Source organism: Erinaceus europaeus, chromosome 7, assembly GCF_950295315.1.
Source record: "Erinaceus europaeus chromosome 7, mEriEur2.1, whole genome shotgun sequence".
NCBI lineage: Eukaryota > Metazoa > Chordata > Mammalia > Eulipotyphla > Erinaceidae > Erinaceus > Erinaceus europaeus.
In genome coordinates, this window is record NC_080168.1 from 27,585,540 (window position 1) to 27,708,997 (window position 123,458).

Consider the following 123,458-nt stretch of genomic DNA (forward strand, 5'->3'; position numbering starts at 1 on the left):
AGGTCTTCAGTTAAAGCAGTGTGGTTTCCCCAGAGACCCACTCTACTAGGGAAAGAGAGAGACAGGCTGGGAGTATGAATCAGTGAATCGACCAGTCAACGCCCATGTTCAGCGGGGAAGCAATTACAGAAGCCAGACCTTCCACCTTCTGCAACCCACAATGACCTTGGGTCCATACTCCCAGAGGGATAAAGAATGGAAAAGCTACCAGGGGAGGGGATGGGATACCAAGATCTGGTGGTGGGAATTGTGTGAAGCTGTATCCCTCTATTTTGTTAATGTCTCCTTTTTAAAAATAAATAAATAAAAGAAAGAGAGAAAGAAAGAAGGGGGGGAAAAAGGTAGTGTGGTGAGAGAACAATAACCACCTGGGTTCTTGGTATTTTCCCCTTGATATGCAGGACTTCTCCCTGACAACACTGAACTAGATTAGAAAAGGGGAGACTCAGAGCAAGAAACACTAATCTTCATGTCCCATTCCTTCTAAACTAGTTATGCCAGTTACATATCACCCAGAACTCTGTGCAAATGCTCAAGTATCAGAAACCCTGCCAACTAGAGAAATTCTTCTCGGATGACAAGAGGACCTAGTGGGGTTATATTGTTGTGTGGAAAACTGAGAAATGTTATGTATGTACAAACTATTGTATTTACTGTCAATGGTAAAACATTAATCACCCAATAAAGGAAAAAAAACTTAATAAAGAAAATAAAATAAAAAGAATAAATTCTTCTCAGTGGATGTCCAAATCTGAGCAATCAAATAATCAGCTACACCCTCCCTGATTAGAAAGGGGCTAGAGATTTTCATGGGTAGATTTTCTCTTCTTTTTTTTTCAATTTTTTATTTGTAAAAAGGAAACATTGACAAAACCATGGGATAAGAGGGGTACAACTGCACACAATTCCCACCACCAGAACTCCGTATCCCATCCCCTCCCTTGATAGCCTTCCTATTCTTTAACCCTCTGGGTGTATGGACCCAAGGCCACTAAGGGGTGCAGAAGGTGGAAGGTCTGGCTTCTGTAATTGCTTCCCTGCTGAACATGGGTGTTGACAGGTCAATCCATACTCCCAGCCTGCCTCTCTCTTTCCCTAGGGGAGAAGGGTTCTGGGAATCAGAGCTCCAGGACACATTGGTGGGGTTGTCTGCCCAGGGAAGTCTGGTTGGCATCATGCTAGCATCTGGAACCTGGTGGCTGAAAAGAGAGTTAACATATAAAGCCAAACAGGTTGTTGAATAATCATGAATCTAAAGGCTGGAGTAGTGCAGATAAAGAGCTTGGGGGGGGGTCTCCATTCTGTAGCTAGCTAGTAGGCATATTTTAGTTATATTCCAAAGGGCCTGTGCCTATACTAGGTTTTATTCCCCCCTGAGCCTGAAATCTGATATGCAGGTGGATCCTAGTTATTATCTGGAGAGATGATGCCATGGCTGGAAAAAGGACCAGAAAGCTGGATCAGGGAAGAGAGTAGCTCCCTAACATGGGAAAGGTGTATAAATATTGTTGACTGTAAACCCCCTCAATTTGATCTGATCTGGGGCCCATATTCAGTTTAGGAGCCTATGTGACCTCTGCATCCCTGTAGGTCTGAGCTCACATTATGTGGTCATGAGTAGGACCATTCCAAGCTGCCCCAGTATTGACCCATCTTCCTCAGGTGTAGCATAGAGTTGTCCAGCCTCCCTTCGGAGGATGGAACATTCTCTACCATTGTTGCTCCAAGTTGAGGGCAAGGTCTATGGGGGCCCACAAAGAAGTCTGTTTTGCTGTTCCTGAAGATTTTCTCTCATTTCAAAGAGACACATGAAGAAACATCCAGCACCACCACCCCCCCAGCAGTCTGCACTTCCCAGCATAAATAAAAGCTGTCATAATTATTTTATCTACTATATAAGATGACCAGGATGTGCTCAGATAGACTCCCATGGGAAAAGCAAACAAATTGACTCTAGTCACTTTAGTTACTTTCACACTTTTGCCTCAATTATTGAGCCATGGAGTCACACTTGCAGGAAAATACTAGGTGGTTACTATTTGATTAAAAAGCAACGATGGAGTCATTTTCAGTTTTTTTTTAATATTTATTTTATTTATTTATTCCCTTTTGTTGCCCTTGTTGTTTTATTGTTGTAGTTATTATTGTTGTTGTCGTTGTTGGATAGGACAGAGAGAAATGGAGAGAGGAGGGGAAGACAGAGAGGAGGAGAGAAAGATAGACACCTGCAGACCTGCTTCACCGCCTGTGAAGCGACTCCCCTGCAGGTGGGGAGCCGGGGTTTGAACCGGGATCCTTATGCCGGTCCTTGTGCTTTGCGCCACCTGCGCTTAACCTGCTGCGCTACAGCCCGACTCCCTTCATTTTCAGTTTTATCAGAGAGGTTGTATGTTTTCTTTCTTGCTCACAGTATAGCTTTCTACATGTGATAGACCAATCTGGGAGTTCTTAAGACTGATCTTTGCATTAGGAGCAACTTTAATCTGAGGTTATTAAAAAGAACTGATCTGATATTAAAACTCATAATTAAAGCAGGAGGAAAGGATATTCCATAGGAAATTTAGAGTATAGAGTAAGGCATTATGTGAATAAAACAATTACTGCATTGGCCCCTGGATTACGGTTAAATGTCTGTTTCCTTACAACTGTAGTGTGCACTGTTGATGACCCTCTCAATAGCACTGTGCCCATTGTCTTAACTAGCAAGTGCTCTAGATTTGTTGAGTCCAACCTTAGTTGCATGAATTTTTATAGAGAGACAGGCAGAGAGTGAAGGAGATCACAACACTTAAATATAGTGGATACTGGACTCGAACCTAGGTCACACACAGCATGGGCATGGATCTTAATAGAGATATCTGGTCCCAGTCACCGGTGATTGGTCTGGTCAAATGCCTTTTAATAAGGATGTAGTACTTGGTGGTGGTGAAGGCTGAGGAGATAACAGTGGTTATGCAAAAAGCTTTTCAAGCATCAATGGTCCCAGGTTCAATCCCTAGCACCACCATATACCAGAAAGAAAGAAAGAAAGGATGCAGTACTTGTAGCTTTGGCAACCATCTTGTGAGCATGAGAAGAAATGTTATTACCATTTCATCACTGAAAAGGTAGCAGTGTGGAAAGAGAAAAAGGTTCGTGCCTTGGCCTGAGCCTTCAATAATGTCAAAGTATCTCTGAACCAACCCCTAGACCAACTTCAGAATTTCTGTTAACTAAATAGCTTTATGTCTAAACAACTGTCGGTTGTGATTTCTGTATCTTGTAGCCAATGACTAGGCATAGAACTATAGTAATGACCCTGAACAACACAGGTTTGAACTAGGTGGGCCCACTCATTATTGGACTTTCTTATAAATAAATCATGCCAATATATAGTGTTGGCAGATAAAGTACTGTGACAGTATTGTGACATCAATGTACTTTCTCATCCCGGTGATTTTAGTAACAGTTTCTTCCCTCTCTAACTTACTTTATGGTACAAATATGGTATATAATACACACAGCATACAAAATGTGTCTTCATCAACACTTATGCAAGTAAGGAGTCTTAGTAGTTGGATTTGGGGAGAGTCCAGAGTTATCCAGAGCTAGAGAGATAGTTCATCAGGTAGGATGACTGCATTGCCATGTGCATGATACAGGTTCAAACCCCAGTGCCACTTGGGAGGTTCTGTAGCAAATGGAAGAAACCTGTTGAATCGGTGTCTCCCCTTCTCTCTGCATTTCTGTTTCTCTATAGGAATGGGAACGAGTCACCTGGAGTGATTAAATCATACATGCATTAGGCCCTGGGCTCTCCCACTAAATAAATCTATGAATAAATAAACACATGTGTATTATACAAAGCTCTTCACCTGTGTCATTATTTATTCCAAGAATAAACATGTAATTGGCTGGTTTACACAATTGACTTCTCTCAGCGAGGCTCAAAACCTACATTTCCCCAATTGCACTGTCATCTCCAATGAATGGCACCTTCTTAATTCTTTTTCTAGGGACCTACATTCCCAATAATTTAGTCTGAATTCCATTTCTGGATTTGTCAATCCTCTTGGTGTCATCCAACACTTGTCACCATCTCATGGGCTGTGGGTGTGCTGTGTCTCCATACTATCCACCCTGACTGGAGTGTCCCCAACCCTTCTCTCTCACTGAATGATGCCTCTTTAGGCTGGTACAGTGGGGGTAACCTGCCCTCCGTTGGCCAACCCATTATTTATTTCCTTTCCTTTCAACAAGATGAAAATTGTTGGATTCCAACCAACTGAATTTGGTTGCAGAACTTCTCCCCACTATTGCCTCCCTGGTGCAAGTGGGAAATAATGTCATCTGTAACCTTCACTTACCAGTTTGCTGGCATAAGCAGGGGCATCTAGAGCTATAAAATGGCGCTGGCCCAGAGCTGAACTCTTACTCTTTCTGTAGAGGACACAGAAAGGTTGCTCAAGCTTGCAGCTGAGTTGCTGGAAGTGAAACTGGTAACCCTCCCGAAAGTGAGCAGCTGCTCTTGCCTCATATTAATTTCTTCTGGGCAGAAATAATGAACCCACAGAGACATCTAATCACAACTTTCTCACTTCATTGGTCTAAAGAAACATACTTCTATACAGAGGAAGCATAAACAGGGGCTTTGCACAGTACACACACACACACTCCATCTCCGCGCTCTCTCTCTTTCTTTCTATTTCTTTCTTTCTCTCTCCTTCCTTCCTTCCTTCCTTCCTTCCTTCCTTCCTTCCTTCCTTCCTTCCTTCCTTCCTTTTTTAAAATTTTATTAGTGACGGGGTCGGGCGGTGGCACAGTGGGTTAAGCGCATGTCATGCAAAGTGCAGGGACCGGCATAAGGATCCTGGTTCAAGCCCCCAGCTCCCCACCTGCAGGGGAGTCGCTTCACAGGTGGTGAAGCAGGTCTGCAGGTGTCTTTCTCTCCCCCTCTCTGTCTTCCCCTCCTCTCTCCATTTCTCTCTGTCCTATCCAACAATGAAAAACATCAACAATGGCAATAATAATAACCACAAAGAGGCTACAACAACAAGGGCAACAAAAAGGGGAAAAAATGGCCTCCAGGAGCTGTGGATTCATGGTGCAGGCACCACGCCCAGCAATAACCCTGGAGGGAAAAAAAATTGTTAGTGACTTAATATTGATTTACAAAAGTATAAGATGGTGCCAGACAGTGGCACACCTGGTTAAATGCACAGGGAACCAGGTTCGAGCTCCTAGTCCCCGCCTGAGAGGGTCTGCTTCAGGAGTGATGAAGCAGGGCTGCGGGTGTCTCTTTAGCTCTTTCCTTATCTATCTCTCCCTCCCCTCTCAATTTCCCCTCTGTCTCTAGTCAATTATAAATAAAAATATATTTTTTAAATTGTAAGATAACAGGAGTATAATTCTGCACTATTCCCACCACCAAAATTATGTCGCCACTTGCACCTGGGAGGCAACAGTGGGGAAAAGTTCTGCAACAAAATTAAGTCTGTTGGAATCTAACAATTTTCATTCTCTCCACTGGAAACTGCAGTGGTTCCCACAAGGTTACAGATATGGGGAGCCAGATGGTGGTGCAGCTGATTGAGCACACATGTTACAATGTACAAGGACCCAAGTTCAAGCTCTCGGCTCCCACCTGCTGGGGAGGAGCTTTATGAGTGGTGAAGCAGGGCTGCAGGTATCTCTCTCTCTATCTCCCCCTTTCTTCTTGATTTCTGGCTGTCTCTATCAAATAAATAAAGATAATAATAAAAAAACAAGGTTGCAGGTATGGGTTCACTATTGTTTCTATAACTATCTGTCTATATTTATATATATATTTACTAATTTTTTTTCCCTATGGTCTTGCCTTCTCTTCCTTTCTAAGTCACACCTACACCTATTACTACTATTTCAAATATCCTTCCTTTTTTCCTCTTCTCTCTCTGGGTATTGATGGAATTGGAGTTCAGAGCCTTCTGGTCATCTTCCCCTATCATTGTTCCACTCTGGGAGTATGGACCAAAATTCAGTGGGAGTTCTGGCTTCTGTAATTGCTTCTTTGCTGAACATGGGTGTTGGCAGGTTGATCCATACCTCCACGTTGTTTCTATCTTTCCCTAGTGGGGGAGGTCAAGTTGTGGGACATATTGGTGAGGTCATCTGCCCAAGAAAGTCAGGATAGAATCATGGTAGCATCTGCAACTTGGTGGCTGAAAGGCAATAAAATAGCAGAACAAAATGATTAATAAATAGGAACCAAAAAAGTAAGATAAAGAACTAATGAGAATAGGGATCTTAGGGTAGAAAGAAGCTAGGAATTCTATATTAGGTATTTCCATAGGGGCCCATGACTTTCCTAGTTTTTGCTTCAGTTTGATAATTAACCTGGAGGCAGACAAAAATATTGACTGGTAAGGTGTCATAGTTAAGATTAGAACTAGGAGTCTGCATTTCTAGGGCAGAGACTAACTCCCAAACTTAAAGAAAATCCATGAATAGGGAGTCAGGCGGTAGTGCAGAGGGTTAAGCACATGTGGCATGAAGAGCAAGGACCGGAATAAGAATCCCAGTTCGAGCTCCCAGCTCCCCACCTGCAGGGGAGTCGACTCACAAGTGGTGAAGCAGGTCTGCAGGTGTCTATCTTTCTCTCCCCCTCTGTGTCTTCCCCTCTTCTCTCCATTTCTCTCTGTCCTATACAACAATGATGACATCAACAACAATAATAACTATAACAAGGACAACAAAAAGGAAATAAATATTTAAAAATAAATAAATACAATTTAAAAAAGAAAGAAAGAAAATCCATGAATAAAATTAACTGTTTACCCCATCAACCTGACCCTATAGGCCTATATATATTCATGGTTAGCACAGGACCCTATGTAACCTCTGAGTCCCTGTCAGTCTGTGTTCACAGTCCATTGTCACATTCTACAGCATGTAGACATTCTGCAGCACTCATTTTCAGACCTGTCTTCCTCGAGTGACAGGGTAGAATGGCCCAGCCTCCCTTTGGAGAGTGGGGCAGTCCCTACCATTGCTACTGTGTAAGGAGGAAAAATTCCTGGAGTGGCCCAAGAGAACTTATGATGATGCTTCTGATGGAAAGGACCACTTATGGTGGAGAGAGGGATCTATTAGAGCTCTAGGCCCATCACATCTGTGTTAGAATCCAAGGATTAGCTAACTCTCTCCTCCTTTCCTGTAGGCATGCTTCCCTGTGGGGAAGGGGCCCACTCTCTGGGAAGTCCAAGCCATTATTTCCATGAGAGTCTGAGTGGGTTGACCCTGAATTGATCTCCTTTCCTGGGTGGGGGTGGGAGGGGCAAGTTAAGCAGGTCCCTCCTGATCTCATGAACTTATGATGGATGGGCTTCCCCGGACGGGGCACCTTTCTGTACATGCTGCTCCATCCCCTTAAAGCAAAGGCCATGAATTATGTGTATAGCCAACTTGTAACCCACTGAAAATACTCTGGTTTTACTCAACTGCTCCCTTCCCCCTTGCCTGGAGGTGCTTGTAATTTACCCTTAGAGAAAAATGCATTGTGGGCTCATGACCAAGCCTTATTAAGTGACTTTTCAGCTGTGATCAAATGCTTTGTAGGTCAAGATGTAGCTATGCATTGTGTATGGGTCAATGATTACCTCAACCTTCTCTCTGGAGTGTGGGTATATCTACTTGCTTGTATCCCTCAATAAATGAGTCATCCCTCAGAGGCTTATTCCAGAGCTGACTGGCTGTGTGTGTCTCTCTGAGCACTACACCCTTGTCACCAGAGCCACCCTGTGACCCCCAGGGGCCTCTCTAATCCTTGCCACCAGTGGCCAAGGAAGCAGGGGACCTGGGGTGATCTGCACTTCCCAATTCTAGAAAATTGACCTTGCTTAGGAATAATGTGCAACAGTCACAGTAAAGTAATGCCATCAAACCAAGCTTCCATCCATGTCCTCTGCAATTGCCTTGATGTTTGAAAACTCCTGTGATCCTCCCTGTCGTGCTGATTCAGCAGCAGTGTTGACATGGTTGATCATCTTCTCTGGTACACTTTCTTCACTTGCCTTCTTGGACAAAACACTCAGGTGTTCTTCCTACTTATCTGCATTAAGGGCCCCATTGGTTCTCAGTATCTTCCTGCTTTTTCTTTTTGTTCCTCATGATACTGAGTACTGCAAGGATCTGTTCTTGGTTATCTTCACTACTGACACTCCTCTATTAAATGATAATCACACCCATGTGGCCTCATTTTCTTCTTTATTTACAGGTATAATACATCACATAGCCCTACAAAACATATGTATGAAGAATTAAAAGACAGTAAACAGTGCACCCAGCTACCTCAAAACACAGCAGCTATGCACAGAAAAGAGTGGTTACTCCTAGAAGCAACCCAGGTTTCCAACAACAGATGAGTGACTGAGCAATTTATGGTATATATACACAACAGGATACTACTTAGCTCTTATAAATGGTGACTTCACTTCATCTTGGATGGAGCTTGAAGAAATCATGTTACATGAAATAAGTCAGAAACAGAAGGATGAATATGGGATGATCTCACTCACAAGCAGAAGTTGAAAAACAACATCAGAAGAGAAAACACTAAGCAGAACCTGGACTGGAGTTGGTGTATTGCACCAAAGTAAAAGACTCTGGGGTGTGTGTGTGGGGCGGGGGAGAGTACAGGTCCTGGAAAAGGATGACAGAGGACCTAGTGGGTGTTATATTGTTATGTGGAAAACCGAGAAATGTTAAACATATATGAACTATTGTATTTAATGTTGAGTGTAAAACATTAATACCCTAATAAAGAAAAAAAATTATATGGAAGAGTAGTTACCCAGTCTCTGGCTGGTATAAAAGTTCTATGTTCAAACATGTGAGTGAAGGCTTGCTATATGAGAAGGCTGACTCCTCTTCCATCTGTTTTCTCTGAGGGGAACCACTGTGTTTCATAACAGAAAGGCTGTGCCAACTGCCCAGTACAAAAACTACTGTCACACACAAACAAACTTGCTACTTTATCACTTATCTATGATGACGTAAAATTTCAGTAACTGATTTGGATTTACAGCACAAACATTCTGTGAAAGAACAGAAAGTGTAATGTGAATGTGACCAGTCATATAACTGAAACCAGTAACATCAGCTTGTTAACAGCAGTAAGTGAAACCAAACCGGGGCTAAGAAATTGTATCTGACTCTGTCTAAAAACAGCCAGGCTAAAAGCTGAGTACTTCCAACTGCCTGTTTGCTTAAATTACTTTCCACTCATCAAACTTAATTCTCATGGGCTTAAAAGTATTTGTCTTTTTAATTACTCTGTTTTTAACATGGACTTCAGACTTTTTCTTTGGGGTACCAGGATTCTTGATTCACTTAATTAATCAACACCAGAGATCTGCTCAGATCTCACAGGGCAGTTTTCAGGAAAATATTCTAACCTCTCTCTGTTGTCTTGATGGAGATTTTCTGGAATTTCAGTTCTGAGTCTGCAGTGCTCAGGTGCAGATTTCATGTGAGACAAAATTTCCCTCTTCTTTGTTGTCTTCTCTACTCTAGAAAATAAATATGATTTATCTAGAGAAAGGCAAATGAGAGGGTGTCAGCCCATTCCTCTTTATTCATTCTTGCTTCATTACTATTAAATATTCATTTTGAAAAAAGATCCAAGTGTCAATTTTCTTTCTTTCAAAAACCAACAGTGTGATATAGTTAAGTTTTCAAAGAAAAGGAACAGGAACCTGAAGATAGCTCACCAGATGGAGCATACCATTTTCCATGCACAAAAACCTCTACTTATGGGGCCTAGTGGTGGTGCACCCAGTTAAGCAAGTGCATATAGTACCAAGCACAAGGATCCAGATTTGAGCCCCTGGATCTCCTCCTGAATCATGGATGCTTCACAAGCGGTGAGGCAGGTCTGCAGATGTCTATCTTCCTTCCTCCATCTCTATCTCACCCTCCCCTCTCAATTTCTCTCTGTTCTGTCTAATAAAATAGCCACCAGGAACAGTGGGTTTGTAGTACTGGCACTGAACCCAGTGATAATCCTGGAGGTAAAAAAGAAAGCAAAGGAGAGGAGAGGAGAGGAGAGGAGAGGAGAGGAGAGGAGAGGAGAGGAGAGGAGAGGAAAGAGGAGGAAAGGAGAGGAAAGGAAAGGAAAGGAGAGGAAAGGAGAAAAATAATTTTTTTAAAGGAACTGTTTGAGGCTTGGTGGTGGCACACCTGGTTGAGTGCACATTACAATGTGTAAGGACCAAGGTTTGTGTCCCAGGTCCCCACCTGCAGGGGGGGAAGCTTTGCGAGTGGTGAAGTAGTGCTACAGGTGTCTCTCTGCCTCTCTTCCTCTCTATCCCCCTTCCCTCTCAATTTCCAGCTGTCTCTATCCAATAAATAAATAAAGGTAATAGAAAAAAATTTAGAAAAGGAACCATTTGCTTATGTCCCTAACAACCCCATGGGAACATGATGCTAAGGGGAAAGGTTCATAAATGGACAAATAATGCTGTAGTGTCTTTCCTCTCCATCTCTCTCTCTTATACTCTGTCTCTCATCCTCTTTTTTTTGAGGGGGTGGATACAGTCTACTGAAAAGGTGAAACTGTACAGACAAGAAAATCCTGGATGGTCTGGGAGGTGATATAGTAGGTAAAGCATTGGACTCTCAAGCTTGAGGTCATGAGTTCAATCCCTGGTAGCACATGTCTGGTTCTTTCTCTCTCTCCTCCTATCTTTCTCATAAATAAATAAAATCTTTAAAAAAACCAAAAGAAAAACCCTGGCAGAAAAAAAAAGAAGAAGAAGAAACTAATTGTTCTTGGATACCAGACTCTTTTTTCAAAACATAGTTTTCTGTGGAACATTCTGTGGGATAGTGCCCACTTGTCATAATTGTACTAAGTGTGTTAGTTAAGACCCTGGATATCCTGCCACTACAGATACAGCTTAAGGAGTAAGATACCTGAGCATAGGTTTCTATCACTTGTGAAAAAGGCATGTGAAAAATCTATTTTCTACTTCCTCCACAGCCTGAAAATATTACACATTTTGTTTTTGTGATATCATTGTTCTAAAAGGGTCAGCACAAGTTCATTTTAATGCAAGTTTCATAAAAAATATATTTTGAGATTATACCTAAGATTTAAGAGGAAATTTGCTTTCATAAAAGATTATTATTATCTTTTAAAAGACTTGCATTATATTTGATTTTTAATAGTTCATGAGGTTTTATAAATATTTAATTTACTAGTTTTTAAGGTGAAAGATACAGAGAGAAAGGCTGAGACCAGAGCACTGCACAGATCTGGACCTTGGAGCCTCAGGCATGAAAGTCTTTTTCATAACAACAATGCTGTCTCCCCAGCCTTCTATTTGAAATATTTTAAGAGTGTAACCATACCTCTGAATTTATAAAAGAATTAATCAAATTAGTTTAACTGTTTCTAGGCTAAATGATCCTTTAACTGGATCATTTAGTAAAATGGTTGTGATCTGGGATGTGGAACCCTTCTTACTGCTTCCTAATCTCTGTGGTACCATTTGTTTTCCATGTCACCTGGGAGGTGGGTTATTTATTTATTTATTTAGTCTTTCCTACACTTGAAATTAGTACAGAAATAACCCTTTGAAACAGAGATACAAGCAGGGGCTTAAATTATTCAAGGTCCTTATTACTAATGAATGCACGTCCTTCAGCCCTTAAAAATGGTGCAGGCTCAAACGTCAATGTGATACACACAGTTGCTGGGCAGGCAGAATGAGCTCTCAGCTCTCCATAGGAGCACCACACCTGCACATCTCTTGCTACTCAACTCTTCCTTCCTCTGAATCTGCTATATAATTTATACAGAATGCTTAGCTGAACTTCTCCAAGGAAACGAGGAATGGTAAGGACCTGATAGAGGTAGAAAGACTTTCTCTAGTTGCACCTTTGACTGAGTAGGAGGCTGGACCCTTCTAGAATCATGTAGAATTCAGGAAAAGCTCAAAAGAGCTTCCATACATTTCTAGGAAGAAACCTGGTATCTCTTGCTAAACTTAGCAAAAACAAATCTCACTTGAGTATATTTGGAACCTTCCTAGTTTTAGGGCAAATCTGGTATCGTCACTATTACTATTATATTTTTGACAAACTAATATAACCAGTTCCAGTTTTTGCTTTAGTTTCTTTGCTAAGTGTTATCTGCCCCGATAACTTTTGCCTCTATTAACTTAAATTTAATTTTATTAAACTTTATAAAGGAGTTTTCAAATGATCATGCTAAGAAATGTCTTCTTTAAGAATCAGGTGAAGTTTTTCATAGTGTGATCCAATTATTACACAGGTAGGTATAGCTCAGGAGAGAGTTTCAACAATCGTTGCAAAATGAAACATTTTCATTCTGTTTTTTTTAACTACTCTTTAAAAAAATAAAGTAACAAATCACCCTGTATGGGAAAGAGAGCTGAGCATTTGAGTGCATAGTAATGATGAGAAATTTAGTTTGGAGAATTTAAGTTTTCAGAACTTTTTTTTTCTTCCTCCAGGGGGCCCTGGCAGCCTTTCCTTTTCTTTCTTTTTTCCATTTAACTGGATCAGACACAGAGAGAAACTGACAGAGGAGGGGGAGGTAGAGAGAAAGAGAGAAAGATAGTCAGTCACCTGCAGACCTTTTTCACTCCTCGTGAAGTGTTCCCACTGCAGGTGGGAAACATGGGTGGGAACCGGAACTGGATCCTTGCTTGGTCCTTGCGCATAGTACTAAGTGCGCCACTACCTGACCGCAAAATTTGTTCTTTAAGGTTCAAGGAAATTTGCTTTTTCTTGAAAAGTGAGCCTCGTTCACTACAAAAATGATAAAGTATTGGCTTCAGGAGTCACTCTCAAGTTTCTACGACAGCTCTAAATCCCTAGAGCGTAGCTAGCATTAGAAGACTCTGCGCCTCTGTTCCTTTTTTTTCCTTTTTTTAATTCTCCCCAGAGACTTCACAATGCCCCTACACCTCACTTTCCTTGTTCACAGGGGAAATTACTTAAGTTTTTCAGTTGTTTTGTTCCACCATTCCTACCTTTTCCATTGCAAAGCCTTCTGCATAAATATGGTTTCATTTCCAGCTACGCAGACTCCCTTGCCATTCAAGGATTCCCTGAAATGGATCCAGATAAACAAGGTGAGTGTTAGCATCAAGTTTCGGAGCAGTTTGTAAACAAAGAGAACTACATAAAGAGGTCGTGTTTTCAGACTTCTGAGTTGCAGAGGAGTTTATGACTGAGAAAGAAAATTTATGGCTGAGAAAGAAAATATTGTGAGACTAAAAATGCTTCCTCTCATCTCTCAACAGAAATTAATATTGTATTAAGGAGCATTTGACCTGTTTTCTTCAAAGCACCAAATAAATTTTAATGGAAGATTTGATTGCAATAGAACTACATTTTAATTTGCTAGTCAAATGAACAAAAGGTAGTATAGCATATCTCAGACATCTACAGATTTTGGTATTAAAATGGCATCACTGAAAATACTTTTATGTCAGAGTAGATTCACACAGTTGTGTGGGTCCAAAGTTGGGAGAAAGGTCTCATAGCTGTCACTATGCGGGTGTTTGATAAATGGGTCTGAGGAAATGAAGTCCCCTGTCTCCCATCATCTCTGAACACCAGTAATTCCAAGGATTGGCCTTTGGCACATTTATTGCTGGATTCAGTAGCAGTCTTATCCCCCAAGCTGAAAACTAGGTTGTTAACGTAGCTAATTTATATATATATAAACCTCATGTTATTTATATGTGCTTTGTGGAAGACAATTTATGGATGATTTAGCTGATGCTTAAATTTCCCAAACCAGGGCTTGACACAGTGCAATAGATAATTCATTCAAAGCTCAGTTTTCTCTCCTCAGAAGGGTGCTCCCCAAATTTAATGTGGGCAGTATCACTAGGAGGATTTCCCAAGTCTTGGGGATCAGAGTATGTGACTCAGTGGTCTAGAGTGAGTCAGGGAACACTCTTTCTTTCTTTCTTTCTTTCTTTCTTTCTTTCTTTCTTTCTTTCTAAATCTTCCTTTCTTTATTCCCTTTTGTTGCCCTTGTTGTTTTATTGTTGTTGTTGTTATAGCTGTTTGCTAGGACAGAGAGAAGTGGAGAGAGATGGGGAAGACAGAGAGGGGGAGAGAAAGACACCTGCAGACCTGCTTCACTGCCTATGAAGCGACTCCCCTGTAGGTGGGGAGCCGGGGGCTTGAACTGGGATCTTTATGCCGGTCCTTGAGCTTTGCGCCACCTGTGCTTAACCCGCTGCGCTACTTCCCATCTCCCAGGAATGTACTTTCTAACAAGTTTTCAGGCTGTGCAGAGGCCCCCCACTGGGGGCTTCACTTGAGTAACAGTGCCCTTAAGTGGTTATCTCTGTACAATTAAACTAGATGGTGAACATTTAGAAGATATTTTATCACTTGTATTTCAGTTTGTAGAAAATGACACTGATTTATTTAGCTAAGCACAAAATGAGAATTGTTTTTAAGCAAACTTTGTTTCCCAGTCATGTCATTGTTTTTCCTGAACAAGATCATGTGTCGTTGGTGCTATTTCCTTAAGCACTAGAGATGACTTTCTTCATAGCTTTCAATTTGTTACATAGAGCAGCAATTCCTTCCTGTCGTGAGGATAGTTCAGCCAGTATGGAGGAAACAGAGGCAGATTGGAGAAAGGAAAGCTACTGGTGAATCACCTGGGATTCTCATTCATTTCCCACTTTGTACTGTACCACAGCTTGCCATGTTATGCTGCATAACTTCATCAGATGACACTGCAAAACATAATCTGACAGGAATGTGATGGGCCAGATGGCAGAGGAGTTACAGAATCACTCTTCCACCAAGAATAGCATCTGGGAGCCAGCAGAGTCCCTGGTTTGCTGATTCTCTGCATTCATTTGGTGCAACTGAGAGGAACCAGGGCAAGAAATCTGGCCAGTTTCCAGAAGGGAAAAAAAAATTGATGTTGGGCATTATACTTTGGCAAATAACTTTCACAAGCCACTCACTGTCTGTTTTCCTTGTCTAGACAGTGAATAGAGGTGTGACTTCTCCCATATTCAAACCATAGACTTTCACCTGAGGACTAGATATTTTTTTTAAATATAAGGAAATGGTAAATGACAAAAGACTGATTGTAGGTTCTTTGAGATGGCTGCATCTGTTCAAAGAAAAAGAAAATAATAATGATGTTGAGGATTTTCTGGCAAGCTGTTGGTGAGTTACATTCTGACTGGCATCCTATGTTCACCTGCAGTAGGTCTTCACCTGTTCACAGAGAACCTCATGGTCCTTACAGGACATTATCAATGCCGCTGACCTGGTTCAGCCCATTCACTAAGAACCTTTTATGCCCAAGAATATAAAAACCATCTTTTTCCAAACCATTGTACGTTTGGCGTGAAATTTAGGCTGAAATAAGTCTAGGAAGGAGTCATCTTTTGGAGACAGTAACCTCTTCTAAGGTTTGTTGTTGTTGTTTGTTTGTTTTTTATCTTGAACAGCTGAAGTGCTATCGTCTTCCCCACTTGCTATGCTCTTTGCTTTTGGTGTCCACTAAAAGGTGTGGGTCTCCATGTCAAGACTGGATGCCAGCATCCTTGCCAAGTTTGGTGTCTGGTATCCCTTTCACCCAGGCAACAACTTCCAAATCCTAGAGTCCTAGATGGAAGTCTTCCAATACCATGCTAAGCATCAGACTCTCTCCCTCTCAAAAACAGAGAGCTATGGCTAGAACAACATTGAAACCAAGACTGGTTTGTAAAGGCAAAGAAGATTCTAGCAAGTATGTGAGTGTTGTGGGGGTGAGGGTGGGAGATGTGAACATTCAGGAAGTGGGAATCCCAGGTGTTATTTATTTAATAAAATCCCTCTAGAGGGAACCTGTTCTGTGCCCCATGGAAAATCCATTCAGTTTTCTTCTAGTAAGCCTGGGCATCTATTTTGCTTTGAAAGCTTGTTTGGGAGTTCTAGCTGAAAGCATAGCTACTTATGTACCTTACACTGAAGACTGATAGTTATCACTGATTCTGTCACAGACCTTTCCTTCTGAGGTCTGAGTGTGGTTAATTTCAGGCTGGTCTCTTCAATACAAAGAGGCTATTAAATCACTCAAAGGAATTAAAAAAAAAAAAAGAGAGCTTAGACCTTGGGGCCCACATAGGAAAGGACATGGAAACATGGCCTTTTCATCCTTTAACTTCTCTCACTGATGCAAGAAATAGAAATTATTGTTGTCATAAATTATCATGCCACACATATTTCAGCCAGTGACATTCAATGAGTAGTCTCTTGTCCCGTTTTTTAGGGTCTGCTCAGCAAAGGCAAAAGTGAAAGAATCTTCTCGAGGAAAAATGAGACTTTTCCCTCAGTCAATTTCCCTCAAAGTTTCAACTCAGAATTTAGTGACTTTTCTCCTTGGGATAAGTTAGTAACATAGAATGTTACTAGCTCTTGGTACAAGTAGCCTCCTAAAATAAATATGAAAGTTTCTCCTGTCAATTTTTAAATTAATTATCAGGGATTTTCCCTACTACTTGAAAATTATAAAGAATTCACCTGGAAAGCTGTCGGGCTGAGCTTCACTGACGGGAGACAGATGACCAGGGACTCATGGTTGAGCTGTACGCAGTATCTCTTTATTCATGTAGGACGCAGCGCAATCTATACCAAGCTAGACTAAACTAACAACTAACTAAAACGAACAATGTTGTCTTTATATATACTTCCCAAGTAGGGTGTGAACAGGATGTGACGCAGAGAGGGTGGAGAGAAAAGTGACTGGTGAAAATCAGGGTGTGACAAGGAGAGGATCAGAGTGTGACAAGGAGAGGGGGTGGAGCAGGTGAGAATTCTACCACTAAACCACCAATGCCCTGGAGGGAGTGTGGTGCTTTATGTAAATGTAAAAGTGATTTATGTAAATAGACCAAAGCTTTGAATGGGATCAATTCAATCCCTATATAGGCATATGGTTAAGCAGAAGCCAGGGGGAGCTGGCATACTACCCAACAGAAAGCCATCTCTAATTATCTTTGGTAACTATTTTTCAAAAGTCTTCTTTTATTAATTTTATTTTATTTATTAGATTTATTTTACTTTATTTGTTACATTTATTTCAGCTATTTTGTGTATTTTGTTCTAGTCTATTTCCAAATGTTTCATTTTTTTTTCTATTTAAAGTTCATTATCTGTGAATGTAAGCCCTTCCTCATTCCTGATGCTTTACATTTTTAGTTTTATTTTTCATCTTTCAGAATGGCCAAATTTTTATTTAATTTACTTTTCTTCCTCAAATTCTTACTTTGTAATTAAATCAATTAATTCCAGTGATGAACCTCTCATATAACCCCCAAATAGGGCCTAATTTTAAATTTGACTTCCTCTTTGACCACATGAAATTTAGGAGAAACTTAAAACATCTTTCACAATGGTAGATACTTTTTCTTTTTTAGGTTGATCGTTTCAAATTTTATTGTACTACGGGTCAGAATTTTTTAAATTTTTCCAATTTTTTTTAATTCATTATGTTTTCCTCCTTGCTGGCACATGATCAGTTTTTTCATCTGGGCTTATATCATGTAAATGAACCCTTACTTTTATTTTCACTCACAGCTCATTCTCTAGAATGAGATTCCTGCTGCTGGGAAAATAATACAGACACCTTGCTGAAGTCACACTATCACTTCCTGTGTCTCCCCCAACTCTTGCCTTACAGTTTCTAGTTGTACTGAACTTCTTGGCATTCCTGCCTTTGCACGTGCTATTCTCTAGATTCATGACACCATTTCTCTAATCCCTTCATCCCACTGAATCTCTTGAAAATTGCCCATTTCTCTTTCAAGAGCAGGCTTTCATGTCAACTTCCCTAAGAAATATTGTCTGCATCTCTCTGTAGGATGTTATATTATTATAAGATATTGAGCTTGGATCTTGCTCCTCTCTGGACATTGAAAGAAACTGATTTTCCATAATGTCCAATATCCAGCATAGTGCCTGAGACATAATGGGCACTTGGATCTCAAGTGGTTTGTGTATGAAGTTATTAACTATAAGTCTTTTTAGAAGCAAGGCTTGACACAGTAGCAAACCAGGTGATATTTACTAAATTCATACTTTTTAGTACCTTAGCTCTAGTGAATACAAATCATAGGAGACTGGTGGCCATTGGAATCCTTTTAAGTATTCTATTTACCAGCTAGGATGAGGACTTATCATTTCAGTGCTAGGTAACAAAAAGCCCTGCCGTGAAATAGTTATATGGCTCTTAAAATGAAAACTGGAACTTGGAGTATCAGTGAGACAGGTTTAAGTGGTGGGTTCTCAGTAGAAGAAAGAGACAGCATCTGTTTTCTTACACCTTACAGTGGCTTCATGAGGAAGCAATATAATCCCCATTTATCTGACAAACTAGATAAAAATTTAAAAAATAATAATAAGACCAGAAGGGAAAACTCTAAGCAAAACTTGGACTGGAGTTGGTGTATTGCACCAAAATAAAAGACTCTAGGGTGGGGATGGGGGAGGGGAGGGTTCAGGTCCTGGAATATGATGACAGAGGAGGACCAAGTGGGGGTTGAACTGTTATGTGGAAAACTGGGAAATGTTATACATGTACAAACTACTGTTTTTTACTGTTGACTGTAAACCATTAATCCTCCAATGAAGCAATTAAAAAAAAGAATAAAGAAAAAATAAAATGATGGGTGAACTCTTGAGACACATGGACTGTAAAGGGGGATAATATAAAACTATGAAAAAGAAAGGGACAAGAGATAGCTCAGCCAAGAGAACAGACTTTACCATCAATGAGAATCCAGGTTTAAGCCCTCCAGTTACCATAAGAGAACACCATGAAAAGGGATAGTTTCACAAGTTGTAGAGTAGTGTAGAGGTGTCTTCTCCCTCTTTCTCTCTCTCTCTCTTTCTCTCTCTTTCTCTTTGCCTCCAGGGTTATCGCTGGGGCTCGGTGCCAGCAATATGAAAAAATACATAAGTAAATAAATTTAAAATAAAACTAATTTTCATAAAGAAAGAGAAAGAAAGAAAGGAAGAAATAAAGGCATGTTCTAGGCTTTTCTCTCCTGACTATGAAACAGGATAGTACAACTGAGTGCCTGAAAAGTGCTCAGAAATTCTAGCTATGGTTGTAGTGATGTTGATGGCAGAAAAAAAAGTAAACGAATGTTATAATAATAATAGTTATTATTATTTTTGCCACCAGTGTTATTGATGGACTTGATGCTGGCACTATGAATCCACCCATCCCAGCAGTCATTTGTTCCTTTCTTTTTTAAATTTTTATTTATAAAATGAAAATATTTACAAGACTTTAGGATAACAGGGGTACAATTCCACACAATTCCTACCGCCAGAACTCTGTATCCTGTCCCCTCCCTTGATAGCTTTCCTATTCTTTATCCCTCTGGGAGTATGGAACCAAGGGACATTATGAAGGTGGAAGGTCTGGCTTCTGTAATTGCTTCTCCGCTGAACATAGGCATTGACAGGTTCAATTTTCATTCTCATCATCAGAACAAAAGTGTCTCTTTTTCCCCTCATCTCTAACATTGGTTGTTTCTGTCCTTTCTGGCGTATGGCATTCTCACTTGGGTGTAGTTGTATCTTACTGTTGTCTTTATTTGCATTTCTCTCATAATTAGTGACTTTGAGCACTTTCTCATGTGCCTACTAGCACTCTGGACCTCTTCCTATATTGCTCAATAATTTCCAGGAGTTTTCTACTAGACATTTTGGGGTTTTTTTTTTTCTTTATACACAATCATGTGTGAAATGTCTGTCCATGTCCTTGTCCCATTTTCTAGTGAGTTACTTGTTAGTTTTTCTTTTTCTTTTTGTTTTGTTGTTGCTATGTTTACTGAATTCTTTCTGTAATTTGGTTATTAGTCCTTTATCTGAAGTATGTTGTATAAAGATCTCAAACATCGTAGTCTGGCACTAGCACAGTGGGTTAAACGCAGGTGGTACAAAGCATAAGGACCAGCGTAAGGATCCCAGTTCCAGCCCCCCAGCTCCCCACCTGCAGGGGGGTCACTTCACAAGCAGTGAAGCAGGTCTGCAGGTATCTTTCTCTCCTCCTCTCTGTCTCCCCTCTTCTCTCCATTTCTCTCTGTCCTATCCAACAACAACAACAACAATAATAACTACAACAATAAAACAATAAGGACAACAAAAGGGAATATTAATTTTTTAAAAAGTTCTCAATTCTTTAAGGTATCTCTCTGTTTGGGTGATTGTAGTTTTTGCTGTGCAGAAGCTTTTCAGTTGGATGTAGTCCCACTGATTTATTTTTGTTTTCTTTGTTGTTAGACCTGAAATCTTTGGAAGGCATTTCTGAAGCAGAGATCATAAAGTGGTGTGTGTGTGTGTGTTTATTGCCACCAGGGTTACTGATGGGGCTGAGTGACAGCACTATGAATCTACAGCTTCAGTTTTTCATTTTTCTTTCTACTTTAGTTTTATTTGACAGGACAGAGAGAAATTGAGAGAGAAGGGGAGATAAAGAGGAAGAGAGAAGGATACACACCTGCAGACTTTTTTCATCACTCATAAAGTTTCTTACCTACAAGTAGTGAGTGGGGAGTAGGGGCTAGAACCCAAATCCTTGTGCATGGTGATATGTGTGTTTAACTCAGTGTGCCACCATCCGGCCCCCTCTGCTGATGTTTTCTTCTATATATTTGATAGTTTCTGATGTAACGTTCATGTCTTTGATCCACTTAGAATTTACTTTTGTGCATAGTGATATGTGGTGATTCAATTTCACTCATTTTCATTTGCAAATTTTAACCCAGTTTTTCCAACACCAGAGAGTCTCTTATTTAAGAGACTCCTTTTTCCATTTACTATTTTTTGTTCCTCTAGTCAAAATTTAGTTGTCCACTGGTGTGAGGGTTTGTTTCTGGGCTCTCAGTTCTACTCCACTGATCTGTGTGTCTATTTTGTTTCCATACCAGGCAGTCTTGATTATAGTAGCTCTGTAGTGTAGTTTGAAGTCAGGAAGTATGATACCTCCTATCTTATTCTTTTTTTTTTTTTTTCAAGATTTCTTTGGCAATCCTAGGTATTTTCTGGTTCCAGATGAATTAGTGTAAGTTTTTGTTCTATTCCTTAAAAAAATAATAATGCTTGTACCTTGATGGAGATGGTGTTAAATCTGTATATGACTCTGGGTACGATGGTCATTTTGATGGTAATGTTGATTCTTTCTATCCCTGAGTAGAGCGTATCTTTTCATTTCTTTGTATTCCTTTCTATGTTCTTGATATTGACACACAATTTTCAGTGTACAAATCTTTTATGTCCTTTATTAACTTCATTCCATTATTAGATTGTTTTAGCTGCTATAGTTCAGAAGATTGTTTCTGAATGTCTTCTAATTTAGTGTTCGCATAGAGGAATGTCATTGATTTTGGTTTATTGATTTTTTTAGACTGCCACTTTACTATATTGTTCAATAGTACACTCAGTTCTTTTAATATGTGTGTATGCGCAAGACTCAAAAGCTATCCATTTATCTATCAACATTTATTAATTCTTACTACATGCTGCTGACATACCTAGCTCCTGAAAAGTAGCATCTAGCAAACATATAATATTCTCATCCTGAAACTGAAAGCTTTTCCTCTTTGGTCTGGGACATTATCACCGTTACTATTCAACATAGTTTTGGGAAATCCAAGCCATAGCGATCAGTCAAGATAAAGTAACCAATGGGTTTTTTATTCTGTTTCCACAGGTTGGTTCTGATTATATATATATATATATATATATATATATATATATATATATATATATATAGGCATAAAGATAAAGAGACTATAACCCTGAAGCTTCTTTCAATGCAGTAGGGACCAAGAGTGAACCTGGGTCATGTACTGTTGTTTTATCCGAACTGGCTTCTCGGACGGGTAACAGAGATGACCAGAGACACGCGGCTGGGCCGGGAAGCTGTATTTCTTTATTCACGAACAACAATTCATAAACTAACCCAAACTAATACCAAACAGAACTCTCCTGCATCCTTCTCACATGGTGGTGCCAAGAAGTCTTGAACTCTGTCAGGGTTCTTTTGGGCGGGGACAAGCGGGCCCGCGAAACTAGCAGGACTAAACCAATTTTCCTGGCAGGGGGAGAGCTAGAGCAAACCAATGTAAAGCATACAACAAATCCCCCTTTTCTTTTTAACTAAATGACTACAGTATCAGGGGTGTGGGGTGAACAGAAACCTATATCATACAGGCATTTTCAAAAAAGAAACTGGCACAAACATGGAGAAACATGTAAGCGAGTAACAAGAACCAGTGTGCTGCCAAGGGAAGGCCTGAGGGGGCCATTTTTTCCTCTGTGGGCAAAACTTTATCAGCTTAAAAAAAACATTTCCTCTCTCTAGGGGGTGTACTTGCCTTGACGGGCATTTTTTTAGCATGGGGGCGGGGAACGGCCTAGAATCCCAAAGGTAGCTGTTTGAGACCAGTGAGTCCAATAGGAGTGCCAGTCAAAAGCAGATGTCCACGGAAGAATGCCAGTGGGTGGAACGTTGTATGAGGATGGTCCGCTGCCGGAATTCTGCTTTTCTGTAGAGAACTTGATAGCTGCAATTTACTTACTATGAAACAAACTTGTAGCAGGTTAGAAGTTTATCACAATTGATAACTATTACAATTAGAAGTCTTTTTTAGAATGATTTTAAGGTTGGTTAAAGTTTAAAGAATAGAATGTGAAAAGGTAAACATGAGAATCAAGGAAAGAAAACCTCAGGCATGAGTATCTTTAGCATAGCCATTGTGTAATCTACCATTTCTAATAGGGAAGGTAATCGAGAGTTTTACATAACAACAAGTCTATTTAACCTTTTGTTACACCCATTTAAGATGGAGACACACCCTAGGTGTGCGCAGGTTTTGTTTAGACCAACTTCTTTTTTGTAGAGAACTTGACAGCTGCAATTTACTTACTATGAAATAAAACTTGTTATTAGCATAACCATAGTGCAATCTAACGTTTCTAATTGAGAAGGAATTTGAGACTTTTACATATCAACAACATCTTTTTAACCCTTTGTTACACCCATTCAAGATGGAGACACACCCTAGGTGTGCGCAGGTCTTGTTTAGACCAACTTAGTTATAACTTTGCCTGGTAAGAATTTAGCCTTAAAGTTACACTTTTAACCTTAAAGTTAATGTTACCAAACTTTAAACACACACATACACATGGTCTTCAATACACAAGGAGAGAAACTTTTGTTACGAAGACATGTAATTTTAAACACGAATTTAGATCTATACTGTCTTAGCCATTCTGGGAGTGTGTTGTCCAGCAGTGGCCTCTTGGGCAGCTCCACTTCTAGGAATTGCAGGTTGCGATCTCTGCATGAATCTCTGCGTATTCTAGCTCGTCTGCCTTCAGACCCCAGCTGGAGATCTCGGCCAGGGGGCCCAGTTTTGGTAGGGAGCCCGAGGTCTCCGGGGGGACCGGGATCTGTCCAGACTTCATAGCACGAGGGCGGGTGGGCCAGCCGTGCAGAAGGCGCGGGCCGAGGTGCCCCGGGGTGGCGGCCATAATAGGCTGCCGTGGCCCTGCCCCATGGCCCTGCCATGTCTGCTGCCCTGCTCCCAGCGGCTGAGCAGCGTGGAGGGAGCCCACGCCCAAAGCCCCATGCCACGCGGCGGAAAGCCGGCTCCTGTGGGCTGGCGTTGGGCTCCTGCGGGCTGGCATTGGACAGAAACCACAGAGTGGCCCAGAGATAAATGTTCCAGAAACAGTGAAACAGTCTCGTGAAGAAAGGGCAGAGGCCTTCGGAGATCTCTTCACAAGCAGAAGAGAAGGCCATAGTGCATAGGTAGCCAAATTGTCTTCACTTATCTGAGAGATGCGCAGGTCTGGTCCCACATTGTAGGCGCCATATGTTGTTTTATCCGGGCTGGCTTCACGGGCGGGTAACAGAGACAACCAGAGACACGCAGCTGGGCCGGGAAGCTGTATTTCTTTATTCACGAACAACGATTCATAAACTAACCCAAACTAATACCAAACAGAACTCTCCTGCACCCTTCTCACATGGCAGCGCCAAGAAGTCTTGAACTCTGTCAGGGTTCTTTTGGGCGGGGACAAGCGGGGCCTGCGAAACTAGCAGGACTAAACCAATTTTCCTGGCAGGGGGAGAGCTAGAGCAAACCAATGTAAAGCATACAACAATGTACATCGCAAAGCAGCTCACTGTCCAAGTGAATTGCTTTGCTGGCCCTGGGGGATTCCTTAGTTTGGTGGATTCAAAAAGTACTCTCTGGGGTCAACTACAGCCCTGGGATATTCTAGACCCCCATGTAGGAAAGATATTTATAAACCTTGATTTCTTCTATAAAATACATTATGGCTATATAAACTCTAGGATTTCTATCTAGGATGTAGGACTTATCAAGTGAGATGGCCATTTCTTCATAAGATGTCACATTTTCTTCACAGATGCTCTTAACAATATTGAGAACACCAGCTATAGAACCGCCTTCAAATTACGATCAGTCCAAACTCTGTGTCAATGTAAGTACAGCTCTCATGAAATGTAAAATAATCTGACCCTATTGTTGATATAAACTTTATAGAGAAAACAAAATCGACTTTGTGTGAGAGACTATTGAACTCTAGAAGGCTGAATCATTGTGTTTACCCCTTTAAAAACAAGACATAGGAAGAAGGGCATCCTGTGATTTCTATTTCCATGTAGCTTTGTGGACTGACAATAGAAGATTTATGGATGAGGATTTTAATTTTCATTGTATGTGTCCCTGGGAGGAGGAGAGCTAAAGATCTTCCTCCATCACTGTCTTGACGAGAGAAAAGACAGATGCCTCACATATGACTTATGATGACTAAGTGGTTTATTGGTACTCTGTACCATTATGACAATAAAAGTGTCAAAATACCATTTATTTGTGGAACTGTGACCCAAAGAAGTGACATATCCCTGCCATAAGTACAAAACCCAGCAACCTACAACTGTTTCCAAGTACTGTTCCTTACTTGTTTTTCTTTTTCCTTTTTTTTTCTTAAGTTGAAGAAAACTTAGCATAAATACACTCATAATAGACCTTAGATTTTTTCTATAATTATTTTTTACTTTATTTTGCTTTTTAATAAATTATACCGGTTTATTTCTATTTTGTTTTGTTTATTCACCATTTATTTCCTTATATTGTGTACATAGGTAAAATCATCCAATACTTAACTTTCTTGTTCTTTTTTTGACTCATCTAATTCTCTTAAGTTCCATCTATTTTACTGAGAATGACAGACTCTCATCTTTTATTTATTTATTTTTATTTTTAAAAATATTTATTCATTTATTCCCTTTTGTTGCCCTTGTTGTTTTATTGTTATAGTTATTAATGTTGTTGTTATTGATGTCAGATATCCTTGTTGGATAGGACAGAGAGAAATGCAAGGGAGAGAGGAGGGGAAGACAGAGAGGGGGAGAGAAAGATAGACATCTGCAGACCTGCTTCACCACCTGTGAAGCGACTCCCCTGCAGGTAGGGAGCCAGGGGCTCGAACTGGGATCCTTACTCCCATCCTTGTGATTTGCACCACCTGCGCTTAACCCGCTGCACTACCGCCCGACTCCCATAACTCTCATCTTTTTATGGCTAAATATTATTTCAGTGTGTGTGAGAGAGAGAGAGAGAGAGAGAAAGAGAGAGAGAGAAGCAAAGACAGAGAGTGTATGTCTATCTCAGATCTTTACCCACTCATCTACTGAATGGCATTCATTTACTTCCTACTTAAATTCTATGGGAAAAATTGGTTTTACTTTCAACATACTAAACAGAGATAAAATGAAATCACAAAAATTATTTTAGAAACTACTTACGTGTTTAAGTGTAAAGATACAAACATTCTTTCTACCACATAAGATTTGCACTATCAGTTATACCTCTTATATCTAAATAGTGAGTCCAAATGAATAATCCTTGAGTAATAAATGTTTTGATTGTCCTGCAGAATCTCAGAGAACTGCTGTTTCATGTTAAATTGACATCTCACTGAATGCTATGGTTTTCTCTTCTGGTAGTACTATCTAGACAAAGGAGACTAACACACTAGAAATGTTAGTTCTGTAGAAACTTCCACGATGAAGTAAATTGTGTTCTAGCTTTGAAAAGCAACAGGTATCCAGCATATCCAAAATTAGTGATGTCTCAAAATTTCTTGATTTCATTTTCAAGTTATTTCATATGAAATAATTATGAAATAAGTTGTATTATATATAAAACAGTTCGCCTGAGGATTGAAGCTTTTAAATATTTTTTTCTAGTCTGAGTCTGAGGAGATAGCATAATGGTTATGCAAAAGATTTCCAAAGAGTCTCTTGCCCGAGGCTCTGAAGTACCAGTTTCAATACTGCACACCACCATAAACCATAGACCTTCCCGTGGTGCACCCCGTGAGTACCCATTCATTGGGGAAACTGATGATCCTTCCTAGCCGACTGAATCCACATGGATCCCAGTCACTTTCAAAGCCAGCAACAAGCAGCTCCTGACAGCTTTCAAGCTGTTGGTCCTGCTCTTCGAGTCCTCCAACCTAATGTTGAGGGGCTGTCCTTCGCCAAACGCGTTATCTTCGCCCACCCTGTTCAGCGCTTGACGTCTCGTCATCCAATCTGGTCTCCTGCGCCTGCACTGAACTTCTCTGTTCCAGACTCTTGGAAACAGAGTTGGCAGTCAGCTGAGGTAAAGAACGGTCACCTCATCACAGACCCCTGCAAGCGTCAACCTGGCTTTGACCTAGCACGTTATGATTGGGCCCTCCTCAATCGCTATCAAACAGGCCATGGCCGATGTGCTGCTATGTTCCATCGCTGGGGAGCCAGAGACGACCCGAACTGCCCCTGCAGCTACAGTCAGACTATGACCCACATAGTCAATGACTGCCACCTCTCCAGATTCAAAGGAGGTCTCGAAACTTTACATCAGGCTCAACCTGACGCTGTTGACTGGCTGCGGAAGAAGGGCAAACGCTAGAAGAACCATAAACCAAAAAAAAAAAAAAAAAAAAAAATCCATACCTTAAGCTCTAGGTCTCAGGTTCAGTCCATGGCACCACCATAAACCGAAAATGAGCAGCGCTGGGGGTCGGGTGGTAGCGCAGCGGGTTAAGCGCACATGACAAAGCTCAAGGACCAGCGTAATTATCCCGGTTGGAGCCCCTGGTTCCCCATCTGCAGGGAGTCGCTTCACAGGCGGTGAAGGAGGTCTCAGGTGTCTACCTTTCTCTCCCCCTCTCTGTATTCACCTCCTCTCTCCATGTCTCTCTGTCCTATCTAACAACGAACATCATCATCATCAACAACAATAACCACAACTAGGCTACAACAACAAGGGCAACAAAAGGGGGGAAATGGCCTCCAGGAGCCGTGGATTCATGGTGCAGGCACTGAGCCCCAGCAATAACCCTGGAGGCAAAAAAAAAAGAAAGAAAAAAGAAAGAAAAAAAAAGAGAAGCAGTGCTCTGAGCCTCTCTCTCTCTCTCTTCCTCATTAAAGTAAATAAAATAATTTTTAAAATAGGGATCCATTTTAAATATTTTTCTTCTAATAACTTGTTTATGTTAGCATTTTTCAAACTGTGCTTCACACAGTGTGCATGGGTGTGAGGCAGAACAGGGAAAGACAAGTAAGGTGGGAAACTGAAGTACAGGCAAATCAGATAATGCAAAAGGCCACTCCACATCCAGAACTCTGTTTCTCCATTCTCCGCACCGCATTTCTGTTTCCTGGGAAGATGGGATTCTTGCCTCTAGAGATTTTTTTTTTTCAAAAATCAATGACGGAGACAAATAACTATCTTTTATTATCTCAAGGCAAGATATACTCAGAAAATTTCTCTCAGTTGTGCCATTTTCCTGGAGAGTTTTTCTGACTTGAAACACTAGCACCCAATAACCACACACACAACCCCATGGTTTAGGTCTGGGTGGGGCCACTATTGTGATGTGAGCCTGTATCTTTCCTCATGTTTGTGTTGTGCCAAACAACAAAACCAGTGGCCATAAACAATACTCACCTGCAAGGTAACAATACACAAAAACCAGATACAAAAATGTTCTACCAAGAATAGATAGCCAAACTTTTTCTGGTTGAGTTTCTTCTTTTTTTTTTTTTTCTCTTTCCTTTACCCAGCTTTTGTAGTCCTTTCTTCATCTGACAAGCTTAGACTTTCTTCCAGTTGTTCAAGCACTGAGTACCATTTCTTGTACTCAAACCAGTATTAAGTTATGGGGCTTGCCGGTTACTGAGCTTGTTAGGTTTAAGTCTAATTGGTTAGAGAATTTATGGTGCCTTCTTCAGGCCATTCTACTAGAATACCAGGCTTATTAGGTCTAAGTCTAATCATGAAGGGCTATGAAGCACTTTTACTTTGAGGTATATGATTCCCTTTTTAAAAAAAATTTCTTTATTGGGGAATTAATTCGACAGTAAATACAAGAGTTTGTACATGCATAACATTTCCCAGTTTTCCATAAAACAATACAACTCCCACTAGGTCCTCTGACATCTTTTTTGGACGGTCTAGTTTTTTTTCTTTTCTTTTCTTTTTGTCTTTTTTCCACCAAGGTTATCCCTGAGGTTCAGTGCCTACAATGAATCTACTACTCTGGAAGCCTTTTTCTTCCTTCCTTCCTTTTTTTTACTTGAAAGGACAGAGAAAAATTGAGAAGGGAGAGGGACTGTAAGAATTGAGAAGGGAGAGGGACTGTAAGAGAGAAAGTGAAACACTGGTAATATTGCTTCGCTGCTGCTGAAGCTCCCTTCTCTGATCGCCTCCCCATCCCCACCTCCACTCCACCACTCTCTCTCTCTTTCTCCCTCTCTCTCTCTCTCTCTCTCTCTCTCTGTAGTTGGGGACCAGGGCCTTGAACCTGGGTACTTGTACATGGCAGTATGTGTCCTCTACCAAGCTGGCCACCTAACAGCCCCCAAACAAATTTTTTTAAACAAAAGTCTCTCAAGCTCTGAGCTAAAACATAGCTAGAGATGCAGGCTCCAGAGCATCAGGCTGCATAAATCTTGCAAGTGAGATTAATGGGCTCCAGCATCATCTGCTTGCTGTAGTGCAGGTCTCTCAGAAGAACACATGAAGGTCCTGTGTACAGCATGCCGGGCTGAGGTGCTAGGTGCTAGGTTCTGTGACCGAATAATGATAATAAGAGCTTGCACCTGCCACCACCAGCAGTCAGGTTTTCGTTAAAATCACATCCCCAAGTTTACTTCTCACTCCCCTCTCCTCTGAAAAGCTGTGTCAGAGAACAAATAAAAGATGTTTATTATGCTTGATAGATTTTTTTATCTGTGAAGTTGATTTATGAAGTTGAGAAAAGCACAGAGCTTTGTTGTTTCACAGACTGAAGCCTTTTAAATGCCAGCAGCTTTGGGGGCTACTGATAATCCAGCTCCAGAAGATTCAAATTGGTGCTTATTAACTTTGTCTGTAAGAGATCATAGGGTGCCTTCTATTTCATTATTCTTTAAATTAATTGACTTGTAAGGGTTTTAGGAGGTTAAAAATATACATACACAAATGAAATAAGTCATTGTTTGTGTAAACAAGTTTGGTTTTCCTAAGTGACTTACTGAAACATAACACTGAAGAAACCAAGATCTTTCCCCCACCTCTCTCTCTCTCTCCATATATATATCTGAGGTAGGGTGGTGGAAGCAGGAACTGGATAATTCAGTAACTTATTATTTTTATAAAGATCACTTTTATTCTGCATTTTAACCATAGAGAAATAAAACTGTATTTGAACCCGAGGTAAATTTGTAAAACATACAATAATAAGGAATATAAGAATGTTCTCCTCAGTTTCTCACCACAGTATTCTAACTTTGTTGAAAGAATGCTTTTCTTTTTATTTTTTAAAAAATTTTTTACCTTTTGTTGCCCTTGTTTATCATCATCATTGTTATTATTGTTGTTGTTGCTGTTATTGTTGTTGGATAGGACAGAGAGAATCAAGAGGGAAGGGGAAGACAGAGATGGGAGAGAAAGATAGACACCTGCAGACCTGCTCTTCACCACCTGTGAAGCGAACCCCCCTGCAGGTGGGGAGCCTGGGGCTAGAACCGGGATCTTTGCGCCAGTCTGTGCATTTTTCACCATGTGTGCTTAACCCGCTGCGCCACCGCCCAGCTCCCTTGAAAGAATATTTTTCAAGTTTCTTGTGTCTTTTTATTTACACTTCATTCTGTAAAACAACGTGCAAGAGAACAGACTAGTTATATTATAACACTTCCATTTTTTCCCTTAAAATATTTTTATTTACTTATTGAATTTATTTTGGATAGAGACAGAGAAATCAAGAAGTGACTTGATTGTTCATTTGCTCCCTACAGTGGACTTGATTGACAGTTCCCTGATTCAGCAAGTCCTGCTCCATCAGAGTCTCTGGGAACTAAGAGATGACTCCCTCTCTGTGCAACAGCTCTTCCAGGCTCTCCAGAAGCTGTTTCAGAGAGTCAGCATGAAAAAATCGGGACAGGTAGACCCCAAATCTTCGGAACTCACTCTGAGCCTTCTCACAGCTATGTATGACAGGTAAGGGTGTGGTGGTCACACACACTATGACCTGGAGGGCAGCTGTAGTTAACTACCAATCAGTAGCCAGTGACCTTTTGGTGTCACTTAGTGAGTGCTTAAAGTCTGATATATCAGAAGGCTTCTCCACAAGTCCATTCCTTATTCAGGAGGAAAATAGAGAAGTACATGCAAATCTATACAAATATAGATGATAGTTGTAGAAATAATTGTTAACCCATATCTGCAACCTTAGGAAAACTGCTGTAGCTTCCAATGGAGGAAATGGAGATATGAATGGAACTCTGGTGTTGGGAATGCAGAATTATACCCCTGTTATCTTGTAATTTTTGTACATCAATTAAATCACTAATAAAATTTAAAAAAACAAGTGATGGAGTGTCGTATTATTAGGCACTAATCCAATTCATGATGGATCCACCCTCATGACCAAATCTCCACATCCAAATTCTCATATGTTGATGATTAAGACTTCAATATATTTGTTTTAAGAGGGGTGTGATCATTCAGTCCCTTGCACTTAAAATCAATTTATAGCAAGGTTTTTGTTGTTCAAGAATTTTGTTATTCTGTTTCAATGGTATATGTGTGTGTGTGTTTACTATTCCTCTGCATCATTTTATTTGTGTTTACCTTATGTGGACTCAACCTTTGAGCCTCAGCCTTTAGAGTGAACTTTTAAAAAGTCGTAGTATATAGAAACCAATTGGAAAGTGCATGGGATAGTAAAGAAGAAATACTACCTTATAGCCTGCCTCACAGAGGTAAGCACAGTTTAGCCATCCGGTGAATTCCCTAAATTCACAAATTGCATGTAAACACAGTTTCAGGTTATTTTTCTCATGACTTCAGCTTCCTAGAACATTAAGCTTTTGACCGGCTTTTGCTAACATCAGTTCTTGCCTCTAGTCATCCTGCCTTTGATAAGTCATTTTTGCCGGCTTGGAAACTGCACATCCAGTTGGTTAAGGATGACTAGGCTTTGCATTAGTAACTGTGAACAGTGGATTTTTAAAAATATGGATATTTACTCTTTTTGCCTACTGTTGGTTCTTGTCTCTTCTATTTTGAGTTTTCTGTCCCACAAAGACCAGGTGATTCTGCAGACCTGATGCCTGGTGCAATGCTTCACACAGAGGAGTCACCAGATGAGTCAGTCTTTCTAACACTAAAATGAATGAACAGTAAATTATAGTAATTCAATTCTTAGGTTTTTAAAAATATTTTATTTATTTTTCCTTTTGTTGTCTTTTTTTTTATCATTGCTGTAGTTATCCTTGTTGTTGATGTCGTCATTGTCAGATAGGACAGAGAGGAATGGAGAGAGGAAGGGAAGACAGAGAGAGGGAGAGAAAGATAGACACCTGCAGACCTGCTTCACCGCATGTGAAGCGACTCCCTTGCAGGTGGGGAGCCGGGGGCTCGAACCGGGATCCTTCCATGGGTCCCTGCGCTTTGTGCCACCTGCTGCGCTACCGCGGATTCTTAGTTCTTTCAAATCCTAGGTGTAAGAAAACAATTGTGAAACACTAGAACTCTGTGACAACATTTCAGAAATATTCCTCAGTACTTTTTTTTTTTCACAAATCAAGAATAACCCTGCCTTTCCCATTCTTGCACTTGTACTTTGTTGCCACGCAGCACAGGAACGGGTTTCCTCAAGCTTGTATCTGCTGTTGCTGCCCTGATTGCCCTCTCCGGGGACAGCCCTCTGACAAAGTACAGAGGTAACACCTGAAGTGTTGAGTGTCCTCCGTGCAGTGGTCTCCAGATCTCCCACGTACTGTCTTCTTCATTCACTCCTGCATCTGCATGGCTTCTGTTCTTCAGCATGTGTTTAGTATAGCTTACACGTTTACAAGAACTTTTCATAGTTTGGTCAGTCTGTGCTTTCTAAGTACACATTACTTTGTTGTCCTTGATCTTTGGATACCAGTAGTTTTATTTCTGTGAAAATTGGGACTGTCTTCACATTACACTTCACTGACATTGTCAATGTGCTGAATTAGCCAGGGGGGTGAAATGTGAATGAGTTTTCACTAGTTGTCAGACTGTCTCTTTCAAACTTGCAGGCAAATAATCAAGAGGACAAAAAAATCCTATCCTTTCTCTTTAAACAAGATCAAGAGTGTTCAGGGTTGTATGTCCCTAGATTATCTTTCTCTTCACATCTACAAGTAAGCTGTTAAGAAATCAAAGCCAGGGAACCTAGTGGTAACACCCAGTTAAGTGCATACATTACCATGCATAATGACCCAGGTTCCAGCTCCTGCTCCCCACCAAAGGGAGGAAACTTGAGGAATGGTGAGGCAGATATGCAAGTGCATCTCTCTCTTTCTCTCTCTCTTTCATTCTCTCTTTCCTCCTCTACTTTCAATTTATCTCTGTCCTATCCAAGAAAAGAGAGAGAGGAGGAAAAAAATAATGACCACTGGGAATAGTAGATTTGCTATGCAGGCACCAAGCACCAACAATAACCCTTGTGGCAATAAAAATAAATAAATAAAAATAGAAAATAATTACAAAACATACTCTTTGAAGATTGGGTGTAAGTATTCAGTTAAAAAATATATATGCTCCTCACGCCCCCCCCCCCCCGTATGTCTAGCTCTCTTTCAGCTCTATACAGAAAATAACAGGGGAGGTTATGATTCTGGGACCCGCATGACTCGAAGGACTTTAAGAAACCTGCTAACAGACCTACAACAGGTACATCTCATATGCTTCACATTTTTAAATTTGTCCTTGTGATTTAAACCACATTTATGATTGAATCATTTTATTTATTTATTTTTATTGATTTAATAATGATCAACAAGTCTGATGTATAAGATGGGGTACAATTCCACACAATTCCCACCACCTGGGTTCTGCATCCCATCCCCTCCATTGGAAGCTTTTCTATTCTTTCTTTCTTTTTTTTAAATTTTATTTATTTATTCCCTTTTTGTTGCCCTTGTTGTTTTATTGTTGTAGTTATTATTGTTATCATCATTGTTGGATAGGACAGAGAGAAATGGAGAGAGGAGGGGAAGACAGAGAGGGGGAGAGAATGATAGACACCTGCAGACCTGGTGAAGTGACTCCCCTGAAGGTGGGAAGCCAGGGCTTGAACTGGGATCCTTCAGCTGGTTCTTGCACTTTGAGCCACCTGCGCTTAACCCATCGTGCTACAGCCTGACTCCCTTGCTTTTCTATTTTTTTATCCCTCTGGGAGCGTGGACCCAGGATCATTATGGGGAGCAGAAAGTGGGAGGTCTGGCTTCTGTAATTGCTTCTCCACTGAACATGGACATTGGCAGGTCAGTCCATACCCCTAGCCTGTCTCTCTCTTTCACTAGTGGGGCAGGGCTCTGGAGAGGTGGGGGTCCAGGATACATTGCTGAGGTCGTCTGTCCTGGGAAGTCAGGTTGGCATCATGGTAGCATCTGCAACTTGGTGGCTGAAAAAACATTAAGATATAAAGCAGAATATATTGTTTAATAATCAAGAACCTAAGGGAAGTATATAGCAGATGAGTTTTGGAGTCTCCATTTTGGAAAAAGCTGGTAGGTCAGCAGGGGGTAGAAAGCATAATGGTTATGCAATGAGACTGTCATGCCCTAAGTCCCAGGTTCAATCCCCCATACCACCATAAACCAGAGCTGAGCAGTGCTCTGGTAATAAAATAAAATAAAATAAAATAAAATAAAATAAAATAAAATAAAATAAAATAAAATAAATAAAATAAAGTAAAATGAAGAAAAAGCTGGTAGGTCTATTTTAGGTATATTCCAAGGTGCCCATGACTTTAGTGACTATCTTCACGGTGTTGGATCTACCTGAATACAGATCTAGAGGCAACTCCTCTCCTCTCTATACACTGCTATTATGTGAGTATAGATCTGATCTGTCATAATCACTTCTTAGTTGCTATCTCCAATTCAGGTCTCTTCTCTCCAACTCTTCATCCACAATTCAGCCAGTGAGTTTACCAAAATACAAATACCACCTTCATCACTAAAATTCTTTATTGAACAATCATGTCTAGAAGATAAGGCCTAAGTTTCTTCACATCTTAAGCAAAACCTTCATCATTTGACACTGCCCTTCTCTCTTCAAAATCATGATTTTCAGACAAATATAAAATGAAAACACACCCCCAAAGTTTATCTAGCTTATTAGTTAAAAGAGGACACCAGTAAGATGTTACAATCTGTTGAAAGAAATAACCAGAGAACAAGCCCTAGGTTAGAAATCCTAAAATGAATTTGCAGGTGGGTGCAAGACTTATAATGTTAGTTCAATTTAAGAAATCTTATTTAAATTTGATGTTTATTTTCTTATGATACTGATAAAGGGGGTGCCAGATGTCCCCAAATTAATTTTAAAAAACAACCTCTATCTCCACAAATATAGAAATCACTGTTAATTACTATAAGACTGACCAGCATATTGACTGCATGACTGATTGATTGATTGAAAATGAGGCTTCATTATCTTAAATTAGAGACAGTAAAAAATAGTCAGGAAAAGGTGTCCATGGTGACATCTTCTCCTGCTCCTGGTTCTTCTCCAGGTGTTTATGGCCCCACACCCCAGGGAAGACCCCAGGCTCCTCTCTTGTCCAGTAATTTGTCTTACATTCTTCTTTGGATCACATTTCCCTTTTTTTGTTGCTTGGTGCACAGAATTTTGGGAAGCATGGTTATTCTATCTCTAGCTACAGAAGTTAACTTCATAGGATCATGAAGTAAAAGTAACAGCCTAGTAGTGACCCAGAATGGTCCTGGAGCGTGAACTCAGGGTCTCACACATGTGCTTCATGTTAAGCCAGCTCCCTGATCCATTTTTTATAAGAGAGGGGGAGTCCATAAACTGTCAGTCCATCATCTGTGTTCTTTGTTGTTCTCAAGGACTACATAATTAAACCCAGAGCCTTACACATGCAAGTTCTGAGGTGTTCATTCTGCTGTTGAACCATCTCCCTAGTCTCAGCAAAAACAAAATTAAATGTTGGGAAGATACCGCAGTGGAAGAACATAAAACTTGCATGCCTGATGTCCCAGGCTTGATCCCCAGCACCAAATATGCCAGAGCTGAGTTGTGCTCTGGTCTGTTGGTCTGTCTGTCTGTCTGTCTGTCTATCTATCTCTGTCTCTCATAAAAATACATACAATAAAGAGAAGCATTCTGTTCTTAGTATCAATAGACATTTTCTTTATAAATGTAAGCTTCCTTTATGTAAAAAGAAAAAAAAATACACACTTTTTTACGAGTTTTTTGTTTGTTTATTTGCTTTTTGCCTCCAGGGTTATTGCTGGGGCTCGGTGTCTGTGTTATGAATCCATTGCTCCTGGAGGCCATTTTTAAATTTTTATTCCCCTTGTTGTTATTGTTATTGCTATTGTTGTTGGATGGGACAGAGAGAAATTGAGGAGGGGAAGACAGAGAGGGAAGAAAGACACCTGCAGACCTGCTTTATTATTGCGAAGAGACACCCCTGCAGGTAAGGAGCCAGGGGCTCAAACGGGGATCCTTATCTTGGTCCTTGTGCTTTGCGCCATGTGCACTCAACCCCCTGCACTACCATCTGACCAACCCCCCCTTTAAGTCTACTGTATTCGTCTGTTCTTAATGACCTTAGCTCAAAATAATCCATATGCTAAGGAGGCAGGCTGTAGGGTAGCACATTCTGATATCCTCAGGACCAAGATTAACTGAAGAGAGTGAAAAAATGAGGGTGAGCACACAGTATGGAAGGAGATGGCAGAACTCTAGAGCAGGAAGTATGGCTTGGGAAAGCCCACCTAAAAGGGTTTCTGCTTTGATTTGCCTTTTTTTTTTTTTTTTTTTTTTTTGCCTCCAGGGTTATCGCTGGTGCTCCGTACCAGCACTAGGAATTCACTGCTCCTGGTGGCCATCTTTTTTCCAATTGTTGTTGTTGCTGCTGCTGGATAGGACAGAGAGAAATGGAGAGAGGAGGGGAAGACAGAGGGGGAGAGAAAGATAAACACCTGCAGACCTGCTTCACTGCTGGTGAAGAGACACAACCCCCCACCTCCCCACCCCACCACCCCGCCAAGTGGAGAGCGGGGATGGAACCGCATCCCTGAGCCAGTCCCTGCACTTTACACTGTGTGCACTTAACCTGATGTGCTACCGCCCAACCCTCTTGATATGACTTTTTAAAAATAAAGGCAGAGAAAGAGTGAAAGAAGGCTTGAGTTGTGGTACATGGGAGTGCACCTGGCACAGCACATTGAGTATCACGTATGAAAACCCAGTTAAGCGCCCAGTCCCTACCTGCAGGGGGGAAGCTTCACAAGTGGTACAATACTGTAGGTTCTCATTCTCTCTCTCTTTCTCTCTCTCTCATCTTTCTTTCCCAATCACTGTCTCTCTGTCTCTATCAAGAAAATAAAAGCACAGAGCCCCAATAATAACCATGTTAGTAATGTATGTTCATATTTCATTTATTCTCAAAATTCCAAATGATATTTAAGATATCCACACTGTTTAAATGTAGAAATGATTTATTATTTTTTTTTTTGTAAGTTACCACCACATTATAATTAGTCCTGAGCTGTCCTGGAGGTCACAGCAGCTCACAGCCCCTCCCCAGTTCTCAGCCGACTCTCCCACACAGTTGAAAGACATTTGCTGTCATAACCAAAGTGGTGGTCCAGTGATCCTCATGTCTTAGAACTCACAGCTGCTGGAGAGTCAGGAAGAGTGGGAAAAACCTACCACCCACTTACGTTTAAAAAAGGTTTGATGGAAATTGGGTGGGTTCATGAAAAGAGAGAGATTAGGGAGTATTCTCTTCCTATAATACCCCTTGTCCTCACTTCCTGACTACTACAGCTGGTCCAAGCCAGCACTCTGTCCAACAGACACTAAAAATCTTACCTTGTCCCCAGCTTAACTAAGGTCAGTGACTACTATCTTGGCAGCTGCCGCAGTGCTGTTCCCCTACCCCCAATGCCCATTAGTATGCTCCAGGGAACACAGAGGAGATTTGCATAGCAAATTACACAACCATTGCTTCCATTAAGAACTTCGAGATGGATTCCCACAGCAAATTCCAGACCTCAGTGTGTGATTCAAACACACCCCACTCCTCCCCAAGAATCCTAATTATCATTTCAAGTGCCACATTTCATTCTAACCACATTTCATTCATAACCAATCTAACCACATTTCATTCTTCCCTAGAACACCTGCAAGAAATTAGTCAAATGTGCACTTAATCCACAATATTTTGTGCACACACTTAAAGAAAAAAAAAAAGTAACTTTAAACCCACTACGTCAGTGAATTTTCTTTTCCCTGGTCTCAAAATCACAAGAGCCAGCAAGTTTGGATCCACTTTTTTTTCTTTTCAAATGAGGTTAAATCCCTTTCAGCATGGATAGACCAAAGTATGGGTTAAAGACAAAGACCAAATAATGTAGGGAGTAGTTACTTACATTCAGTTCTTGTCAGGGTTATTATCAATATAAAGTACAAGACACCCACTATTACACAAATGTTTGTTGACTTCTGCTTGGCTAATTGTCAGCAGAGTGGCTCTAAGTGCCACTTTCCTGATTAGAAGAATGTTTATTCAAGTTGATGGACTCAGCAGGGGGTTTCTGAAATTACTTCTAAGCTTGTAGGCAATGCATGCTAACAGCTTGCGCTGTACAAGACATCAGACACAAAATTAGGACCCAAGACCAAATAGGCATGGATGGAGGTGTCAGATTCATGTCTATGCACATGGATAATGTCAGAGCTGGGTTCTTAGCCATCTTGACAGTCACAAGGGGTACTTAGTCTTTGAAGTAAACTTATGATGATAATGGTTGAAAGATTGAAGCAACTGAGAGTGGCAGTGTAAACTGAACCATTGGGATACATAGAAAGTGTGGGATTTCACAAAGCTGTGTGGAAACCTCTCAAGAGTAAAGAGTCTTGGAGCATGAGCTCAATATATAGCTTGTGTGTGTACGGGTGTCTGCACAAGAGAAAGAGAGAGAGATAATAGTATTGGCTTATACAGCTTTAAGTAAGTTTCAGATAAACAGTGCTATAACTCAAGGTCTGTATACTCCATGTCATGGTCATTACCAAAATCTAGTTTTTGTTTTGTTTTGCCCCCAGGGTTATTGCTGGGGTTTGATGCCTGCATTACGAACCCACTGCTTCTGGAAACCTTTTTTTTTTTTTTCATTTTGTTGCCCTTGTTGTTGCCATTATTGTTATTGTTCTTGTTGGATAGGACAGAGAGAAATTGAGAGAAGAAGCAAAAACAGAGAAAGGAAGAGAAAGATAGACTCCTGTAGACCTGCTTCACTGCTTGTGAAGTGACCCCCTTGCAGGTGGGGAGCCAGAGGCTTGAACCAGGATCCTTGCGCTGGTTCATGCGCTATGTGTGCTTAACGTGGTGCACCACCACCCAGCCCCCTACCATAATCTAGTGTTTATCCATCACCACACAGTTGATCATGTCTACCCGCTCCACACTCTAGTAACCTCCAGTATCCTCTATGCGTGTAGGAGTTTGTTTTGGTTGTGTTTCTTTATCTTTCACAAATGAGTGAAATAAAACCATATTTGTCTTTCTCTGACTTATATCACTTCTTATACTAACATCAAAGTCCATTCACATTGTCCCAAACAGTAAGATTTTTTATTTATTTTTATGACTGCATAGTATTCCATTGTATATATATATATATATATATATATATGTATATATGGTTTTTGTTTCCCCATAAGGGTTTTAAGTGGTATTTTGAACCTCAGGATTCTACCTCTCCTGGTGGTCTCTCTCTCTCTCTCTCTTCCTTCCTTTCCTTCTTTCTTTTTTTAAAAATTATTTTGTATCCCCTGTACCATCACAAGCCAGAGCTGAGCAGTGCTCTGGTTAAAAAAAAGAAAAAAAATTGGTGTTTATTTATTTATTGGATTGAGACTGTCAGAAATCTAGAGGGAAGGGAGAGATAGAAAGGAAGAGAGACAGAGAGACAACTGTAGCCCTGTTTCACCACTTGCAAATCTTTCCCCCTGCAGGTGGGAACCACGGGTTTAAACATTGGTCCTTGTGCATTGTAACATGTGTGCTCAACCAGGTGTGTGACCACCCTGACCTCCTTTCTTTCTTTTTTTAAGATAGAATGTGGGAACAAGGGAGAGAGAGAGAATAAGAGAGACATCCCACAACACTGCTCCACCACTCATGAGTTCCCCTGTTTACATGGTGCCTCCATGTGTCAGGAGGAGCTGGGGACAGGGTCCTTGTGCATGGGAAAGCATGTTCTCTACTGGGTGAGCCAGCTCCTACTCCCTCAACCGCATCTTCTTTATCCATCAGTGAACTTGCAGGTTGTCTTCATATTAGCTTAAGCATGCAGATTTATTCATTGATTTTTGTGAGGAAGGGGAACACATGAGAGAGAAAACAAAGCACTGTTCAACTCTAGCATAATGATGACCTAGGAAATTGGACCTGGATTCTCTGGAGCCTCATGAATACAATCCTGTACTCTGTTGCTTAACTATCTCCCTGGCCCTAAATATCAATTTTGTTTTACCTTGAGCACAATGTGAAATCTCAAACACCCTTTTCTCTAAGAATAATGATGACTGTCCTTCCTCAGAAATGAACTTTGATTTCAATGAGAAAGCATAAGCACATTTGAAGAGTTTTTCCTTGAAGTGACTCTAAAGTTTAATAAAAGTATTATTGTTATAATAAACCCAGAAATAATGACAAAGAAAGGTGAAAATGATTTGACTGGGATTCCAAGTCGGCTATCAGGACCGCCCCAGTTCTCAGGCCTTCTCACCCACCTCAGCGCTCCAGCTAACTCCCACTTACCCCCACCTGTTCCTGCATTGTCTTTGCTCACCTAGCACACAGTCTACACATCCCTTAGTTGCTTTGCTTGAAGCATCTCATGCAGTCTCAGTGAGCATCATCTCGCAGGTGTGCTGTGCCAGGGGTCAGATGTTTTTTCATGTTCTAATGGTTGATATGAGTTTCCCTGCCTTTTACAGCTCCCAGCTGTTGTGGGTGAGAGTCATGCTTTGGACTTTGTGGAAAGTGCTACCCGAAGCTGTTTCCAAGGGGTGAGTGCCCTGCAAATTCCCCTGGAGGTTGGAGACAGGCAGGTGAGCAACTTGATTGAGATGGTAGATCTGTTATGCTGGACAGAATCTGAAATAGAGCCCAATACTGGCACTTCTGGGGTTGGTTGCCCTTGGCCTTTAAGAACCTCATCCTCATTTTGCTTGAAAAAAAATGTTTTATTAAAAGTGATAACAATTAAAAAGTAGACTTTATACAGTGTTGGGGCAGGGATATTCCACCCCAAATGTACACACCTCTTCACCCTTGTCTTTATTTTTCTTTCCTTTTAAAGTTTTTCCAGGTCTCTCCTACATGCAGCCTGACAGGGGAGACAGGCTCATTCCATGGCGCTATGAAAACTACTTTTCATTGTCTTTAGCTATGGACCTGAAGACAGGCAGGTTGGAAGCTCCATCTCCCCAACCCTGAAAGTTCTTTTAATTCTCTCTCTCTCTTTCCCTCTCTCTCACCCTCAAATATTCATTTCCATGCTGATATATTCTTAAAATTCTTTCATGCAAGTGTCCACTTACTTCTTAAAAAACATTATGTTTATTTATTTTAGTGAGAGAGACACAGAGGAAAAGATACAGAAGGAGAGAGAGAGAGAGGGAGGGAGAGAGAGAGGGAGAAGGAGAGGGAGAGGGAGAGGGAGAGGGAGAGGGAGAGGGAGAGGGAGAGGGAGAGGGAGAGGGAGAGGGAGAGGGAGAGGGAGAAGGAGAGGGAGAGGGAGAGGGAGAGAGAGAGAGAGAGAGAACCACCAGAGCACTGCTCAGCACTAGCAGAGACCTGGAGGCTGAGGAGAAGCAAGGACCTTTCAAATTTTTGCTTACATTGCTCAATTATACATCCCAGACAAGCTAGCTGAGGAGACAGGCTTGCTCTGACCATTCTTGAGAAAAATAGACTCCCTTCTTCCACTGAACTGACAGAAGCAAAGCCAGAAAAGAGGAGGACAGAACAGTTTCATCTATATAAGCGACCTGCTTTGAAACACAGCTCAGAGTGCTGTTGCTTTTCAGGTGCTGAGCCCAGCCATCAAAGAAGAGAAATTCCTGTCTTGGTTGCAGTCTGAGCCGCCCCTCCTCCTGTGGCTCCCCACCTGTTACCGATTATCAGTCACTGCAATGGCCACTCATCCTGCGCGCTGTAGAATCTGCAGAAACTTCCCCATCACAGGACTGAGGTACACTCACTCAGCAGTCAGGATGCCACCGACAGTCATTCTCCAAAAGTCTATTAGAGCTGTGTCTCTCTGCATTCTTTTGGTGGTTCTTTTCACACACTTGGAAATTAACTCATTTGGGAGTGGAGTGTGGGGTGGTAGTCAGTGATTTCATACTTAAACCTTTTGATATCAGTTTGACTGACATTCTAATTCCTATCCCGTCATATAAACAAAAAAACTTGTCTTTTGTTACTTAAAAAAAAAAAGCCTAAAATATTTGGAGCCACTCATACAACAAGTGTACTGGCTTACTGGCTTACATTTATTAAGTATTACACAAGTGTTAGGCTGAGTAGTTCGTATAATTCATCTCATTTAAGATGTGTTATAACCATGCTCCCCTCCTCCCTCAAAAAAAACAGTGGTATTGTTATTTTCAGTTTACAGAGAAGCTGACTTACTTGCTTACATTCACATAGTTAGCAAGGGACAAAGACTGGCATTCTTAGCCCAGAATTTCTGCTCTCACGGTGTTCTACTGCCTCCCAGTGTAGGCAAACGACAATATTCCCTGGACCCACGAGACTGATTTGATTCTGAATGAACAGCTCAGCTGAAAGCTTCTAGAGGAAAAGGCAGGTGTGCAAACTAGTTTTGAAGGTGAAAAAGTTAGATCTTTTTGTAATTTGAAGATGGCAGTCAAAATCCCATCTTAAAGAAAGGGTATGATAGATCTCCCATAAATAAAATAACAGTTAAGTGAAATATGAATTACTATTAAAGACTTGGAGAGGAGAAAAAGAAACTGGTATGATGAAGTCAGACATGAGGTCACCATTATTATGGTGAGTGAGCACAGATCACAGGTGTCAAGGATACAGTGGAGCCAAGGTGGGACATCCAGGTAGTTCAGAATAAGTCAAAGGAGGGGCTTTCTAGCTAGAACATGAAGAGAGTGGAGGATTTGGGACACATCTCTGTTCACTTTGTCCTCTTTCCTTCCCACACTTCTACATCTTAACTGATCCAGACCTTAAATCTACAACTGGCAGATCTAGTGGGGACATTAACAGAATGGGAAATCGGTGTTTAATGTTGTTCAGAAAGTGAACTGGATTTGCAAACAATTCCAAGGAAGGATATAGTAGCATGTCACTCACAGAAAGAAAAAAAAGTCTTTGGAATAGGTAACTTTCAACAGTTGACATACAAGTGGTCAGAACTATTGGAAATCAAGTGAAATAAAGACATATTCATACCACAATAAAAAAAAAAGGGGAGTTGGGCTGTAGCGCAGTGGGTTAAGCGCAGGTGGCGCAAAGCACAAGGATCGGCATAAGGATCCCGGTTCGAACCCCGGCTCCCCACCTGCAGGGGAGTCGCTTCACAGGTGGTGAAGCAGGTCTGCAGGTGTCTATCTTTCTCTCCTCCTCTCTGTCTTCCCCTCCTCTCTCCATTTCTCTCTGTCCTATCCAACAACGACAACAACAATAAAACAATAAGGGCAACAAAAGGGAATAAATAAATTAAATTAAATTAAATTAAAAAAAGAAGGGAGTCAGGTAGTAGCGCAGCAGGTTAAGCGCACGTGGGGCAAAGCACAAGCACCATCGTAAGGATCCTGGTTTGAGCCCCCGGCTCCCCAGCTGCAGGGGAGTCGCTTCACAAGCGGTGAAGCAGGTCTGCAGGTGTCTATCTTTCTCTCCCCCTCTGTCTTCTCCTCCTCTCTCCATTTCTCTCTGTCCCATCTAACAATATTTTATTTTATTATTTTTTGCTGGGTTATTGCTGGTGCTTGGTGCCAAACTATGAATCCACTGCTCCTGGCGGCCATTTTTTTTCCATTTTATTTGATAGTACAGATAGAAATTGAGAGGGGAGAGGATACAGAGAGACCTGCAGACCTGCTTCCCCGCTTGTGAAGCATCCCCTCCCCCCCCCACCCCCCCCCGCAGGCTCCAACCCCATCCTTGCGCATAGGTCATTGCACTTAGTACTATGTGTGCTTAACCGGGTGCACCACTGCCCACCCCCGCAACTAAGTTATTCATTGGTCCTTAATGGACTAATGTTATTTGAAAAAACCTTCTATGTACCAAGCAACCTCAAAAGCTTTCATGAGCTTAAGTGTTCCACTTCAAGGTCACTAGTAAGATCATGTGTGAATTGAAGCATAAACTCCCTGCTTTGGTGGTCTAATTCAGTGGTGAGGACTTCAGGTTCGCCGTTGAAATGGTAACCCTGAGCTCAAAGTCTCCTCCCAGGACATACTAGTTGGTGAATTCTGTGCCATTTGCTTAAACGCTTTGATTCTCTTCCTTCCTCTGTGAAGTAGAGCGGTAATGCGAACACTTCATCATAAAGCAAGTTTAGCATGGGGATTAACTGTATCAATACATGCAGACAACCTGCTACACAGAAGTGCTCAAAACTGTCAGCTGTCAGTGCAGTCTTTCAGTGCTCTCAATATCTTCCTAATGGGACTACCAGGGTCCAGATGGGACAGGGCAGTAAGCGGTGCTCTCTCATGGGCTTCCTGCCAGCTGGCCTGATGGGTGTGGTAAACTCTAAGCCCTCCTTCTCTTCAGCCTTCACTGCCTTAACTTACTGGTCTTTCTACCAGGGAGTCTTTAAAAAAAAAATAATAAAGAAAAGAAAAAGAAGAGAAAAGAAAAGAAAAAAAAAAGAAAAGAAAACCCTATGTCCTACCTTGCCAATTTGTAAGGCTTTTAATTCAAACTTTATCTAAATCTCCCCCCCACCTTTTTTTTTTTTTTTTGTTCCAAGCTTAGAACTCAACTCAAAGACTTTGTACAGTCACACCATGTGTGACTGAAGAACAAGTTCCACTTTAAGGCCAAAGTACACAGTTTTCTGTATATAGAAAGTATTTGAGAGGAGGCTGGGCAGTGGCACTTCATTAAACACAGTACTCTGGGCAAGGACTGGTGCAAGGAGCAGGGTTCAAGCCACCACTCTCCACCTGCAGTGGGGAAGCTTCACAAGTGGTGACACAGGTCTGCAGGTGTCTTATCTTTCTCTCTCCCTCTCTAGCTCCTTCTCCCCTCTCAATTTCTTTCTTTTTTTTTTTCTTCCCTCTCAAGTTCTTTTTTTTTCCTTTTTGCCTCCAGGGTTATTGCTGGGGCTCAGTGCCTACACCACGAATCCACTGCTCCTGGAGGCTTTTTCTCCCCTTTTTGTTTTATCAGTGTTGTGGTTATTGCTATTGGTGTTATTGATGTCATCATTGTTGGATAGGACAGAGAGAAATGTAGAGAGGAGGGGAAGACAGAGAGGAAGAGAGAAAGACACCTGCAGACCTGCTTCACCACCAGTGAAGTGACCACCCTGCAGGTGGGGAGCCAGAAGCTGGAACCAGGATCCTTATGCCGGTCCTTGTGCTTTGTGCCATGTGCACTTAACCCACTGTGCTACCACCCAACCCCCTCCCTCTCAATTTCTATATGTCCTATCGAATTAAAAAAAAATAGGGGTCCTGGCTGAGTGCACATGTTACAGTGCACAATGACACAGGTTCAAGTCCCCAGTCCCTACCTGCAGGAGGAGAACTTTGTGAGTTGTGAAGCTGGGTTGCAGGTGTCTCTCCATCTCTCCCTCTCTACCACCCCCTCCCCCCTCGATTTCTGGCTGTCTCTATCCAATAAATAAATAAACATATTTTTAAAAAAGAAAAAAGAAAAAGTGGCTACCAGTAGTAGTGGATTCATAGTGCTGGCATCAAGCCCTAGCAATAACCCTGGAGGTGAATAAATAAATAAATAAAAGGAAAGTACTTTATAGGAGCAGGGGACATAAATCTGACTGCTCAGCTATAGTTTGCTGGTAAAACTATATTAATTTCACACTGTGTTATAAAAATACCATCAAAAGATTATTTATTTGGTTAAATAAACACATCTGCATCCTTTAACATATCTGAAATGTTTGACAGACCCTTTACACCAACTTGGCAGCTCAGACACACATATCATGAATTTGGGGGAGGTTCATTTCCCACCCCAATAATATTCTTAGCGCTCACATTCTAGTCGTGATGTAAGCCACATTCTCCTTTTTAACTGACAGATACCGCTGTCTGAAGTGTCTCAACTTTGACATCTGCCAGGCGTGTTTCTTATCTGGTCTCCACAGCAAGTCCCATCAGCTGTCTCATCCTGTGATTGAGCACTGTGACCAGGTAACACCTAATGCCACACACCAAGCTATTCATGAGTCACATCTGCACAAGCTGTTGTAGTTCAACAGCCATCCCTTCCCATAAAACCACGGCTTTTTCTCTCTTTCAAATGCTGTCATCTTTCCATCTAAGAAGTAGCAACCTCAATTTTAAAACTGCCAGATAAGTATGACTTCCTTAGATTGGAGATTTTAGTGAAACCATATGGGGACAAAAAAAAAAGGTCAGTTCTTTGCTAGGAAATACCTATGAGGAATAAGTGGTGTGAAACATTGGAAACAGGTTCTGATTTAAAAGAAAAAGCTTTCTCCCTGCAGGTGGGGGCAGGTGGTGGTGCATTTGGTTAAGCACACATGTTACCACAGGGAACACAGGCTCAAGTCCCAAAGCCCCACCTGCAGTGAGAAAGTTTCATAAGTGGTGAAAAAGTGCTACAGATGTCTCTTTTTCTCTCTCCCTCTCCATGTCCCCATCCTTCTCAATTTCTCTCTCCTATAGAAAAGGTTTGATGTGGGAGTCGGGCAGTAGCACAGTGAGTGAAGCGTAGGTGGCTCAAAGCGCAAGGACCTGTGTAAGGATCCTGGTTCGAGCCTCCGGCTCCCCACCTGCAAGGGAGTCACTTCACAGGTGGTAAAGCAGGTCTTCCTTCAGGTGTCTATCTTTCTCTCCCCCTCTCTACCCCTCCTCTCTCCATTTCTCTCTGTCCAACCAACAACGACGACATCAATAACAACAGCAATAATAACTGCAACAATAAAACAAGGGCAACAAAAGGGAATAAATAAATAAATATTTTAATAAAAGGTTTGATGTATTGCACAGAAGCAAAAACTGGGAAAGGAAGGCAGTGAGAGGGCTTTTTTTTGAGGGGGGGGTGCCTTGTGGTCCTGGTGCATTATGGTAAAAGACGGAAGTGAAGGGGATGAATGTTTTGCAGACACCTATCATGTTGAGATGACAAATTGTACCCATGTGGCAACAACTGTATGTAAACCATTAACTTCACAACTAAATTATTTCACAAGTTTTTTTTTAAGTATATACCCTTGCAATTATTACAACAATAAATGCCATATGCATATCCTCCCCTCAAAAAAAAAAAGACTTGGCAGAAGTTGCAGGAGTGGTGAACTCATCCTGCAGGCACAGAGCTTCTGCAATAAGCCTAGTGACAATAAGAAAAAAAAAAAAAAGAAGACCTCTGGTTTAGTGAAAATTATGAAACAAGAATTCTAGTCCTTGGTACATTTGGGGAGGCATTTTCTGTTTCATTTTCAACATATCTTTTGCTGAGCTTTAAACATTAAGTATTTTCCCTTAGGGGGAAAATTAAAGAAAGATAGCTATTTCAGTTTTGGTTAGAAAAAATAAATCTAATAAAGTTAGAAACTATTAAGATTTCAGTGCTGTCTTTCAATTTTTTTAGTAAATTATAAATATTCAGCAAGAGAGTTCTGTTCACCAGAAAAGTGAGAGAGCATATTCCATGCAGTGATGTATTTAAATGTTTCCAGAAAGAACTATTGCTTTTCTTCACTACATTTTTATAAATCAATTTCTGAGAATCCCTCTCAGATACCACAGTAGTGAAGGGTGTTGATTAACATTTTTCACTGAGAACGGCTTTCTGCGACTAATTGGCCATAAAAATCAAGTGCATGAATGTTGCCAAATTATTTCCAGAGGACACTACATTACCAAACTTTACCAACCCTCTGGTTCATTGACATATGTTTCTAAAAGACCTGGGGAGAAATAAGGCTTGTTGATGCTAGGCTGACACCATGTGGTCACTTTGTTATTCCACTTTAGGGTTCAAGCAACAACAATCTCTTGAAATATCTCATTAGTTCTTTGTTCCTTTTGTACAGAGAAACACAGAATTCCACATTAGTGAATGTTTCTAGGAGGAATAACTTGTGAATATGAGGTATTGGCTTGGGAATCTGTGTGACATGTGTGCAGAGAAAGACAGGAAATGTGAAGAATTGTAGGTAGTAAGGAAGTAAGGTGGTTTTTCTAAGGGCATAAATGTAAATGAAATCTCAAAACTCTCACAGAGGTCAGTCTACCCCAAGAAGGAAAGGAGAGTATGTGTAAACTGGTTCAACACGCTTTTAAATGTTGCAGCAAGTGTCAACAAGGGAAAACACCAAGCTCCTTCTCAGGGCCCTCAGAAACAACCTGCTTCAAGGACGCTATCAGAGGGAAGAAGCTGCTAGAAGGCAAAGACTGGGTCAGGTGACTCTAAAGGACACAGCCACCCAGGCACAGGCTGGGTGAGTATCGGAGACTGCCATGAAGAATGGCATTTGATTACATCAATATAACAGAGTACTTGTTAGGGAACCAGCATAGGGCATATGTGTTTGCTTTCATGACACTAATGATTCTGAAGAAGGTAGGAGGCAGGGGTGATTTTTTTTTTTTTTTTTTTTTTTTTTTTTTTTTTTTACCAGAGCACTGATCAGCTCTGGTTTATGGTGGTGTGGGGGATTGAACCTGGGACTTTGGAGCCTCAGGCATGAGAATCTCTTTGCATAACCATTATGCTATCCACCTTCGCCCATGTTAACTTATTTAATAGAGTTTTAATCATTTATCAGACATCCACCCACTTATTTTCATCTCAATCCCTTATAACAGTGGCAATTTTTGTCACTTTATAATTGTCACAATTTAACAGATATTTATAGCTCCTTAAAGGAAAGATCATATGTGGACTTTGCAGCTATGTGACATTTATTATCCTTGTGCTCTACTAGCAGATTGTTATTTAAATATACTCTTTATGTATATCATTAATTCAGCACAAATAATCTAGATCTTAATACAAAAAGAAATAAACCCAACGGCTATTCATCTGTTTTCCTTAAGCCAATACTTCACCCTCGCCTTGAAGAGTGACAATAAAATTTATCAGTTAGCCGCTTGGATTTATTGAATAATTAAGATCTTGATTAAGTTTATATATTTGCATAAGAAGGATACAAAGAACTGTACTTTTGTTTACAAGTATTTTAGTTCTTGAAGTCAAACAGATCTTTAAAAGCACAAATATGACTATTTACTTACTAATCTCTGTTTCCCATGCCTTCAATTCCCTCCATTATCTTCCGCTGTTTTAAAGCTAAAAATCAAATTGAAACACAGCTTGAAAGATCATTCACATTTGGAGCATCCTAATGACCTCCCCAGTTGTCTGTTCCCCCATAGTCTCTGTGTTCTACCCTTCCCCTAACAGCCCAATATGGCCAAGCTAGATCCCTCCATAAGATCTAAATGATTGGGAGTCAGGCGGTAGCGCAGCGGGTTAAGCGCACATGGCACAAAGCGCAAGGATCCAGCATAATTATCCTGGTTCGAGCCCCCGGCTCCCCACCTGCAGCGGAGTCGCTTCACAGGCGGTGAAGCAGGTCTGCAGGTGTCTGTCTTTCTCTCCCCCTTCTCTGTCTTCCCCTCCTTTCTCCATTTCTCTCTGTCCTATCCAACAACAATGGCGACATCAATAACAACAATAACTACAACAATAATACATCAAGGGCAACAAAAGGGAATAAATAAATAAGTATTAAAAAATATCTAAATCATTGCTTAAATCATTGCCTGAAAGATCCCGTACTCCTGGGTAGCACCACTGCTCTGCATGACTTGACTTTTCACTTCTAAAGAATCATTGCTGCTCAAATGTCATCTCATCTGAAGGTCTTTCCTGGCCTCCAATTTAACACTTTAGCACCTGTCCCCACACTAAAGTGCTCACAGATCCCTCCCCATTTAGTATTCTTTAAGAGTATTTAATAAGCAACTGACATCTTATATATTATGTTGTATAAGTTACACTATATTTATTTTGCTATAATATAAGCTTCATTAGGCTAGGAAACGTGCGTTTTTTTCCCCCAGTTGTACTCGCAGTGACTGTAACTTTATCTGAATATGATGAATGATAAATAAATAAATGTTCATTGAATGACGGGCTGGTGGGTAATCATATGGCTGGATAGATGATGGAGGAATTGATAGATGGGTTGATAAGATGGATCTTGAATTCTTTTAGGATGGAGCATGAATGAGCATCAAAAGTAGTAATTTCACAGAACTGAAAGAAGATAGTGAAGTTTCAGCCTGAGACAGAGAGAAACCAGAATCTTATACTCAGCTATGGCCTGTGGCCTTCTGACTTTTTCTGACAATTAGGGGCAATTGTTCTTCATAAGTGTAGAGTAGCATTTGTAAAGTTAAGATGAGGGAAAAGAGAGACGCAGACACCATGTAAAACTAAAGGGCTTTAAATGTGAGTGTATTGTATTCTGCTCCACGAGTACTATAAGCATTACCCAAAACAATATTGTAATAGTATAATACCGTAATAATGTTCAGTTAGGTCTATAAGTGTACTAGACAAGCATGCCCATTACCACCATTACTAGTCAACATAGTGTGGGAAGTTACTGTCATAGTAATCAGGCAAGAGAAAGGAATTAAAGGGATACATTTTGAAGATAACTCAGACTGTAACTAAGAGAGAGAACAGCACCAAAGTTTCCTTCAATGTGTTTGTGGCCCAGGCTCCAGTGTGTGTCATGTTCAAGTTAATGCATCACACTATCCAAGTATTATTTTGTTGATCTGAGAAGAATATTCTTTAAATGAGGAAAATTGGAAGACTGGTAAGAAAGTAACGCAAGGAAGAAGATATATTGTTTTATACCTTTTGCAATCAATGGCAAGCTCATAAACAGAGTCAAAAGATGTTTTGATGTTTATGTATGTTTGTGTAAGTATAGAAAATACTGTGGACAGTCCTAAGGTACTAAATTGCTTCTTGATGGAGTAGGTATAGAAGTCTCCCTCAGAGGATGTATGACAAAGAAGCTACGCCTTTCCCTATTTTTCTACTCCCAAATAAACACTGCCTAAACACGTTAAAACATGTCACAGAAAATATGTCACATTGGTATTGCATTATGTATTAATAATTGCATTGTGAAAATAATAAATAATAATTGCACTGTGTCAAAAAAAGAGAATATAAAAATGATTGTAGTACCAGCACCAAACTCCAGCGATAACCCTGGAGGCAATAAAAAGAGAGACAGAGAGACAGACAGACAGACAGAGATTGTATAATTATGTGTTTATTCGATGTGAAGTCTCTGAGCAGGGAGTTTTTTTGTATTTTAAAATCTATGTATCCTGGGAGTCGGGCGGTAGCGCAGTGGGTTAAGCGCACGTGGCACAGAGCACAAGGACCAGCGTAAGGATCTCGGTTTGAGTCCCCTGCTCCCCACCTGCAGGGGAGTCGCTTCACAGGCAGTGAAGCAAGTCTTCAGGTGTCTGTCTTTCTCTCCCCCTCTGTCTTCCCCTCCTCTCTCCATTTCTCTCTGTCCTATCCAACAACAACTACATCAATAACAACAATAATAACTACAACAATAAAGCAACAAGGGCAACAAAAAGGAATAAATAAATATTTTTTAAAAATCTATGTATCCTAATAGCTCAGGATGGCAAGATACCTTAAAATAATTTTTTAATAATTTTATGAAAATGGAATTCTATAAAATGGAATGTGTCTGAACTAAACTGGTTTATAGTCTGTGTTCTTCAGATGTAACATAGTAATTAGACTCCTGCAATTAGAAGCCTTGGTCTCTGGCCTGGACAAGTTGACTTGGAGAACTTGCTACTGTCATCCCTGCATTTCTTTACATTCTTAAGATTGTCAGCCTGTGGGGAAATCACAATTTTCATTTCTGTTATTGGCTATTCGACTAGAAAAAATGTGGTTGTAAAAGAACTCAAAGAAAAAGTTGGGCTTCCTTGTTGCTGTTTTTAAATGTTAAATTTAATATCTTATCAACCATTTTCTAAAAAGACTTTCCTTGATGTCACATGATAAAAGAAAGTTATTGCAACATCTTAAAAAAAAAAAAAACAGCAGCACTGTACTTGGGGACTGGGCAGTAGCGCAGCAGGTTAAGCATACATGGTTACATGGCTACATGGCTACATGGTGCAAGGCTCAAGGACCGGACTCAGAATCCCAGTTCCAGCCCCTGGCTCCCCACCTGCAGGGTGAGTCGCTTCATGGGCGGTGAAGCAGGTCTGCAGGTGTCTTTCTCTCCCCCTTTCTGTCTCCCCCTCCTCTCTCAAGTTCTCTGTCCTATCCAACAACAACAGCAATAACGATAACAACAAGGAAAAACAAAAATGGGAAAAATGGCCTCATAATGCAAGCACTGAAACCCAGCAATAACCCTGGAGGCAAAACAAACAAAAAACCTGTATTTTATAACATGCTTTTCATTCAATACAGTATCTCTAAAGTACCCAGGTATGGAAGACCATCTGGGCCAAAAACTACAGAGACCTCTAAGCATATATCACAAACGGCTTCTCAGGCGCAACAGACCAATGACAATAGCCCCCACCAGCAGGTGAGTTGAAAAGGCAGAGAGGCTGGGAGGTGGCTTAACTGTAGAGCATGGGACATGCACTTACAAGCACACAGCTTTGACTCCCTGAACAGCATATACTAGAGAGTCTGCTCTGATCTCCCTCTCTCTCCCTCCATTCATTAAAGAAATAAAAAGTCTTCAAAGTAAAAGGGGGAGGAATTACTGTTCATATGCAATTAGTATAAACTACTGTGTAATGTTGCACTGAGAATCACTGAAATACCCATTCAGTGAAGTACTATGTTCAATGTTAATTTGATGCTAGATTTAGGAGCGGTTTTTTTTTTTCTAAAAAAAAAAAAAAAGAACTTTTTTTTACCACCAAGCATAAAATATCACATACTTGTCACAGAAAATTTGGAAAAGTCAGAAGACAGCAAAGATTATATGATCACTTCCTTATCTGTAAATATTTTAATATAATTTAGATTATACCACAAATTTCATTGGTTATATATTTCTTACTTTTTAATTTTTTATCATTATCTTTATTTATTTATTAGATAGAGACAGACACTTGGGAAGCTTTCCCCCTGCAGGTAGGGTGTTATATGTTTCAATGTTAATGTAAGTTGTATTTCTGAGAACTGAAAACTACAATTGAAATTCTTACAAATATTTTAATGGTTGGTTGAAATATTTATTTAAGGGGGTGTAAATTATCTATTTGTTTTAAAAGTATATTCTTTCCTTGTATTTGATTGAGACAGAGAGAAATAGAGAGGGAAAGGGATATTGAGGGAGACAAAGAGAGACAGAGTGATCAACAGCACTGCTTCACTGCTCATGAAGCTTCCCTCATGCAGATGGGGACCTGGGACTTGAACCCTAGTCCTTGGGCATGGGTCCATGTGCATTCTATGGTATCCACCACAGTCCAGCTCTAGCTTTACTTAATTAACATCTACTTTTTTGTTTAATGTTATTTCCAATTCTTGGTATGACACTCTACTACTGAAATGCTTATACATATTCTTTGAACATGGTTCCCAAGATATTTCATTAAATTAAATTTCCTAAAGTAGAATCACTAGATTGATGTGTACACATCTTTAAAATTCTTCCTAGCTATTGTGGAATTGTTTGAAAGAATAAACTACATTGCACTCACAGTGAATGAAATTACTATCATCTTTGATGCTTATTGATATTGACTTTCACCATAATTTAGATTTTGTTCATATGATAAGCTTGATGCTTTAATTTACATTTCTCTAATTAAAAGTGAAAGGCAACGTTTTTCTATATAGCTTTGAAGGCAGTACTATTTTCTCGTATGTCAGTGCGCTCTGTCCACTCTTTCTGATGCATCAGTTTGACTTATTAATGTATATGAAATTATAAAATTTTAAGCTTAACTATGAAAAATATTTCCTCACACATTTCTTTTAGTCTTATTTATAATGAGACTCATCGTTTGAATATTTTAAATTCTTCAGAAAAATATAACCAGTCTTTTTCTTTTACTTTTTGTAGTTTTATGCTAGGAAAATAGTTTAAAATTTAGAGAAAGATCAAAATAAGGGTTGGGCTGTCACGCATGGTTAGGCACACATAGTAAGAAAGCACAAGGACCCGAGCAAGGATCTGGATTGGAGCTCTGGCTCTCCACTTGCAGGGGGATGCTTCCCAAACGGTGAAACTGGTCTGTAATTGTCTATCATTCTCACTTCCTCTCTATCTTTCCCTCCCTTTTCAATTTGTCTGTCTTATCCAATAAAATGGGAACAAACTGGCCACCATGAGCAGTGGATTCACAGTGCTGGCATCGAGCCCCAGTGATAACCATGGAGGGATAAAAAATGAAAGAAAAACGAAAAGGATCAAAATGTATTTCCTTTTCCAGAATGCTTGAATGTCTATAAAGAATTAAAAGATTCACAAAAAAAAAGCAATTTTTGAAGTTATTAAGAGAGTGCAAAAAGGCTTCTTTTTGGAAGGTAACTAGGTTAACTTATATCGTTCTTTTGTGTTTCTTCTTTTCTAGAGTATTTAGTAGTGACATCCTTACAGAAACACAAAAGCTATTCTCTTTACATGTATTTAAATAGCAGGAACTTTCTCCTACTTGGTGTCTAATATAATGTCCAGTTCTTCCCTGAACAACCTATGCCAACTTCTGACATGCACCCAATGAACAGCAAAGTTCTGCTTTCGGAGGACTGTGCCTATGTCTACACCCTACAGGCTAGCGTCACTCAACTGATCTCCTGTTCATAGATACAGATGTTCATAGATACTCAGCCCAAAACTTCTAAATATAACTTACAAATAAAAACTGTTTTCTGCTTGTATGGCCCTAATTTGAAAGCTTCTTAAATTATCTTATAAGAAAGAAAAAGAGCTATGTATGGTGATGAATCTTAAGTAGGCTTATTATGGTAATAATTTCATAATGTGTACAATGTAAAATTGATATCATTTGTTACCAAACTAATGTAATGTTCTAAGTCTGTTATACTTAACTTTTTAACAATTGATGTTACTAAAATGTTACAGCATAAAAGAAAGTAATTTCCTTCATCCAATAGAATAATGATGAAGAATTTTAGAAGAGATGATAGGAAATAAAAGAAAAAAAGATATGAGAGAAACATTATTATTATTATTTTTTAATCTCAATGAAAATGTCTTCATCAAAACGATTAGAAATGCTTCCTGGTTATATCTGTAAAGTGTGCACTCTGCAAATACTTTCCCATATTTTCAATCAATTGTTTGCCCTTCTGTGTGTAACTCAGTGTAGGCTTTCTCTCAATCATTGTAATCCAGAGGCTGATCCTAAGGAAAGCCTTCAAAATACAATCATCAGTTATGTTTGCCAGTCATCAAGGAGGAATCCGTTTTCAAATTGTAGCTGCTCTCCCTCTGTGTCCTGTCCTTTAAGATCTGTGTGCCCTGCATATGCTTGTGTAAACAAAGCCACTCAGATACTTTCATCACACACACACACACATACACACCCTAATACACATTGGGGTGTTCTGTAGAGACCTAAAATTACATGTGTGAGGATAACTTACAATATTCTATTTCTTACTTCAAATACATATATATATATATATATATATACACATATATATATATAATTCATTTGCACAATTTGTTCCACTTTAACTTTTTTTTTTTAAAGACAGAGAGAAATCAAGAGAGGAGGTTAAGACAGAGAAGGGAAGAGAAAGACAGATACCTGCAGACCTGCTTCACCACCCCTGCAGGTGGAGAGCCGAGGGGCTCAAATGGGGATCCTTATGCCGGTCTTTGCGCTTCCCGCGATGTTCACTTAACCCACTGCGCGACCATCCCGCGCCCCATTTTTGTTTTTCTCATGAAGGAGATTTGAAAGATGTTTTGCTGTTTCTATTACTTTCCTTTCCTTTCCTTCTACCTCTGTCTCATCTTTTTCATTTTTAAAGCTTCTGAGTCTACCTTATATTGTTCCATATTTTCTTTCTTTGAATAAAAAGACTTTGCCTTATAAAAACATGTCAATATTATAAGTGAAAGTGTAATCCTTCTGAGCCATAATTCCCAGCCTATTGCTAGTTCCCTAACAGGTTATTGATCTTTCCATATAGGCACTCTGTTGAGGGTGTACTTTTCTGTGTATTTTCAAATATTCATTTGTATGCATATATGTACATGAGTATGTGTGTGTTCGATGTAAAATTAGAAGCATTGCACACTTCTAAACAAAGATCTTTGATCACTGCAACATTACTTATCATTTTGAAAACTGAAAACAGTCTAATGTTACTTATGTGAAAAATAGTTAAATGAATCATGATATTTATTCTATGGATATATCTTGGTAGGTCTATATCTGCTAATCTTACATTCTTTTCAATTGCTGGACAATAATATTAGTATTAAAATGGGAAATTCACTGATTTGAAGACTACGTCAGGCATATGCAAGATGCTACTGAGTATTTTTGAATGAAGAGGCAGACAAGACATAGGTCACTCAGAAAAGTCACAGAAAGAGTGAACTAATCAGCTAGTGTGACTTTCAGTTCACATCTCAGTTTCTTCTGTCTGTCCTTTCCATCACCTGTAGACTCTTTTTATGGGAGAATTCTCCTGACATAGTCAGATTTTCCGATCATCATTTGCAGGATGGAGACCAAGCTTTGGAGTATACTAGCAACTGCTTATCAATGTGAGAAGTGAAATCTCATCTCTCAGTTAAAAGTATGGTACATGAGGCCCCAGGGCCTTGGTCCAAGGTGAGTCAGGTTAGGTCAGAGAACCAAGTGTGATGTGAGAGACGATGGTTAGTGTGAGAAACCCAAGTGACAGCTGCGCTAATCAATATTAGTTCAAAAATGCTTTTTGAAGTCAAAGGGAAATGGTTCAGTCTAAGCATATACACAAGCAAGAAGCAATGGAAATAAAATAAAATTTAAGGGGCCAGGCGGTGGTGCACCTGTTTAAGTGCACACATGGCTGTGCACCAGGATACAGGTTCAAGCCCCTGGTCCCCACCTGCAGGGGGAAAGCTTCATGAGTGGTGAAGAGCACTTCACCACTTCTCTGTCTCTCTTCCTCTCTATAGCCCCCTCCTCTTTCAATTTCTCTCTGTTTCTATGCAACAATAAGTAAATAAAAAATATTTTTTAAAAGAGAGAGAACCATGTCTGAAAAAAATAAAAAAGAAAAGAAAATTTGAGTATAAGGTATGTGGTAGAAGTGGAATTTTTTTCTTGATCCAAAAGGAAGTCAATGACACGACAGCTTTTTGTAGACGCTTTTGGAAAAGGAGATACACTGGACAAAACCCAGCTTGGGAAAAGACTATAGTAATTTATATTTAAAGCCTAAAACAATTTCTCATTTGATAATTTCTTTAAAAATATTATGTAAAAAGGAAAACATTATTACATTTAGCTGCACCTTGAACATACGAACATCTACATCATTGTACGTGGACATAGACTTAAATGCCAGTAACTTGTTGAATAGGTTATATTTTTCTAATTGATATAGTGTTCATAGGGTACATTTTTTTAGGTCTGTGGGTTAAATTCAAACCAAAGCTCCATAATTTATTTCCTCTGTTTCTTGCTCTTTTAGACCATAGTTAGCATCCGGAATGAACTCTGGGAGACTCGTGAATCCATTAGCACTCTACATAATGACAGAAGGTAGGAACCAACTACTAACTAGAGTACAAGTACTGGCAGCAGAGACAGTGTTTCTGCTTTCATAGAAAAATGTACTGAAAAGTCTTTTTTTTTCTCACTGTTTTTAATTTGTAAAAATTTCATAAATGAGAAACTATTCCCAAGATGAAAGTAAAGGAGGTGCTTTGGCTAAATGTTTGACAACTAATAGATGTTTGATAAATTAATGATTAAATACTGTACACAATAAACAATATGTGTCATATATAAACAATGAGATGTGCATTATAATGTAAATATAATAACAGGAACCATGTGTATGTCTGTGGTAACACATGAAAGGGTCCTAATGACACTATGAAAGTTATGTAATAATTTTATTTTATTTTTTTATTTTTTTAAAAAAATTATTGATTGATTGACTGATTGATTGATGAAAAAGTGAGGAGGAGAGAGAGAGGAAGAACCAAACATCAATCTGGTACATGTGCTGCCAGGGACTAAACTCAGGACTTCATGCTTGAGAGTCCAATGCTTTATCCACTGCGCCACCTCCCAGGCCATAAAATGTTCTCTTTTTTAGAAGTTTAGTGGTGATACAGTTTGATATGAAGTTGAGGAGTTAACCTACTTGGGGTTTTTCTTAGCCTCTTGAAAAATAGGTTTGTGCTCTTTATCAAACTTGGAATGATTATTACCACTATTTGTTCAGAGTCTCCAACTCCTAGTCTGATTTGTCCTCTAACACTCTAAGGCTGTAAGTGGTGGGTTCTATAATTCCCAGGATTCCTGAGGTTTTCTTCATTTCTTACCTGGTCATTTTCCCTGTTCAAACAAATGGTAAAATTGTTTTGTCAGTTTTCAAGGTCAGTGAATCTATCCTTATTCATCTCTACTCTTCTATTGAGACCACCCAACAGGTCTTTAAGTTGCTTTCATAGTATTGTTCAAAACATTGATTTCCATATGAGAATTTATGACTTTGCATTTATTTTTAAAAGTTCATTTTGTGGGGCAGGCAATGGTGTACCCAGTTAAGCATAAAAATTACCATGTGCAAGGAGCCTATGGGGATTTTATAAGCAATGAAGCAGGTGTTTGCAGATGTCTCTATTTCCTTCTCTATCTCCCCACTCCTCTCAATTTCTATATGTACTATCTATTTTTTTATTTCTTTATTGGGGTGCCAGGCTAGCGTGGGAGTGCCTCTTCCCGGGCGCGTACTCTCTGGGTTGGAGAGAATGCGACCGGAGCCAGCCTGGGCTGCTACCCACTCAGTGATCCGAGAGAGATGTGTTGGTATACTTCTTAATTCTGCTTCTAAGACCCCTTCTGTTTCATTGATTTAATTCCCCCTGCTTAACACTGTATTCTATTTACATAACCACTGTTAACTAAGCACCCCCCTGCCTCCAGGGCATTGGTTTAATCCTCACTGGTTCCCACTTTTTCCTTCTCCCCACCCCCTATCCTACGTACATCCTCTTCGGACCTGACTCTTCCACCTCAGGAGATATATAAGAACAAGATTGTGTTCAGAGATAGCTTAGATTGCACTGTGTTCCACATGTATAAAGACTGAACTGCGTACCACTCAGCCATGAGTCCCTGGTTGTCTCTCTCTCCTGCCCGTGAAGCTAGCCTGACAGAGATGACTCAGGAACAGACTCATGGTGGTGAGGCAATTCGATTCTTTATTGATCAGGGAGCCCAGGTTTTTAAAGGTCGGACCTGGAAGTGGCAAGTCGGAAACGGAAATGGCTTGACTTGGTTTGGAAAGGGGTGGAGAAAGGCAAAAGGGCTGGGAAAAGTAGGAACTTCCTTAGCAACTGTTTTAACTGGTAGGATTGATAATAGCCTGCAGGCAGGGAGGATCTTGAGGGTAGAAAGAAGATAGATCAAAGGAATGGAATGGGTGGGGATCTTTCAGGCAAAACAATGATTATGTAGATAATAAGTCTGATAAGACAAGAGGATGGATGTCCCCTCAAATCAAGCCCTGCCAAGCTCAACTACATCCTCACAATTTCCCAACATTGGGGAATTAATGTGTTACATTCAACAGTAAATACAATAGTTTGTACATGGATAACATTTTTGTTTCCCATATAACAATTGTGTAATAATTTTAATCTGTCTCATGCACCAAGAAAAAGAATCAGAAACAATTAAGAAAAGTGGTTTGGCAATAAAAAGGAAAAATTTGAGTCCAAAAGTTTAGAAATAGAAAAATGTGAAAGTTAATTTTTAATAATTTAATCCTTAAAGTATCTCAAGCTATTTGGGGCTATTGTTCACTTGCATTTGATTCATACCCATTACATATACTGTTACATACTGAGTATCTAATAAAATCTTTATCAAAACACAGTATACCAAAACGGAAGAGTAATTAATTAATGAGATTTTTGTGAAGGTTCCATCTTTGATATCCTCTCTGTTGAGGATTTGCATAAGTTGAAGCAGACACTTCTCAATTATCTGTGCCATGACACCAAAGGGCACACACAGATAACAAGATGGATGACAATTCTGTATCGTAAAGAGTTAATAGGCTAGAGCAGCAGGGTAATTGGTGAAGTTCACATTTAAGTTAAATTAAATGCAAGTTCTACAGTCATGGGTCCAGCTTCATAAAACAAATAAAATGAGGACAGAATTACGTACTTTACTTAAGTTTAATAGCAATCAGCATGGCATCACTACCTGCTTGCAGAGCAATGCAATATCAGACAGTTTTAACAGGAAGACTATCACGCAAAATTAATCATTTCTACATGGTGCTAGAAATTGATGAAGGAAATTATGATTTCACTGTTCTCTCTGTGATTAAACTTGCCTTTAAAATATTTGCGTCCTATCTTAAGACAACTCGCATGGGAGAGTCAAACTACTGAGCTATACAGAAAGCAGAACTATGCAAATAAGCACAAACATTTAGGATGTCAGATTTCAGATCTTTTCTTTTTTTTTTTTTTGTAGTTGTTGTTGATGTCATCATTGTTAGATAGTACAGAGAGAAATGGAGAGAGGAGGGGAAGACAGAGGGGAGAGTAAGACAAACACCTGCAGACCTGCTTCATCATTTGTGAAGCAACTCCCCTGCAGGTGGGGAGCTGGGGGCTTGAACTGGAATCCTTCTGCCAGTCCTTGCACTTTGCACCACATGTGCTTAACCCACTGCGCTACCGCCCAACTCCCCCAGATCTTTTCAAGATAATTATTTCTTAAATAATTGGGACCAGTTATTAGCAGTGAATATTAACCTATAAAGAATAGGGCTCATGAGGACCTGGTGGTGTCGCACCTGGTTGGGTGTAAATGTTACAGTGCTGAGGGACCCAAGTTCGAGCCCCCAGTCCCCACCTGCAGAGGGAAAGCTTTGAAAGTGGTGAAGCAGGACTGCAGGTGTCTCTCTTTCTCTTTCCCTCTCTATCTCCCCTACCCTCTCGATTTCTGGCTATCTCTATTCAATAAATAAAGAATTAAAAAAAATTAAAAAGAAGAAAGAATAGGGCTGAAAATGTTGACATCAAGTAAATAGTGTTTTCCAGAAATATTACATAAGAATTTATGCTTTAAAAAGGTTGTGGCTTACCTGGTTGAGTGCATGGTTACAATGCTCAGGGACCCAGGTTCGAGCCCCTGGTCCCCACCTACAGGGGGAAAGTTTCACAGGTGATGAAGTAGAGCTGCAGGTGTCTCTCTGTCTCTTTCCCTATCTCACCCGTCCCTCTCAATTTCTGTCTGCATTGCATCTATCCAATAAGTAAATAAAGATAACAAAAAAAAAATTTTTTTAAGTGTAGTCGGGAAGGTGGTACAATGCATAAAGTTCTGGACTCTCAAACATTATGTCTCTAGTTCAGTCTCAGGCATCACCTGTGTAAGAGTGATGCTCTGGCACCCTCTGTCTGTCAGTCAGTCAGTCTGCCTGTCTGTCATTAAAAATAAAACACCGCATTGCTGATAGGACTTTGCATTCTTTCACAGAACTCTGGAAGTGTGGTGCACCATGTCTTCTAGTTGATCATTCATGAGATTAGAACAGAAATAAGCACACATGGCGCTAAGCACAAGGACTGGCATAACGATCCCAGTTCAAGTCACCGGCTCTCCTCCTACAGGGGGGTCGATTCACAGATTGTGAAGCAGGTCTGAAGGTGTCTATCTTTCTCTCCCCCTCTCTGTCTCCCCTCCTCTCTCCATTTCTCTCTGTCCTATTTAACAATGATGATATCAGTAACAACAATAATAATTACAATTTAGAAAATATATAAAAAAGGAACAGAAAGAAGAAAATGGAGGTGATAAATACAGAGAAGAAACGGGAAAACTGGGACCAGGTGGTAGCACACTCGTTACCATGCACAAGGCTCAGGTTCAAGACCCCAGTCTGCACCTACAGGGAAGAAGCTTCATGATTGGTGGAGCAGTGCTGCAGGTCTCTCTCTCTCTTTCTCTCTCTTTCTTTCTTGCCCTCTCTCCCCTCTCTATATTACCTTTCCCTCTCAATTTCTCTGTCTCTCCCAATATAATAAAATAAATATATGAATTGATTAAATGTTTACTATAAAGAAGAAAGAGGGAAGACCTTCCACCTTCTGCACACCATAATGACCTTAAGGCCATACTCCCAGTGGGTTAAAGAATGGGAAAACTATCAAGGGAGGGGATGGGATACAGGGTTCTGGTGGTGGGAATTGCTGTACCCCTCTTATCCTATGCTTTTGTCAGTGTTTCCTTTTTATAAATTAAAAAAAAAGAGGGAAACTGAGAATTATAGTGATCAAAACAAGCACAAACTCTGAAGTTCAGAGAATACTGTCTAGAAAGTTCTGCTGTAAAAGTTGTTTTCTTAACTGTCATATAAAATCCTTGTGTGGGCTCCTCTCTGAAAATGAATCTAAGGTGATCTTGAAAGTTCAATTATGGGCAAGGGGTAAATAGCATAATGGTTATGCACAGAGATTCTCATGCCTGAGGTTCTGAAGTTCTGAGTTCAATCCTCTGTGCCACCATAAACCAGAGCTGAGCAGTGCTCTGGTATAAAAAAAAAAAAAAAAAAAAAGATCAGTTCAGTTACAGTTAAGGATTTTAGAATAGGTCTTCTGCCACCCTTGGCTATGACAGTCTGGAGACTTGAGGGCAACCTTTTTGGAGACACACTGCTTTAAGTGGAGTTCAAATTTCACTCCAGGACTCCCCATAAACTATAGCAACTGTAAATCTCAGAGATTCTAGCAGTGAGAAATGCTTCACCTCCTAGTAGAGAACTTACCTCAAAAGCTTTCCTCATCTCCTTAACTATTGCATCACTTTGTGTTGGGATGTTGCCTTCATGCTTATGTGCTTCTTTGGGGGACTATTGTATTTTAATTTTTTATATTTATTTATTTATTTGCTGTGGTTCCTTCAAAAGGATTTTTCATCCCTGATTCACAGAAGGTGATGGGATATAAACATTTATTTATTTATGTATTTATTTATTTATTTATTTAATTCTATCTTTTAAAAATGTTTTTATTTATTTATTATTGGATAGAGACATGAGGAATTGAGAAGGGAGGGGGCAACAGAGAGGGAGAGAGACAGAGAGACCCTTGCAGCCCTGCTCCACCGTGTGTGAAGCTTTCCCCCCTGCAGGTAGGGACCAGGGGCTTGAACTTGCAACCTTGCGCACTGCACTGCCAGGTGTGCCACCGCCTGGCCCCCTATTTTATTCTATCTTTCTGGGTTTTTTATCTAGACTTGTGTTCTGGTTCAGAAATGGGGGGGGGGGTGACAGGGTGGATAGATAGCACAGTGGTTATTCAAAGTGACTCCTATGCCCTGAGGGTCCAAAGTGCTGGGCCTAATCCCAGCCTCACCCCCAGCTGGAGCTGAGGCAGAGCTGGCCCTGTATTTCTGAATAACTCCCAATTTCTGAGGGAATTACTCACCCTTTTCCTGATTTATCACAAAAACAATGTGAAAAGGTTCCTACTGTTTCACCACACCTCCTGATCACCAGGAGTGTAGATTTTCTCCTGAGTCACTCGGCCAGCTCTCTGCCCTCCCATGTCAGTACAGGGCTTCCTTGTTGCTGTTCCAGCCCCTGAGGGGCAACAGCAGGGGAAACCCACAGTTGTAACTTGGTGTGGCTTAACTTCTGCTCCCTTCAGCAGCTTTTGTTGATAAAACTCAGACCAGAGAAGGTGTTTCAACTGTCAGACTGCTTGACTGGTATCAGCAGCTCCTGAGAAGGTAAGGACTTTTAGCCCCAGGAATCTCTCCTTAAGTCACTCTGTCCATGAGCCACACATGTTTGCACTTACGTGTGGCTTGGTGGGTTCCTGGAGTGATCCTAGTCTTACCTTGTTGCGCTCTCAGGTGATCCTCTTTGTTATTTCTACTTGGGTCAGGAGAGCAAAACACAGCTGCTGCTACTCTTTATCCTCCAGAAATCTCCTGTAGAGAGCTTAGTTCTACATACCCTGCAGCTATTGCCAATAGCACTGATCAAAGAATACAAATCTACTTTAATCAACCAATTTTAATTATGTAATCTTTGACTAGGAAAATGTGAGTTTCATGCGTGAGGTTAAAGCAATAAATAAATAATTAATAAATATTTTAAAAGTCTGAGTAAAGAGACATGAAGACATAAGAAGCAATCAGTAAGCCATAGAGTAAGCAATGTGTAAGTAAACATACAATGTGAACATCTAGAAGCTTGATGGCAAGAGACTATTAAAAATTAAATTTTCTTTAAGCTATATAATAAGTGAACTTGGCAAAAATAAAATCAAGTAATAAATTAAAGGATGGATTAGAAAATTATCAGAGGCTCCGTCAAGGTTCTGGTTTGTAATTTCCAGTAGAGCAGACAGGGAAGACCTCCCTGTGGAAAAATGAGTAGAGTTCAAAGAGGTGATATAGGGAGTGAAACAAAAGTCTGGGGAAGGAGGTTTCAACCCTAGGGGCTAACAGAGCAGAGTCTTGGGGGGAGGGCACCTCTACTGTGTTTTTGCCTAACCATTACACACACTCTGTCCCTAGTCCCCCACCTCTCCCCCCAGGGATGTTGCTGGGGCTCAGTGCCTGCGCTACAAATTCACTGCTCCTGTGGCCATTTTTTTAAAAAAATTTTTTGGATAGGATAGAGAAAAATTGAGAGGGGAGGGGAAGATAGAAAAGGGAAGAGAAAGATGCCTGCAGACCTGCTTCACCACTTGTGAAGTGTTCCCCTTTCAGGTGGGGAGCCTTAACTAGAACCTAGATCCTTGTGTGGGTCCTTATGCTTCCTACTATGTGTGCTTAACCCGGTGCACCACCGCCCGGCCCCAGCCCTTCTTGTCCCATTCTTAAATCAATGAACAGGTAGACTTGAAAAGTCAAAACCACAATTCATGAATTTCTTTATTGCCCCATTCTCTGTAGGCTTGGTTAGATGTGATGTGCTTAGTCATGAGTATATGCTACCATTATAAATTGAAATGTTTCTAGACAATAGTATAATGAATGATAATATCAATATCAATTTTTAAGTCAACTGGTGAAGGTATACTGTCAAAAGTAATCCATAACACCCATCATGGGTTTTCTACCAGCTGAGCTATCGAAGGGCACTCCCATCATGGGTTTTCTTTTTTTCTTTTTTTTTCAATATTTATCTTATTTATTTCTTCCCTTTTGTTGCCCTTGTTGTTTTATTGTTGTAGCTATTATTGTTGTTGTCGTTGTTGGATAGGACAGAGAGAAATGGAGAGAGGAGGGGAAGACAGAGAGGGAGAGAGAAAGATAGACACCTGCAGACCTGCTTCACCACCTGTGAAGTGACTCCCCTGCAGGTGGGGAGCCGGGGTTCGAACAGGGATCCTTATGGCGGTCCTTGTGCTTTGCGCCACCTGCGCTTAACCCGCTGCGCTACAGCCCGACTCCCCATCATGGGTTTTCTAATGCACCTCCAAAATCAATAAAGTTCTTAGTGAAATTGTGTGTATAACAGACGTAAAGGATAACTAACCGTTCATGGTAAACAGAAGTATAAGAGTATTCTTCTTCTTCTTCTAGCGTTTGCCCTTCTTCTGTAGCCAGTCAACAGCATCAGGTTGAAAGCTGTCAGGAGCTGCTTGTTGGCTGGCTTTGAAAGTGACTGGGATCCATGTGGATTCAGTCGGCTAGGAAGGATCTCAGTTTCCCCAATGAATGGGTACTCATGGGATGCACCACGAGAAGGTTAATCCAATGCAACGATCACTTAAATAATAATCAAGGCACAGGCTCCTCTCACTGGGGAGACCCACATGCATTTCACTTGAATTCTAATCAGTGTGCTTGTCCTCTTTGATTCCAACTCAGAACTGTCTTCATTGCAGGCTCCTTAAGAAGCAGTTGAACCGATACAAAGACAAGTTGCAAGCTGTATATGCTTCCCAGGAAAAGAAAAGTTACAAATTTGAGACAAAGATCCATGAACTCACAACCAACCAGGATAATCTGTGGAGCAAACTACAACAGATGAGTCAGGATTTACAGGTATAACAGTCTGAACCAACAAGACCTCAATCCTCTGGCAAAACCAGAGTTGCAGCCTAGAGTTTAGCGCCTCACTTTAATCATCCTCTTATCTTTCCTTCCCTTTTTTATCCTCCAGACTCCATCCTTCTTTTATATGAACACATCCTTCTACCATTCGGAGAGAATAGTACTGCTGTCATTACAAAACAATAGGCCTGGCACATGCATAGTTATTCTTAAACTTATTGAACACGGCATTCCTTATCCGTTCATTCTTAAGAAAAAAACTCTAAGACATCAGAGTGGTTTATTAGAATGTGTTAGTCACAATTTCCCATAATGAAAATTAATACTGAGAAGTGCCATTGACTAAAATACAGCAATGGTGCTTAGTAGTCATAGATTTACAAACTCAGGCAGTCACCAGCCAAAATTGCATCAATCTTTGTTTAATGAAGTTTTTAAAAAATATATATTTGTGGGAGTAGCACAGAGGGTTAAGCGCAGGTGGTGCCAAACGCAAGGACCGGCGAAAGGTTCCCGGTTTGAGCCCCCGGCTCCCCACCTGCAGGGGAGTCGCTTCACAGGCGGTGAAGTAAGTCTGCAGGTGTCTGTCTATCTTTCTCTCCTCTTCTCTGTCTTCCCCTCCTCTCTCCATTTCTCTCTGTCCTATCCAACAACAATGACATCAACAATAAACTACAACAATAAAACAACAAGGGCAACAAAAAAAATATAAAAATAAATAAATAAAATATATATTTTATTTATTTATTTAAATTGTTGTGGTTATTGATGCCATTGTTGTTGGATAGGACAGAGAGAAAGAGAGAGAGGAGGGAAAGACAGAGAGGGGGAGAGAAAGATAGACACCTGCAGACCTGCTTCGCCGCTTGTGAAGCGACTCCCCTGCAGGTGGGGAGCGGGGAGCTCGAACCAGGATCTTTTCGCCAGTCCTTGCACTTTGCACCACGTGCGCTTAACCACTGTGCTACTGACCAACTCCCTGTTTAATGAAGTTTTAAAAGTGAAAAAAAAAAAAAGGAGGTAGGGTATAATTACAAAAGTTAAACTGGGCTATAGATTATATTTCTTACACTTCATTAATTTAAAGTTAATTATCTTTGCATACTTCTCAGAGAAAGCCATGGCTAGCTGGAATCTGACTCTTCCCAGTTGTTTTATTTTATTGTATTATGTTTTTTTTTGTTTTGTTTTTAGTTAAAAGCTCAAGGGTGGTGTAAGTTAAAAGGGAATCTCAGGCACAAGTCATTTCACCCAGTCTGAACACCTCTTTTCACACTAGCACATTAAAAAACATACTTTTAGAAGAGTAGCATTGTTTTACATACCTCTGTTGTGTCTAGTACAAAGCTATATTTTCATAACTTAACATTCATTTTGTTGCAAAGTTCTTTGATTTAAAAAATCAAATTTTGGAGGAAATCTGGCCCTATTTAAATTTGCAGTTGAGAAAGAAGTATTTTGGGGAGGTCGGGCAGTGGCACACAGGGTTAAGCACACACGCACGGGGTTAATCTCACATAATACAAAGCGCAAGGATGGGATTCAAGCCCCTGGCTCCCCACCTGCAGGGCGGACACTTCACCTCCACCTGCAGGGCGGACACTTCACAAGTGGTGAAGCAGGTCTGCAAGTGTTTATCTCCCCTCTCTTTTTCTATCTCCCCCTCCTAATTTCTCTCTGTCCTATCCATTTAAAAAAAAATGAAGGAAAAGAAAAAAGAGAGAAAGAGAATATGGATAAACTTTTCAAGAAAAATTGGATATCTTCTTTGACACCACACCAGAATGTAGTATAAATGATAATTTCTTTTTTTTACTTTAATTTATTTATAAAAAAAGAAAAATTGACTAAACCATAGATAAGAGGGGTACAATTCCACACAATTCCTACCACTAGAATTCCCTATCCCATCCCCTCCCCTGATAGCTTTCCTTTTCTTTAACTCTCTGAGAGTAAGGACCCAAGGTCATTGTGGGATGCAGAAGGTTGAAGTTCTGGCTTCTGGTAATTGCTTCCCTGCTGAACATGGGCATTGACAGGCCGATCCATACTCCCAGCCTTCCTCTCTCTTTCCCTAGTGTGTGTGTGTGTGTGGGGGGGGGGGTTCTGGGGAAGAGGAGCTCAAGGACACATTGGTGGGGTCATCTGCCTAGAAAAGTCTGTTTGGCATCATGCTAGCATCTGGAACCTGGTGGCTGGAAAGAGAGTTAACATATAAAGCCAAACAAGTTATTGAACCTAAAGACTGGAATAGTGCAGATGAAGAATTCTGTGTGTGTGTGTGTGTGTGTGTGGGGGGGGGGTGTCTCCGTTTTGTAGATAGCTAGTAGGCATATTTTAGTTATATTCCAAAGGGCCTGTGGCTATACTAGTTTCTTTGTTTGTTTGTTTGTTTCCCCCTGAGCCTGAAATCTGATATACAGATGGATTCAAGTTATTGTTTGATGAGATGATGTCCTGGCTGGAAAAAACCCAGAAAGCTGGATCAGGGAAGAGAGTAGCTCCCAAATATGGGAAAGGGGTATAAATATTATTGACTGTAAACCCAACGAACTGATGTGATCTGGGGCCCATATTCAGCTTAGGAGCCTATGTGACCTCTGCATCCCTGTAGATCTGAGTTCACATTCTATGGTCATGAATAAGAATGTTCCAAGCTACCCCTTTAACAGGACCCATCTTCCTCATGTGTAGCATAGAGTATGTTTTCCAGATTCCCGTTGGAGGATGGAACATTCTCTACCATTGTTGTTCCAAGTTGAGGGCAAGGTACTATGGGGGCCCACAAAGGGGTCTATTGTGTTGTTCCTGATAGAGATGACTGGTAACAATGAGAGAGGGATTTATTCAAGGTCTAGGCCTATCATGTCTATTTGGGAATCTCAGGACTCCCCGACTAGGGCCCCAGTTGATGGGGTGGCCTAATAGTGACTAAAGAGTCATCATTAAAGTATGCCAGTCTCTTGCTCTTATTCAGCTTTTGCAGTCCTTGCTTTGATAGGGATAGCTTGGGAGTGAGTGAGGGAAGTATAACAGGAAATAGGTGAGGAGGGTATCTAAGTAGACACTATTTCATTATGAACTTCATCCTGACTCACTATAGACTATTGTGTACTTTTGTTTTCAGGTATATATATTTTGCCCTAATTTATGGATACATGTGAATATATGGCCTATCTCATGGGACCTGTTCTATAACAATGGAGAGAGGGATTTATTCAAGGTCTATGCCCATCATGTCTGTTTGGGAATCTCAGGACTCCCCAACTAGGGCCCCAGCTGATAGAGTGGCCTGATAGTGACTAAAGAGTCATCATTAAAGTATGCCAGTCTCTTGTCCTTATTCAGCTTTTGTAGTCCTTGCTTTGATAAGGTTAGCTTTGGAGTGAGTGAGAGAACTATAATAGAATGTAAGTGAGGAGGGTATCTAAATCTAATTAGATATTATTTCATTAGGAACTTTATACTGACTCACTGCAGACTATTGTGTACTTTTGCTGTCAGGTATTTATTTTGCCCTAGTTTATGGATACATGTGAACATATGCTCTGTCACAGGACCCGGTCTATATCTGTGTGTTTTGGGACTTTGTTAGGAAGTGAACCACCTGGAATGGATTAGAGAATCCTATGAAAGAAAAGGTCTCACCCTAGTAATGAGGCTGAAGGGTTGACATTCCATGCCTGAAGTCCCTGGACACAGTCTGAACTGAAGCATGCTGGGGTGGTACTCATTGAGTTGATTAGGTTGGGATCAGCAGATGCGATATCATTTGGTATGAGTTGAGAGAAGCATGCAGGAAAGTGAGCCCCAGTCTAGAGGTCCCAGGACTGGGGAAATATAGGTTCTATAGAGGAAGTGGGAGGTTCCTGCTGCCTTAGAGCTTAAGAAGGCAATAGATAGTTATTGATATAGTCACATTATTTGGCAACTGGGTTAACTTTGAAAAATCCCTTTGTTAGCATGTGCTGTATCATATACAACATCATCATAATTTATGTCCTTTGACATTATTTGTATATAGCTGTGCCACCGGTTGCTTCTGTTCTCCCTGGTCTAAGCTTTTAAGAGAGTCAACATATCAAAGACTATGGTCTGTGCATTAAAAAGTTTGAGACATTCAATCAATTTTTCCCCTTTCATATTAATTAAATAGTGATTTATATGACTACAAATTAATAGGAGTGTACATAAACACCATTCCCACCACCAAAAAACTGTGTCCCATCCCATCCTCCCCCACCCATGCCAATAATTTCTAAAAACACAATTTCAATGGAATCTGAAATTTATTTGGCAATATTTTATTAAAATACTGATTCCTAATGTGTTCCTTGAATTCATCTTCTACTCATGCATGGTTATGTAGCATCAGCATCATAGATTGGTCATTTGACAGTTCATGGAGTTAAGCCAGATTCCCATACTTACCCATCTCATTAAATGTAATTTAAAAATCATTCTCAGGAACTAGCAAAATATCTCACATGGACAGTACACTGCTTTGCCATTCAGGCCTACCACCAGATTTAAGCTTCACCCCACCTCTTTGAAGGATGCTTCACTACTGTGGTTACACACATACCCCTCCACCACCACCACCAGGTTTTTTTTTTTAAAAATCACACTAATTAATATCCCAGCTAATCGCATCAGAAAAATCTTTAAAAATTAGAATGGTCTCCAAGTAACTGTCATGAATATGGACTTCCAATTTTCTAATTTTTATTTAAAAACTCAGCTGTTGTAATTACCATCATTTATTATTATTTCCCTTAAAGTGACAGTCTCCTCTCTTTCATTTTTTTAGAAAACAAATGTCAAACATCCAAGCTTTAATAGCTTAGTCTGCCAGTCATTCTTTTGTATTTAACTCTACATCAGAAATATTTTATGCATCCTTCCCATTTGCCATATAATATTAAATTCTGGTTGTTATTATAAAATTGATCTATTCATTTCTTTCTCCCAACTTTAAGATTGTCTCATATTTCTAAAAGGGATAGTTGCTCAAGCAAAGAATGATAAGAACAGCTTGGAAAGACTTTCTTAGGTATATTTTCATATAATACATTTATCTATAAATGATATAAGATACATTTATATATAATATAGCTCATTTATACACATAGTCCTCTATGTCTTTTTAAATTATGTCATTTCCTCTCTAGTGCTTTTTAATATTTCCTATATATTTTTCCTCTTTTATTCTCATCCTTATATATTATACCCTGAATTTCTTTAATTTGGTGTTCACTTTGCAAATTATTTTGTCCATTTTTTTTGCAGAATTTTCCCAGTACCAGTTCTTATTTACTCCTTCCTTTTGAATAACAGCTACCTTGAGATATCTATCTATCCTACCTCTTTCTTTATGTTTTTATTTTCCATGCTTCTTCCTCTTCTTCTTCTTCTTCTTCTTCTTCTTCTTCTCCTTCTCCTTCTCCTTCTCCTTCTCCTCCTCCTCCTCCTCCTCTCCTCCTCCTCCTCCTCCTCCTCCTCCTCCTCCTCTCCTCCTCCTCCTCCTCCTCCTCCTCTCCTCCTCCTCTCCTCCTCCTCCTCCTCCTCCTCCTCCTCCTCCTTCTTCTTCATCATTTTATTGGCAGCTAGTGGTTTACAGTATAGCTGTTGGCACATGGGCAAAAATTTCTAAACTCACCATGAAAGCTGTCTTGCAAAAGACTTCCACTTCTAATTAGATCCTTTCCACCATGTTTCTTCTAATGTCAGTTAAAATTCATTGTATAATATTTTGTATTACATGTCATCTACTTTGCAGCAATGTTTATAATGATCATTTTTTTCATGGTTCATTTTGTTTATGTAGTAGAGATTGTTGCTATTTTTCTTATCTAATATTTTGCTTGAGTGTTACATTTTCAACTTTTGTGTTATGTACAATTGAATGAAATGTTCCTGGGACCAACTCTTCTAAGAATGACCTGAAGGGATGAGTAAGAGACAACTCAACCAGCAGAGCATTTCCTTAAGCATGTGTGAAGGCCTGGGCTTGAGCCCTGGTGCTACAAGGCAACACCAAGGGAGGTACCAGGGGAGCTCCAGGGGATGGTGTCTCTACTGTCCCTTCCTACTCTTTTTGCCTCTTTTACTAAAAACAAATACAAAGAAAAAGAGAGAAAGATGAAAAAAAGAAAAAGTCAGTGAGATAACTCAGAGCTATCTGCCTGTATGCAAGATGCCATCAATTCATCCACTGACTTCTTCTTTTCTTTCTTTTTTTTAATATTTATTTATTTATTCCCTTCTGTTGTCCTTGTTGTTTTATTGTTGTAGTTATTATTGATGTTGTCGTTGTTGAATAGGACAGATAGAAATGGAGAGAGGAGGGGAAGACACAGAGGGAGAGAGAAAGATAGACACCTGCAGACCTGCTTCACCGCCTGTGAAGCGACTCCCCTGCAGGTGGGGAACCAGGGCTTGAACCGGGATCCTTATGCTGGTCCTTGTGCTCTGCGCCACCTGCGCTTAACCCACTGCACTACCACCAGACTCCCGACTTCTTCTTTTCTTTCCCCTCCCCTTCCCTCCCCTCCCCTTCTCTTGCCTCCTTTTTAATTTTTTTTCTTTCTCAGAGAACTGCTCAGCTTTAGAAACCACTAATGGTCAATGACCACACATTAAGAAGTTTCCTTTCAGGGCCAGGCGGTGGCGCACCTGGCCAAGCGCTCACATTGCAGTGCGCAAGGATGCAGGTTCAAGCCCTTGGTCCCCACCTGCAGAGGGGAAGCTTCACGAGTGGTGAAGCAGGGCTGCAGGTGTCTCTCTGTCTCTCTCTCTCTCTATCTCCCCCTCCCTTCTTGATTTCTGGATGTCTCTATTCAATAATAAATAAATAAATAAATATATGTTTTTTAAAAAGAAGAAGTATGCTTTCTAGGGTGTATACCTTCGATATTTCATGTCCTTGTCTTGCCATGATATTCCTCACAGCACATCTACCTGCATAGATCATTACAAATGCATTAGCAATTAATTTAATGTGTGCAGGTGCTTAAAAAAATATTAGTGATCAAACAATGGTTTACAGGATTATCAGGTTAACAAAGGTATATAGCCCAGCAGTAGTGCACTCACATCACACTGCGCAAGGACTGGGGTTCAAGTGCCTGGTCCCCACCTGCAGGAGGAAAGCTTCACGAGTGGTGAAGCAGGGCTGCAGGTATCTCTCTGTCTGTCTTCCTCTCTATCTTTCCCTTCCCTTTCAATTTCTTTCTGACTCTAATCAATAATAAACAAATAAATAAATACATTTTTAAAAATGAAATTAAATTAAAAAATTATTTTTTTACCATCACATTAGTTTTTTTATTTTTTAAAAACTTCTTTACTGGGGAATTAATGTTTTACATTTGACAGTAAATATAATAGTTTGTACATGTGTAACATTTCTCAGTTTTCCATATAACAATACAACCCCCACTAGGTCCTCTGTCATCCTTTTTGGACCTGTATTCTCCCTCCCCACCCACCAGAGTCTTTTACTTTGGTGCAATACACCAATTCCAGTTCAGGTTCTACTTGTGTTTTCTCTTTTTTCATTTTATTTTAATGAGAGAGAGAGATACAGAGAGAAAGGATGATCAGAGTACTGCTTAGCTCTAACTTACAGTGGTACTGAGGATTGAACCTAGGACCTCAGAGACTCAGCCATGAAATTCTTTTACATAGCCATTATTATATCACCCTTCCACCGAAAAACTCTTACAGACAGTTTGCAAGTTGGCTATTCTTTCTTTCTTTCTTTTTCTTCCTTCCTTTTTTCTTTTCTTCCTTTCTTTCTGCAAATTCATGTGTTTCCAGTCACTAAATTCCACATATGGATGCAGTCATCCACTAGTTGTCTTTCACCTCCTTACTTACTTCACGAAGCATGATCACTTCAAGTTCTGTCCATTTTTTCCCCCTGGATGACAAAACACCATCTCTTTTTAATTAAAGCGTAGTATTCCATGGAAAATGTACCTCATAATGTCTTTACCCAGTCATCAGTTAATGGACATTTAGGTTGTTTCAACTACTTGGTTACTGTGAGTAATGCATCTATGAACATAGGAATGCATATATCCCATCAAATTAGTGTTCTCATGTCTTTTGGATATCTGCCTGAGAATGATATTGCTAAATCATAAGATATTTCCATTTTGATTTGTTTGGGGTCTCTCCATACTCTCTCCATGGGGGCTGCTTCAGTTTGCATTCCCACCTGCATTTTAACAGAGTTCCTTTTTCTCCACAGCCTTCTCACTTATCACTTACCATTTCCTGTTTTGTAGTATAGGTTATTCTGACCTGTGCCAGGTGGAATTTCAATGTGATTTTAATTTGCATTCTTTTGATTAGAAGTCAAATGAAGTATGTCCTCATATGCCTGAGGCAGTGTGCTTTTAAAAACTCAATACTCCCACCACCAAAAGACTATGACCCATCCCTCCCACCCACTCCCACCCCACACTGTCCCAGGAAGCTGCATGTCTACCCCTCAACACAGGGTTTTTACTTTGATGCCCTACTTACAATTTGATCAGGTCCTGCTTTTAGTTTCCCTTTCAGATCTTCTTACTCAACTTCTGTTGATGAGTGGGATCATCCCATACTCATCTTTATCTTTCTGACTTAGTTCACTTAACATGAATGGTGTTTATGTACACTCCTAGCAAAATGTAGACATATAAATCACTAGTTAATTAATATGAGAGGGGGGAAATCAGTTGTACGTCTCAAAGTTTCTCAAAACACAAACTGAATCTTTTTAATATATAGGCTGTGTATTTGATATGCGGACTCTCTCAAAAGCCTAGACCAAGTAGATTAGAAGCATCCAATAGCACAGCTATATACAAGATACTGGATACTGTACAGCAAACCATAACAAAAGGACTTTTCAAAGTTAACCCAATTACCAAATAATGTGATGATAACATTAACTATCGATTATCTTTTTGAACCCTAAGACAGCAGGAACCTCACATCTCCACTATAGAGCCCCTACTTCCCCCAGTCCTTGAACCCTTGGATAGGGCCCACTTTCCCGTATGCGTCTCCCAATCCATATAAAATAATATTGCATCCACCGATCACAACCTAACCAACGCAACGATTGCCACCACATCAACATGCTTCACCTCAGACTGTGTCCAGAGACTTCATATGTGGAATGACAACCCTTCAGCTTCATTACTCGGGTGAGACCTTTCCTTTTATAGTACACTCTAATTTCATCTCAGGTGGTTCACCTTCTAACAAAGTCCCATAACCTAGATATACACCAGTTTCTGTGAGAGAGAGCTTATGTTCACACGTGTCCATAAACTACTGCAAAATATATACCTGAAAGCAGAAGTACACTAGAGTTTGCAGTTCCAGATGCCACCAGGATGCTGGCCAGGCTTCCCTGGATTGAAGACCCCACCAATGTGTCCTGGAGCTCAGCTTCCCCAGAGACACACCTTACTAGGGAAAGAGAGAGGCAGACTGGGAGTATGGACCGACCAGTGAACACCCATGTTCAGCGAGGAAGCAATTACAGAAGCCAGACCTTCTACCTTCTGCAACCCTCAATGACCCTGGGTCCATGCTCCCAGAGGGCTAGAGAATAGGAAAGCTATCATGGGAGGGGGTGGGTTAAGGAGATTGGGTGGTGGGAATTGTGTGGAGTTGTACCCCTCCTACCTTATGGTTTTGTTCATTAATCCTTTCTTAAATAAAAAATTTGAAAAAAACAAAAAACTCAAAACTCTCAACCAGAAATTTTAGACTCTAAGATTTCACAGAAATTCCTTATAATATTTCCTGCTGCGATAATTTGGAATCTGATCTGCTCTCATTTTTTGTTGACTTTTTTTTTAAATTCATGGAACCTTGTGTATATCTAGGTTTTGGGACTTTGTTAGAAAGTGAACCACCTGGGATGGAATTAGAGAATGTTATGAAAGGAAAGGTCTCACCGAGTAATGAAGCTGAAGGGTTGTCATTCCATACCTGAAGTCTCTGGACACAGTCTGAGCTGAAGCATGTTAAGGTGGCAATAGTCATGTTGATTAGGTTGCGATCGGCTGATGCAATATTATTTGATATGGATTGGGAGAAGCATGCGGGAAAGTGGGCCCTATCCTAAGGTTCCAGGACTGGGGGGAAATATAGGCTCTGTAGTGGAGATGTGAGGTTCCTGCTGTCTTAGGGTTCAAAAAGACAATGGATAGTAAATGTTATCGTCACATTATTTGGTAATTGGGTTAACTTTGAAAAGTCCTTTTGTTAGGGTTTGCTGTATAGTACCTGCCGGGATAGCCTGAGGGTACTTCTTCCCGAGCTAGTGCTCTCTGGGTTGGAGAGAACTCAACTGGAGCCGATCTAGGCTGCTGCATGGGGGAGGGATCAGGAACTCGTGCCGCACTAACTTCGCAGGAGATACACTCTGGAACTCTCGGAGCCGGAAAGCAATTTCCAAGTGTCTTTAATCAGAAGAGCAGCTGTTTTTATACTCTCCAATTAGGGTGGAAACAGGATGTGATATAGAGAGGGTGGAGAGAAAAATGACTGGTGACAATCAGAGTGTGACAAGGAGAGGATCAGGGTGTGACAAGGAGAGGGGGTGGAGCAAAAACATATCATGAAACAGTGGGGATTGAACCAATGCCCTGGAGGGAGTGTGGTGCTTTATGTAAATGTAAAAGTGATTTATGTAAATAGACCAAAGCTTTGAATGGGATTAAATCTATCCCTATATAGGCATATGGTTAAGAAGAAGCCAGGGGGAGCTGGCATACTATCCAACAAGTACCCAGTATCTTGTTAATAGCTGTGCCACTGGTTGCCTCTGATCTACTTGGTCTAGGCTTTTGAGAGAGTCCGCATATCAAATACACAGCCTATATATTAAGAAGACTCAGTCTGTGTTTTAAAAACTTGGAGACATACAATTAATTTTTCCCTTCTCATATTAATTAACTAGTGATTTATATGACTACACTTTACTAGGAGTGTACATAAACACCATTCCCACCACCAAAAGACTGTGTCTCATCCCACCCACCCACCCCCCACCAGCCCAGGAAGCCGCATGTCTACCCCTTACCACAGGGTTTTTACTTTGGTGCCCGGCTTACAATTTGGTCAGGTCCTGCTTTTAGTTTCCCTTTCAGATCTTCTTACTCAACTTCTGTTGATGAGTGGGATCATTCCATACTCATCTTTATCTTTCTGACTTAACTCAACATAATTCCTTCTAGCTCTGTCCAAGATGGGTCAGAGAAGGTGGGTTCATTGTTCTTGATAGCTGCATAGTATTCCATTGTGTATATATACCACAGCTTTCTCAGCCACTCATCTGTTGTTGGGCACCTGGGTTGCTTCTAGGTTTTAGCTATTATGAATTGTGCTGCTATGAACATAGGAGTACACACCTCTTTTTGATTGGGTGTTATGGAGTCTTCGGGGTATAATCCCAGGAGAGGAATTACTGGATCATATGGAAGGTCCATGTCTAGCCTTGTGAGAGTTGTCCAGACTGCTCTCCACAGAGGCTGTACTAATTTAGTACATTCCCACCAGCAGTGCAAAAGGCTTCCTCTGTCCCCACAGCCTCTCCAGCATTTGTTGCTGCTGTCCTTTTTGATGTATGCCATTCTTACAGGAGTGAGGTGGTATCTTAGTGTTGTCTTCATTTGCATTTCTCTGACAATCAGTAACCTAGAGCAGTTTTTCATATGTTTGTTAGCCTTTTGGATCTCCTCTGAGGTGAATGTTTTGTTCATATCCTCTGCCCATTTTTGGATTGGGTCATTTGCTTTTTTGGTGGTAAGTTTGCTGAGCTCTTTATATATTTTGGTGATTAGTTTCTTGTCTGATGTATGGCATGTGAAGATCTTCTCCCATACTGTGAGGGGTCTCTTTGTTTGTTTAATAGTTTCTTTGGATGTGCAGAAGTGTTTCAATTTGATGTAGTCCCATTGGTTTGTTTCTGCTTTAGTCTTCCTTGCAACTGGGTTTGATTCATCAAAGATGTCCTTGAGGTGTAGGTGGGAAACTATTTTACCAATGTTTTTCTCTAAGTATTTGATTGTTTCTGGTCTGATATCCAGGTCTTTGATCCATTTGGAGTTGATTTTTGTTTCTGGTGAGATAAAGTGGTTCAATTTCATTCTTCTGCATGTTACAACCCAGTTTTCCCAGAACCATTTATTGAAGAGAGCCTCCTTTTTCCATTTAATCCTTTGGGCCCTTATCAAAGATTAGATGTCCATAGGTGTGGGGATTTATTTCTGGGCTTTCAATTCTGTTCCACTGCTCTGTGTGCCTATTTTTGTTCCAGTACCATGCTGTTTTGATGATAATGGGACTGTTTTTGTTGACATTGTATTAACAGCATAAAATAAACTCAACAATAAGATACTTGGAGAAGAAAAAAGAAAACTTACATGGAAAAAGTCGTCCCATGAAAGTCTAATGTATTTGTGCAAAATTAAGAAACTGCTAATTTCTTCATCAAGTTTTCTTTATCCAGGTACTGCTGCAGACACTGACCTCCTCTTCTTCTTCCTGTCAAAATATGGTTCCCAAGAGCAACCATGGAAATGGTGAAAGATTTCAGAGAGGAGGAACTTCTCCTCAGGTCAAGAAAGCCATAGCAGATTGTCCCGAATGGGCACCTCACCGTAATGCCACCACAGTTTGTAGAAGCCAGGCACCTGCACCACCTGCACCACCTCATTCAGAGTCAACAGAAAACGTTTTGCAGATTAGGTCTATGCAAAACAGCAGGGTACAAAGCCAACCCCAAGAGACCTGGAACAAAATCTCTTGCCCCCTACCTAATGCTAGTTCCCAAGAAGCACTGCTGCAGAACAAGGCCCCCAGGGCTCCTGTTAAAATGAACAATCTGGAACCTACAGGAAGAAAGGAAGCAAAGTACAACCAGGGAGAGGGTGAGCTGGGAGAAGAGGACCAACAAGCACTTTTGTCAAACCTTATGGATGCCTTCACTCTAGAAATACCGGCAGGTAAGATGTCTACAATCAATACTGATAATGGTAGTCTTGAATTCAGATGGTCAAAAAAAAAACAAAAAAAACAAAACAACCTTTAATCTTATATCATCAACTTTATGACTATTAGCCACCTAGTCAGTGGTATGAATCTTCCTGTGGACCTCTAAACATGATTTCTGTAGCATTGCAGCATGCATGTTGCCATTGAAAGCATTAAAATGATAAACTGTAAGAGATTTTAGTATAGCACCTGGCACATTCCTGACATTCAATGAGGGCTTATTATTTTGTTTTTGCAATTACTATTATCAGTAACCCTAAGTCATGGAACTCAGCAGCCTGATGTAACCATTTGAGGGGATGGGGTGGGTTGAGGTAGGTAACTTATTGGGTTATAGTTCATTGCCATTGCTGGTTTTTCTGTTTGTTTTGTTTGTTTGCCTCCAGGGTTATTGCTGGAGCTTGTGCCTGCACTATGAATCCACTGCTCCTGGAGGCCATTTTTTCCCATTTTGTTGACCTTGTTGTTGTCACTATTATTATTGTTGTTATTGATGTTGTTGTTGTTGGACAGGACAGAAATCGAGAGAGGAGGGGAGACAGAGAGAGGGAGAGAAAGATAGACACCTGCAGACCTGTTTCACTGCTAGTGAAGTGACCTCCCCCCTGCAGGTGGGGAGCCTGGGGCTTGAACCAGGATCCTTACGCCAGTCCTTGCGCTTAGTGTCATGTGTACTTGACCTGCTATGCTACCGCCTGACCCCCTTTTTTGGGTCATTTTTTTTTAAATAATTTATTTCTTTATTGGGGAATTAATGTTTTACATTCAACAGTAAATACAATAGTTTGTACATGCATAACATTCCCCAGTTTCCCATTTAACAATACAACCCCCACTATGTCATTCATCATCTTTCATGGACCTGTATTCTCCCCACCCACCCACCCCAGAGTCTTTTACTTTGGTGTAATACTCCAATTCCATTTCAGGTTCGACTTGTGTTTTCTTTTCTAATCTTGTTTTTCAACTTCGGCCTGAGAGTGAGATCATCCCATATTCATCCTTCTGTTTCTGACTTATTTCACTCAACATGATTTTTTCAAGGTCCATCCAAGATCGGCTGAAAACGGTGAAGTCACCTTTTTTACAGCTGAGTAGTATTCCATTGTGTATATATACCACAACTTGCTCAGCCACTCATCTGTTGTTGGACAGCTGGGTTGCTTCCAGGTTTTGGCTATTACAAATTGTGCTGCCAAGAACATATGTGTACACAGATCTTTTTGGATGGATGTGTTGGGTTCCTTAGGATATATCCCCAGGAGGGGAATTGCAGGGTCATAGGGTAGGTCCATTTCTAGCCTTTTGAGAGTTCTCCAGACTGTTCTCCACAGAGGTTGGACCAATTGACATTCCCACCAGCAGTGCAAGAGGGTTCCTTTGACCCCACACCCTCTCCAGCATTTGCTGCTGTTACCTTTTCTGATGTATGACATTCTCACAGGAGTGAAGTGATATCTCATTGTTGTCTTGATTTTCATTTCTCTGACAATCAGAGACTTGGAGCATTTTTTCATGTGTTTCTCGGCCTTTTGGATCTCTTCTGTGGTGAATATTCTGTCCAAGTCCTCCCCCCATTTTTGGATGGGGTTATTTGTTGTCTTGTTGTTGAGTCTGGCAAGCTCTTTATATATGTTGGTTATTAAACTCTTATCTGATGTATGGCATGTAAAGATCTTCTCCCATTCTGTGAGGGGTCTCTTGGTTTGGGTAGTGGTTTCTTTTGCTGTGAAGAAGCTTTTTAATTTGATGTAGTCCCATAGGTTTATACTTGCCTTAGTCTTTCTTGTAATTGGATTCATTTCATTGAAAATGTCTTTAAAATTTATGTGGAAAAAAGTTCTGCCAATATTTTCCTCTAACTATCTGATAGTTTCTGGTCTAACCTAATGTCAAAGTACAGTTTGCCTATGTTATCTTTGTACTTTGTAGTTTGGGGGTCTTAGGTCAAAGTCATAATCGACTTTAAATGTTTTTGTACATGCAATTGGAGTGGTGGTCCTTTTTCTTTTGCATGACAGTGTCCAGTTTTCTCAGCATCATTATTGATGAGACTCTTCCTTCTTTGCTATGTGGTTTAACAATCCTTCGTTAAGAATCAAATGTCAATGATTAAAAACAGATAAAGGGATGGAACCAGGCAGTGGCACACCCAGTAGAATGCATATGTCACCATGCTGGAGAACCCTGATTTAAGCTCTTGATCGACACATATGGGAGGGAGGAAGCTTCATGAGTGGGAATAGTGCTACAAGTCTCTCTCTCTTTCTCTCTCTCCCTCTCCCTCACCTCTTTCTCCCTCTCCCTCTCCCTCTCCTCCTCCTCTTTCTCACTCTTCCTCTTTCTCCCTCTCCCTCTTCCTCTTTCTCCCTCTCCCTCTTCCTCTTTCTCCTTCTCCCTTTCCTTTCTCCCTCTCCCTCTCCTCCTCCTCTTTCTCCCTCTTCTTCTTTCTCCCTCTCCCTTCCCCTCCCCCCTCTTCTGTTTTGTCCCCTACTCTCTCTACTTCTGTCTCTATCAGAAAAATAAAAGGAAAGGAATTGCTGCCAAGTACAGTAGAGTGATTATCACACAGGTACCAAACCCCAGCAATAACCCTGATGGCAATAATTAAGGGCAGGGAGTTTTCTTGGTCTGTTAAAGCACCAACTTGCATGCCTGAGGTTCAGTCCCTGGCACCACCTTTTACCAAGCAATGTTCTGGCTCTTTCTCTTTCTCTCTCTCTCTCTCTCTCTCTCTCTCTTCCTTCTCTCACCTAATAAAATAAATATTTTTTAAAAGAAAAAAACAAATCATGGGGGTAATAATGATTTGCTCTTTTAGGAGGATAATCAGTGAAAGTCTGTATATTCTACATAGTACCATCATCATCATCTTCATTAGCTATCATTCATTACTAAATTCTAAAGGCTCTTCTTTGTTATAGTTATTTCTCCTGTTGCAAAGTAACACTGTCTTTTTACAGGTAGAATGTGTGCTATCTTTCTATAGATGCTTTTCTTTTATGACAATCTAAAATCATCTATATTAAAATTACCAGCTAGAGATTTATGATAACATGATGGATAACACTCTCATGTGTTTCTGCAATAAACTGGGGCCTCTCAAAAATATTTCTTGAGTTGTTTAGTTTGCTATTGCTGCAGTTACAATGTACTCCAAACTGGGTGACTTAATACAGTGCAACTTTTTTTTTTTCTTCTCACAGTGCTGGAGGTTAAAAGTCTGAGATCAACTATTGACAGTACTGTTGATTTCCTCTGAGGTCTCTTTCCTTGATTTATAGATGCCTTCTGGTATCTATACAACATCTTTCCTTTTTTGCATATGAATGTACTCATCTTACAAAGACAGTCTTGCAGGATTATAGCCCATCCATATAACTTCAATTTAACTAACTTTGGATAGATTGTTTCTAAATATAGCCAGTCACAGCATAAAGTACTTGGGTTAGGACTCCAATAGGTGGACTTGAAAAGGAAAAATGACTCAGTCCAAGATAGTAGGTGAGCTGTAAAAGTGGACACATAACAGTGTCAGTTTGGTAAAGTCAAATCAATGATGAAGCTATTTAGTAAACCTAAAAATCCTTCTGTGAAGGAAGTTGTAGCTAGCATCCTTGCATTTAAAAAGATGGCTAAAAATATGCCTGTGGCAGGCTCAAACTGCCTGACGTACAGACAGAATGGGAACTCCTTGTGCCTGATTTTTTAGACTGAAATGAGATGTCATCCACTCTATCCAAAATCTCAGCTTCACTGGGGTCATCATGTGTATTCAAAGAAAAGTCAATATCTACTTGACATTTCTAACAAAGTTCACATAATCTAGGGCAGTCTTTGACATCTTCATCTAATTTTTGGTTTATTTATTTGTTTTCTGCTTTAGCTATTCCAGTTGAGCTTATGAAAATTGTACTGAGTCAACCCTAACAAACATAGTCTTTTATACTGTACCTGTTTGATTCCCACTAGATTAAATCTACTATACATTTTTAAACAAAATCCCCATGTACTGTGTACATGTCATTACTAAAGATTGAAAGCTTCCTGCATACCTAAATGACTTTATTAAGACATATAAAGATGTGACATCAAACTTTGTAGAAAACACATTAACTTGTGTCTCAAAAATTTACTGTTAATTCCACTTACAATTCAAACAGTGACACTGAGATACTTTCATAGGGAGTATAAACTCCTGGGACGTCACTGGAAAAGTCATGATGCATTTTTGCATAGGCAGTAGCACATCGGGCTAGGCGCATATGGTGCGGAGTACAAGGACTGGTATAAGGGTCCTGGGTCGAGCCCCCGGCTCACCACCTGCAAGAGGGGGTCACTTCACAAGCAGTGAAGCAGGTCTTCAGGTGTCTACCTTTCTCTCCCCCTTTTTCTTCCCCTCCTCTCTTGATTTCTCTCTGTCCCATACTACAACAACAGCGATAACAATAACAACAACAACAACAACAAGGGCAACAAAAATGGCAAAAAATGGCCTCCAGGAGCAGTAAATTTGTAGTGCAGGCACCAAGCCTTAGTGACAACCCTGGAGGATAGATATATAGATATAGATATACATATACGCATACACACTTGCATACGCATATACATATCACAACTTTTCCAACAACCCAATATTATTCAGAAGTGATTATGATAATAGTAAGAATGTACACATATCCTGTTTTTCTTATCCTTTTGTAAATAATTTTGCACAGTATTTAAATCTAGTAGTTTATTTTGATAAGCTTTTTTCTTAAGATTATAAACACAAGGTCTATGCTAATTTTCATGGATATTATTGATTTTATTACACATTCACTGCTCTGTCAAATATTTCCAACTAAGTTTATATTCTTATTCAATATGTTTTGAATAAGATCCTGTTTTGGAACTGGGTGGTGGTGCACCTGGTTGAGTGCACATGTTACAATATTCAGGCCCTGGTCCCCACCTGCAGGAAAGCTTTGTGAGCAGTGAAGCAGTGCTGCAGGTGTCTCTCTATCTCTCTCTCCCTTCCTTCTTGAATTCTGACTATTTCTATCCAATAAATAAATAAAGATAATTAAAATTTAAAAAAATAAATAAAATCCCAGGAAGCAGGTGGTAGTGCACCTGGTTGAGTGCATATGTTGCAATACACAAGGACCTGGGTTCAAGCCCCCAGTCCCCACATGCAGGAGGAAAGCTTTATGAGTGGTGAAGCAGCGCCGCAGGTGTCTCTCTGTCTCTCTCCCTGTCACCCCCTTCCCTCTTGATTTCTGGCTGACTATCCAATAGGTAAAGATAGTTTAAAAGCATTTTAAAAGTAAATAAATAAATAAAATCCCATTTGCATACTCTACTTAACCACTGGCAGTGGGGATTATAAAGACACATTCCATGATTTATACATGATTTATTCATGCACATGAAACTTATTCATAAGGGGACAGAGAGGGGCTCAACTGGCAAAGTGCTCATGTTACAATACAAAAGGACCCAGGTTCCTTTTGGGGATTGTTGGGAAGTTATTTTAAATTTCTTGGTGTCAATATAGTCACCCAGTGATGTGATTATCTTAATAATTGACTGACTATCTGTTGGGATTGGAGTCAACGTGCACTAGAAATTAAGATGAATTTCTTTTTATTACTTAAAGGCTTGATAACACTGAACCAGCAGTTCTGGTGGTTATTAAGAGAGGAGTCTGTGACATGAACCAAATAGGGTCACTTAGTACTAAGATTTCCCGGGAGTCGGGCTGTAGTGCAGCGGGTTAAGCGCAGGTGGCGCAAAGCACAAGGACCGGCATAAGGATCCCGGTTCGAACCCCGGCTCCCCACCTGCAGGGGAGTCTCTTCACAGGCAGTGAAGCAGGTCTGCAGGTGTCTTTCTCTCCTCCTCTCTGTCTTCCCCTCCTCTCTCCATTTCTCTCTGTCCTGTCCAACAACGACAACAACAATAATAATAACTACAACAATAAAACAACAAGGGCAACAAAAGGGAATAAATAAATTTAAAAAAAAAATATATATATATATATAAAGATTTCTCAATAGATAAGGATGTGCTCAGAAGAGATTCCCCAAATACTTTACATTCCTAACACTGGACTAAAAACCAGCAGCAAATAGATCTGTTTAAACACCCACTACAGACATGATATTTGAAAGCTTATCTAAGCCTACCTCTGTGGTGAAAACAAATTCAAGACATAACACTTCAGTTTTATTTTCTCCTTGTGAATACAGTTTTTTGAATCCATCTCTGAAATTCCTGCTTCCCCTGATTCTTCTCTGCCATTTATTTTCCATTGGAATTTTGAAAATTAGGAAGGAAAGGCCAGGGATAGAGGGATGGCAACAAAAGAGCATGGTTAATAGTTATTTTTATTAATAGTTCTGCTACTATGATTTTTTCTCCACCAGGGTTATTGCTGGGACTGGGTGCCTGCACTATGAATCCACAGCTCCTGGTGGTCATTTTTTCCATTTTATTGGATAATACATTGAGGAATTGAGAGAAGAGGGGGTGATAGAGAAAGAGAGAGAAGACAGACACTTGCAGACCTGCTTCACCGCTTGTGAAGCAACCCTCCCCCCTCCCCCGCCCCCGCTGGTGGGGAACTGGGGTCTCAAACCAAGATCTTTATGCTGGTCCTGGCGCTTCACACTGTGTGTGCCTAACCCGGTGTGCTACTGACTGGCCCGGACTTAGTGTTTCTTTCTTTCTTAATCCACTGGATAAATGCCTAGAATTGGTAGGAGCAATCGATCCTTTTTCAAATATTTATTTTATATGAGATAAGTTTTTAAATAATAGTTTCTGTTTGTAACCTGGTAACCTGGTTTGGAGCCTACAAATGTTTTTTTTTTTTTTTTTTTTTGCTAGTACCAAATAAATGTTCTTTTAATTTAACGTTTTTTTTGTTTGTTTGTTTGTTTTTGTGTTGTATTATGCTTTTTTATTTATTTATTTATTTATTTAAGAAAGGATTAATTAACAAAACCATAGGGTAGGAGGGGTACAACTCCACACAATTCCCACCACCCAATCTTCATATCCCACCCCCTCCCCCGATAGCTTTCCCATTCTCTATCCCTCTGGGAGCATGGACCCAGGGTCATTGAGGGTTGCAGAAGGTAGAAGGTCTGGCTTCTGTAATTGCTTCCTCGCTGAACATGGGCGTTGACTGGTCGGTCCATACTCCCAGTCTGCCTTTCTCTTTCCCTAGTAGGATGGGTCTCTGGGGAAGCTGAGCTCCAGGACACATTGGTGGTGTCTTCAATCCAGGGAAGTCTGGCCGGCATCCTGATGACACCTGGAACCTGGTGACTAAAAAGAGAGTTAACATACAAAGCCAAACAAATTGTTGAGCAATCATGGACCCAAAGCTTGGAAAAGTGGAGAGGAAGTATTAGGGAGGTACTCACTGCAAACTCTAGTATACTTCTGCTTTCTTACTTTGGTGCCATACTCCAAACTCAGTCAATTTCTGCTTTGCGTTTCTACTTCTTTTTTTTTTTACATGCATAACATTCCCCAGATTCCCATTTAGCAATACAACCCCCACTATTTCATTCATCATTTTTCATGGACCTGTATTCTCCCCACCCACCCACCCACCCCAGAGTCTTTTACTTTGGTGTAATACTCCAATTCCATTTCAGGTTCGACTTGTGTTTTCTTTTCTAATCTTGTTTTTCAACTTCGGCCTGAGAGTGAGATCATCCCATATTCATCCTTCTGTTTCTGACTTATTTCACTCAACATGATTTTTTCAAGGTCCATCCAAGATCGGCTGAAAACGGTGAAGTCACCATTTTTTACAGCTGAGTAGTATTCCATTGTGTATATATACCACAGCTTGCTCAGCCACTCATCTGTTGTTGGACACCTGGGTTGCTTCCAGGTTTTGGCTATTACAAATTGTGCTGCCAAGAACATATGTGTACACAGATCTTTTTGGATGGATGTGTTGGGTTCCTTAGGATATATCCCCAGGAGGGGAATTGCAGGGTCATAGGGTAGGTCCATTTCTAGCCTTCTGAGAGTTCTCCAGACTGTTCTCCACAGAGGTTGGACCAATTGACATTCCCACCAGCAGTGCAGGAGGGTTCCTTTGACCCCACACCCTCTCCAGCATTTGCTGCTGTTACCTTTTCTGATGTGTGACATTCTCACAGGAGTGAAGTGATATCTCATTGTTGTCTTGATTTTCATTTCTCTGACAATCAGAGACTTGGAGCATTTTTTCATGTGTTTCTCGGCCTTTTGGATCTCTTCTGTGGTGAATATTCTGTCCAAGTCCTCCCCCCATTTTTGGATGGGGTTATTTGTTGTCTTGTTGTTGAGTCTGGTAAGCTCTTTATATATGTTGGTTATTAAACTCTTATCTGATGTATGGCATGTAAAGATCTTCTCCCATTCTGTGAGGGGTCTCTTGATTTGGGTAGTGGTTTCTTTTGCTGTGAAGAAGCTTTTTAATTTGATGTAGTCCCATAGGTTTATACTTGCCTTAGTCTTCCTTGTAATTGGATTCGTTTCATTGAAAATGTCTTTAAAATTTATGCGGAAAAAAGTTCTTCCAATATTTTCCTCTAAGTATCTGATAGTTTCTGGTCTAACATCCAAGTCCTTGATCCACTTGGAATTTACTTTTGTATTTGGTGAAATACAGTGATTCAGCTTCATTCTTCTGCATGTTTCAACCCATTGTTTCCAACACCATTTGTTGAAGAGACTCTGCTTTCCCCATGTAATAGTCTGGGCCCCTTTGTCAAAGATTAGATGTCCATAGGTGTGGGGCCTCATTTCTGGGCTCTCAATTCTATTCCACTGGTCAGTGTGTCTGTTCATGTTCCAGTACCAAGCAGTTTTGATGACAATGGCCCTATAATATAGTTTGAGATCTGGCAGTGTGATGCCTCCGGTTCTGTTCTTTTTTCTCAAGATTGTTTTGGCAATTCTAGGTCTTTTCTGGTTCCAGATAAACATTTGTAGCATTTGTTCTATTCTCCTAAAAAATGTGCTTGGGATCTTGATGGGGATAGCATTAAATTTGTAGATGGCTCTGGGTAATATATTCATTTTGATGATGTTAATTCTTCCAACCCATGAGCATGGAATATCTTTCCATTTCTTTGTGTCTTTTTCAATTTCTTTGAGTAGTGACTCATAATTTTCAGTATACAAGTCTTTCACTTCTTTGGTTAGGTTTATTCCTAGATATTTTATTGTTTTTGTTGCTATAGAAAAAGGAACTGATTTCTGGATTTCAATTTCTTCTAACTTAGTGTTTGCATAGAGGAATGCCACTGACTTTTGAATGTTAATTTTATAACCTGACACATTACTGTATTGCCTGATGATTTCCAAAAGCTTCTTGCTAGATTCCTTAGGTTTTTCCATGTATACTATCATGTCATCTGCAAATAAGGAGAGTTTGACTTCTTCTCTTCCAATTTGTATTCCTTTAATTCCTTGCTCCTGCCTGATTGCTATGGCAAGAACTTCCAACACTATGTTGAATAGTAATGGTGATAGTGGGCAGCCCTGTCTAGTACCTGATCTGAGGGGAAATGCTTCCAGTTTTTCACCATTGAGTATGATGTTGGCTGTAGGTTTGCTATATATAGACTCCACTATCTTCAGGAATTTTCCATCTATTCCTATTTTTTGTAGTGTTTTGATCATAAAGGGATGTTGTATTTTGTCAAAGGCTTTCTCTACATCTATTGATATGACCATGTGGTTTTTGGTCTTGCTTTTGTTGATGTGGTGGATCACATTGATTGATTTACGTATATTAAACCAACCTTGCATGCCTGGGATAAACCCCACTTGGTCATGATGAACAATCTTTTTGATATACTGCTGTATCCGGTTGGCTAGAATTTTGTTCAATATTTTTGCATCTATGTTCATCAGAGATATTGGTCTGTAGTTTTCTTTTTTGGTTGTGTCCCTGTCTGCTTTTGGTATCAGGGTGATGTTGGCTTCATAGAAGCTGGCAGGGAGTATTCCAGTGTCTTCAATCTTCTGGAAGACTTTTAAAAGTAGAGGTATTAGTTTTTCTTTGAAAGTTTTGTAGAATTCATTTGTAAAACCATCTGGTCCAGGACTTTTATTTTTGGGAAGATTTTTGATAACTGTTTCAATTTCATTAGCTGTGATGGGCCTGTTCATGTTATCCACTTCCTCTTTACTTAGTTTTGGAAGTTGGTAGGTATCTAGGAAATCATTCATTTCTTCCAGGTTCTCTAACTTGGTGGCATATAGTTGTTCATAGAAGCCTCGCATGATATGTTGAATTTCTGCAGTGTCTGTTGTGATATCTCCTCTTTCATTTACTATCCGATTTATTTGGGTCTTCTCCCTTTTTTGTTTTGTGAGTCTGGCTAAAGGTTTGTCGATTTTGTTTACTCTTTCGAAGAACCAACATTTACTTTCATTGATCTTTTGTATGGTTTTCCTATTCTCAATGTTATTTATTTCTGCCCTAACTTTAGTAATTTCTGTCCTTCTGGTTGCTTTAGGGTTCCTTTGTTGTTCTTCTTCTAGGTCTTTAAGATGTGCAATCAGGCTGTTTATTTGTGCCTTTTCTTGTTTCCTAATGTGTGCTTGTATAGCTATGAACTTCCCTCTTAGGACTGCTTTAGCTGTGTCCCAAATATTTTGATAGCTTGTGTCTTCATTTTCATTGAACTCTCGAAACATTTTGATTTCTTCCTTGATTTCCTCTTTGACCCAGAAGTTGTTAAGAAGTGTACTGTTGAGATTCCACATTTTGGCACTGTTACTAATCTTTTGTTGATTGTTAAGTGTTAGTTTAATTCCACTGTGGTCTGAGAAGATGCTTGGGATGATTTCAGTGCTCTTGAATAGGCTGATGCTGTCTTTGTGGCCTAACATATGGTCTATCCTTGAGAATGATCCATGTGGATTTGAGTAAAATGTGTATTCCAGTTTCTTGGGATGAATGACTCTGAAAATGTCCAATAGTTCTAGTTTATCTATCTCTTCATTTAGCTCCCTTATGTCTTTACTGATTTTCTGCCTGGATGATCTGTCAAGTTGAGATAGTGGGGTGTTGAAGTCCCCTACTGTGATTGTGTTACTGTTAATATATTGCTGTAGCTCTTTCAGTAGAAGTTTGATGTATTTAGATGGCTTCTCATTGGGTGCATAGATATTAATAATTGTTAAGTCCTCTTGATTGACTGATCCTCTGAGCATTAAGTAGTGTCCATTCCTATCTTTTTTAATCTTATCTATTTTAAAGTCTATCATGTCAGATATGAGAATAGCTGTTCCTGCCCTTTTTTGTGGGCCATTGGCTTGAATGATAGTTTTCCATCCTTTCACTTTAAGTCTGTGTTTGTCTTGTTGTGTTAGGTGAGTTTCCTGTAGACAACATATTGTTGGGTTGTGTTTTCTGATCCATCTTCCTACTCTGTGTCTTTTAATAGGTGAATTCAGGCCATTCACATTTATTGATATCAAAGATTGAAGATATTTTAACGCCATTCTTGTAGAGTTTTAGAGTGTTTTGATATATGTTCTATTTGTGGTGGTCTGGTTGTTTATAGGAAACCTTTCAGAACTTCTTTCAAGGCAGGCTTGGTGTTGGTTGCTTCCTTCAACTGTTGTTTGTCTGGGAAGGTTTTGATGCTTCCATCTAGTCTGAATGACAATCTAGCAGGATATAGTATTCTTGGCTGAAAGCCTTTCTCATTGAGCACTCGATAGATATCTTGCCATTCTCTTCTGGCCTGTACTGTTTGTATGGAGAAGTCCGCTGCTAATCTTACGGGTTTTCCTTTGTAGGTGACTCTTTGTTTTTCTCTTGCAGCCTTGAGGATCCTTTCTTTATCCTTATTCCTTTCCAATCTAAGTATGACATGTCTTGGTGTCTTTAGGTCTGGGTTAATTCTGTTTGGGACCCTCTGGGCTTCTTGAATCTTTATGTCTTTGGTGTTGTCTAGACTAGAGAAATTTTCAGCTATTATGGCCTGGAGAATGCTTTCTTCCTCCCCTTCTCTTTCTTCCTCTGGTAAGCCAATAATGCGTATATTGTTTCTTTTGAAGTCATCCCATAGGACTCTGTTGTTGTTTTCAGCATCTCTTAATCTCTTTTTGAGATCTCTTACTTCTTTTTGAGTTGTCTCTAATTCATCCTCAATCTTGCTAATTCTGTCTTCAGCCTCATTGATTCTATTCTCTCTGCCCTCTACTGCTTTCTGGAGTTCATCTATTTTGTTGCCCTGCTCTGATACTGTTTTAGCTTGTTCAGCTAGTTGCCTTCTTAGCTCAGCAATTTCAGCTTTCAGCTCTCTAATAACCATGCGATTATTAGAATTTTCTTCCATATTCTCATTTGTTGTTCCTGTAGTTCTGATTACAATTTTTTCAAATTCTTTACTCACTCCTGTTATTATTTCCTTAGCTAATGTTTGGATGTTGAACTCGTTGTTTTGTGCTTCGCCCTCTGGAGGACTTTTAGCTGGACTCTTGTCCTGGTTCGAGTCTCCATTATTTTTTCTTGTTGTTTTAACCATTTTATATAAGTTAACAGTTTTTTCAATCCCTGAGTTGGAGTTCAGTGGTGTAAAAGCCTTTTTTTTTCCCCTGTAGGCTATGGTAGCCTGAGGGCTTTTAAACTATCAATAGGCTTCTTGGCTTAATCAATGACTCCTGACCAAGAGATAAAGCAGGGTGTGGCAGAGATAATCCAGTGGTTATGCAAAGAGACTTTCACAGCCCTTCAGCTATGCCACCGAGGTATAGGTCTTCTCCCGAGTTTCCCGGTTAGATCTCTGTGCCCTGGTGTCCCTCCCTGTTGCTGCTCCAGATTCTGAGGGTAGTAGCAATGGAGACTCAGAGTTGTACTTGGTGAGTCTCTGGGGAGTCCTTTCCTCCCTTCAGCTGTCCCCTTGTTGGTGGAGCAGACTGGAGGTGGTGTCTCCACTGACAAACTGTCGAACTGTTAGCAGTCACTTAATCTCTCCTTAGGCCCCTCTCTCCTCTCTGTCACCAGCCACGCGTGTTTGTACTCACGGGTGATTTACTGGGTTTCTGTGGTCATTCTAGTCCTGTCTTGTTTCGGTCCGGGTGGTCTCCTTTGGTATTCCTAGTTGATCCGGGAGAGGAGAGGAGAGGAGAGAAAGCGATCTCCCTACAAATGTTTTCAAGATGCAATTTCTCACTTTCTCAAACTGACTCTCCACCCCCACCCCAAAGCATCAAATATCCTTCCTCTAAATTGACTCACCTCCCTTTCTACCTTTCTTCTTGCATCTCCTTTAATCTCCAGTCTGCAGCCTGATTCCATAGTCTTCCTTGGGCTCTGCTTGTTTGCATTGCTTTCTCTGTTTGCCCCCTGAGGTTGAAATCATTCTGTATTTGCACATGCTGGTCTGCTTAATTATAACTGTTGTAAGGAAGACATAGACATAATATTTCAGAAGAGTCATCGTACACTAGGCTACAGAATCCTTTTCCAGCTTTCAGATCCATCATTCTGAATGCCTCCTCTCACATCTTAAATTAATTCAAAGACCAGGCAGACCTTTTGTTATATTCAAGTGAATTCTTCATCAGTTAGGACTGTCAATTTCACAGATATTTATAGCAATGTACTATCTCGTGTCTGTTATCTTTTTGGTATACCAGTGTAGTCATTGTGTATATTGAATTCCAAATATATGCCAAACTATGTCTGGTGACTTTATCATGGTAAGAGACTAGGTCTTAAGCCAGCCAGGCAGTAAGAAAACTCATGTGTATAAAATGTATTATTGTTTTCCTATAGCTTTATCACAATATTTCACATTTTTTTCACTCTAGGTTAAGAAACAGAATGTTGTTAAGATACGTTTGTCTCTGGAAAATATTTCTTTTTTTAAATTTATTTCACCTTTCGTTGCCCTTGTTTTTTATGGTTGTAGTTATTATTGTTGTTGTTATTGATGTCGTCGTTGTTAGGACAGAGAAAAATGGAGAGAGGAGGGGAACACAGAAAGGAGGAGAAAGGGGGTCGGGCAGTAGTGCAGCGGGTTAAGCGCATGTGGCTCGAAGCGCAAGGACCAGCATAAAGATCTCGGTTCGAGCCCCCGGCTCCCCACCTGCAGGGGGGTCGCTTCACAGGCGGTGAAGCAGGTCTGCAGGTGTCTATCTTTCTCTCCCCCTCTCTGTCTTCCCCTCCTCTCTCCATTTCTCTCTGTCCTATCCAACAACAATGATATCAATGACAAGAATAATAATAACCACAACCACAATAAAACAACAAAGGCAACAAAAGAAAAGGAAAAAAAAAGCCTCCAGGAGCAGTGGATTCGTGGTGCAGGCACCGAGCCCCAGAAATAACCCTGGAGGCAAAAGAAATAAAATTAAATAATAAAATTAAATGAAAAAGAAAGGAGGAGAAAAAAGACACCTGCAGACCTGTTTCACCACCTGTGAAGGGACTCCCTTGCAGGTGGGGAGATGAGGGCTCGAACCAGGATCCTTAGGCTGGTCCTTGTGCTTTGTGCCACGTGCACTTAACCTGCTGAGCTACCGCCCAACTCCCTGGACAATATTTCTTATCCAGGCAATAAAATGTTTAAGATTCTCATAATTCTTAAGCAGCAATAGAGGATAGAGAAAGAAATGTCATTCTTTTATTTTTATTTTCAACATAAAACAGCACAGATGGAATGAAAATATAAATCACATAACTATATAGCTAAAAAGAGAGTCCTTGTCATGTTCCCATTCCCTGTCATCTTCTTTATTAATTATAAATACAATAAATTATACTACATGCTCATTATAAAATTAAAGTGCCTAGGGGCACACAATTTTTAAATGAATTTATCATCATGTCCTTGCCACTTATTTCTCAAGGTAACTGCCAATAACAGTTTAGGAAGTTTGTTTCTTCAAACTCTTCTCTGCATATTTTTTTCAATATAATTTAGATCGTACTTACTTATTTTACTTGAAACCCTACCCTTGATGTTAAGTAGTGTCAATTTCTAAATGTTACATACTATCACAATGTATAAATATATGATAATTTACTTACTGGTATGTAACTGTTTCTTGTGATATTTTATCATCATAAATCTGACGTGAATATTCTTCTAACAAATATCTTTGTGTATATATATATATATATGTATGATCAATTTTTAGGAATAGAGTTCTTAATTTAAAAATTAGGCATGTGATACTTTTGGTTAATAATTGCCCAATTGTAGATCCTTGTACAGGCTAATCCATACCACAATATATTATAGGGAATCATCCAAAGCATTAGTCAATAGTTAAACGTGTAAAGATTGGTTTAAGAACCAGTAGTACCAGTAGTACTTGGGAACTAAATGGAAATGCAAATTGATACACTGTTAGGTGAGGTTCCTATAAAGAAAAGGAATCAATGGGTTAGATAGAAGGCTAAAGACACTTATTTTAAGAAATTGATTCAGGTAGTTACAGAGGCCAATAAGTCCCAAGGCCTATAGCTAGCAAGCTGAAACACAAAAGAATGAAATCCCAGTACAAATTCTGGAAGGCTGGAGATAGGAATGGTTGATGATCTCTTTGAATCTGAAATGAAAAGAAAACAAAGAGCACCTACAAACACATTATTTTTAAAAAATATTTATTTATTTTCCCTTCTCTTGCCCTTGTTTTATTGTTGTAGTTATTATTGTTGTTGTTATTGATGCCGTCGTTGTTAGATAGGACAGAGAGAAATGGAGAGAGGAGGGGAAGACAGAGAGAGGGAGAGAAAGATAGACACCTGCAGACCTGCTGCACTGCCTGTAAAGCGACTCCCCTGCAGGTGGCGAGCCGGTAGCTTGAACCCCAATCCTTGTGCTTTGCGCCACGTGTGCTTAACCCACTGTGCTACCGCCCTGATTCCCAACATACATTAATTTTTATAAGCATCTTAGTTCATGAGGCCCCCAGAAGTTACAGACTAACCCATTTACCACTGCAAAGAAAGAAAGAGTTATTATTTAAAAAACAAGTATCAAACCAAGCAAGCCCCTGGTACCATATGTAGGTTGTGGGCCATGCCCAAATCTGATCATTCCGGTCTCCCATTCTTCCCCCATTATATAGGTCCCCCTTCCCAGTTAGGCGACCAGGTGGAATGTTTCCATGGTGCAAGTCAGAAGTTCCATTGTTATTCATCCAGATATGCCACCCATTCAGAAACACCCTCCATTGATACACCTTGAATAAAATTTGATCACATACCTGGATATTGGAAATTCAATCAACTTGATGCATAAAACTGAGCACCATCTATACTGAATTAGAATGACTGGGGTGGGACCCAGAAATTTGTCACTACTTCTTTGAGTGATTGTGATACACACCAGAGATTGAAATCAGTGCTCTCAAGTGCGCTTTCTGGCTACTCAGATTTGTGCTCAGAGTCATAGAAGAATGCCACTTAAGAGCCCATCACAGGATTAGCTTAGTACTTGGTCAAGATAAATAATAACCAGTGAATTTGCTGACCAGTTTAGAGAAAAATTATTCTCATCAGGAGCTGAGGACTAATGGATTTTCTTTCTCCTTTGCACTAGAACTGTATCAAGACCAACTCAAGAACCTGCAGGTGTTTTGTCTCTGACAGACTCCTCCCTTTGTTGATTTCAGCTTCACAATCTTCAGCTCACAAGGACCTGTATTGTGGGGCTGAGCGCGTGGGCAGGGCCTTCACTGCTCTGGTTGATCACATCACCATGCCCAACTTGAAGTAAAAAGGATACCAGCTTCATTCTAAGACATGTTCTAGTGATGATTAAATGTATGTATTTTTTTTTTCTGCTTTTTTCCCCCTTTTTTTTTTTCTTTGGTTATTGCTAGGGCTACAGTGCTCCAGGGTGACTTTTTCAGATGGTAACAGAGACAAAAGGACTGGAGCAAGATCATGCTCATTATGTAAAAGACTTTCATGCCTGAGGCTCCGAAATCCCAAGTTCAGCCCTCAGTACCACCATAAACTGGAGCTGAGCAGAGCTTTGGCATTTCTCTCTGTGCCTTTCTGAGTGTCTGTCTTTCATTAGAGAGAGAACAACATCACTGAAGCTCCCTCAGTGCAGTGGATTGGATCGACCTTCCCGTGGTGCATCCCATGAGTACCCATTCATTGGGGAAACTGACGATCCTTCCTAGCCGACTGAATCCACATGGATCCCAGTCACTTTCAAAGCCATTAACTGGCTACGGAAGAAGGGAAAACGCTAGAAGAAGAAGTGCAGTGGGGGGCTGGGCTTCAGCCTGGGTCCTGTGCATGGCTAAAGCAGATGCCCTCTCAAGTGAGCATTCTTGCCTGCCCTGAAATGTATTTTTTAATCTATACTAATAGGATTACACCTTTTATCTCTCTCTCCACCTCTCTCTCCATCTCTCTCTCTTTCTCTCTCTCTCTCAAAATTGTAGTGGAAAGCACAAAGTAGGGATGAAAGAAAAGTATTTAATATTTGATTCTTCTACTTGCTGGTCTTGGTTCCTCAGCTGAGTGTAAATAGAGTTTGGGGCTTACAGAGAGTAGAAAATGAGAAGAGAGGTGAGTGTGCTGAGTTAATGGCAGAGGCCCACTCTTTATGTGAATACATGGGAGAAAGGTTTAGGTGGAGTGTGCATGAATGCATGCAATTATCTTCTCCAACTATCAGTTAAATCACTGAACTGATGATTTGTTTTTCTACCTGGGTGTTTCTTCTAGAAGACTAGAGCTTGGCACACAACTAAATATAAACATGTGTACACACACCTGAAGTGGTGAAATCTGAATAAATTTGGTGGATTATAGCACTATTGATTTCCTGGATTATTGTTCTATAGTTATTTTTATAGTCTTTTTAAACTTTATTTGTTGGCTAAAGACAGCCAGAAATTTGAAAGGGGAAGGGGGTGATAGAGAGGGAGAGAGACAGAGAGACCTCCAGCCCTACTTCACCACTCACAAAACTGTGCCTCTGCAGGTGGGGACGTAGGACTTGAACCCTGGTCCTTGTGCACTATAGCATGTGCACTGAGCCAGATGCTCCACCACACAGCCCCTTGTCTTATAGTTATTTAAGTTATTACCACTGAGGGAAATTGGATGAAAGATATACAAATATCTCTGTATTATTTTTATAGCTGCATATGAATAGTTATTTCAAAATACCTTTATTTTTGCACATGGCGTGGAGCCCAAGAGCCGGTGCAAGGGCCGTCGCCGTCGTTAAGGATCCCGATTGAAGCCCACCCCCCACCCTGGCTCCCCACCTGCAACGGGGAGGTCTGAGGTGTCTTCCTCTCTCTCGATTTCTCTCTGTCCTGTCCAGCAACAGTGACAGCAGTGACAACATTAATAATAACAACAGTGATAAACAACAAGGGCAACAAAAGGGAAAAAATAGCTTCCAGGGGCAGAGGAGTCGTAGTGTAGGCACGAGCCCCAACGATAACACTGGAGGCAAAAAAAAAAAAAAAAAGCAAAAAAACCCTTTATTTTTAAAATGTATTTCTTTCTAAAACCCTACATTCAATGAGTTTAGCCAAAGTAATCATGCACCTCCTTTCTATGTGATTATGGTATAGATCCTTAAATTAATAGCATCGGCAACTGTAGTTAACCTTTTTGACTGTCAGAACACTTGTTTTCTAAATTCCTTAATCCATTACCCATTTAGTCTTTACAACAAATCTAGCAGGTAGTTGTCTCATTTTCTTAGAAAACCAGGGATACACCTAATGGGGGTTGAATTATTGTGTGGAAAACTGAGAAATGTCACAAATGTACAAACTATTGTATTTACTGTCGACTGCAAACCATTAACCCCCCCATAAAGAAATAAAAGAAGGAGGAGGAGGAGGAGGAGGAGGAGGAGGAGGAGAAAACAGAGATGTCCAATACTTCTCAGGTCAATACATTGTCCAAAGTTCTTTGGTCAGTTCTTGATTTGCAATTTGAACCTGGCTTCTGACGCTACTCCAAACACTGTTTTATTTATTTTCTTACTAAAAAAACTTTCTGATTCCAGTGGTCTATTGTTGTGATGTACAGTTAACATTACACTTAGAGAAGCTCTCCATTTGTGTTTAATGGTTCATAATTTCTAGTACTGTTTCAAGTGAAATATTGTCCAGCTGGATGGGACTGGGGCTAGGTTAACTCTCTTCAATATTATCTGAATGAAATAAAAAATTAATCACTACTTTTTTATTTTGGTTTTAAGGCTCGGCATCTTTACTCTCCTTATTTCATTCCAGCTAATTCCTTACAAGTTTAAGATGCATGACCAGAGTACCACTCAGCAATGTACAACCCACTGACCTGTTTCACTTCTACTGCCCACTACCTGTTTTGCACAGCTATGAACTAAGTGTGGTTATGACTTTCCCTTTCCGCCAGAATTTTCCCTGGGGCTTGAGTTTGCACAATTCCATCTCTCCCAGTGGACTCCTCTTTCTTCCTTGGGTAGATGATGAGAAACGGAGTGAAGGCTGAAAGAGAGTAAGACCCACCTGCAGGGGAGTCACTTCACAAGAGGTGAAGCAGGTCTGCAAGTATCTATCTTTCTCTCCCCCCTCTCTGTCTTCCCCTCCTCTCTCCATTTCTCTCTGTCCTATCCAACAACAATGGCATCAATAACAACAACAATAATAACTACAATAATAAAAAAACATAGGGAACAAAAGGGAATAAGTAAATAAATATTTTTTTAAAAAGAGTGAGATATATTCCAAGGAGCCTATGACTTTACTAATTTTTGCCTGAGCCTGACAAATAACATGCAGGTGGGCTGAAAGTATTGTTTGGCAAGATGGTGTCAGAGTTGGGAATAGGACTAGAAAGCCGGGTCAGGGCAGAGAGGAGCTCCAAAATATGGGGAAAGTCTATAAATACCGTCAACTGTAAACCCCATTGATCTGATCCAGGGCCCATGTCTATTCATATTTAAAACAGGAGCCTGTGTAACCTCTGCATCCCTGTTAGTCTATGAGTTCACATTCCTTGGAATATACCTAAAATAGACTTCCTAGCTTCTTCCAATATGAAGATCCCAAATTTCATCTGCTATATTCTTACCTAGAGGTTCCTGATTATAATTTGTTCTGTTTTGTATCTTAATGCTTTTCAGCAACCAAGTTACAGATACTACTGACACCAACCTGACTTCCCTGGGTAGACACCTCACCAAAGTGTCCTGGAACCTCACCTCCCCACAGCACTGCCCCACTAGGGAAAGATAGAAACAGAATGGGGTTATGGATCAACCCATCAACATCCATGTCCAGTGGAGAAACAATTACAGAAGCCAGACCTCCCACTTTCTGCTCCCCATAAAGATCTTCGGTCCATACTCCCAGAGGCATAAAATAATAGGGAAGTTTCCAGTGGAGGGGATGGGATATGGAATTTTGATGGTGGGAATTGTGTGGAATTGTACCCCTCTTATCCTACTATCTTGTCAATCATTATTAAATCATTAATTAAAAAAGAGAGAGGGTGGACCAGGTGGTAGCGCAGTGGGTTAAGCGCACGTGGCGCAAAGCGCAAGGACTGGCGTAAGGATCCCGGTTCGAGCCCCCTGATCCCCACCCGCAGGGGAGTCGCTTCACAGGTGGTGAAGCAGGTCTGCAGGTGTCTATCTTTCTTTCCCCCTCTGTCTGGTATTACAGGGCATTACAGTGTAAAAATGATTTTCCAGTCAAAAGAAGAATATTTTGTGACATCTGAAAACTATACGGGGTTCAAACTTGGATGGCCATGAACGTGGCAAACTACTGTGCTCATTCATTCACATATTGTTGTTTGGCCATTTCACTTTTAGAAAGATGGAATTGACTCACTGCAAGAGGCTACATGACCCACAAGATATATAATATTGATTATCTGACCCCTTTAAAAAAAGGCAGTCAGGAGTAAGCAATGGACTCCTTCGTAAACATGAGAATGGTTTCTTTTCAGCTCTTTATAAAAGTTAATATGTTTATATGACAATTTAAGAAAATATGATGAGTGATATTACAGAAAGTTGCACGAAAGTAAAACCATAAGTGTACATAGGAATAGGAGAGGGAAAGTGGCCATTAAGGGGCTCATTCTCTTTTTCTTTTGCAGGGAGGGACCTCATTCCCTCTCTCTAGCTCATGGTGGTGTCAGGCATTGAATCTAGCATCTTGGAGCCTTCAGCCATGCAAGTCTGTCTGCATAAGCATTGAGTTGTGCCCCACACCCCAAAGCACCTATCCCCATCCCTTGTGGCAAGGGCTCATTCTATTAGTCAAGCAAAACTCCTTATATCTAATTGTATTACAGTTGGTTTAAATTGTATGGTAATATTCATATTGAAAAAAAGAGACTTTAAGAGCATTATCTGGGGTCCAGAATTTTTGTTTAATTTTGTTTTCATAAAGAGAATACTTCATTACTTAAGAGTTTCTTTTCTTTTTTCTCTTCATTTCATCATCTTATTATTATACTGCTTTTATTTTGCTTCATTCAGGACTCAAAAAAAATTTTTTTTCCTGTGGTTCAGATATTGCAGACTATCAGTCCCTGGGAATTAGCAAATATAGTTCCTTATATTCCTAAGCAAGTTAGTGGTTAGTGGTTTGAAAGTCATGCATTATATTCAAGTCAAATGTGTGACATTCTAGCCCTTAACAATGGCAAAAATATCAGAACAAGTGACAAAGGTGAATAATAATAAAAAGAAATCTTTATAGTGCAATCCCCTATTTTAATCTTTGGGAGTTATTGTAATTTTTGCAGACAATGTGATGATCTGGCAGTTAATAACAGTATTTGAAGTTCAAGCTGGCAGCCTAAAAGAATGGAACTAAGTACTTGAATAGAATATGGCTGAGTATTTATCTCTGAACATCCCTTCATTTCAAGTAAATGCATGAACAATAGTCGAGAATATATATTTGGTTTCAAGATATTAGTAAGCTCTGAGGGTAGATTTAGATTTACTTTCTCTTCCTTTCTAAGCCACTGGTTGCCTTTCCCATAAATTTAACCCCACTCCTGCGTGCATGTATACTTAACAGTTCTTCAATCAATTCTTTGTTTTTTAGGAAAGCGGTTCTTAGTTGCCGATAATATGCACCTAAAAAAGAGAAAAGGAACTGATCATTACATCACATAAACTATTTTCAGATTCGTTTACATATTGACAAATTGGTTTAGAAAATTTGCCGCATCTGCCAATATCAATATCAAAATTCTCTATACATATTGTTCCAAATATGCAGATTTGTGTTTCTGCAAAGCTTTGTGTCTTACGCAACTTAGTTATAATAAATATACTTCTGTGTAAATAAACACTGTAATATTTTGGTTAAAGAAGTACAAGTGGGAGGGGGGCTGGGCGGTAGTGCAGTGGGTTAACCGTACATGGTGCAATGCACAAGTACTGGCATAAGGATCCCAGTTCGAGCTCCTGTCTCCGCACCTGCGGGGTTGGGGGGGTCGCTTGGAAAGCAGTGAAGTAGGTCTGTAGATGTCTTTCTCTCCCCCTCTCTGTCTTCCCCTCCTTTCTTGATTTCTGTGTTTCTCCAACAACAGCTATAACAACAATAACAACCACAAGAAGGGCAACAAGATAGGAAAAATGGCCTCTAGGAGCAGTGGATTGGTAGTGTAGGCACTGCACCCCAGTGATAACCCTGGAGGCAAAAAAAAGTATAAATGTAAATTTCAATATAGAACTATAAAGAAAAAACTTTAACAAACTTATAATCTTCCAGAAATAGTCATAGTCTTATGCATACACTTTTTACACTGTAATTTAATTAACCATTACCACATTATGGGCTGTCTTAATTGTTTCCTTTTCCTTTTTTTTTTTTTTTTTTGTTAACATTAATAATGTAGCAGCAGGCAGTCTGCATTTCATCACTAGCTATATCTGAAGATGTTTCCTTTGGAAAGATTTCTATGTGAGTAAGTGATTTCTGAATATGGTGCCTGGGAAATTCCTTGAAGTAAGCAAAGCAGAAAAGCAAGCATTTGTACGTCTATGCATTTACATTTCCTGAGCACTGTTTGCTCTTGTGTTTTTGGTTTTAAAAATAAAGACTATAGACTTGTGTTAAGCAGTTAGACACCTGATGCAACCATTATCAATTTATAAATGTGAATTTAAATTTTCTCACTATGGAGGATAGAAAAGACACTGTTTTTCTAGAATTATTGCTAGGCTCAGGAAGACAGGATTTATTTGTTTTTCTGACCTTTTCACTGGTAGACAAAGTTACTTGAATAACCATTTTTGACAAACAGATATATTTCAAAATCCCTTAATTTTTACCCAGTGAAGTCTTTTTTTTTTTTTTTTTTTTTTGTCTCCAGGGTTGCTGGGACTAAGTGCCTGCACTATGAATCCACTGCTCCTGGAGGCTATTTTTTTCTTTTTGTTGCTCTTGTTGTTTATTGTTGTTGTCATTGTTGCTGGATAGGACAGAGAGAAATGAAGAGAGGAGGGGAAGATAGAGAGGGGGAGAGAGAGACACCTGCAGACCTGCTTCACCACATGTGAGGTGACACCCCCTGCAGGTGGGGAGCCTGGGGCTTGAACCAGGATCCTTACGCCAGTCCTGGTCCTTGAGCTTAACGCCATGTACTCTTAACCCGCTGCACCAATGCCCAGGCCCCCCTCAGTGAACTCTTTGGTAGCCCATAATGTTTGCTTCATCTCTGTTATTTTCTCAAGGGAGCTACCATTAATTTACTTTTTATAAATTCATTTCTCTCTTGCTTTTGACATAATCTATCATAAATTAGTGGTTAGTCTTGAATATACCCCCCTTTACACCTTCAGAATACTTTAACATTAATGATCTCATTTCTCTCCAAACTAAATAACAATGATTTTTAAAGTCTTTTATAAAATGCTGATATCTCTAGCACACCACTTTTTAAAAGAATTATCATTCCTGAACTACCCTTAAAATAAAATTTTCAGACTCTCCATAGTTAAATGAATGCTTATTGTAGCTTTTTCTTTCTTTTCTTTTCTTTTCTTTTCTTTTCTTTTCTTTTCTTTTCTTTTCTTTTTTTTTTTATTGTCACCAGGGCTATTCTTGGGGCCTGAATCCATCACTCCCAGTAGCCACTTTTGCTTTCTTTTATTTGAAAGTACAGAGAAAAGTTGAGGGGGAAGGAAGAGATAGGGAGAGAGAAAGAGAGATATCTGTACCACTGCTTGACTCCTTGTGAAGCTTCCCCTTGCAGGTGAGGACTAAGGGTTTGAGCTGAGATCTTTGTGCGTCGTAACATATGCAATCAACTGGGTGAACCACCTTCCAATCAATGTAGTATCTTAAAACATTAGAACAGAAAACAGACTCTATAGGTCATCTAGTTGTTCCCATACTCCTCTGCTTCATATAAGAAACTGAGGTCCAAGTAAGTTAATTTGTTTCAACTTATATGTTGTCTCTTGCTTTCTTATCTGTGGACTCAATATTAACAAGAATGATATATTGGTATACAAATTTATATAGGAGTTTTATGTTTTTAATATACATAAGTTACAGCATTATTTCTCTAAAGTATATTATTCAATTTGAAGACATCAAAACAGCAAGACCTTCTTGCATATTATGTTGACATTGACTTTTAGTTCCCTTTTATCCTGATAGTACAATTTCCCAGAGAACTATAGAGACACTTTCTTCGTCATCTTCGCCCCCATTCCAACCTGGTAGCATATTAATTCCCCAAGGACAAAGGGAAAAGTTAGTGAAGAGTCTGTGCAGGTACATCCAGAGCTCAGTTGAGCCACTAGAGATTAAACTAAGCCTCTCAAGATGTTCCTGTAACAATCATTTTTTAGCCACGGTGTCTCCTTGACCCGAGATCCTTTATTGACTATCATTATGTAGTCCAAATGGAAAACCTCATTCCCTGACCTCCAAATAATTATTTATGTCAAATATTAAAAGAACTTCATCAAAGTGAAATTTTTACTCCCGCTGTTTGCATAGCCATGCTAGCTGAAGTTTGTAGATCAGATGAGTGAACAGCAACTTTGTAAGTAAGACAAAGGAAGTAACTTCCTGAGCTGAAAATATATATACAACTATTTTTAATCAAGTAGAAATGCCATGTTGAAGCAGGGTCATAAAATTACATACTGTATCACTGAAATAGCTCACTTGAAAACTGCGCTGCAGGGAGTCAGACATTAGCACAGCTGGTGGCGTGAAGCACAAGGATCCCAGTTCAAGCCCCCAGCTCCCGACCTGCAGGGGAGTCGCTTCACAGGCACTGAAGCAGGTCTACAGGTGTCTGTCATTCTCTCCTCTCTGTCTCCCCTCCTCTCTCGATTTCTCTCTGTCCTATCCAAGGACAGCAAGAACAACAATAACCACAACAATGATTTAAAAAAAAAAACAACAAAGGCAACAAAAGGGGAAAAGATGGTCTCAGGAGCAGTGGATTCATGGTGCAGGCACTGAGCCCTGGCAATAACCCTGGAGGCCAAAAAGAAGAAAGAAAGGAAGGAAGGAAGGAAGGAAGGAAGGAAGGAAGGAAGGAAGAAAGAAAGAAAGAAAGAAAGAAAGAAAGAAAGAAAGAAAGAAAGAAAGAAAGAAAGAAAAAGAAAGAAAGAAAGAGAACTGCACTGCTGAGGGCCAAGTGGTGGCAGCACACCTGGTAGAGCGCACATGTTACAATGCTCAAGGACCTGGGTTCAAGGTCCCAGTCCACACCTGCAGGAGGAACTCTTTGCAAGTGGTGAAGCAGGGCTTTGGGCGTCTCTCTGTCTCTTTCCCTCTCTCCCTCCCCCTCCTCTCAATTTCTGACTGTTTCTATCCAATAAATAAATAAAGATAAATTTTTTAAAAAGTTTGTTGGTTTGTCATGTGTGCCACCCAAGTTTAAGCCCCACTCCCATCATATTGAAGGAAGTTTTGGTGTCCTGGTCCCCTTCACTCTCTCTCTCTTTCTCTGTCTCTTTGCCTCTCTATCTCTAAAAAGAAAAATACATATAGTTTATCAAGTAACTGCTGCAAGCAAGCAGACTTAACACAAATATTAATTTATTCTAGAAATATTTGAGTAGTTCAAAGTGGGTGCAAAATACAAAACATAAGAAATATTGGTAGTAATAATGAAAAGATAAGATAACAGTATAAATTAAATGAGATAAGAATAGAAGATCCCTACAGACATCAGCACTAAAAATAGAGTCTGCGGACACCTGGTCAACTTCTGTTCAAAATATTTGTGAGGGCTGAGTGGTGGCACATCTGGTTGAGTGCATATGCTACAATGTGCAAAGACCTGGGTTCAAGCTCTTGGTCCCTGCATATGGAGGTGGGGGCAAACATAAGCAGTGAAGCAGGTTTGCAGGTCTCTCTCTCTCTCTCTCTCTCTCTCTCTAAGACTATTTAAATTTTATTTATTATTGGATAGAGAGACAAAGAGACATTGAGGGGAAGGGGAGATCGAGATGGAGAGAGACAGAGAGACACCTGCAGCCCTGCTTCACCACTTGTGAAGCTTTTTACCTCTGTAAGTGGGGACCAGGGGCTTGAACCCGAGCCATTGAGCTCTGTAGTGTGTGCGCTGAACCAGGTGCACTACCACCTGGTCCCCTTTTTTTTTATTATTTGCATTTATTGGATAGAGACGACCAGAAATTGAGAGGGGAGAGGGAGAGAGAGAGAGAGAGAGAGAGAGAGAGAGAGAGAGAGAGACCTCCAGCCATGCCTCATCACTTGTGAAGCTTTCCCCCTGCAGGTAGGGACCGGGGACTGGAACCCAGGTCCTTGGACACTATAATGTATGTGGTTAACCAGGTATGCCACCAACTGGCCCCCTCTCTCCCTCTCTATCCCCCCCTTCCTCTCAATTTTTGTATCTATTCAATAAATAAATAATATTTACAAATAGTTTCTAGCTGGGGAGATAACATAATGATGATGCAAAAAGACTTCTTGGCTTAAGGTACCAAATATCCAACATCCAATCTCCAGCATGACCATGGGAAGTCAGAGCTGACTAGTGCACTGGAAAACAGACAAAACACAATACCTGAATATTTTTAAATGTTGGTAACCACTACTTAAAGACATTAATTTTGTATTTCTACTCTTAATTTGCTGCAAAAATATTTCTTCTTAAAAGGGAAATTGGTCTAAACAACTGGCCAACTAGTAACAGGCTTATTTATAATAACTGTAGATCCCCTGGTTTTCTGAATCATTGAATCATAAGGATCTTTAGTCACTGAGATTAAAATATCATCGATATTTCCCATTAGGCCTGGGAAAGTATTAACTTAGAACTACTATTTTTAACTGCTATTTAGTAGATTACAGGGTTATCTTACAATTCTCACACCAAAATGTGCAAGTGTAAAAGTTATGTTTGCCTCATGGTCCACTGGTGTATAGATAATTCTAAGAATTACTGCCATACCTATAACCCTTCTTGCTCCCATCATAAGCTGATTGGTTGCAGTAACACCAAGGAAGGAACAAAATACACTCAGGAAGCACCAATAAGGCTTATGTATCGCTCAGCTTACTTACAGGGGATCATTCAATATAATTCTAATTTTCTGAAGGACATTTCTTCTAATTCCCTTTAAGAAGACTATATTTGAAAATAATGCTTATATATATTTCAGTGAAATCTTTAAATTTGCAAGAAATTAATTCCTCAGCTTACTAGAAGTTAATTACTTGCTTAAGGTTTGTTCAAAAAGTAATATGGAATATATTTGCATCTCAGATTTTTCTTTTTTCTTCTCTCTCACTTTTTCTTTCCTTCTTTCTTTTTTTTTCTCTCTTCTTTTTCCACCAGAGTTGTCTCTGGGGCTGCTGTCTTCACCATGACTCCACTGCATCTGTTGGGTTTTTTTTTTTTTTTTGTCCTCCAGGGTTATCACTGGGGCTTGGTGCCTGCACTACGAATCCACTGCTATTTTTTTGGAGGCTATTTTTCCCCCTTTTGTTGCCCTTGTTGTTTCTTGTTGTTATTATTATTGTTGTTGCTGTCCTTGTTATTGAATAGGACAGAGAGAAATTGAGAGAGGAGGTGAAGACAGAGGAGAAAGACAGACACCTGCAGACTTGCTTCACCACTTGTGAAGCGACCTTCCCCTGCAAGTGGGGACCTACGGGCTTGAACTGGGATTTTTACCCCGGTTGCTTTGCGCAATGTGTGCTTAACCCACTGCACTACTGCCCAACCCCCTCCCCCATTCTTTTTTCCCCTTTTTTTTCTAACAGAAAAAGAGGGAGAGAGAGATGGGGGGGAGAGAGAGAGACACCTGCAGCACTGCTCCAACACTCCTGAAGCATCCCCCTCTCAGGTGAGTACTGGGTAGTTTAAACTCTGGTATTCATGACATGGTAATGTATACTTTACCAAGTGTACCATCAGGTGATAGCCCCATCAAGTGATTTCTATATTTTTTACATCAACTAAATACATCTCAAAGAGTCTTTCCATTTCCATTTTGAATATGAAAAGCACAAAACCTTGTTTGTTTTAACTGTTCCTGATGCTGACACTCACATCTTTCCCATTCCACAGTAAGTAAACACAAAAGATATGACTATCAATATTGAAACTAATAGTAAGAAACCATTATTAGTTTGAGGGTGTTGCTTTAGATGGCTGTGTGGTATTTGCAGATATCATGTATTTCCTTACTCATCTTTCTGATTCTTCCTTGCTGTTCCTGTGCAGTATAAGGATATAAGCACTGTTCTGTTATAAATAGCTACTATCAAATGCAAAAGGAAGTGCTGTTCCCTCTGACTTGTATGCTCTTGGGGTTTACTCCTGACAGAAATGTATGGGACAGTGGAATCCCCTGCAGCTTTTTCCTTTTTCCTCACAAATAGAACATTTATATTTGATTGACCCTTTCAGAGCACATAGGACCTGCAATTAACCACCTTGCTTTGTCCGGGCATGCTGTGGCTTCTTTTCCTCTCCAGCCAACTCCCTCCTTCCTAAGCCATGGTTCCGTGAAAGAACACAGTCCACATAAATGTCCCAGAAAAGTTGGGCCAGATCCCAAAACAGTGCCCCATGTTTCAAGTTCTCAGATGACTTCAGGTAGATCATAAAATCCCAGAAACCTGAAACAGTGTTAGAAAGTTGAGGCTTCCGCATTTCCAGCAGGAGCACTGAAGAAGATTCCCAGCACTGGGGATCAGCTTCATTAAGTGCAAGCAAGTCTGTCTGACTCTGACAGATGAAGGGCGACACACAGCACATTCCCACAACGAGCAGAGAATAGGTGAAGTTCAAGGGATAGTTGATCATTCTTCGGTTCCCACGGTCAGCCATGACCCTGGAACAGCACAAGATGGAAATAAGTTGAGTCCCTGATAGTACTATACTCTGTAAAGAAAATAACTATATCTTTACCAATGTTGGTGTCAAAAAAGGAAAAGTTTTGTGGTCTCTAAAGTAGGAAAAGTCTGTCCTATCTCTCATATGATAAGCTCCTCCCCTCCTCCCTCCCTCCCTTCCTTCTTTCCTTTCTTCCTTTGTTCCTTCCTCCTTTCCCTTTCTCTCTGTCCTGGATAGAGACAGAGAAAAATCAAGAGGAGGAGATGGGAATAGGGAGAGATAAAGAGACATCTGCAGCACTGCTTCACCACTTGTGAAACTCCGCCTTCCCCTGTAAGTGGGGACTAGAGTCTTGAACCCAGAACCTAGCACACTGCAATGCATGTACTCAACCAGGTGCACCACCGCCTGACCCCCAACAAGTCTCATTCTATCTAAAATGATTTATTGTTAAGCAGGTAGTCTGAAGCTAAAATATTAAAATTAAGGAATATTTACTCCTAAATTGTGTTCCTTTATAAAATGAGTAAGTGAACTTGCTTTTCCATAGTACAGAGGAATAGAATTTAGAAGAATATTAAGTGAAGGGGCCAGATGGTGGCTTACTAGAGCACACAGGTGCATGAGGACACAGGTTCAAGAACCCAGTCTGCATCTGCTAGGGGATGTTTATGACTGGTGGAGTAGTGCTGCAAGACTTTCTCCCCTCTGTCTTCCATCTCCTTTCCTTCTATCTCCTTCTCCTTTCTCCCTCTCTCTCTCTCTCTCTCTCTCTCTCTCTGTCTCTCTTTTTTTCTCTTCAGGATATTCAATGAAAACTTAGTGTCTGGGCTATAGCTCACAGAGTATAACACGCATCACATTATGTGTGAAGTTCAGAGTTCAAGACCTGTACCACAAAGCAGCATCAGAGTACTGAAGAATGCTCCATGTATGGTGTTTCCCCCTCTCTATCTGCCTCTCAATACTTGAAATAGAAAATAAAAAAAAAAAAAGAAGAAAAAAAACTGACCTGGAGCAGTGAATCATGCATAGTCCCTGGTGACACTAAATAAAATGATAGTAGTTTGAAAAACTAAAATCCTAGTGTTTTTAATTAATTAATTAAAGCCTAGTGCTTTTAATTAATTAATTAATTGTTTAATTAATGGTTTTAATTAATCCATACTATCTTTTAATTTTATTAATTTAATTTCCGGTGATCACCAGCACTTCACCACCTGGGGTTGACATTTTCAGATAAAGAGACAGAGAGGCAAAGAGAGGGGGAAAGGCATCACAACCCTAAAGCCTCCTCCAGTGCAGTGGAAACTGAGCTTGAACTTGAATCATGCATATAGCAAAGTGGTCTGTTCTGCCAGTTAATGCTTTATAATATCTTAGTTAAATCTAGCTCTCTATCTTAGTTAAAAATCAGTACTCTTGTGCAGGTGAGAATTTAGATATATCTTATCGTCGGATACTTTCCCACTTGGTGACTTTAATTTTAAGCCAAAATTGAAAAAAATGTTATAAATAAAAATAAATATAAGCTAATGTGTTAAAAGTATGGGAAACAAAGGGCATGTGTTCAATCCACTAGAGCAGAAACTATGAGAATTTTACTATCACTTAAAGTATTGTTCCTGTGTTGATAGAACCTTTATAAAGATGATTTTCTCATTTCTCTCTTGCTAGAATCTAAAGAATTTTAACAGAAACCATTTACTTTCATCCAGCTTGAAGGAGAAGACTTTCAAAACTGGTTGCAGGAAAATAAGTGTAGTCACATAGCACTTTGAAATTAGTATAATAATACTTGAGACCAGTGCAGTGAGAAATGATATCCTCTAGAATATGAAATTGAAAAAAAAATTACCCAGAAGAGAATAAACTTACCTCATTCCAATACAGAATGCACATCACACTAAAACAACTCTAATATGAAGGAAGGAAACAGGAGGGTATATACAACTCACATTAATTTTACCTTTTATTTGGAGATCTTTTAGGTATTGGTGACATAAAGGCAAGTATGAGACTCTGATGGGAATTCACCTAATAATAACAGTTAATGACAGCACGAAGAGAGGAAATCTTTTGCACAGTAGCAGATCATAGATGCCTTAAATTATTATTCTAGAAACTGTCTTTGAACAAGCAACTTTCCTATTTGGAAGAGGTATATTGAAGTAAAGATTACTGAATAAGGTTTCCTCTGTATTTCAGAGTATATATACCTGATCTCTGCCATAACAAACATTATATTTCCATATGTGCTGTTCTGAAGGAAATTATTAAGGTCCAGCACCGTCACCCCCCTTCCCCATGGGGAAGCAGTTCTAGCAGTGGGCGCTCAATGTGGTCCCCGAGTGAGCGCTGTCCGCGGTGCTGAAGTTGGTGAGTGCGGGAAGCCCAGCCAACTCGCTCTGCAGCGCTTGTCCTGGTTCCCTTTCCTTAGGAACCAGGAAGTTCCTCAGCTTCGGTGTTAAGCGCTGGGAGACCCTCACTTGGTTCCACTACCGCACACTCCTAAAAAGCAGCTGGAGACTCACACACTCTTTTTGTGCCCCAGTCTCTTCCATCCTCTGTGGCTCTGTGCCCAGGTCGCAGCCGAAGAGCACAAGCCCTTACCTTTCAGTCCTTTCTAGATTCCCTCGAGTGCGTGGAGAGAAAAAGCTCAGCTGGCTCCCCGAGCAAGAGACAGCCCCCCGTTTCAGCGTCCTGGAGGCTGCGGGGCTCTTCTTAAGCAGTGGGAGTGTTCCGCACCTCTTCTAGACTACGTCAAAGCGCCAGGAAACTGCCGCCACCTCTCGCCCCCAAATACGTCTTCCTCCGCCTCCCCCACCCTCCGTACTCTGAAGGTTTCTTTCTCAAGAAACAAGTTATCCACTCCCTCGCTGGCAGTGACCACCCTCCCTCAGCCCCACTCTCATTCATTCACCCGTGTGTGGTTTGATTAATGGGTCCTATCTAGGGAGATGTGGACTCCAAGGGCAAGAACTGAACTGTGGAGTCCCAGACCCAGTCTAGGGAAGGAGTGGGGCGCACTCTCCACTTGTGCCTGGTTTGAGAAAACAGACTCTGGGGGAGGGGATTCTCTCTGAGTTGGAGAAAGGAGATGAGTGCTTCAGTCTTCAGTAAGAGCTCTGAGGATAGAAGGTTTTCCCAGAGACATCCCGAGGTGATGTACCCCAGCTGGTCCTGTGGTCTTGAGTTGGGAGGTGAAAAACAACACAGGAGTAAGGATGTGAGTAGCAGTGCTGCTGGTAGCTGGCTGGAAAACTAAGGTCTTACTTCTTAACAGATTCTGTGATCTCAGCCCAGGAACCCAGTTTGTTGCTAGCTAGCATCACATTAGTCAGCCCACTGGTTCAGATTTCACACATGGGTTCCTGCTTTCAGAGGAAGCAGCAGGGGCAGTTTGTGATTCTTTTTGATGCTCAACTCACAGCTAGTTAAAATACTAGCACTATTTCCCACCAAGGCTCTAATGAACAGTAACCCCCACCCCTTATAAGGGGAACCCTTTCAGCTGAGGGCCCAAGAGCAATGATCTACCTTTACAAATGTTTCCAGGTTTTCTTCTTTTCTTTAACCCCACACCCACCCCTTCATGCATCCTGAAAACCACTTGTAGATTCCATTAACTCAAAGCTTTTATACCAACAAAATAGTATCCATGGTTACCTTCCAGAAGGGGACAGAGAGCAGCCCAAGCTTATAGTAAGGTTTGCCAATGACATAAAGAATCTACTTTCCACCCAAGTGATAGGGAGATAGAGAGTTTAGGTGAAGCTTCCTAAGAGGCTGTTCCTCCAGCTCTAAAGCTGGATGGAGTGTACTTCCATTTCTCACTCAATATCCTAATCTCAATAGAACTGATCACACTATTGTCTGCTTCTACTTAACCCCAAAGATGGAGGAAAGCAGAATAATATAGGATGTGCTCTCAGTGTCTTGAGAAGATCATTAGAGAAACAAAGTATTTTGGAAGTGTGTGTGTGTGTGTGTGTGTGTGTGTGTGTTGCATAAGGATAAAGATTGGCATCAGAGGAATTAGAGGCAGGAAGAGGATAAAGATGGCATATTAGAAAAGGTGAACTTTGCGAAGAAGGAGTTGCACAGATGTCATGGGGCAGAGGGGAGGCAATGGTGTCTTCCAGGAAGAAAAGTCCAGAGAGCAAAGACTTGGAGGGATCTTTCAAAGCAACTCTGTGCTTCTGGAGAGCAAAGTCAAGAAAGGATCTGTGGAGAGAGACAAAAAAGGAGAACAGAAGTAGTGATGTGGAGATTTAATCATGATTTTGGATATGCTGATAGGGACTATATAAATCTGCAGTGCTTCTCTTATAATACTGCTTTTTTAAAACAATTTTCTTTATTATACATGAAACCAAGAGTTTCACATAAGAAAGATAGAGAAGGTCAAGCTGGAATACTTTGGTATTATACAACAAACTAACAAACAAATAATAAAACACCCAAAAAACAAACAAGCAAATAAAAAACCCTTCAGGTTTGCATGTGCAGTGTGCCACCATGTGAGCTATTTGTCTAGTAACAATAGTGCTTACACTCATGTGCCTGTGTATCTCAGAGGGGTAAAGAATAGGGAAGTTGGGGACCGAGCAGTAGCAGAGTGGGTTAAGTGTACATAGCACAAAGCACAAGGACTGACATAAGGATCCTGGTTCAAAGTCCTGGTTTCCCACCTGGGGGGGGGGGGGTCGCTTCACAAGTGGTGAAGCAGGTCTGTAGGTGTCTATTTTTCTCTCCTTCTCTCTGTCTTCCCCTCCTCTCTCAATTTCTCTCTGTCCTATCTGACAGCAAACAACAATAATAACAACGATAAACAACAAGGGCAACAAAAGGGAAAAGGTGGCCTCCAGGAGCAGTGTATCTGTAGTGCTGGCACCAAGCCTGGAAGCAAAAGAAAAAATATATATAGGGAAGCTTCGGGGCTGGGTGGTAGCACAGTGGGTTATGCACACATGGCACGAAGCACAAGGATCCCAGTTAGAACCCCCAGCTCCCCAGGTGTCTTTCTCTCCCCCTCTCTGTCTTCCCCTCCTCTCTCCATTTCTCTCTGTCCTATTGACAGCAGTGACAACAACAATAACAAACACTTGGGATGCAACACTGAGGGGCAAAGTCTAGATTTAGGATTCCATCAACCTGCAGTCAATAGTTTAATCTCTTACTGGAAAATATCTAATGTGGGTGCCATAGTAGCCTGGTAACAGAGCCTGGGAAATGCCAGTATTTCAATGAGTAAGATAGAAGACAATTAAGACAAGCCAGAAAAGTCTAATGCCTCAGAAACCAATGAGATAGAAATCTTCACCAAGAGGTTACAGTAAAAGTCTCAGTAAAGACAAAGAATCTTCCACTGGTTTTGGAAAACAGGTGATCAAGAAAACCATTACTCCAATGAGTATTGGGAAGGAAATCTTGGTGTACTGAGGCAGAAATTCAAAGTGAGAAAGTACAGGCAGCACCTGTGGGAAACACTCTGCTAAGATTAAAGGTGGAGAAAGATTGGAATGGGGGATGAGGGATTAGGTCTTGGTCACAGTCATAGGCAGAGAGAAAGAGAAAGAGAGTGCTGGGGAATCATTCAATAGATAAACAGGAGTTGAAATTCAGGAGAGGAAAGATAATTTTGTTAGAAATGAGCTCAGACTGAAAGGGACTTGGAGGTTACACAGGTTCCTGTGCTAAATATGCATAGATATAGACCCCAGGTCAGATCGATGGGGTTTACAGTTAACGGTATTTATAGACTTTCCTCATATTTGGGGGCTACTGTATCCTCTAATCCAGCTTTCTAGTCCTATTCTCAATTCTGACACTATCTTCCCAGACAATACTTTTAGTCTACCTAAATGCTAGCTATCAAGCTCAGACAAAAATTACTAAAGTCATGGGCCACTTCTAACATACCTAAAATAGACTTCCTAGTTCATCTGCTCTATTCTTACCTTTGGGTTTCTATTTACTAAACAATTACTCCTGTTTTATATCTTACTGCCTTTCAGCTGCCAAATTGCAGACACTACTATAACACCAACCTGACTTCCCTGGGCAGAAAACCTCAGCGATGTGTCCTAGAAACTCATCTTCCCAGACCCCTGCTCAACTAGAAAAAGATAGAAACAGGCTTGGGGTAGAGATCAACCTGCCAATGTCCATATCCAGCAAAGAAGCAATTATAGAAGCCAGAACTCCCACCTTCTGTACCCCATAAAAATTTTGGACCATATTCCCAGAGGGACAAAGAATAGCAAACTTTCCAATTGAAAGGATGGGACACAGAACTCTGGTGGTGGGAACTGTATGGAATTATATCCCTGTTATCTTACAATCTTGTTAATCATTATTACATCACTAATAAAAATTTCTTTAAAAGAAAGAAACAAGGAACAATATAGAAAAGAGAACAAGGAGTCACTGTTGACAGAGGGGAGATATTCTGCCCATGCAACATGGAAGAAGGGAGCTTACTGTGAGTTTTCGGATGTTTTTATAGGTAGTGTGGTGGGTAGGGGAACATAAACTGAGAAAAATGTTCTCAATTATTTTAAGGAATTAAGACTTACAGATTTCCACCAAAAGTGAATTAGAGGAAGTGCTAAGTAGGAATTTAAAGGTAGTAGAAAATGTTCGGAGCAGTTATTGAAGGGAGGAAACAAGGAAGAAGAAGTAGGAGAGGAGTAGACTAATGAAAGTATTAAAAGCTCAGGGAAAATCTGAGCCCATGGATTTGTAATAGACCATTTTTGCATGGTTGTGTTTTCCATCACTGGGGCTTCACATGCTGGACCGGTTTTTTCTTTTCACCTTATACACACAGGACAGGGAAGAGAGAGAGAGAGAGAGAGAGAGAGAGAAGGAAGGAGGAGAACAAAGGAAAGGAAGGGGTGGTGGTGAGTTCTTCTTCTTCTTCTAGCGTTTGCCCTTCTTCCGTAGCCAGTCAACAGCGTCAGGTTGAGCCTGATGTAAAGTTTCGAGACCTCCTTTGAATCTGGAGAGGTGGCAGTCGTTGACTATGTGGGTCATAGTCTGTCTGTAGCCGCAGGGGCAGTTCGGGTCGTCTCTGGTGGTGAGTAAGGAGGAAGAAAAGGAAGAGAGACACAATTGAACCAAAGCTTCTTCCAATGCATTCAAACCTAGTCTGCATGCATGGGCATGGCCAGCTAGGTGCACTAACCAGATGATACTCTGCCAGCCCTATTGTTTAATTTTATGAGGCAGACTAGCATGATAAACACTATTAATCTGTATCCAAATGACCTGGGTTTGCACCACATCACCCTACTTCACTGTATTTCTTTGATTCTTGTGTGTGCGAATGTGTTTTCACATTTAACACCATTGAAATTGAGCTGTGTCTATCAATTGATGGCAACTTGCAGTAACAAATGTAGCATGTTCTTTTCTCTTAAAAATAAAGGCTATCTATAATTGACAGTGTATATGATTTGATGTAATGCTTTGGGGAAACTAACCACTATTAAATAAATTTCTTGACTGTACAGTGGACAGCAAAATTCTTTCTTGTGAGAGAAAAAAAATGAACACGTGGAAAACACTAAGGTGATGCTACACATAGCAAGTACTCTGTGATGCAATGAAATAGAGTATAATAATAATAGCAGTAACATTAAGTAGGCTAGAAAAAATGAAAAGGCTTTGGGCTGGTGCGGTGGCGTGCCTGTTTGAGCACACGTTACAGTGCACGGGATCCAGGTTTGAGGCCCCGGTCCCCACCTGCAGGGGGAAAGCTTTGCAAGTGGTGACGCAGTGTTGCAGGTGCCTCTCTCTCTCTCTCTCTCTCTGCCTCCCCTTCCCTCTCAATTTTTGACTATCTCTATCCAGTAAAGAAATAAAGATAATAAAAAATTTAAAAGAAAAATGAAAAGGGACTGGTGGTAAAGTGATAAAATATAGATTTAAAAAAAAAGGAGAAAACTAGAGATTTAGGTGAAGGGGGGAAGTGCCAGGAATGAGAGAAATAAAGAGAGTCTACTGGGAGGTTGGGCAGTGGTGCAATGGGTTAAGTGCACATGGCAAGAAGCTCAAAAGGACCAGCATAAGGATCCTGGTTGGAGCTCCCGGCTCCCCACCTGCAGGAGAGTCACTTCACAAGTGAAGCAGATCTGCAAGTTTCTGTCTTTCTCTCCCCCTCTCTGTCTTTCCCTCCTCTCTCCATTTCTCTCTGTCCTATCCAATAATGACATCAATAACAACAATAATAATAATAATCACAATAATGTTAAACAAGAGCAACAAAAGAGGAAAAAATAGCCTCCCGGAGCAGTGGATTCATGGTGCAGGCACCAAGCCCCAGAAATAACCCTGGAGAAAAATTAATTAATTAATTAATTAATTAATAAAAAAAGAGAGTCTACTGAAAGAGGTTCTAGCTGCAATTGAAATATTCAGGTTCAGGGGCTGGATGGTGGACACCTGGTTGAGCACACATGTTACATTGCACAAGGACACAGGTTCAAGCCCCTAGTCCCCACCTGCAGGGAGAAAGCTTCACAAGTGGTAAAGCAGTGTTGCAGGTATCTATCTCTCTCCCTCTCTATCTTCCCCTTCCTCTCAATATCTGGCTGTCTATATCCAATATGTAAGTAAAGATAATAAAGACTAAAATACAAAGAAAAAATCTTTAAAGGAAAAAAAATATTCAGGTTCAGATATTAGCAGATCTGAATTCTTTTAAAAATTATTTATTTATTCCCTTTTGTTGCCCTTGTTTTATTGTTGTAATTATTATTGTTGTTGTTATGGATGTTGTTGTTGTTGGATGGGATAGAGAGAAATAGAGAGAGGAGGGGAAGATAGAGAGGGAGAAAGAAAAGTAGACACCTACAGACCTGCTTCACCGCTTGTGAGATGACGCCCCTGCAGTTGGGGAGCCAGGGGCTCCAACCAGAAAGAGAGAGGGGGAGAGAGAGAGAGACCCAGGTCACATGCATGACAAGGCAAGCACATTCCTTGTTGAGTTATCTTGAAGGCCCCAGAAATAAATTATTTTAACCAACTTGTCCGTTTAATATTTTCAAGAGAAAAAAATGGCATATTCATCCTTGCATTTAAATGAAGAGTCACCACCAAACTACTTAAAGGAACACTTAGAACATTCTGTTGCATATATAAGGATGTTTAGTTTGATAACATATGATTGTGATTTTGTTTCCATAAACTACACTATAATAATGATGAACATCTGATTAACATCCACATTTTACAAAACATTATTTTTAGCTACATAATCTTTTACAATCCTAAGGCAAACACATTTCATCTTCCTCTTTCCCTATGTTGCCACCAAGTTAAGGGATTTTCCTTGGTTAACTAGCTGGTCAGTTCTGTTTTCAAAACTGAGTTTCCTCATTGTGCTTGATCTCTCCTACATAGAGCGTTTGAATGAACACAAGCACTATCTGTCATTGTCTATTTTCTACTTACACTTCCTTACTTGCTCCCCAATACCAAATGGGAGGGAGCTCTTGTCAGGTCCCACTTGTGGAGAGACTGACTTTAACAAGTAACCTCTGGAATCACTTCCTCACAACCTCATTGTACTTGTCTAAAAGAACTCAGAAGCCCATGGGCCCTTTAAAATGACGTGATGCTTACTGACTGGTGTGACTGGCGTTTATCATCCAAAGGGATGTTTTAGTTTTATGTGGCCGCAGCCTATAATGAAAGAATGACTCCTTGAGAAGTAAATCGCAATTAAGTGAATGTGCCCCATGGGTAGTGTCTGATTTTGCCACTCGAAGCAATTCTCAAAGACATTAAAAGGGACTTTCGATTAATTTTAATGAAATTCAAGAGCAGTTATAGAGTTTGTATCTTCAGCAGTGCATTAATTTGCAAATGATCGGGGCAGATTTTAAGAATACTGTGCTTCTTTAACAGGGGAGGAAGAGACAGTAAAAATAATTATTTTCTCTCATTCTTTTATATTTTTCTACCACTTCACAAAAGCAATAAACAAAGACAATTTCCTGGGATGCCCATTGGGCTAAGTGGATGAGTCATTCTTTAAGAGTCATCAAATTTATAAGGACAATTTGCAACAAAGTGGTCAGATGATGCTGGATGTTGATTCTAAAATGTATGGAGAAAGACATTTAGCAAGAGATATAAGAACAGTTCATTCATATTTTTCCTATTGGCCCAAGTGAAAATTGTGATAATAGATAAGGTTGAGTTTCTAACAAACTTCTCAAAATCTATTCTTTGGGCAAAGGTATTGCGTTCAAAAGTAACCATTGTACATACTGGCTTTCAGAGTTGTCCTATCTTTTAACCTACTCATTTCCAAAGGAAACTGAAATGTAAGTGATTTGTTTTTAGTTTGGTTTAGACATCAAAGCAACAGTAGCAAAAGCCGAGCTTCAAGCCGTAGTGTGTTTCTTCTCCCTAAGCCTTCAACTCAGATGGCGAAGCAAATAAAAGTCTCTACATCAGTACATGTAGTAGGTGTGAAGATATTTACAGTCCAGAAATCAAGGGCCTAGTGATAATCATGGACTTTTGACAAGAAAAAAATATCTGAGAAAGGTTAAATGAGCCCAGAGATCTATATATGAAAGACATCTTATTACACAAAAAGTCAATGAACCAAGAGGTAAAAATATCTCTTAATTAAGTGCCAGTAAAACCTGATAAAATTACAGATATGGGAGTTGGATGGGAGTACAGGGGTTAAGCGCATGTGGCGCCAAGCGCAAGGACCAGCGTAAGAATACCAGTTCTAACACAGGCTCCCCACTTGCAGGGGTGTCGCTTCACAAGCGGTGAAGCAGGTCAGCAGGTGTTTCTCTTTCTCCCCCCTCTCTGTCTCCCCCTCCTCCATTTCTCTCTGTCCTATCTAACAATGATGACATCAATAACAGCAACAATAACTACAACAATAAAAAACAAGGGCAACAAAAGGGAAAATAAATATAAAAAAATTTTTAAATGATAGACATGTTAAAAAGAAAACTACTTTATTTTTATTTTTAATTTTAATTAATTAATTAATTTATTTAGCCTCCAGGGTTATCACTGGGGCTTGGTGCCTGTACTACAAATCCACTGTTCCTGTAGCCATTTTTTTAAAAATTTTTTTTGGATAGGATAAAGAGAAAGTGAGAGGGGAGAAAAAGATAGAGAGAGGGAGAGAAAGACACCTGCAGACCTGCAGACCTGCCTCGCTGATTGTGAAGCAACCCTCCTGCAGGTGGGAAGCCAGGGGCTTGAACCAGGTTCATTGAGCGGGTCCTTATAGTTTGTACTATGAGAAACTTATTTATTCTTAAGTGGGAGACAGCTTCTGTAAAGTTTCTATAGTGGACAGTGGGCGGGGGGACCAGTCACACAGCTATCAGAGTAATTCATGTGACTTCCCTGCTATTGAAAGGGGTCTAATCTCATAGGAAAGAGTCCCCAGAGCTTGGTGGTCTTGTTCCTTGTAAAGCTTTGAAAAAGTGTCATTAAAACAGTAAAACTTGTGGTCTGGGAGGTGGCTCAGTGCATAAAGCATTGGATTCTCAAGTATGAGGTCCTGAGTTCAATCCCCAGCAGCATATGTACCAGAGTGTTATCTGGTTCTTTTTCTCTCTCCTCCTATCTTTCTCATTAGTAAATAAATAAAATATTTACAAAAAAACACGCACACAGACAGTGATTTAAAAAAAAAAACAGTAAAACTTGCGTGGCCAGGCAGTAGCTCAGTGGGTTAAGTGTGCATGACGTGAAGCACAAGGATCATCATAAGGATCTGGGTTCGAACCCCTGGTACTCCATCTGAGGTGGGGTCATTTCACAAATGGTGAAGCAAGTCTACATCTTTTTCTCCCCTTCTCTCTAAATTTCTCTCTGTCCTATGCAACAACAAAAATGGGGGAAATGGCCTCCAGGAGCAGTGGATTCATAGTGCAGGCACCCAGCCCCAATGATAACCCTGGAGGAAAAAGGAAAACAAAACAAAACAGAAAAACTTGGTAAATTAAGACTTTGAGATAACATTATTAAACGACATCTCTGTCAATGACAGCCTCCTATGTTATCATTCCCTAGTACTAAGAGACAGGGCAAGAGGACATACATTAACATTGTTAATATACAGTTTTTTCGGGGCCAGATGGTGGGCACCTGGTTGAGCACATGTTACAATGCATAAGGACACAGGTTCAAGCCCCCAGTCCCCACCTGCAGGGGGAAAGCTTCACAAGTGGTGAAGTGGGGCTGCAGGTGTCTCTGGGTCTCTCTCCCTATCTCCTCCTCCCATCCCAAATTCTGATTGTCTCTATCCAATAAATAAATAACAATAATAAAACACACACACACACATACATTAAACAGTTTTTTCTATGTGTCAAGCTCTTATAGAATGGGATGAGGGGCTATAACAAAAAAATATATCTAAAGACTGGCAAGAGAATATAAGCAACCTAGATCTGAGCCCTCCCCCCAACTGCATTGAAAGAAGTTTTGGTGCTGTGCTATCTTTCTCTCACTATCTTTCTGTCTCTGTCTGGAAGAAAAGAAAATATATGCAGAGAGCAAGACAGGCTATTTACTTTTTATTTAATAACAATCCTATAATATGAGTATAGTCCCTGGGATGGAGAATATTTTGCTGCCTTGCTTGTATTTAAACAGTTTTAGATTCCTAAAAATATTATTGAAGCTTTCATTATGTGCTCTTAACTGTATTCGAATGACTCTCTACATGCTGGTCTATCTCTTCTCACCTTCCCACTCCCATTCCAACCTGATTATTTGCTCTTTCAGAATGGGTATCATATCTGAGTACCCCTAGTCTGAGAATCTCACATATATAATTCCTTAGTCAGTGTTGTTTGGCATGTTTTGAGCATAGTTCTATTCTGAACTTGAAACAGGAGTCGTGAGTGTTATTAATTAACTTTGCATTGATAAACATTCTTTCACTTGTCTGGACAAAGAAATTAAAAAGTGACTTAATTTAGTTTTTTCTTTATCAACTGGCCAGTATTTTTAATCAGCATTTTCTGATTAGAGAAATTACTTTGATGCGGTTAGAGATACATCCTTTGAAAAGGAGTGTTTGATTGAAAGACATGAGCTAAAAATAGATGCTAAATATAAAATATAAAGTAATTTTTCTGTGAAGGAAATGTGTTTTCTAGTCAATGACAAGGTTTTCATTTGCAGTCATTATAAATGAGAAGCCTTCCAAATCTTACTGGAGACCTTTTCCAGAGCATGGAATACTTGGAATGCCTTAAGCAGCATGAGATAAAATCTGACAACAGTGGTTAAGATAAAACCATAGTTGTTTTTCTCGTTGAATAAGAAGTCTTCAGTCAGATGGCTGTTGGTGTCAGGGTAGCAGACCCCTCACTCCTATGATTCCCTTTCACTTCCTTTGGATTCACAGGCCAGCTAGTAGCCACAGTTCCACACATCACACCAATACTAAAGGTGGTAAGTAGGTTGAAGGATTGGTATAGCCAATCATATCTGTAACTTTTCAGCCAAGGGGAGAGACGCCATTTCTGTAAGACTCATAAGTGGTTTTAGACTTAAATTCATGGGGGACTACTAGGTCATATGCACTAGGTCGCACACAATAAATCTCGGGAAAGACACCCAGAAAGGGACAGTAACACATTTTCTCCAGAGTTAAAAATGACTTTTGAAAAGATCATTGGAAAATTCAACACACAAAACAATGTGAACTTGAACTAATGGAAAATGATGTATCGAATAAATTCTACTTTAACCATAAAACAGGATAACTCTTGTTGTTTCCCTCTCTCTGTCTCTCTCTCTCTCTTTTCTTAAGTTATGGCTTCTTTTTAAAATATATTTTATTTATTTAGGATAGAGACAGACAAAGGGGAAAGCAGAGTGGGAGAGAGAGAGAACTTTATTTATCTAAAAAAAAAAAAAAGTTATTTCATTTTTCACCAAACATTGTATGTTCGAGAAATTGTAAGTGCCAGCAAGAAAACAGTGATTGCTATATCCTCAGCACCACAATAGTCTACAGCTGAGCAATTCTCTAGTCTGTCTCTCACTCTGTCATAAAAATAAATAACAGGGAGTCGGGCAGTAGCACAGCGGGTTAAGCGCACATGGCGCAAAGTGCAAGGACTGGTGGAAGGATCCCGGCTCCCCACCTGCAGGGGAGTCACTTCACAAGTGGTGAAACAGGTCTGCAGGTGTCTGTCTTTCCCTCCTCTCTCTATTTCTCTCTGTCCTATCCAACAACAATGACAACATCAATAATAATAATGACTACAACAATAAAACAACAAGGTCAACAAAAGGGAATAAATAAATAAATAAATATTTTTTTAAATGTGAAAATAAATACATAAATAACAAATAGATAAATCTTACTTATAAAAAGTCACATGAATCTATGGTTGTCCCAAGACCTGAATTTCTATCATTAAAACAAACAAAAATACATACATATATATATATATCTTTCTAACCAAACTAATTGCAAGACAACTTACTTGGCTATCAGAATTTTACGTCAAAATAAAATCAACCAAACAGAGCAATAATCTATGTTCTAAAATACATATTTTTACAATCCACTATTACAAATGATGTATGATTTGTATGCTTGCCTGCCTGGGTAACTAGCTGGAAATCATACAAACTTTGACAGTGGACTTCCTGGGGATATTTCATCTGTAAAAAGCCAGAGCCTTTTTATTTCATATGAACAGCTGCTGTCTACTCAGTGGATATCCTGAGAACAAAGCAAAAACTGGCTGAATTGACTACATATCTCCCTTTCATCTGAGTGCTTGGTCTCATATAAATATTTGAGTACAATTCCTTCTTAGGGTTTTTCAACTTTGATAAAGAAAATTTCCTTCTTCATTTTAACCATAGCTAAT

General features: G+C 40.2%; 2 protein-coding genes across 2 annotated transcripts; one reads left to right on the forward strand and one right to left on the reverse strand.

Annotated features, from left to right (window-relative positions):
- The first annotated feature begins 7,914 nt into the window (after window positions 1–7,914).
- On the forward strand, window positions 7,915–96,056 carry DYTN (dystrotelin). The gene is made up of 14 exons (XM_060193403.1): window positions 7,915–8,233; window positions 11,821–11,857; window positions 13,066–13,121; window positions 24,469–24,543; window positions 30,395–30,596; window positions 32,238–32,323; window positions 33,205–33,305; window positions 40,623–40,694; window positions 41,718–41,881; window positions 45,950–46,061; window positions 48,192–48,340; window positions 66,011–66,170; window positions 78,703–79,198; window positions 95,892–96,056. The coding sequence occupies exons 1-14, from the start codon at window positions 7,915–7,917 to the stop codon at window positions 95,993–95,995; spliced, it is 2,133 nt and encodes a 710-aa protein (XP_060049386.1). The 3' UTR covers window positions 95,996–96,056.
- A 4,903-nt stretch (window positions 96,057–100,959) lies between these two features.
- Window positions 100,960–108,555, reverse strand: FAM237A (family with sequence similarity 237 member A). Its single transcript, XM_007520190.2, has 2 exons — window positions 108,159–108,555; window positions 100,960–101,347 (listed from the first exon to the last, which is right to left on the reverse strand). The coding sequence occupies exons 1-2, from the start codon at window positions 108,553–108,555 to the stop codon at window positions 101,208–101,210; spliced, it is 537 nt and encodes a 178-aa protein (XP_007520252.1). The 3' UTR covers window positions 100,960–101,207.
- Window positions 108,556–123,458: the final 14,903 nt, after the last annotated feature.

Bases quoted from the DNA above. Each gene is read 5' to 3' on its own strand.
- FAM237A (XM_007520190.2), bottom strand. From the start codon at position 108,555: ATGGCTGACCGTGGGAACCGAAGAATGATCAACTATCCCTTGAACTTC. The intron at 101,348-108,158 runs GTGGTTAATTGC...TCTCTTTTTTAG, and splicing joins GCATGCCCGGACAAAGCAAG to GTGCATATTATCGGCAACTA.
- DYTN (XM_060193403.1), top strand. From the start codon at position 7,915: ATGTCCTCTGCAATTGCCTTGATGTTTGAAAACTCCTGTGATCCTCCC. The intron at 8,234-11,820 runs GTATAATACATC...TAATTTATACAG, and splicing joins ATTTTCTTCTTTATTTACAG to AATGCTTAGCTGAACTTCTC. The intron at 24,544-30,394 runs GTAAGTACAGCT...TGCTCCCTACAG, and splicing joins AGTCCAAACTCTGTGTCAAT to TGGACTTGATTGACAGTTCC.